General features: G+C 39.6%; 2 protein-coding genes across 7 annotated transcripts in view; one reads left to right on the forward strand and one right to left on the reverse strand.

Moving 5' to 3' along the window:
- si:ch211-127i16.2 (probable flavin-containing monoamine oxidase A) overlaps nt 1–10443 on the forward strand; it is a 48140-nt gene extending 37697 nt beyond the window's left edge. For all 3 annotated transcript variants that reach the window (XM_029276752.2, XM_029276753.2, XM_020630593.3), the window contains one exon: nt 9941–10443. In XM_029276752.2, coding sequence (XP_029132585.2) covers nt 9941–10277 — 337 coding nt within the window. In that variant the 3' untranslated portion in view covers nt 10278–10443. The remainder of the gene's footprint in view (nt 1–9940) is intronic.
- A 30755-nt stretch (nt 10444–41198) lies between these two features.
- Nucleotides 41199–108868, reverse strand: lrrtm4l1 (leucine rich repeat transmembrane neuronal 4 like 1). Of its 4 annotated transcripts, none has more exons than XR_010669025.1 (3): nt 108272–108868; nt 84572–86267; nt 41199–42980 (listed from the first exon to the last, which is right to left on the reverse strand). XR_010669025.1 is itself a non-coding variant. In XM_020630592.2 (3 exons), the coding sequence occupies exons 1-3, from the start codon at nt 108273–108275 to the stop codon at nt 42915–42917; spliced, it is 1701 nt and encodes a 566-aa protein (XP_020486248.1). In that variant the 5' UTR covers nt 108276–108868; the 3' UTR covers nt 41199–42914. The 4 variants fall into 4 exon arrangements, 2 of the variants coding, with proteins under 2 accessions (XP_020486248.1, XP_020486247.1); XR_010669024.1 differs by having other exon boundaries at nt 41199–42983; XM_020630592.2 differs by having other exon boundaries at nt 84637–86267.
- Nucleotides 108869–144179: the final 35311 nt, after the last annotated feature.

The raw sequence follows: 144179 nt of genomic DNA on the forward strand, positions 1-144179 counted from the left end.
AAAAGTGATGTCTGTCAACACAGGCCCTAATGAAATGAGATGTTTGTTTTTATTTATATACTTTAAGATATTAGGGGTTTGAAAATACACTATATATATGTAATACCAAAAAAGTCCCTAGTAGAGGGACCTAGGTCTGTAATTATAAGGCTTAGCATTTCATCACCAACGTGTCTGTACAGTGAAGTGTACAACCTTTCAGCCATCTCAGGATTATCCTACTGGTCTTATTTGCAAGAAGGGGCCACTATAAAAAAAATACTACTTGGTTATTGTGAATGTTATTTTCAGACCTGCAGGTTTTTTTTTTACCCTGGAAGCTGCCTGTTGTGGAAAAAGGCAGGTTTAATGTCAGGTTGACTCCTCGGAGAACCTAGCTTGTAATCAAGGAAGCAAAGTTACAGTGTGCAGACAGGGTTCAAAAACTGGCTCCCTATTTAAACCCCACTTACCAAAAACAAGTAACAACAAATTATTTCAGCAAATAACATACATGCAGACCACTGGCGTTCACAGTTTGCTGAAATGGGCTGGCTTCACTACAAGGGCCCAAGTTGAATGACCACTTGCTGTTGCTGTGCATGCGCTCTGCACCCTGTCCACAGCAACAATGTTTCCAATATAATTGTAAAGCCAATATTTTGATTGTCAGTCCGTCTACCGTTGCTATAGTTACTCTTATTTTGCTCAGCTTGCTCCTTGGCTTGATTACAGAACTGCACAGAAGAATTCTGGGCAAACCCCAAAAGAGTCTGCAATTGTTGGGCGGAAAATTGCAACCTTAAAAAAGTAAATAGAATGTTTAAAGAAGGGTTAGAATGAGGAAAAGTCAAAGATCAGGCATCAATTTGGACACAATAGGACCTCATATAGTCATTGAATAGTGATGACCGAAAAATATTTTGGCCAGTAGACTTTTTCCATTTGATTTAAATTGGACATATATATAAAGGGTTAGGGTTAAATTTCTATTTAGATATTATTCATGTTTCCCACTGGCTTCTGCTCCTCTTAAGGCAATCCCACATGTATACCACTCAATAGCTTGGCTGTAGACAGACATAATAAAAGGTCACTGAACAATACACCTTGACCTAAAACATTCACTGGGCTACAAGACGTGCACATATTTACAGTGCACCGACAGTATAAGTTGCTCTTTCGATTCCCTTAGGATGTCTATATATAGCTGCCCTATGAAGCACTCAGCTATGACCAATGATGACATGTCTTTATCCAACAACTTTTGAAACTTTTGAAAGTATGCATTAAAACAACTGATGAACATTTCTTTGTATTATACTTCTTCAGTTCTATAAATTCAGCTTCAAAAGGTCAATTCATCTTCATCTGATTTAAAGAAAAACTCTACTGGTTAAATTGGATGAACAGGCACTAGCCATAAAAAATGTCCTGCAATCGTCTACAGTCTCCATTGGAAAGTTGTATGTGCAACCAATCTGCTTGTACAATTTTCAAGAAACAGCCTTGGGAGGATCACTTCCTGCCAACAGTAAGAGTGTGATATGCCAACACAAAGGCCACAAGCAAAGCATCTGTTTATACAAGTTTAATCCAAGGGGAAAAAAAGACAAAAACAAATTTGTGATGGAAAAGTAAGCAAATAAGAACATGATTCTGCTGCCAGCAGAAGAGTGTGTAAAAGAACAACTCGTGCTTGTCTTCCAACAGAAGCACGTCCTGCTAAGGCTTCCAGCACAGTGGAGAGTGAAGATCCTGACTCCATTCAGGATGTAGTTATTAAACGATATTGTGCCAGAAAAGACATACGCTGAGGTGTTGATCATGCAGAACAACACTAACTGTAATCCCAAGAGACACAAAAGAAAGGTTGCTGATTTCTGTGAAGTATGAGTAAACAAATTAAATAATGTAGTGCTGTAAAGTATGTACCACCACTAATGCCCAAGGGGATTATTATAATATGAACCTTTATTTATAGGGAACTTTAAAAAAATCAAATTACGAGGACAGCAATAGTAAAACAATAAAAAAGGCAGTTCATAAAATTATAAGCAAAGTCAAAAATAGAGAAATATCAAACATTTTAAGACATAACATTAATTTGAAAGAACTCTAATGGGATTCAAATTATTCTAAAGGAATTTTAAAAAGTAAAAGTCAATTAAAAATACGAAAATCAGGAAAGGATTGACGGTAAAAGTATGTCTCAAGAAGGGACTTAAGAGGTTACTGACTCAGCTGACCTGATGTCCTTGGGGCAGAGTGTTCCACAGTTTAGGAGCCCTCACAGAAAATGCTCTGTCCCTTTCATTTTCAGTCTGGTTTTGGAACAAACAGAAGACCTCTGCCTGAGGATCTCAATGTGTGTCGGCTCATACAGTACTAAAAGGTCAGAGATGTAGCTGCGAGAAAGGCCATGGAAAGCTTAAAAGTAACCAGTAAAATCTTAAAACCAATTCTAAAACATACAGGGAGCTGGTTTAAAGACGCTTTAAACAGGAGTGATGTGGTCATGCTTTCTGGTTTTGGTTTAAAAGCCTGCCAGCTGAGTTGGGTAACGTCTAGAGTCTTATCGGTTTCTGGCTCAGGCAGGTTAAAAAGCTGATACAATTATTATAGAGGCGTGATGAGATAAAAGCAATTAAAATGGTCTCGGTGTCTTTAAAAGATGGAATTGATCGAATTTCAAAATATATTTCTGAGATGATGAAAACAAGACTGAACAAGATTTGTTTTGTGCTGCTTAAGATTCAAGTCACTGTCAAAGCAGACACCCAGGATGATGCAGCATTCCAGAATATACAAAGATTAGGCTGTGCACAGAGAGTCTCCGAATATCTAGCTACGATCCCAGCAGCACATAGAAACCTCAAGGGGCTGTGGCTGTGTTTCCACTGGAAGAACTGTCCCCAAGGACTAAGGACTTTAGAAGTCTGAGCATGGCCAACAAAATTAACAGGGATTAAATAAAGTCCCAGGAATTTACTTTACCCTAAGAAAGGTACCTTATGTAGGGGTCGTAATTTCCAAAAATATAATTAATTATTATATTAATAATAATAATAAATAATTTTGGCGCAGAACATCTCCAATTGGTTGAGTCCTCATAGCATTCAAAGGACTGGCAGAGAAGCAAGTGGTGCATGCAGTGCCAGTGCTGTAGTACGGTTGGCATAACATGGACAAGCTATGTATGAGGAAAATTGAGTAGTAACCAATTTTTTTGCCTACACAAGATGATTTCTGAAAAACATGTAATTTAATGAGAACTTGCAGCCTCATCCAGCCTCCCGCCCCGAGGTCTCTCAAGAGCCAGTAGCAGCCCAGTCATAAGAGTTTGTATGTGTGTGGACAAGAAAGTGTTGTGTGGAAGAGATTAGCTTTGGAATTGTTTTTATTGAGGAGATGAAGTGTGGTTGTTTGGAAACCAGCTGTACGTATTTTCTTAACCCTGCTGTTCAGATGTTTGAACCAGGTTACTGAACCTTTATGCAAACCTGTTTTTGTTATATGCATTATTTGTATATGGAGCTGCAAAATACTCGTATGTTGACCCCTGCATAACATAAAACACACAGACCTTGCACCGCACACAACATTTGCGTGTTATGAGTATGGCTAACGTTGGCAATTCTAGCAGCACCAGCCTTCGGTCCTTCTTGCACTTTAACCCCCACATGGCTATGTTTACTTTGGTTACACATTTCTCAGGTTGATATGCCAGTTTCACCTGACACAGCATACATACATTTTTATCTCAATTCTCAGGATCAAATTACTTCCAAACCGTACTTTTCCTTCGAGATGCTATCCCTCCACTTTGCTTGTTTACATGCAGGTAGTAGAGCAGGATGAGCGGAAAATTAACGGGAGCTACAGCCAGTCTATGGCTACAGCCCCAACAAGTGGCTGCTCTGCAGATTGAGCATATTACCTGACCAGCATCAAGGGCCATCATATAAAGATATAATAATAATAATAATCAAATTGACTCGTTATTGTGGTGCTAATCAGTGAGGGTATCAATTTAACAGTTTAGTCACATCCTACAATTCTATCGGTCAAACAGTTTTAATTTCCGAGCAAAAAGACACAAGTCATTTTATCACATGTTGGTGTATTCCAGAAAATGCTTTCAGTATAATCATATTCTTATGCACAGTCAATGATGAAATTGAGGAAAAGCTTTATTCTTCCTCGAGTCAGTTTAAGCGTTTACAGTCAAAATCTGGAACAGTTTCTTTTTTAAATCCATTGTGTTCATCTGCAGAGTATCTGATTCAGCCCACTGGGAAATGTGATTAAATGGAACACAGCAGATCGGTTAGTATACAGTGGAGGTCAAAATATAATATAATCCCAGTCGCTCAGAGGGATTCTTTTGTCTTTGTTCCCAAATTTAGAGATTGGATTAATCCCATACTTGTGCACTTCTAGCATTACTCGTTTGAGACTGTAAATGGTCGACCTCTTTATTTTCATGCCTTATTCCCTTTTGTAAAAATTAACTAAAAAACAAGTGTAGAACTATAAAATTGTATATCCTTGTTGCAGGCTGGCCCAGGGACGTGCGTTTATCCGCAGGCTCAGAACGTTCAGTGTAGTGGAACAGAATTCACGTTATCATTTTACAATGTTGTGTTTCTGTTAGCAACATTAGATATGGTACAGCATCCTGGTGTGGCATCCTGACAGTCCAGCTAGAATAAGCAATCCACAGCATGCTGAAAACAGCAGTGAAAGTGAGTGAACACTGTTTCCTTCAAGCTTTCTATGAAAGAACTGAGAAATCTCGGAGATCCTTCATGCATTCTGTACTCTAAACTATAATTATACAGAGCATTAACAGAGCCAGCAAATCTAAATACATAATTGAATAAACCCATACTATAAGATCTCCTTTTTCAGACCTCTAACAACATACAATGAGATCACTTCTTACTGATGTAGCTTTATAAAAATGGACAGGGTAGCTAGTAGTTCAGACAAATTGCAAGTTGGATGTTATTTTGTTTTCAAGGTTGATATTACATTTTCTGTATCTCCACCTCAAAATCTGGATTGTTAGTACCCTCATGAGGTCATAAACATGCATTTACAGAAAACGATAGTATATTGTTCTGTAAATAAAGCTTGTGGAGTGCTTTTTTGATTGAAAGAGTCCTATATTAAGGTTAAAGAGTGACCAGCGGAGTCGCGCAGGGCGGGCTGTCGGTACCTCAGAACTTGTACTCCAGGCAGAGGGCAGAGATGCTCCATGTTGCACTTACAATAGAGTTTCAGTAACTTCTTCAGCCCTAACGTGCATTTATGCAACGTTCCTCATTTATAGAATGTTGATATAATTTACTGTTTATCACACAGGAGTCTTGCAATATTTAAAGCACTCTTCATTGTCTTGCCTGTTATTTGTCATTATGTCTTGTTGTACTATCTGACTATGATATTAGTGAACTCAGCTGTAAGCAGCATCATTACCAAACATATATTCACCCCCAGAATCAATTATGACTCGTGTAGTCATATCTAACAGTAACAGTATCTTTATTTTGACATAGAGCTACAATCACAGATGCTGTCAGTGGTTCAGTTTCACTTAAGTCCTATCTTAGCAGCACTTGTTTTTATTTGACAAGCTTTTAATTTCCTCATCTTGATGATGCCACTCATTACAGCATTCACTGCCACCTACCAGCTATTATGCATGACGCTTTAATGGTTGTGTTGATTGATTTCTTCCTACACAGCTTCTGCCTATTTTATTCTTGATTATCCTACTTGAATAAATTGCTTTGCTTTTTTTTGACATCATTTGTACGTACTGTACATTAGTTATAAAGTAATCTTTATTAAGACCGCAACGTTCATTCTCAAAGACAGACGTATCAGGGGCAACAAAACAAAGCCGCAGACAGTAAAGTCGTTCCATGCACTGACAAGGTAGAGCTAAAAGAGATAAAGAGAAGAGGTCCAGAGACAAGAGGTTGTTGGATTTTAAAATACTATATTCAGGAACAAACCTCCACAGATCACCAGAGTACTCTTAAATCCCCTCAGGGAATCAAGCTAGACGGCTTCTGTTCCTGCTGAAGGGTGTTCCAAGTAAAAGGGGGCAGATTAAGAGAGGGACTTTATATAGAATACTCAGAGATCTTTGCGTTTATTGAATTTCTTAGCTGAGTCATTGCTGTATAAACCCATGCCAGAGAACCCTCATACCAGAGTGTATAACGTCTGCTGTGGTATATGGTGCTATATTCGATGTGACGTCAAGCTTCTTGAACAAACATTCTAGGGGAGCAATTTTTAGCACTGTGAAATGCAGTATTCATCAATTCCAGGAGACAAATTAGGCTGCAAGACCTCTTAGTGTATAGGCAGGTGGTGTGCATTAACCAACTCCAAAGTGTTGACATATTGCCAAAAGGCCATTCAGTGTGAGGTCTACAGGTCCAGAGTGTTCTGCTGATGAGGCTCCCAGCAGCATCTTTTAGTGTAGGCTGAACTTGTCAACATTTCTCATTGAAGCTTTGGCACTCACTGCTCGACCCATCTCCTGAATAGAGACATCAGTTTGTAAAAATGTGTTGTCCTTTCCTGCTTTACAACACCAAAGACGTTGTAAAGTATGTGGAGTCCAGAGCAAGTTTGTTTGCTACTGAGGTCTCCAACTGGGCTGCTGAGATAACTTTAATTAATCATCAGGGATACAGGGCGGATTAAAGGTGCTAAGGGGGGACCGAGGGGATGCTTCTCCATTCTTCTGATTGGTTGACAGTGGTGGGGGCAGCTGTTGTAGAGGATAACAGAGAGCCTTGAAGGAAATATGATGTGCTTTTGAGCTCATGTTTTGAATCTTTTATGTGTTCACTATGATTCTAAATGTGGTTCAGACAGTGTTGTGTGTCCTAGATGTACATAGATCTGAAAGCATATAAAACTGGTCGGTATAAACCAGACCCCTAGGCAGTTGAGTCCTATAATCCGTCCTCAGTAAGTCAAGGATTACAGTTATCTGAAGATACATGTAACTCATATCGCTGAGTGACACTCAACATCACTGTTGTGTGTGATTCCATGTGAAAGAACTACAATATGTTTGCAGGCATGCAGAATTCTAAAGATCGGTAGCCTTGCTGTTAGTACACGTGCCCCGTATAAAGAGGCTTTAGTCCTCAAGAGCAGGTGGCCCACGTTTGAATCGGACCTGTGGCTCCTTGCCCGCATGTTGGTCCCCACTCTCTCTGTCTCCCAGGTTTCTGTGTCTATCCACTGTCCTATCTCAAAAGTAAAGGCATAAAAACTCCAAAATAAATAAATACAAAGGGTTAAAAGAGAGCACGTCATTCAGGATGCCAGAAATTAAGTACAGATTTGAAGAAATCACCACCTTCTGTCAAGCCCTCTAGCCACCTGGAAGAATACCTCCGCGGAGGCTGTGACGGAGTCCTTGAACTCACCTCAAAGGGGAACTGAAGAGCATAAGATAACCAATCAAAGTGTCCATCCGTTCCATTAGAACATGCCTTCACATTTGATATCTGTCAATGGCTGCAGAGCAAAGGCTAGGGAGCCCTTAAATGCCACATACTTCTCAGATCTGCTCTCCTGTCACCGAAAGGGGTAGCCCACAGAAGGCTAAAATTTGGCTACCCTAACCCTTAGCAAGACCCTGTATCACATGCTTGCTGTTAATGTAATTTCTCCTTCATTTATAAAAAAAAAACTTCACGTTCAGCCATTTGAATATCCTGAATCTTTCTTATGTGAAGTCAAGTGTACAAATTTCCTCAACACTATGCAAGAGAGTCATACGATTGTATCCATCAAAGATGTGTCTAAAAGATTAGACCATGGATGTTTGAACAATCCTATGATATATCTGTAGTCAGAAAAAATCAAACCCTGAAAAATCACAAATACAGAAACATTCAAGTGGAATACATAACAGCCCTTCATTTTGATCCACTTGAGTTTTTTCTATCTTTTTATATATTTATTTCCTACCTGATGTTCATATATTATTATTCTTGATTCTCAAGTTTATGTATTTAATATCCAAAAGGTACCTATGCCTAACTCGCATGTGCAGTAGGTAGATGGGGCTACAAAGAAATAGTAGATTGTGAGCATCTTTGGTCAGTGTTGCAGGATATGGAAATTATATAATTACTCTGCATCTCTCACTTTTTGCAGCTGTCGGAAATTCCTCAACTCCACTCTTTTCTGCTTCTATGGGCAATGAAATTAGGCATTTTGCAAAGTAGCTAACCTGCACTTTTAAATTGCCTCTATTTAGTGTGAGTTCACACTGATAAAAAGAGATTGGAATTCATCCTCTTCAGCTCTGCAGCCAATTGTCTACAAACTCTTTGGGACTGGCAGTTGGCAGCAGCAGGAGCATGAGCATCCACTACCACATTTCACCTCAAAAGCTTTGACTCCAGTGTGTGGGTCTGTGTGTGTGTGTGTGTGTTGTTGTTTTTTCAGATAATAATTTTTTTTATAGTTTAAAAATTGTCATTTACAATGCAGAAAGACAAAATGTGGTCGTAACAGCAACTACCAACAATTATACAGGAATGAGGGATCATGTACATTCAGAATACATCGAAAACATCAAAAGGCAGATACAAAAAACAGACAGACAAATTCTCAAACAAATATTAAATTGTCTCTCCCCCCTCGATCACCACAGAACAAATATTAAACATGAATAAACAGCAAAGAGAAGTGGCAATGAGGAGGGCAAACAATAACCCCCCCCCCACACACACACACACACATATGAACCCCAGCGCCCTCCCTCTCTCCCCACCCAAAGGACCTCACAGATAGACAAGAACCTGCTCATACTTTAACAAGAACTTGAGAGAATTGATGGTGTCAATCCAACATGTCATATTTTCTGTTTTAGCATCGTGAATTTCTGTCGCCCAGCATTCCAAGCTGGCAACATTGATGAAATCCAACAGCCAATTCTGTTCTGATGAGTGGATGGGGAGTTGTGTTTAAAGAAAAGCTCTGAGTTGGAGCTGTCATTGAACAGGAGAGCATTTGGTTAGAGATGCCTCAACTCCACAGGCAATGAAATTAGGCATTTTGCAAAGTAGCTAACCTGCACTTTTAAATTGCCTCTATTTAGTGTGAGTTCACACTGATAAAAAGATATTGGAATTCATCCTCTTCAGCTCTGCAGCCATTTTCTACAACCTCTTTGGGACTGGCAGTTGGCAGCAGCAGGAGCATGAGCGTCCACTGCCACATTTCACCTCAAAAAGCTCCAGCGTGTGTGTGTGTTTTCCAGTTCTCTTTTTCATTGCACTAGATCTACACATTTTTTGTCTATTCCTTTGAAAATGCCAGTTACACAATCAAACCCACAACTCTACCTTCGTGCGGAAAACAAAGCCCTGCAGTCTGCACGCTCCAGCTGAGGTTGACTCTGTGACAGTTGTGTGTGCAAGTCTTGAAGCATGTGATGTAGACGGATGTTGACAACATACCTGGGTACCACGGCCATATGTTTTATTAGACATTCCCGGACTTTGTTTGCCTTTTCACAGAGCAGACAAAAAAGGGGGGATGATGAGTAGCATCATTATTTGGCTTTTCTACTGAGGAATCCCCTGCAGCTTTGAATATGCTCAGCCTAATTTGCTGAGCATGTACTTGCAAATTTCAGTGCACAGACACAAGAAGCGCCTGAGCCAACAGAGAGTTTTGAAAGGCCAAAGCTTAAACTGCATCAGTTAGTCAAAGTGGAAATCTCATCAGCCAACAGCTTTAACTTTGTAAAACTTTGAATGCAAATGAGTTTGAAGGGTTTTAAACACTGCACAGATGACTAAAAAGAATGCAGTTGCTCCAATAGAGACTAAAGGAAATACTTTTTCAAACACTAATACAAAGCTTAGATTATAAACCATGACTTACTGATTCTCTTGATTCGCAGGATCCATTGGGCAGGCACAGAAACAGCCACCCAGTGGTGTGGGTACATGAGTGGTGCAATACAATCAGGTCAGCGAGCTGCTCTGGAAGTCCTGGCTGAACTCTGCCCAACGGTCCTGACCCAGGAGGAGCAGGAAGCAGTGCGCCGTGGTCAAACTGTCAAGGCTCCTTTCAAGAGAAGACAATCATCCTGGCTCACGTACCTACCTTCAGGCAAGACTTTGGTCATTTCTACAATGACTATAAGCACTGCTGTCTTGCTGGCTCGTTATCCGAATGCATTACTAAAGGTCAAGTCTTACTTTACGAGTGGACTTTTGAACAACCACGCACAGTAAATTCATTTGGTAACAAAAAAACTTTGAAGCAGGTTTGATGACTCAACCTGACAAACTTTTCTGATATTGAATCATATTGTGCCGTAAAATGTGAAATTACTGAATGCATTAACCATGACTTTGTATTCATTTAAACTGTGTCAATTAAATGCAAATAGCTCTTTGAGCAATTGGATGGTGTTCTTCATTTGATTTCCCTCCTAATGACTTCATGATCATGCATCACGTCCATCCAATCGCTTATCCCGTTCCAGATCATGGGGGTCGGGGGTTAAAATGATTTTAGCTGTCACTGGGCGAGACCAGATTAACCCTAATCTGGTTACCTTTATTACATAATGGAATTATAACCCAATTTCAATTTTGATTGAAGGCAGGGTCTGCAATTCTGGAAAGCTAGCCAGATGTGAACAATACAGCTGCTTGGGGCTCCTTCAAACGGCACACCAATCACACATAGCAGAGAGAAGGCCTCAGCATATCACTTTCAAGTTCATTTAACTATGTTACCTGATGTCTCCTTCAGAAATATGAAACATGAACATTATCACAGTGAATGTTGCAGCCAACCGTGGCAGTGGTCATTTTATCTTAGCTGTTTGTGCCATCCTTAGAGGGGGTGACATCTCAGTCGACACTGAAGCACCCTGAGTGTGGGCTGGTGCATGGCAAGCATAGATAATACACAGGGATCCAGGGAGTCATTTGATTGGTACTTTCCATCCCAACCTCAAAGCAGTGATTGGTCATTTATCTTTGTTTATCCTCACAGACATTTGCTTTGCTTTTATGTATTCTACTTTCATCCATTTTTTTCGGATTTCTTGTGGGGTTTTTTTTATTCACAGTTGTCCGTAGAGGTTCCTTGTCTTCAGTGGTCGAACCTTTCTTTCTTTGTTTCGACACCGCAACTGTTCACTTGTAACACTTGCTGAGACTGACAGTACACTTCTCCACACACGAGGGTTGTAAAGTGATGCATTAGCTCTACCCACACTCTCTGGTGGCTTCCTTAATAATAAAGAATGCTGTAAACACAGGAGCGCTCACTCATCATTGTGATACCTCAAAAGACCTTCAGATCACAGTAGACAGCAGAAATCGCTCCTTTTTTTTTCTCCATGAGAATAAAACCTAATTCATGTCTTTAGGATACCCACTGGATTTTTCCATATCAGATTTAATGATTTAATCATCTAGTCATGATAAAGGGTAAAACCATTTTCTGCATCTTATAGAATCAGCTGAGGACATTCAACTTTTTCAACATAAATAAAGGCTGTGTTTTTTTTTTTTTTTAGTGCAGAGCTTCTGACTGATTATGTTGTGTTTAAACCATGTTGCAGTGAGGAAAATGGAGTTTTCCCACTGCATTGCTGTGCTTTGTGTCCCAGAGAGCCGTAAAACCAGCTTGAGAGGCTTGGAGCACAGCCACATGGGTTTGTTCGCTCCCACAAAATCACCAACAAACATTCGAATGAGCCTAAGATGGATGAACCGGTCACATGGCGATAGTGTCCCACAGAGAAAGTGATTTAATCGCTATCACTCGATTGCACTGTTGATTGAAAGGATTTTGGTCAGTCCCCATGACTCTCCTGGAGAGTATCTCCAACACCCACTGGTCATTAGACGCTACTCTGACTCCATTGGCGCTATGGCTTGCTGTTTGTCTTTGTTATCTCCAGCTTGCACTAAATCAACTGCCTGGTCTCACTGGCATCATTTAAGCCAGTCCAGGCTGAATTCAGACCAACAGCCCAATATCCCCTTACAGTACATGTGTGGGTGTTTTCCACCATTTGGTCACTGATAGAAACGTACCCATTCGATGCTTTTCTTCCTGATACTAACTCAGATTTCTGTACTTGTTGTATTCACTAAAACTGAGTACTCTTACTTTTGAACATCTGTTTACTGATGCTATTGGATGTAACATCATTAAAATAACTGTTGTATGGCCAGGATTGGTAAACTAAAGGAATGCTAACCTGAAAACTGCGTGAGGACCCAAAAACATGATCAGGTTATTTTAGAAATAGGGTAGTGACAATTGAAATTAAAAGGTTTCTCGTCGAAGTGAAAACTGTTTTTGAGATATAATTACACAACGCAGCAGCCAGCGTGACTGAGTCTGGTGTTGAATCGGAAATTACCATAGAAGAATCCAACAACACTTTTAAATAATTTGTGTGGCAGCTCGTGATCACAGCTGGTCACAGCGTATCCGTGGTCTGTTCGGATCCCCACTGCCTCCATTCAGGCTACATGTGATCTGGGATAGAAAATGTAGCATCATCTTGAGAAAAAAAATGTACTGCCACTAAACCCCTGTGCAGTCTCAGTGAGAAGAAGACAGCATTTGATTGGTTTTTGTCTGTGACATAGAGATCCGCTGTACAAATAAGAAGACAATTCAGTCTTTTAAAACGTATTCGTATAAGTTTTTGCAGATTTCTACACATAGAGAGGTCATAAAGTTAGTTCATATTCATACTATGCTTCTCAGTTTAATCTCATCATGTCTGTATCATGCAGGAATCATCTAGCGGCTGCCATCAGAAACTTAACATTAGTAAAGTTAAGGCCCGGTGTAATCTGCAGCTGTAAACAAAGGTAAACAAAATCAGTTACAGAGCCCTATGTTCACTTTGAATATAGATAGAGTTCCTAACAAACGCTCACACTTTGTTTTGTCTGACTCACGCCCTGTGTGTTACAAAAAAACTGTCAAAGCTCATATGAAAAAAAAAATGTCTGTTGATTACGGCAAACTTTGGGGGCTAAACAAATTGGCATCTGTCATTGAAATGATGCAGCTTTTTAAATAACTTTTGTCTGTTTTTCAAAAAAAGACAGTGAATGTGTATCTCACTGCTTTATATCATTATTGGAATGGTAGTAATGAGTATATAGTGAATAAATTGAGGATGTGATACACTTTGAAAATGCATTGAGATGCATTTTGATTTGAAGTGCTGTTGCACAGTTTGAGTCATGACTAGCCAAGAGACGTGAACTATATGTAATCAGTGACATTCATTCCAAGATGATTACCAGTTCAAACATTTCACTTTCAGTTGAATAACAGACTGTTTTTCCAGTCAAATATTTTGTCATCCAAGTTTTCTTGGTGTCAAAATCTCTTCTCGCTTTGCTGAATGCACCATCGTGGCACTCTTCCTGTGAGCTGAGTGTACCATAACACCCCTAGTTAAACCTACTCAGCTGGCAGACCCTCCTGACTTCATGTGTTTTCAATTTAAAAGTAATCCTTTGAGTATGAGATGGGAAAACAAAGACTCCTCTGTTAGCTTTGGCTAACAAACGGTCTCTGCTAGCACATTACATGTCATAGTTTGCACTTGTTTAGTTACTTTATTCCTTGTTTTGTTGCTTAGTAGTCATTTTCTGTCCTACAGTATATTTGGTAATTTTCTATCCTAGTGTTGCTTGTTTCCCTAGTGTGTATTTTTATTGTCTCATTTCTTAGTTTCAGTTCAATGTCAGATTTTCCCCATGCCAGACTGCTTCTACCTGGGTTTCCTGTGTTTTCTTCCTGACTCCTTGTTTCCCCTTTTGGATTTGAATATAACAAACAATATAATATAATAAATAATCTTTCAGCAATTGGGTCAACCTCTTTGTTTTTTGAATGTATGTGACCAAACAAAGTGACCCAGAGAGGAAGAAACACTCCCACCAGAGGGGAAGAAAAACTAAATAGACAGGGTAATCAAACACAGGTGAGACCAACAAGACACAGGTGAGGACAATGAGGGCAATCAGGACTGGAGGGGAAACACAATAGACATGATTCACAGAGACAAGAACTTCAACATAAGACCTAAAGAACTAAAATATGAAATGAGACAATAAAACTACACACTAGGGAAACATGCAACACTAGGATGGAAATGACCTAATTAGACAGAAAATGACAACAAAGCAACAAAACAAGGGATAAACTAACTGATCGAGTAAGCCATGGCTATCTTTCCATGGTAACATACCTAAAACATGCCTTGTAAAGTCGATGCAAGTAGAAGCATTATCACCTACCTACTTATCAATACTGCTGTGCTGGCTCCTGTGTTAGAGAAGTCTTTTTTTAGTGGCTAAAAACTTAAGATTTCATATCCCTACACTGGCTGACAAACTGAAATCCAGGATCTACCACTTTTTACTGACAGTATCAGAGAAATGTTCATTGTGGTATCATCGTTGGAACCATTCCAGTTCCTGATATGACCATTTTGTTTCTTCTTCTTTTCTTTTTTTTCCTACTTGACCCCCACGTAAGGTAAAGGGATACAGACTCCAGAGTGTCGCTAAGAGGTTTCTTCATACGCCATATGTCATCTCCAGCTTCAGGCATGAAGTAAAATACCATGTGGGGAGTTGTCACTGTGCCTTGTCAGTTGCTGTTTTGTCATTTTTGAACGCAATCCCATTCTGTGGTTTGATGGTGAATGCATGATAACTGTGAAATGCTGGCTCAGCTTTTAAAAACCCACACTGAGAAAGAGAGAGAGTAAACTTTATGTTCCCAGAGGGGGACGTTTGTCTTTGGCACAGCAGCACTATGGTCTGTTGCTTCACTTAAAAACATCTGGAAAAACATGAGTTGTTTGACTTGATGTGGGACAGTCGCTTCACAAAACAAACTAGAAAAGACGCTTAGCTTATGTGATTTTGACAACGATGTGAGACCGTCAAGGCCAAAGGATGATTTAGAGGCCTTGTGGACATTACCAACCTGTGAGTAGAATCAGGAAGAAAGACAGATTGCTTGACATTTGGTTTTTCCCAAGTGGAGGGGGAGAGGCATTAATTATTTTTTCAGCTCTTGAAAGTTTAAAGGCTGAGAACAAAAGCACATAAATTAAAAACCAGAAAAGGCAGATCAGCATCATCCGGTCACACTCGACTCTGCACAGAGGAATACGTCTTTGTGCAATTTGTGTCATTAATTTCATACACTATGCCATATTTTCAGTAAAGGCTCTCTTAAGTGATGCTGCTGTAACTACTGTTACCTGCTGTATCACTTACTTGATGCTTTGCCTTGGGGCAATCGGACAAACTTTAAAAATGTGCAATCAATAATCACAAAAAACTCTTCCCCAGATATAGAACCAGTCTTTTGAAAGAGATGTTATATATATCATAATACTCTCCATATATAAAAGACTATACAAGGACAGGGGTTGCTAATTAACCACAGCTAGACACCTATGTGTATGTCATCTCCTTTTTATTTTACATATGAAGCAATTTGAATTGCATGTGTCCCTGATAAATAAACACATTTAAAAAAAACTTTTTAAAATTCTAAACTTTGAGGATTCAACTAGTTCATACATCCAGCCCAACACTGTTGTTAAAAAGTGCTGTAGGTAAACTCAACACCTTCGATTTGTGTGTCAAATCAAGGATACTTTGTTGCATTTTAAGTCGCCTGTCCTTTGTTCCTTTATTGCATAAATTCAATGAGGTGAAAATATCTACTTTCCTGCTCTCCACTGTTCTGTATGTGAAGCTAACTGGCAGTTATTATGTATAAAATGTTGTCCAGATAACAATACATAGAGGCAAAGAGGTTTTTTTTCCCCCTGCACACGATTTACAAAGTGTTGTGAAGTTGCCATTTGCCTGAATATGCTTATGCATTGCCTGAATATGCTTATGCATTTGCAAATGGTAACATAGTGTAGAAGTTTAAATGCAAAGTTACATTTCTGTAAAGGATTTCACATAAAGTAGTGACAGCAGCAACAAAAAAATCAAGCCATGTACAACCTATACCCCAAACAAGATTTTTTTTATGCATTTTAATTTGCTTCCTGTTGATTAAGAAAACACGAGTTGCACATTCAGACAGTTAAGATATTATTTCTTGCAGCTTTTTTAGATGATATAAAAGGTGCAGAAACACGCAGACTAAAATGTTTTATAGATTACCTCATCATTCACAAGATTCTTCTGTAGTCACATCTGATAGATTTACTCTAACAATGGCAATTGTTTAACCATTAAGACAAAAACTCCACAAGTAAAATCTTAGAGTGCATTTTACCCAACAACATATGTTCCCAGCTTTCCATCTTTACACTCTCTCTTTTTACAGTCTGTGTCTTAGCTAACCCTTTCCAATGAGAGATCAAGAATGACCAGAATTCATTACTCAAAAAAGGACAGTAAAGGAATATTAAATCGTGACAGCAAGTCAGTTAAACTTCAGGGATATCCATCTGTCCATTAAAGAAGAACAAGCAATTGTGAATCAATTTCATCAATGATTCACGGACCTGCCTGCTCTGGTGTTCTCTGGGGAATGCCAATCGAGCTCAACAATGCTGGGATTTGAGGACAAGTCCAACTAGAGGACATAAGGCACTCATGCCACTCTCATGGAGATTGTTTCTGACAGTTGGGTCAGAAACTTTCACACCAGTAGCTCTGGCAGTGCTTTTCCTGTTCCTCATGGCACAAAAGAGTAAAAACCGATCCTGTTGACGAGGTCATGGCCTTCTACGACCCTGTCCAGCTCTCCTTGTGTAACAGCTGGTCTCCTGGTATCTGATCCTTTCTCTTAAAGACGTCCTTGTGTCGTAGTTTTAAAAAAAGTAATTTTAAATTCATGATGGTACTAACACCACAAACTTCATCGCTTCGTATTGTTCAGCTCACCGTTGTAATGAGTAACAGAGGATTCTCTGACTGTCACCTCGAACACAGCTTGTCTGAGGTGCTGTCTGTGGGTGTTCTTGGAATAGAAAAAAGGGCGTAATGAAACAATGTTTGCCTGCCAAAACCCTTCAGTAATGGATATCCGTCAGCTGCAGCACACTGGCGGTTACTCGCACTCAGGTTAATCTTAAAGATCCGTCTGCCCTCCCCTGTCTTGGGGAGTGATTTCTCATTATCATGATTATTTCCACAACTTATGTTTCTAAAGATTCTTCATGCCATACATTGCTAGAAAGCTATGATTTTGAGTGATTCCAATAGTGCAAACCATTTCAAGCCACGACAGCAGTCACAATCTAAGCATCTGTCAGACCACCGACAAATAAACAACGATTTTTACTTTCTTTTTTTACTCTTAAAATTTGATGATTAGCTGAACTCTCCTGATCATAATATTCTGACAAAAACAGTCCTGCTGCATCATCAAAGATACCCCACGATTTAAATCCAGTACAAGATCAAATCAAAACAATACTTCCCTCACGATCCTTGGGTTGCTTCAAATTTGCCACCACTATCCCGATGTCCCACTTTATTTCCTAAATATGAATGTTCATGAATTTTTGATGAAATTCATGGAATAATGGCCACACCCTGACTTTTAGACTGAAACTTCATTTTGCCAATTAGGGCCTTTCATTTACATGTTCCAATAGCCAATGAGAGGCTGAGTTGAAAGAAGCTGTCTTTCCCTACATCGTGATGTATCTAAACCTAGCCAATTGAATGCAACTGTGACAATGACTGACGCTTTTTGTAGCCAAAGAAATATAACTGTTAGTTACAAGGACACTTAGCAGAATACAAAACTAGAGAAGAATCAGTCAGGAGGGATAAGGAGAGAGAAAATGTATTTGGACACCACCTTTTTGGGGGTCATCTTGCCTTTGCCTCTCCATTGCACCTTCGGTCACTTTCATTTGCACCAAAGCTGGTGAAATTAACTGACAATAACGTGTAATTCCTTCATGAGTGGATTGATAGCCTTGACATTTAACTGACTTGGTGTTATTGTATACTGCGACGATTAAGCCTTGCTTTAATTTTTTATTATTATTTTTTGAGAAGGGTATAAACTTGTCAAATCATCCCAGACTTCTTCACAAAGATCATCACATTAGAAACTGTTTTAATGTTTGACAGCAACTGTGTAGAGTAAGGTATAGGGATGGGTACCAAAAACCAGTATTTATGGTACAGGTACTTGAATATCCAGTACCAAGAGTACCGTTATCTCTCTTATCCATATTTACGTTAGTCCCTCTTCTTTTTTTGTTGTTGAGTCCAATAAAATTCCATCATTAATTTACTGTACAGAGACGCTCATTGTTACGAGCTAACACAACCCCACAGCTAAATGCTATCCTAGCGCCTATGCTAAGGCCAGTGAGCCTGTAACTTAATGCCTCTCCTTACGTGTTGCTTAAACGTGAATGTGTATCCTGCCTTATCTGAATGTGTGTGCAACTGTCCTGTCTGTTTGAGGGGTGCGTGTAGGTCACCCCAAAGATCCTTGTACGTGCCGCGACCAGCTCACTCGAACAGCCCGATCCACGGAGTCACCTGGCTACGATCTCCTCCGCCAGCCCTCTCTTTCATATCAGATTAGTTCATGTGTAAAAAGAGTTCAAGTGTTGAAACAAAAACAAACGTTACTTCAGATTCAGTCTCTCAGGTGTCAGCGTCCTCGCATCTTCCTCAGGGCGTCTCTTCGACTGAAAACCAATTTCCCTCCGGCTCCTTCGCAGGTGCTGCGAATGAAGATTACAGAGACAGAGCCACCACACCCCTCTCAGGTGTGTCATCAGTACTGACCCGGCTTCTCCTCCTACCAACCACGCCTACTGCTAAAGACACAGCTGTGAGACAGGGGGCGTGTGCACAGTAAGCATTAAAAAGTCTTCCTTATACTCTAGACAGGTATGTATGTGCCTTTTGATGAATTATCTTTATGTGAGCATCACATCTGTGCGCGTCAAATGAGGTCATGATTCTCATCAAATCATTATTTTCTGCTCCTAATAATATGAAGGAACAAACGATTCCTCTGCAGCCTAAGGAGGATCGTTCATACAACACAGCTGTCACTGTTTGTCACTGTTAACAGAGAGATGAAGTTAATTAAATTCAGTGATTTACCTGAGGGTTGTTACCTGCAGCTTTACATCAGGCTACAGGATAAATGACATGCATGCTCTCCTCTCTCTCTCGGCCCTGTGGGAGAGCACTGTGTCTTGCTATCCTTTTATTACGTTAATATTCAGCATCCTGATGTGTTTGGTGTCTGTAAAATAATGATCTTATTTCAACATATGAGCATTTTATCGTTTGATAGAAAAGCTCATGTATGTATGGGGAGAAGCATCACAGAGCACAATGTAGACTATTAAACCTTTATGTAAATGTAACATTCATTGGTAAATGTAAAAAACAAAGTACAACCTTAAGAGTTAAAACACTACCATCAGAGTTAATGAGGTTACTTCAACTGTCTTGGGAGTGTATAGAAAATGGCATATACTGCATGTCCAGTGTCGCAACTTAAAAGAGACACTAATCAAAGTACTCAAAATCTAATCTATAGAATTAGATGAGAAGTTACCCAATATCTAATCATTAACTAATGGTTAACTAGTAGTTCCCCATTGACTATGCAACAATTTGTGTTATCCATTAACTCTAGAATATGTGATGAAGAAGTACCCACTATCTACCCATTACTTAGTGGTTACTTAGTGGTTAGTTTCCCACTAACTATGCAACATTTGTGTACCTTATTGTAAAGTGTTACCATTTTATCATTTCAACATCTTTCATGTCATGTGTTGAGTTTTTGTCACAAAATGATTAAGATTAAAATCAATAGGCTTATCGATGAGTATTGGTATCAACAAAGTTGGTTGGTCTTGATATGTATGTCTTTATCTATAAACCTCTTATTGGACGTACACCATTTTATATAACATCTCTGCTGAACTGGTCTATCGGACCCTACCACACTCGCTCTACTGAGAGTCTATTGCTTCAAGTCCCTCCGATTTACTCTGAACTTGGAAAAATCCGCTTTGAGCTTTTTTGATCCAAAAATGTGGAACAATTTACAACACTTTTTGAAGATTGACACTCTTGTTTCTCTTGGACAAATTAAGACAATGATCTCAAACCATTTTACCACAGTGTGCTATTGTTTTTTTTTTTAGAATCATCCTGACCTGTCTCTGTTGTTTTGGATGGATTAAATTCTAACGATGCCCATCCCTAGTAAGGTATGCAATTTACAAACATACACACTTGTTAACTGACTTATATCCAGTCATACAGCCTCTCTACTACCAGAGGATTAGTGTAGTGGAATTCATTAAAGCACAAAGTAATACTTTCTGAAGCTTAAAACATTAATTTATTCAAAATTATGTGATCAAGGGGAAAGATGATTCCTGCAATTATGTTCTGACTGCAATTGGTTGTTTTGTTATGCAAATACACCGATTGCTTCTCAGTTAATGTTGGCAAAAGTTTAACTTATGGCCTCTTCTCTTTGCCAAATCAGCTCTCCTGCTTTGAACATACAGTACATCAGGATTTTAGAAATTTAACAAGTCATTTGTGCAGCTGCACATGCAGCTGTGATTTAGTTACTTTAGGGTTTAAGGCCAACTTTCTTTGGAATAACGTTCATTATTAGTATGCAGGCATCAATTTGCATCCAGTGCAATTCATTTCATTTTGATATAAGTAGATGCAAGCCAATAAACTTGGTGGACTTCCACTTAAATCAGGGATGCATGATCTTGGATTTTTTGCCAATATCAGATATGCCGGTATTTTACCGGTATTTTGGTCGATAACCGATACAGATATACATGTACAACTTTCCCCACACTTAATTGCAGAGATCAGCAAGTCAGTTCTGAGGTGAAATAAACTTACAGGACTCCTATGCATACTCTTATGATGTTAGCCTGTCAGCAAATGTAGACATTAAAACAATGCTCAAAATGTCTGTGATATTCTTTCCTTATGCAAAAGTAGAAAAATACATCAGACAGGTTCTTAAAAGGTGCTACACAAATAAATTGTTCTATTTTTAATTATCATTACTTACCTGTGATGCTGTTTTGTTTGTGGATGTCTGTTCCAAGAAGTCTTTCTCCTCTATGATTTTGTCGTACATGTCCACTAGTGTTCTAGTTTGGGCCTTCTTCTGTGGTGGAGTTCCTCCTTACTAGCATCTTTGCTGCTGCTTGCCATTTCATTCAGCACATTCAGTAGCAGATTGCTTCCTCCCTCCTTCTTTTCCTGTATCGGAATGCCGGTCTTTGTAGGCTGAAACTGAATAAGAGTTTGACTTTGCACATCATAAAAGCGAGAGCAGACAGCTTCTAGTAGTGTACTTTTGGCAGTTTGCACACCGTTGTCTGAGTCACCCCTCCTGCTAAGCAGCCGTGTCAGTGCCACCACAGCTGGGATGACATCTGCAGCAGAGGCCTGTGCAGAACTGATCTCTCTGGTCAGCTGCTCAAGGGAGGGGGCGAGTAGGGTGATCATATTTTCCAGTATTCCCCGTTGATGTGCTGTCAGTGTCACTTGGAGGTCAAAATCAGCAGCATATGCACCCTGGCCAGCAGGCTTAGCATCATTATAAGAAGTTGAATTCCACCTGGGGGAGACATCTTGTTGTAGCTGTTAGATAGGCATCGTCTGCTCATTCTGCAAAGTTCTGAATGCTTGAAGTGCCCAACTATTTTCTTTCCCGCATCTGCGATGCTGCGCTGACACAGCAGACCTTCATTCACAGCGAGCTGCAAAATATGTGTGCCATACACGGCAGACTTGGCACATTTAACTCCAGCACTGTTTTAGCCACGTTGAGTGCGTTGTCTCTCACCATTACAGGCACTTTCTCTTTTGTGTTTTTTTTTTCACATTCCAAACATGCCAGCTAAAGCAGTTGTGATTGCAGCCTCAGTGTGAGATCCTCTGCACTTTAATAAATGAAGGACAGCCTTTTGAAGTTCAAAGTTCCCGTCCATCCATTGTGCCCGTGAGGCTCAGCATGCTCACATGGATAACACTTGACATCCAGATGTCTGTGGTAAAAATAGCGATTAGCTTTCTCAGTGATGTTGTTAAGCACAGCTTGAAGCTCAGGTAAGGCCACATCAGAAAAATAACTCCAACTGGGACCTTGTTGCGAGGCTCAACGTAGTCCAGAAATCTGCAGAATATGACATCTTCAATGAATGAAAACGTCTGATGTCCAGAGCAATACACTTCATCAGTTTCTGAGTGATGAGTTTTGCCCTCAGGTGGTCTGTATTTCCTGGTTTTATCCAAGCACTGGATAAGAAGCTGCTTCTATTTTTTTTCTCCTTCTGCTGGTTATGTGTTGGGATGACAGATCTTGAGGTGTGCAATTAAGTTTGCAGTGTCTCCTCTTCACAACACTGCAAATGGCAACTTTGCTATACGTTTCAGACACTTTAAAACCCTTCAACATCGCGGACATGTTGAGCATCTCCCTCTCTCATGCTGCATAGACATACCTGATGTTATCATGTTGCGCTGCATGCGTGTCATCCTCGCCCAGGGACATGGTGTGGACAGAAGGGACTTATTTACACATTTTATACACACTTCTGAGTGTAACAGATTCATTTATAATACAGATAATTAATCACTGCAGCCCTTAGTTCAAATAAAGGCAGACAAATGGCAACAAAGCACCTGAAGAGTCTTTTTTTCTTCTTTGCAGAAGAAGAGGATTTTATTAAATTGCACACTTTTATTTCAGTCTGAAAAATGACTAAACCCAGATGTGTATTATTTTTTCCATCATTTTTTGACATGGTTGCTTTTAAGGTAATATTAGAACATTCCCAGTGAAACAACAAGGCCAGCTAGTCCTGGTTGTAGACTGTGTTTACTCTTGGAGATAACACTGGATGAACCAATCATGTAATGAAAACTTCCCAGAAAGGGAGATTAAATTGTTATCACTTGATTGCACAGATGATTGAAAGGATTTCTGTTGGTCAAATTTTGCCTCCAGTGAGTATCACCAACACCCACTGATCATTGAACAGTAGTTGGTGCCATGGCTTTCTATTTGTCTTTGTTATCACTGGCATGCACTGGATCAACTGCCTGTCCCTCTGTGTTTTTTATTTTTATTTAAGCCAGTCCAGGCTGAATCAAGGCCAACAACACAAAATCTCTATGTACACTGCAACTCCAGAACTGACAGGCAGATTTCCACTCAGATTTCCACGTGAGGGATATACATAAAAGAACTGCATGGACAACAAGGTTTATAGAGAGTCCTGGAGGTCGCTGAAATAGTAAGTAATGACCAAGCCACCTGACAGCAAAGGAATATAAGCAAACAATGGATAACATTCATGAATACAAAATTAAGTCTAGCAGGGTCAGACTCGAGCAAGAAAAGCACACATTGCCATGTGTACTCCATACAATAATATGTTAAAGCCACGTTTCAGCACCAAGGACAAGGACACTAGACTAAACAAAGGGAAGCAGAAAGATTTGATTTAATGTGAACATTATATTCAGAGCAGAAGCAAAAGCTTGCCAAGAGTGAAAGAATAAGTCTCACTGACGATCAGAATAGCTGAAGGGGACAACTGCTGGAATTGAGCTTTGCAATGGTCTTTCTATTCATTAGTGCACTTCTGTATGTTCCGTCAGATGCACGAACAGGGCCTCTGCAACTTTACCAATTGACCAAGTTGTAAACGTGGGAGACGATGAATAAGAGCATGTTTGAGTCACCTGCCACCGTCAGGGCTTAATAGCTGCTGGGAGATCAAGGTAATACCATCTGTCATGATAGTAAATGCGAAACAGACTCAATCCTTGAAGCATTTATCTAACTAATTAGCTGATTATGTTTGTATTAAAAGGACCTTGTGAAGCTGTCTTAATTTTGTTTGATTTTGCTAATTCCTAAACCATCAATATTAAGAGGGGAGCAGGGCAGCTAACGAGCTTAATGAGACTTAACGAGCTGCACCTGGGAGTTAACGAGCTTCACCTCAGTTGCTGAGAGCGAGCGAGATGTAAGCCTGACTTTATGCTTTTATTGACTTTTAACAATAGCTTTGTTTTTCAGCTCAGGGGCTGTTATGGGGAGGAGGGTATTTGTTCAGTGTTGCCAATGCACTACTGAATACATTCTGATGAATGCTTTTTGTGAAACTAGGAATTAAGTCAAACAAAGTGTAGACAACCCTCTGTTCTGAAGACTTAATTGCTAATCCAAGTCTAATACTGTTGGCAGTATAAAAATCAGGACTGATGAAGGCATCCGTGATCTTCAATTATACTTATCTGAATTGGAATTGGAATTAAACAAGGATAATTTTACATTTCAAAATGTAGGAGAAATAATATAAAACATGCTTTGCAGCAACCGGTTTGGCAAGAAAGCATTGTCGTACAGTATCATAAAAACCTCACAGTGAAAAGTTACAGATCAAATTCATGCAAAATATTCACACTACCTGACAGGATGTTGGAGTGTGAAAAAATCTTGATAAACTAAATCAAGCCTTCTTTAAAGGAGCAATATGTAACTCTGACACCTAGTGTTTAAAATGGGTACTGCAGCCCACATTCAACACATTGAAGAGAGCTGCCCCCGCCCCCTCCTCCCATGAGCCGATGCGGTCACGGGAACCTTGAAACCTTGTTTTCTAAGCTCTCTCCATTTTTCAAAAGCATCTCCAATATTTCTCCTAGTTTTATTACATGTCTGCTCGTGGAGCTTATTAGAAAAATGCTGAAGCTTTTTACTTGGGTAGATTCAGCCTGACAAACCAAGTGGGCATCCAAAATGTCTGTCGGGGGGGGGGGGGGGGTCCCATATTATGCTTTTTCTGGTTTTATATGCTCTTTAGTGTGTTTTCCAAGTGTCCTGTGCATGTTTAGGCATGTTTAAGTCTGCGGAAACGCGGCTTCTCCTATGTCCTCCTGTTAGCTGTAGCATTAGCTGCATGTAACGTTCGGTTCTAGCCCCCCTCGAAAAAAAATTGCCAGTGTGACGTCTTGTCAGTGTGATATCACTGATCTAAGCCCACTGGCTCGTTGGGGCAAGCCCAGCAGCTCATGTTGCACGCCCGTAGCCTGCGGTAGCACAGTAGTGCTAAGGTGCTAATGTTTTTGCTCTGCTCGGAGCCAAAGTGGCTGCATTCCAAATATGGTAAAAGGGGCGGGACATTTCAGAGAACCGGGACTCTGAACGTGGGCACTTCAGAACCTTAGAGAGAGAGTCAGAAGCAAGCCGGTGCATGGAGCGGCAGTACATGAAAACAAGACACTTTTTTAGAACTTTAGCTATTGTGAACGTACTTTAGTAGGTACATAGATTACGAACCCCAAAAAGGGCAGAATATGGGCTCTTTAAAACAGTCTACCTTCTTTGGTCAAAACAAATCTAGAGTATTCAGGACCAGAATCTAAACTCAGAAGGAGGACATACTGGCTGCTGCATTGTTGTCAGAGAAGCCAGCACTTAGACATAACATGTTTCCTTAATGTCTGATCATATAGTAAGCTCGTTTTATGATTTAGTTCAGTAGATATGTCAAATATTGGACCTTAAAATGACATTGCAAAACCACAAGCTAGTGAGTTTACATGTATTTATTTATTATATCTATATATTATTTATGAATTAATGATTGTATTTACTAGCTGTGATAATATTTGTATCCCTCTGCTTAACGCACGATTGTTCTAACATTACTGAGCTTGCTTGACATTTTGTTTCCAAACTCTGCTTGCCACCTATACCTAAATGTTGCAGTAAGCTGTACCTAACATGTAAGCGATATGCAGCTCTTATCCTGCATGTTGGTGTGATTTTGCAAAACAAAAACATCGTTGAAGCAGAAAGAGAGAGACATTTCCATATTGAACCTGCCCTATAATGACCTATTTCTCTCTCTACCTTTCATCCACCCATCACTCTGTTGTTTTGTCGTTCTTGCTGACAGATGAGTGACTGATGTGGCTGATCTGTTCACTAGCTTTAATGGAAACAAACTGACAGTTAAAAGGGACACTCAATGAATGTTCTGATGAGATCCGAGAACCTGTAAGCTCCTTATTTGGGCTGTAGTTCTCCATAGTTTTATAGTACTTGTAAAAATGTGGAAATTAGCATCCCATCCTGACTTTTGAGAGCACAGACTTGTGCAGGCTCTGCAAATAAAACCCTGTTCCAGCAGGCTGACTTAAAACTCCTACTCAATTAAGGCGCTGTACCTTGTACAATTTCAGTCACATAACTTACTACCATTATGTTCTTTAAATTTTACAAATGGATTTTACAATTAAAAGCAATTTAATATTGCTTTTCAATGTAAAGGTAGCCTATATAGTCATTACTGCAGTGATTCACTATGTTCTTTTCATGCATTGGTTCATTGAGATTGAAAATTCATGTTGGCTATGTTTCATAAGACACGTTTCAAACACAATCAAAGTGAGTTGGCACAGAGTAGCAGTAATCACAGGTTGAACCTCATAAACACAGAGGGAAGAACACAAAAATAATCTTCTTCACAAGAGCAAAAAATACTGCTGCCTCAAATATGATCTGGATCTCATTTCCAAACATGTGGCACCATCTTTAAAAGCAGTAAACACTTGCTTATGAAATAAAAAGTTTTTTTTTTTTTTTTTTTTTTTTTTACTTCATTATATTAAAAAGTCTTATCTTGTTCCTCCCAGGAGACATGCCGGAAGGATGTTGATGAGGGGAGATTAAATGACAAAAAATAGGACAAGATTATTGAGGAAGGACAAGAGAAGATTGTGTCATGGTATATTTGATTTGTGATCATCTTTGAGATCATTCGAGGTGTTAACCAAAAGATGACCACAAACATCATTGAGCACAATCACATAATGTTACATTTTTGGAAATGTAAATCATCAGACATTGAGATTAGGCTTCATCCTGCCTTGATTACACCCAGATATAGATGTTTGGTTGGAGTTGCCTGCAGCTCAGTGGGGAGGTGATCTCAAGCTGCTCTGTGAACGTGTGAACAGCATGTGAGGCGAACACGTGCTCATGTCCTCACTCATTTAATTTTGTATTACAGTTATTTCTGGTTTGTGACCAGTGACCCCTGAACTCATTTCTCTGTGTGTGTGTGTGTGTGTGTGTGTGTGTGTGTGTGTGTGTGTGTGTGTGTGTGTGTGTGTGTGTGTGTGTGTGTGTGTGTGTGTGTGTGTGTGTGTGTGTGTGTGTGTGTGTGCTGGGACAGACTCCAGCCTCCCTGTGAACAGATATAAGAGAATGTGTAGACTGAGGGATATTTACTTTTATTCATTAATTAATTCCAATAGAGACTCCTGAAATACTGACGACTAAATACCCTTTTTTTCTCTCGAAAATGTAAAGGTTAATTTGAAACACATCATAATAGATTCAAACAAATGTTGTCCTTGCAAATACCTTACTATTGAATTATTTAGACATTTCATTTAGCCAGCATTTGGAAAGTAACTGCTGGAATTTACAAGTCTAAACTTGTCTACTGAGGTAAGATGTGACTTAAAAAATTATGCTGAAGGAGCGGACGGAGCAACAGAGTCTACTATACGACGCTATAATGAGAATATTTGCCTTTATATCAATGGAATGACAACATCAACAAAAGAGCGGAGAACAGAAAATGCAATGCAGCCGTTTAAGTACGTGCACAGAGACTGTAGTGGTTGTGTGCAGACACTCTTTACACCGTGCAGCAGTAACTGTATAGAAACGTCTTTTCTTCCTATTGGCTCGAGATGAAATCTCCGGAGAATATCCTGCTGCGTTCCCACATCAGCTCACTCGGACTTGCTGTTGAAAAAGTACTAGGGGTCTAGCAGGAGAAACTCCGGGTGAAGTCATTGTAAAAAATGTGGCTGTTTGCGTTCACATATATACAGCTCCTCTGGGAAATATCCTGAGTTTTTCAGGAGATTTCTGCAAGTGTAGATAGATAGATAGATCCTTTAATAATCCTTGACAGGAAATGACAGTGCCACAACAGCTTCAAGTAAGACATAACACCACACATTTAATCAGATAGCTTCCATACTTAATAAGTTAAAATACAATAAAAAATACTAAAAAAAGTGCAAAGTTGTGCATTGTAAAACCTTAAAGCAGCTGGTATACAAGACTTCCTGTATCTCTCAGTTTTGCACATTGGAAAACTGCACACCAAGGTACCTGTGGTTGGCGACCACCTCCACCTCAGTGCCCCTGATGGTGATTGGTGTTGGTTGAGTCCTCCTCCTCCCCCTCCAAGTGTGAAAGCCCTAAAAGATTCCCTTTAGCAATGTTGGATTTTTGAAACCAGTTTTTTAAAGAATACAAGCACAGAAGAGAAAGAGGGCCCAAAATGGACAGTTTTATGCTATAAATAAGAGCAGTAAAAAAATAATTTTACCGATCTTGTTTTTTATTTAAAAATTTGCAAATTGTTATCTTTTGTTTTCTTGGAATAAATGTTAGGATAGCAGCATTTCCCAGACATAAGTTTATTTGGGTTGCTGCCGTCTTTGAATACTGGAAGAGTGTTAGAAAGTTTTCCTCCCACTTAAAATCCATATTGAACCTGAAACTTGCGTTTAAATAAATCTTACTCCTACTTTCAGACACCCCTTGTAGCCTCAAATTATATTCTTACCATCGGGAGCAGTGTGTGTCACAATGTACTGTTAAACTTCAGTCACAAAAAACAATTTGTCATGTGAATAGGAATGAGATGGATACAGTCCTCTGATTCCTCATTGATTACTTAGACTACATCACGTTTCATTCTGTAACCTGTGTTGGTATTGTCTCCCTGCAGCGTTCAATCATGGCTGATATCAGCTCAATTAACTTCATGATTGAGGTCAAGGCAGTTGTGACAAACACAAGTATTGTTAGCGTATACTGAAACTAATCATGGTGTTAGTTTACATCTATTTACATTCATTTTTTACTGAATCAACTCTCTGTTTGTAACCACTTGTGTTTTTTGGAAGCAGACACTGTGATTTATGATCTTGTCAGTGGTGTGACGACACCTCCACCTGACCACCGGGTGTTCCCGTCTGAGTTTCGCTGAGTTGTTTGTATTGCATGGGGTGTGTTTTTCAAGGATCATTAGATTTATGAGCTGCACCTCGGCCTTGTGCACTCCGTACTGGTCCCCATCTCTGAAGGCCGGCATTGTGATGGCTCTTCAGTTCAGCCTTTACACTGACAAGCATCCAAACACACTCTGCACTCCTGGATATCAGCGATCCATTAGGACATTTTTTTGTTGAATAAAATCACTTGTTGCACAATTCTACCTATGTTGTCTCCCTGATTGTCACAGTCTTTGAACCATGCTCTGATATTAAACAAAAAATATCACAGCAGTTCAAGAGGTTTGTTTTAATGGTAATTATGTTGGTAATGCTAATGGGCTAAACATTCTGTTTATAATAGATTTACCAAAGCTTGGACATTCAGTAGATCTAGTTTATCAAAAATGCTAGCAGAGCAGTAGCCTACACTGTAAAAAACACAACAACAAAATCAGATCAGTTTGAGCATAGTCATAACTTCAAATCCTTAAAAGTTACATGTATGGAAACTAACAAAAAAAGATCTTCTCATAGCATTTCACTGGCTATCTTCTCCAACGGTCTACCCAGAAGTCCATGTCTTTGCTAGCAGAACATCATGGTGTCAGTCTATAGGATTTGGAACTCCCTACATTTTAACTAATGGATTAGCCTATTACATTTTTTAAGCCACCCATATTTAATTCAAAAGAATCAATTTTGGGTCTAATTTATACTTAATCGGCTTCCACTCTGAGACACAAATCATTGATTCTAATGTGTTTAGGAATGCTGTTTTTCTCTCCTATCTCCTTCAGCATCTCCAATTCAAGCAGCTAATGAGGTTGATCAAATTCGCTGGTGAAGACAGAACAATGGAAGGCAGGCCCTATGCAGGCAAATCTTGAAACAGTTGGTTTGATCTTTGAAGTGCGATGGGAAAATGAAATACATGGTGATAGACATTATTTTTCCAGTTCTGACAACCTTCAAAGCAGAATTATTTTTGTGAATCATCTGGATTATAACCGCCCACACTCGCATCATTTCCCATCATGAAGGTAAACCCCCCCTAAAACATCTTACTTTCATGTCAGTGTGTCATTTGAAACCTCAGAACACTGCATGTCAGCCCTTGCTGTTCGGAGAGATGACACGACCTCATTCTGGTGCTTCTCTCCTGCTGTGTCTCCCGTTTGACTCTGTTTCTGCTGCTTGTTTTTGAAGGCTTTAAATGGGCCGGATGGCTTGGAGACCTTTTAGGTTAGGCTCATACAAATGCTCTTTGTAATTCCAAAGAGAGCTAAAGGCTTTAAGATTGCAAGCCCTGGCCTGTGGAGAAGCATCCATTGAATCAAAACTACAAGAATCATAATATCCTTTATTCCGCAGATCTGAAAGGCCTTTAAATGTATTCAGCTTTGTGTTGTGTGTATATGATCAGTTCTTTGGCAACTAAGGATTATCATATTTGGTTGAATTTTTTCAACTGTGTTATAATTAAAAATTGTTTGTACATGCACAACACAAACATTGTGATGATCTTTAATTATAATCTACCTGAATAATGAATAGCACACATTGTTATTGCGAAATGTTTCCCTGGGTTATTCATGAATGTTTTAATAATTCTAGTCTCATTTCAAACATCCTAGCCCTCCTAAAGAAATTCAGTCCTGAAGTTAATTGAGTCAACATTTCAATCACTGTCATGGAGAAATGCTTTAGACAGCCATTGCTCTGGAGAGTAGCAAGAATGTCACAGGGCACTACAGCGCTCACATGCACTCACACACACACACACACACACACACACACACACACACACACACACACACACACACACACACACACACACACACACACACACACACACACACACACACACACACACACACACTCAAAACTGCCAAGAGGCACTGCTTCATAATACGTACCTTCAGTGTGCTTGCTTATCTCAACCTCACATGCTAAGATGAAACAGTAACAATCAAAATGATGGGAAACAGAAGGTCGTTGTGGTTAATTGACTCATTACAGCTTCAATACATCTGGTTCAAAAGACGTTAAACCATTGTAAGCATATAAAATGGTAACACTACGAGATGCTGCCTGTTACTCTATGCATTTCCTTTATATTGACATGCACCTTAACTGCCTCTGCTTTATCTGGTCTCATGCACTACATCACTTTATTGTATCCATTTTATATCAGTATTCATACAGTTCTGCTAACTTTATTCCTGTTGTTTCTTATCCATCATTGCACTACGGTCACTTTATTTATCTCATTTTTACCTCACAGTTATATTGTATATATTAGTTCTGTTGTTCCATTATTCACCATGCACCTTAATAACTTATCATTTAGTATTTGCCTACTTGCACATAGTTCTGTATATATATATTTATTTCTCGTTTACTGCACATAGTTCTGTTTACATCTGGTCACTACTGCACATAGTTCTGGTTACATCTGTTTACATCTGTTAGTCCGATCACTGTCCACTTACATCTACTCTTTTATATTTTGTATTTTTAAGTTAAATTTAAGCTTTAAGTTGTATTTAAATTGACACTTTATATTTAGGTTAAAATGTTTTGTTTACTTGCACTGTTGTTAATTTACTGCTCTGTGTGCCTTTGAATTGCCCCCCGGGGACAAATAAAGTTTTTTGAATTGAATTTGAATTGAATTGAATTTGTAACAGGTTTTATGTAAGGGTAAAGGGGCTCAGTTGGTAAAGTCGGTCGTCTCGTCTCTCAACTGGAAGGTCGAGGGTTCGATCCCCAGCTCCTGCAGCAGCATGTCCGATGTGTCCTTGGGCAAGACACTTGACCACCAATTGCTCCCGCTGCTTTGTCTGCAGCATATTAATGTGTATAAATGGAATTAGTTACTTCTGATGGTCACATTACATAGCAACCATCGCCATCAGTGTGTGAATGGATGTGAATGGGTAGGTGTGTCATGCTGTGTAAAAGCACTTTGAGTAGTCAGAAGACTAGAAAAGTGATATCAAGTTCAAGTCCATTTACCATTTACTATAAATCATCAGTATATTTCAACAGTTAATTAGATCATTTTAGTCCAGACAAGTTTCAAATGCTGTTATATCTTTGAACTACGTTGCTCTTGAAAAATGTAAAATGCCTGTAAAAGGCCTTCAGAACATCACTGTATGATACATTTTACTTTAACAGTAATTAATTTCAATGCTGAAAATGCATAACATATTAAACTTTTTAATATGAATATTAGTCTTTAAATATGATGTAAGTTCAATAAGTCCCAATGTGACAAACAAAAATGGAGGTAACACATTTAATTCAGTTCAGGCAGCAAAACCCCCTAGAAGTCCCATAGATCACTTCACTGGCTTCAACATACACCCAGTGGACCCCAAAGTGGGCAGTCCCTTTGGTACCTTAAAGGTGTAGAGTGGATGGCATGGTAGCATGTAACAGTCTGAACATTGTACTTCCGAGCACTTTTGTGGAGTCCAAAAAAAAAGAGGCTTCTGTTTGAGGACTATTCAATTGTCTCAATTGTCACTTAAAGCTAGAAGTTGGGATTTCATGGACCTGTTGTCAACAGAGTTTTCCAAAGAGGCACGTAGCATTAGCAAGGATGCCAGAAACCACTGCTCCACTTCAAAAAGGTAAGTGCTCCTCCTGCTGAAGTGCATTATTATCCTTGGCTGTGTTTGGCTGGTGTGTGTTGTCAGCTTGTGTTGGATGTCATGTGGGTGCTGTTCTACTAAGTTGGGCTCTGATGTGATATCGGTTTCTGCTGAGCTCTGGGGATAAGTCCTTGCTGAGGATGGACTAACATGTATGTTAGTAAATATTTCTCAGCTGCTTGATGATGCTTTTATGTTGTTTATGGAAGCACTTATGTTTGAGTGTGGGTCAAATTGGCTTTCAGTCAACCTAGCAACAGGCAAAGAGGAGGGGCTAAGGTGGGACATAAGCCTCCTAGTAAACAGCCACTATGACTTAAAACAATAAACAATATGAATTATTGACAACATCAACCCTTGTACAGTGTGTATCCAAAAACATGAGCTATTCAGACCAACTTTGCTTTTGAACCAAGATATAATCATGTTTATTTCAGCTGTGGGTGTTAATTGGACTTGCAGTTTTTTTTTGCATCGGTTTTATTGATCAACACTGGGCACTCCCAATATTAGTAGCTTTATTCAAAAACCTACACCTTTGACAGTAACGTCAAAAGTCAGCTAGAGCAGTGTGTCCATGTGTCAGCTCATGTGACTAGCCTTCGTATCACTGTCTGATTTAACTGCTGAGCCTCTGTTCAGTGCGTCTCTTTGCTGCATTCTTCTCTTATCATAGATTCCTACCCATGTACTCAAGGTCATCTGCCACTTTCCCAAGCTGCGTGGTGTTTCATAAAAGAGACTATCTGCTCCAAGGCATGAATTTCAGATTTTAATATCCGTAAATTGATAATCATCTCCTGCTGACAAGTCTTAGCCTGCTGCTGCATATCAGGTGGATTTTTTCAGATTAATCCATCAAGGTTCAGGAGGATATTTAAAGTGTATTGTAGCTTGAGGTGGCAGCTGCTGCTGACCCTTAGAAGTAGACACCATATTATAGATTTATAAAGCTATGGGTATCTTGTGCAGTTTTGTAAATGACTCATTAGTCATATCTGGAAAGATTGCTGAGTTTGGTGATTTTCTGTAGGGAGTTACATGGTCAGTGTCATCAAATAATTTCTTGTTCGATATAATCTCTGTACCTCCATTATGAAATGGCTGATTAATTTACTTCCTGGGGTGCTCATTTGGGGAGAGCTTGTAAAAAATGTGAAAGGAGGGGCGCTGGTGGCGTAATGGTTAGTGCACGCGCCCCATGTATGGAGGCTGTAGTCTTCCAAGCAGGCGGCCCAGCTTCAAATCCCACCTGTGGCTCCTTTCCCGCATGTCTTTCCCCACTCTCTCTTCCCCATTTCTGACTCTATCCACTGTCCTAAAGTGAAGTTGGTCAACATTAAATGTTACTTCACCTTCAATCAACATCATCTGTTTTTAAGGATACCCTCAGTTACCCTGAGACCACACAGCATCCCTGTGCACCGTCATTTAACTTTCTGAAACTGTTTCTGAAGCGTAGCTCAGCGCTGCAAACCAAAGAAGCTGGATTTGTGTAATCACAAGCTCCAAGGAGAACGACAAGATCACAACAGAATAAAGGGAACAATATACAAACAATTGGTTACTTTTGGAGGTTGATTTCTTGTTCATTTGGTGTCTGTTTTAATGTAATGTTGATATAGTGATGAGATATATGATTGGGAGTGGGTACTTTGAGTTCTTTTTTTTTTAAAATTGACCAGATACTCTATGCATTCCCATGTTCCCAATCTGCCTCAGACGAAAAGAGACTCAGAGAGTATTTTCGAGCGGAGCAGAGTGGAATGACGCTTCTGGGTTGCCCCTGAGATGGGTAGCAGCCCATGCAGTGGAAACGCAAACATTGACTACTGAGGGAATAGACGTAGTGCGTTCCTGGCTGGTTTTTTAATTGAATACATTGTAGTTTTGTTTGAAGTTGAAGGCCAGATCTCCCATTGACTACCCACACACTCCCATGGTTGTTGGCCGTTTACAAAGAGGTGAATGTGAACCCAATTTCAACCCATTTTGTGACTTTTCTTTGGAAAAAAAATACCCTTTAATACCCATTCAGTGGTTTTGATTGTGTGATGTGATGTGTGTGATTACTTAGGGGTTACTTAATAGTATTCAAATGTATTTCCCCATTTGCCAACCCCAGTGTTACTAAAAGTGTTAGACATTGGAACTTGGCGCAGGAAGAAGGGTAATGGGCCTTATCAAGCCGGGGCCCTTGGGTGTTTTACAACCAAATGTTGAGTTTTGTTTGCTGTTAGAACTCTGTACTTTTTCTCAGAGCTGGTCTTCACCTTAGTTAGCCTCCTACCAGTAATTCTTTCTTACATGCCCCCCTTCCTCTAGCCTGGACTCTAGCTCATATTCATCCATATAATTTTGTTTTTTAAGGTATATTAGTTCTTTGTTTCTATTAATTTGGCAACCCAACAATGTCTTTTGTTATAACTCTGACCTGCAAACAGTGTTGGTTCAGAAACATTCACTAAACTGATGGATTTTCCCAAAAAAGTAGATTATAGACTCAATTTTTTTAAATAATCTATCTCAATTATCATTCACATTCCAAAATAAATGTGTGGGGATGACTGTATCTGCTGAGACACTGCCCTCCGTCTGTATTTTTGGATTATCATTGTCATTGTTTTGCTGTGTTTAAATCAGTGATGGATCAGTCTTGAACTTTACAGCCAACAGTCGTTACTAAACAAAGATGCGGTGACCAGGCAACCAATCGTCTCTCCTCTGCTCTTCGTCTTTCTGCAGCAGAAGCTAACAGAGCATATGAGACGCCTTAATGACCTGAGAAACATTATTGGTATTTGCAAAAGTGTGAGTGAGGAAGTTCTGCTCAAGAATGAGAGCTGCAGTTCTGTGGAGATATACAGATGTACAATGTAGACACTGCATGCAGATGAAGCACAGCTTCTTTTTATCCAAATCCAGCATCTTCCCCCAGGGCTGTGCAGAGCTGTGGACCAGTTCAGAATATATTTGGCTATAACCACTGTTCCTCAACTTTTTTTACAGTAACTGTGCTCTCTTTTTTCACTTCCTCCCCATGACTTGACGTCCTCTGCTCTCTCTATGATGCTCGCAGCAGCTTTAGCTTGTAAATATGACTTTACATGAGTTTTGTTCTTAACCTTCTGGATTTTTAATAGATATTGTATTTGGTACAATACGATTTTGATAACCTTGGTATGTAGTAGCAGCATCTTCTAAACCCTAACGCTTTGTCACAGCTATCTCCCTTGTGTCTCCCACGGTTCCATCCTCATCCCCAGGTCACAGAGATAAACCGTTTAGTTTGACATGGTTTGAAAGGCCAACAGCTGTTAAGCTTTGGAAGAGTTTGATCATGTGTTCTTAATGAACACTGAGGATCGGGACATGCTTTACAGGCTGTGTTCTCCTAATCAATAGTACATGAGCAAAGCAAACGTTTCCTTAGTTTCCATGGCTCTGATGCATTATTAGTTTAAAATCAAGACGGAAACAGGGGGAAGCATCATATCAGCAGTTGGCAGTGATGGTAGCGGATATGATCTTGATGAGAACCCTGCAGTCCCGAGTCAGGAGCAGATGGCTCAAGCACATGATCTGTTGAATGCAGCTCTGGTGTGGGTTGGGAAAATAGTGATGAGTCTGTTTTGACGTGTGTTTATATAAATGGGTTGCTATTCACTCGATGATGGAGTTTGGTATTTCAGTTTCTGACTATTTTCACTCAAGCAGCTGTCCATTAATTTCTCTCAACGTTATTAAGGGAGCACCACCCAGTGAGTTTCACTCTGAAGCAGTTTTCACATAATGCACTCCTGAAAATGTCTAAAGAATTTTAGGAGAACTGCTTCTGAAATCTTCCTCTTCTGGTCATGAACACTTGCACCTCACAGCGGGAGGCCATCCTGGTGAGACGGGACCTTCTGAGGATAGACTCGACGCCAAAAGAATGACGCAGAAGTGGCATGTGATGCAACAAAGCAGGGTTTTGATTCCTGGCTCAAAATAAGGCAGAGATGGAACAATTCCTATTTGTACATGTGCACCTGTTGGCTCAACACTTTTACAAGCAACATAAGAATTATGATAATTGTATACTTGGAGAAAGTATGACGAATGTCATGTTAACACCTAATTTATTATACTAATTAAAATCAATCAAAAGAGAAGCCTTGGGGTTTTAAAAAGTCCTCCCCCTGGACATTTTGAGCATCAAACACCGTCATTTTTGTATTCTTGTGCACAAATTTGGCAAAAAATGTTTTATTTATTGTTATTTTTATAAAAGGACAATTATTTCATGTGAATGATAAATATTTGGTACTTCTCGCATGGATTTCAAATGTCACATTCCATCAGATTCAAAGTTTCATCGTTCACATGTAGCCTGATGATAACAGACACAGAGAGAAGTGTACCTCTTCATCTTCAAGATGTAGTCTTATTTTACAACATCATGAATTAGCCAGATTTTAAATAATAATTCACTTGTTATGTTTTTTTACTGCAGTTAGAATCTTTTTTCAAGTTTCTCCACTATAGACATCTGCCTTTTTTTAAACCATCCCCAGGACTGAAAACCTATTTTTAAAATGTCAAGCTGATGACTTCCATGACAAAATTGGATGCGTTAGGTGTTTATAAGTTCAGGACAAATTATTGATAAGGACAATTCATTAATAACAATATCTTTAGGGCAGGCCTGCACAGCAGTGTAACAAAAAAACATGCAAATGCTCTCGCTGAAAACTTTCATCATCATCCTCTTCTCTTACTTTTCTTTCTCTTTCGTTGTTTGGCATTGGGTTTCCTGGTTCACTGGATTGACTAAGATACAGCACCACCACCATATCGATGTACAGCTGTAATTGCAGTTAGAAAAGACAAATTCACCAGGTGCTGTACGTGGAAAACAGTGTTCTCCATAAAAACACCCAGTGGTACGAAATTAGGCAGAGTCAGCCGCCTCCACATTTTGAATGCAGTAAAAACCCTGCAGAGTCTGCTATATGATGCTATAATGAGAAGAGTTGCCTTTGTATCAATGCTTTGTGTAGTTCAACAGAATCAAGGAAAAGAGAACATCATACTGATGAACAGAAAACGTAATACAGGGGTTTAATAATGTGTTCAGATATTGGCCATGCAGTCTATGGTTGTGCACATATCGCAGGGAATAAACGTCACCACACCTTCCTATTGGCTCAAGTTCAATTCTTCTGATCATATCCTGCTGTGTTCTCATATCAGCTCACTCTGACTTTCTGCGGAATCAGTGTGAAGAATGTGGCTGTATGCGTTCACACATGCAGCTCCTCCAGAAAAGTTTTTCAGTAATTTAGTGCAACTGTGAATGCACTAAGATACAGATTATATGACGTTCTGAGTTTTTAGAAGTCATTGCTAAAACAGCAATACTCACTTGGCCTGAATTAGACTTCACATTGGAATTGTCAGATCGAATTGACATGCTGAACATGAAAAGAATGTTTCATTGGTTAGTCATTCACAGCCAGGTTAGTCAAAGTTATTTGTGGCTCATTTGTTTGAAGCGAGGACCCAGGGGAGCAGGAGGAGGAGGAACACTTGAGGTAAAGTGGTTGTTTCCTTTTATGCTTTCGCCAACCAGGAAATCTTTAAAGAGAGAAGTGGAAGGCGGACACATAGTGTGCCTTGAAATCATCTCATCAAGTAGTATATTGTTTGATTTTGACCAAGGTTTAAAGATTTCCTCCACTGATTGAAAGTCGTGTGTGTTGTGTGCAGTAAAGTCTGACCACCTTCAACTCATCATAGATTTATGAGATGATCTCATCCTTGTAATCAAAATGTTCCCTTTCTAAATTGAAAGTTTTCTCCAGCCTCCACATTGAGAAATATTTTCTTCTCCAGCCTGTTGTGCAACACTTTTTCGCTTCAAAGGTTTTCACACACTTTAAGCTATCCCTGTCATCTAATCTGTGGTGGCAGATGGAAAAAAAATCTGAAAGTTGTGTTGTCTGCATTGTCATGCGAGGGGGCTTGATAAATCCAACATCAGTGTATTTTGCTTCTAGTTCAGCATCTTCTTCTCGGGGCTCTTCTGTGGAAGTGTTATAGACTGCCAACTGTTTGGACTCGGGTCAACAGGGAGCCCATAGCTGCATGAATTATGCATGGAGTCTGCTCGCAGGCATACAGCCCTGTCTGTGCTGCCACAACACATGCAGCGACGGAGACAGAGACAGAGACAGAGACGGAGTAATGGAGAACAACAGCGGATAAGACAGAAACACAGAAAGGAGAGAGGGGGACACAGAAAAATGTAGAATGTACAACATACATGACATGGAAATAGAGCTGGAGACACACATTTAAAGACCAAGTTCACTCAATTGTTAGTATACATTTCTCTGAGAGCATCTATCTTATCAATTATTTATTGAATGAATGTTTGTGCTTGTTTTTTGTTTTTTTTTAAACTATCAGGAAGCCCCCCAAATATATTGAGTTCTCTATTCTGAAACTCAGATGTTTACGAATGTGATTTTTTTCAGTTAAATAGACGCATCCAGCCTCTCTGACTCAAATCCTGAAGAGAGTAACCTGAAGAGAGTAACCCCACCAGTCTGAGTGAAGTGTAGTGGATTTGAAGACGACTACAGGCTGAAGTTGTTTCGCTTGTATCCAAGAGGTATTTTTTTTTCTGTTTTAGCTCAACCTGCAGATTACAAATTGATGACCATGAGATAATCTTTTTCTGGACTTTATTTATTTATTGAATTTGTTTTAATTCTAGCAGAGCATAGGGACCATTACTGCAAACGAGTGGCTTTTTCTTTCCCGAGTGAATCAGTGAGTTAAGTGGAGAGGATGTGTATCCAGGACAATGTTTGAACTCAACCTTCAGACTTTAAATAGATGGTCGTGACAGAGACAACTTAGCCGTTATCTGTTGCTTCACGTTAACCCATATGTGTGTATTTGTGTGTCAGCTCCGCTCCACTGTGACTCTGTGCTCCCTCAGAATAATCCGACAAAGTGTGTGGTGTCACTACGATGTGTGGTGTCACTACGATTATTTTACTGCTCCCTATAGAGTCGGAGCCTCCCCGATTCCGAATCCTAGTTGGGCTGCTTCAAACGGAAATACCTGAAACAGCCAATGAGCCGACATCTTGTAGGCTATATACTTATAAAGTATGTTTTACAAATTATCACACAGATGATCATTTCAAAGTGTTCATAATTTCACAATGTCTGACTAGATTCTATGTTTGACTTTATTTCTCAATTTTTTTTGGATCAACCAATCACAGCTTCTCAGAAAAAATGTTTCATACCTAGCAACGGGCTCGACCACGCCTCCTCACTAAGATAAAAGTTTCTGTCTCTTCATCGCTTAGAGTTGCTCTTGAGAATGTTCCTAAATCACTCCTAGGCGAAGACTCCTTCCTAGGAATTTTTGAAGCTAAGTTAGGAGCTGTCTGAGAGGATTCTCAGAATGTTTGTGGATACGGGCCCTGATGTTTTAACGTTGTTTAGGTATCTGACTTCCTGTCCTGATTGTTCTGCTCTGTTATAAATTGATGAATTGGCATCCAGCAAAAATATATGCCTAGCATATCTGCTGCTGAAGCTGGGGTGGAGCTGAGACGCATGTCATCTTTGCTAGCATTGAAACTAGCTATGTAGTTTATCTCATTGCTTTGTAACTGAGTGTAAACTATCAGCATGACTGGACAACACAAGGGAAGAGAAGAAAATTCCCTCTCTGTACTCTGGTTGAACTCGGCTTTTAAAAAACAGATGGAGTTGAGTCGGGGAGTAATGTGAGAGACAGATGCAGGAGCCTGACCAAGGAAACCGAAAATGAGTTAGGTGTGGGCGCCCAACAGAGAAGAAGACAGGATTGGGGGAAGAAGCTCGTAGAAGTGGGGGGGGGGAGATAGGTTGGAAGCAGTATGCGAAAAATAACACAGGGAAAGCGAGGCAAGTTAACCATCTGGACCGCTTAGCTGACAGCTTGACATGTTTCGAGCACGACATACACGGAGAAAATTCACCAAGCATGGTCCCCCCCACCCCTTCCCTCCTGAGATATGCGACACATTACACAGGAAGCGTAATTAGAGGTCTAGTGGGGCCCACACTGAGCGCCACGGTGAGTGGAATGGTCGAACAGAGATCAATGTTCTGCTCTCTAAATTAATGAGGCTAATGTTGATGTGTCAGCCTTGTCGCGCGGCTCTGTGGGGAATACCACACACTCCAACAGGCGTGAACGCAGACTTGGGAGCATGGTGGTAGGAGCTTATTAAAAGAAAAAGCACACGTTCACACTGGGAAATGACCCACAGTCGGAAATATCACATTGATCTGGAACACAAAAAAAAGTGATTGATGAATATTTTAATTTGACCAATTCATATTGCTCACCAATAAAGTTATTTTCATTATAAAACATACTGTTGAAAGTGAACAAAGAATACAGCTGCTTACTAAATATCAACAAATTCAAGGGGGGGAGAGCAGAAATGTACAATAGAAAATTACCATTTCCTGTGTAGAAAGAAGGTCGAAACAAACAATGCACAACTCGGATGCATCTGAAATATAAAGAAGAACTCAGAACGGGTGAAACACAAGCACACTTGGGAAACGCGCACAGCAACAACAGCAGTCTCTTCAAGGGGGGAGAGACAGGCGGACTATTTTTAAGGGGAGTGTAGCATGTTTTTCCAACATGAGTCGTTGAATGAAAGCAGTGCTCAAAGTCATCTTACAGACAGGATCTTCCCGACAAAGACTGTCCTTGCATCACTGTTTGTTCACAAAGACGTACACATTACACACATGGAAGAAGAAGAAAAAAGCCAATTCGGTAGGAGAGCACTGCTGGATATGAGGGGAAATTGAGGCTTTGTTATATATTTTTGTGGATTTCCTTTTACTAGAGCAAATCCTGGATCTGTAACAATCCAAGTTTGGGAGAGCCAAAGGCCTGAAAAAGCTCAATTTGGCTCTTTGGTATTTGGTGTTGAAAATGGCAGGAACACATATTAATAAAGTACAACATTAACAACATTATAATCTCAGAAAATTACATTTTAACCCTTTAGAAGGAGCTTTTTCTTTTTTTTCCCTTTTTTGCTTCTGGTTGCGCTCTCAAACTTCAAATTACAAAGTTGACATCCGAGGTTTGGTTGCAACTAGAAGCAACTTAGAGAAAAAGAAGATGATGAAAAAAAAACACAACCAAACAAAAACAAAAAAATCTTCACAAAGAGTCATTGGCTGGGGGGATAGTTTGTTTTCCACTGGCTACTTCTCACAGGCTTCAAACAGTCTTCCAGCTGCTGACTTGATGAAGCAGATTCCTCATTACTGACAGGTGCACAGGATAGCTCAGTGACTCCTTTCATAAATGTTCTGCTCCAGTGAGGCACATTTACACCATCTTACCCCTTTGATTAGTCTTTCTTAAAAAAAAAAAAAAAAAAAGCATTAAAAGATGAGAACATGATGCCTTGTATTAATCAAATGTGGAAACCCACTTTAAATTAAACACAGCTGTGTTAGCAGAGCAGTCAAAAACCCCTACCGTCAGTGCTTTTTCATCAATGATTCATTGCTCAGTTTACACTTTTTTTTAAAGCCTCTTGAATTAGTGTAGTCTTTTCCCTGTGTTCGAAACAATGCCAAGTTGTCCTCATGGAGACAATAAGCAATTACAGTCTATACAATGCGCTTCCATTTTGGTTAAAACCATCCATTAGTGCTCATGAGTCTTCTCCCAAAGCCTCGGCTGTTTACTGCATTTCCACAACCGTGTGTGTCAGAGTCTGTGTGCTGATGAAGCGGGAAGGAACGCAGCAAAGCTGATGACCAAAGACCACAGGCCAAAAACAAGACTTTTATAAAATCTTAAGAAAAATGAAAAGACAGTATTATCTCCTCTTTGTCTCGGCAAGTGGTTCCCCTTGTTAGCAACGTTTGAAATGCATCCTTGAATGTGAATTATGATGGCTGGATCCGTTTTTCTCCTGCGTCTCTGTTTCAGCGTTGGTTTGTTGGACCCCAATCCGAAAGCAGTTCCCTTTTTGGGGGGTTAATGGATGGTAGGCATATCTCCCAGCCAGGCACCAGGTAGGGGGCGTGGACACGTGTACTCATTCTGCTGGAAAGAAGAAGAAAAAAAAGAGAGAGAGAGAGAAAAGACGATAAAGTTAGAAGCATTTAACAGCTGCTGGTCTGTGCCACTTACAGAGGTGGTGGTTACAATGTAAAGTTAATTACAGTGCCCAGTGATTTGATAACGGTACAATGGGGCTGTGACAGTGCCAGCAAAGCAAATTAGGGTAGGCAATTAAGCAGATGATGAAATCCCACGTACTTAGATGGCTTAGGAAGTCGAGGTGGATTGACTTCCCTAATGTCTCACTGAGATTAAACTAAAGCCAAAGACAGAGGGCTCTTACAAGCCTTCATACTGAACATTTCAATTTAAGCTGAATTACTACAAATTATATTCACTAGAACCTTTACATTTTGAGACACTTGGTCCCTTATTATGGCCACATTATTTGTTCAAATAGATATTCCAGTTACTCTTCAGTCGAGTATTGATTGGCGGCTGAACAATGGCTGGAGCACTAACAGCTTTTTCTTTATTTACACAGTAGCCATATTGACACACTGCAGGTTGGATAAGTGGCCAAATTACCTGTCATGTTTTAATTAAGCACTCTGAAAGGTTGCAAAGGGTGTAAACAACAATTTCCATTAGAATACAGTACCTGGTCATCTGCATAAATGTTCACTTCATTCAAATTGTAATGCAGACTTTTACCTGGCTACTAAGTTTAAATACATTTGGTAGAAATAAACAGGCTCAGTTCTTTCACATTGAATTTTTCTTTTCTGTAGAAAGAGGAAATTAGAAATCATGGCGAGTGAATGAAGGACCTTTAAATGTCAGTGTTTTCCCACAGGGTCAACCAGAGCTTGTTGAGATGTTGTTGCAAATTAGTAAGAGATTTTGACATTTTACTCTCATTTAAGAGGCACAAGCTTTGCATTGATCTTCGCTCGAAAAGAGGCCGAGGCACACTCAACCCACATATCCGAGTTCGCCCCTGAGCATTGGCTCTCTGAAATCCTGTGCTTTATGACTTAACCTTTTAGGACAGCTTATTTGCAGCTTGGCTACAGGTAATTCCACATCGCCTTAATAATACAAATGCTGAGAGTTTTGCCAGGCTAAGCAATTTCCTGACGCTTTCAGGATCTGCTCAAATTTATCCCAGCTCAACTTTCTGCTGCTCAAGCTAAGATTGTTGTCAGTGTGAGGAAGATCTCTGTAACACAGGGCTCAGACGCATATGCCCAGAGCGGGAACTTTTATATAAATGTTATCAAACAGGCTGATAAGACTTCACTCAACTCCTTATCTACCTCTCAGGTGGATGTGAGTGAAGTGAAGACAGCTGCACAAATTGTTATGCCTTAGACAATTTCAACAGAGCACAAAAACAGAAACAGCTCACATAAAAAAAAGCTCAGGCTGTGCTGTGCACACATGCACGTCAATGTGAACTCTGACGCAAACACTCAGGCATACAGCGCTCTTAACATGCAGGCACACAATCTAAGACACAAGCACATCATCCTTTGGGAGAGGCGCATAAAGATGGGATGGATTAAACAATTTTATAGATTTACCCACTTGAGTTTTGTCATCACGCGGAATGATCAATGGTATTGACATGTTTTGCCCAACCGGGACTGGTAATGGAGCATGCTTTGTTGAAGTATGGAAAATTGAAGAAGTTAATTACAAATGATGTTGTACATAAGACTGAAACACTGTTTTCGCCCGGTAGAATTTAAGAATGTTACTGCAGAGAAGATTCAGCTAACTGAACATTATTGGACTAAATCCAAAACCAACATCTGTTTCTGCCTGCGTTTTTTAAAATCAAAACTTCATCTTAAATTTGATATTAAATTAGTTAGCATTTGGAGGTTTTCACATGTAGTTTGAGTAAGTGGACTTTTACCATACTTGTTACATTCACAACTTCACTCACAAATTCATACATTGATGGCTGCTATAGCCGTGTGTCATTCCCCACCCTCTCTCTCCCTCATATTTCAGGTTCTATTAACTGTTCTGTCTCAATAGTGCAGGCTAAAGAAGCACAAAATGTATAATTAATTAATACAACTGATTTACACGATAGTTGAGAAGTTTATTTTAGGGGAAATCAGTGGGCCTTTTTTCGTGTACCGGAAGTGGCATCTTAACTTGTTCAGCTTCATACTGTCCGAAACTAATATTGTTATGCAGATCTCACACTTTGTTCCTTCTTCATTTTCTTTAGTTGTACAGTGAAAGCCAAGGGTGCAACATGACTCCTCATATTTTTTTAGAAGCTAGTGATGTTTAGTGAACATTCATCATCAGCCCAACTGGCAAACCTTAAAAAGGATTAAAAAAACTGCAGATATTATTTAGATCTGGTCATAACTCTTGGCTCGACCTAGGGTATGGGCTCCCAAATTTGGGAATCACTACACTAATCGATATGCATATGGTAGCTGGGGTTCAGTGTCTTGTCCATGGACACTTCAACATGTGGACTGCAGGTGCCGGGGATCTAACCGCAAGTTTACCCATTATAAAGAGAACTGCTAAACCTCTGAACCACAGCACCTCTCAGCAAAATACTTATACAAAAAAAACCACAAACAATTGGAAAAATCCACAAACCACTAAAACTGTTGTAAATACCTATTTCATTGGAAGAAAAAAATGTCAGTTGAATAACTGTAATAACTCCACACTATCAAAAATATTTTACAACTATGATTAAACACATCACTCTTTGTTTGCCTTCTGAGTCAACATCCTGAGTCCAACCCACAACAAACACATCCTTCAGTGGATATTGCAAGGCTTTGAATTGAAAAAAATTTCCAAAGCATCTTCTCACACATGTTTTCTTTTTTGAGAGTGTCCTTGCCAACGTGCAAAGTTATTTATTGAAAACTTGCTAAACCCTGTCTGTTCAGTGACTTTCATTGCACTGCTCTTTGAAAACCGTGTCAGTCTGCATGGTCTCGTTCAGCATTTGATCTCTTGCAAGTCATCAGACATTAAGCGTACTACAAATTGTTTTTTTAATCAGCCATTGGCTCAAAATGTTTATTTGTACTTAGTGCTTTGTAGAACTTGATTTGATGCTGTGTGCAGTCAAAGGCATTGACATGTCAGCAATTTGAAATTGCAGTCACACCTCCTACATCTGAATTCAAGTGGTGTTCACACATCTTGTTGTGTGACGGCAGGGGTGCAGTGCTTATAAGATGGGAGTCACTGAGCCAGCTGTTGTAGGGCTCATTATGCTTTATTTGTTTGTAAAAGACCACAATTTTCACGAACAAAACCATCACAAGTCATTTTACCTAATTGTTTTGTTTCTTTTGTTCGCTTTTGTTGCTGTCATAATGATTTGACTGGGTTATTTCTGTATGGCTCAATTGTTTGCTTCATGGAGAAAGACATCTGAGCTGTTATATGCAAAAACTCATAAGGGTCCTTGAGAATCATTTCATTCAAGTTAGGGTCCAATTAGATTTAAATTCTCTCTGCCACTCATACCTCTTTAAGTACTGGCATTGTAAACAGCCATTAGATGTTTGATGGCTTTCAGGCTTAAGTTGAAGACTAGCTTTCCACATCACTTTGAATTAAAGGGCATGATGATCCTAGATTTTACCAATTCTCATCACTTCCGCTGCTGGCAGTCAGCACTTAATTCCTGCTTCATTGACATTGACAAGGAAGATTTGCGGCTGTACTGACATTAGAAGGTTTCGTCATCTGTCGCCAGAGGCATGTGCTCCACTTCTACACCCTCTCAAAAATCTTAATTAATGGGCAGAAACGACTAACAAACTTAGGACTCCTGGATAGGTCTTATAGTCCTCAAGAACAACAGTCTTTATGGACCTGAATAAAGCAGTTGTCCTCCTTCACCTTCTCGTGGCAGAAGTCTGCTACTTCCATGATAATACAATCAAAGTGTGTGGAGATCAACTCTGAGGCTAGGACAAAGATACTTTCTTAGTTTTAGACAAAGTGGGAGTTAGGAGTTACTGGCAAGGGCCCAGGATAAACTTGGCAATTGTTTTGGTCAGGGGTCCTTCCTTCCCACAAATGTAGGATATTAGTGTGTTGAACAAAGGTTGCCCTTGGTTAAAACCATTCAAGATGTCAGAGAACTTCTGTCAGTGGGCCACAAGGAATCTCTTCTAGCTCAGAACCGATATCATTCAGCCCTCACAAACCAAGTTCCCTGTAGACAGGGCTAATGTAATGTTCAGAGACAAGTCAATTGCCAGCCTACAAATAAGAATATGATTTTAATATTTTTGGAAAGATTGAGAGATTTTGTTTGCATCGTGGTCTTTTGTGGATCTCCTTCCATCCTATATCAATCAACACATGAGAACCCCTCAAGGGGTTTCTTCCCCCGGCATGAGCTTCTTGTTTGGAGAAGACGTAAAAGCCGGTGGTGATCCTGGTGGTTTCAGACTTGACATTTTCCTCTTTGATATGCAAAGTTGACTTGGCGTATGTAGCAGTCACTCTATTCATTCCCCTAACATACTGTCATGGGACATGACATAAAATGCTGTTGTTCTACTGTTTGACATACATAGCCTCCAAGTGTGGACATGAACTTCTGGCTTGGGAGGAACTTGCTTGTGTCTGGTGTCTGCCCTTGGAAGTAGAGGACACACTGAAAACTTGAATGATTCAAGATGCTTAATTATTGCTACAGACTCTATAGATTTAAATGGTTGTTTGAATTGATGTCTATGAAATGCTTCTCTTTTGGACTAGTGTTTGCAATGAGACTTCTTGAAATCTGAAAATGTTATATGTGATTCCAACAGTATTTAATTTGGTAAAGTGCTCGAAAGGGAAACCTCTCCTTGGACTACCACAACCTGACCACAAAGGTTCACCAGTCAGTGGCAGCAGAATAACCCATTAGAAAACTTTGTGAAAACACTAATGTAATAAAAACTGAAACAGTTTTTGAAGCCCTACAATGGCTGTCGCCATATTGGGAGTGAAGTGTCAACCTAGAAACCCAAAGCCCTAAACGGGAACAAGGATGGCAAATAAGCCATGGCTAGAAGTCCTTTGCACTTTAATTAGATGGTAACATGTATTGTCCCTGACAAATAAACTGATAAATAAAGTAAATAAACCGGCAAGGAGGTGGAGATGAGGCTGGCCATAGGCCTCCTGGCAAACAGCTACAATGCAACCACATTTTCAGTCAGTTCAGCCACGCCAATAATTATGCATAACTCGTTATCTAATTACCATTAAATGGATGAGTTATAAAAAATCATCTCAGTACAGTGTGTTCCAATAAAGACATGAGCTATTCAGAGCAAAACCATTTTATGAATCAGACAGTAAACATGTTTAGTATTGCTATCGTAATGGGCCTTTTTCACAAGTTGACACCGGAGGGGTTGCAGTTGCACCCCCGCATTGGCTCCATTTTTCAACAGCAGAGGTTGCCACTTGGAAAAACACCCATACAACACTCTAAGCTTTGAACTTCACAAATTCCTTTGATCACTGTCCACTTACTGATGGAAGCCAAGTTTTTGAAGGGTTTGTGTTGAAGTCAAATCGCAGAAAAAAATTATTTAAATCTATTTCCTTTGCAGTCGAGCAAAAGAAAATCCAGCTAATTGTTTAGCATCAATCCAAGCTATAGACAAAGGGCCTAAACATGTGGCTGTATAAGCATGTGTCCTGAATGCTTTGAAATATTTGCATAACAACAAAACAACACCAATAACCTTAATTAAAAGGTCCAGCATTATGCATGTTGTCCCCCTGCTATATACACTTTCCAAATTAAAACCTGACCTCTTCTGAGACTAAGGTCAGGTCTTTTTAAGAACACAGGTTCCATGTCCAGAGCAGTCCCCACTTTCATCTGCCTGCTTTTAACACCTTTCATTGTTTTTAATTAGAAGACTAACTAGCAGGATACAAACATGATGCAATTAGCTTGCTCTCAGAAAAGGACAGCTGGAAGTAACACAGGCATATGCCTGCCATTCTCAGAGGGATCACAAGACTCTTACTCTACTCAAGGCTCCAATTACCCCAGTCTAGCTCCCCACACAGCTGTCTGTACACTCGTGTGAAGTTGCATGTTCCCTTCTCTCCCTTAAGACCGTGAAAACGGAGGCAGACTATATGAACGCCGCTGATTGTTCCAATTCTTTTGTGAATAGTAAAATTAATAATTGGAAAACTCTGTGCAACAACTTGGGGAAAATATAACAAGGTCTTTAGAAGAACCCAGTGTCTTTTTGTGTGTTGATGTATGTGCTTATGTTTAATTATTTGCATTAGATTCACACACTTCATCAAAGGAGATCACAGCAGACGTGGAACAGGTCTAATCCTCATGTATGGTTCAGACAAAGCATGGCAAATTAAAGCAGTAAGTATGTAGCAAGAGAAGTACAAGTACTATACATGGTTACACTTTGCTGGGAGCAATGTGTAAGCCCTTGATCTCCAGAACACAGATTTACTTTGCCTCCTTCTCTCTGAAACACCAACACACACTCAATCCTCTGATTAATCAAAGCTTAATAATAAATATCTCATAATAAACTGCAGTATTGATGTATTTTATGTCTGTTCAAAAGAGCATTACATTTCACAGGGCACTGAGAGCAAGATTATTTAGAAGCATCTGTGGAAGTTAGTTTGGACTAATTGGGATCCTCTCTTTGATAAAGGCAGTGTCTACTGGTAATAAAAGTCAAATTAATGGACTTGTTGGTAATGGTCTGACAGACAGTCATTATTGGCTCCTCGTTGTCTTTTCAGAAAGGTGAAAGCAGTCATGCCTTACTTTAATAAAACAAACACATTAACGTTGCAGTATATTTATCAAGGGTAAAGTCTTTTACTTAATTGTCTTTATTTTAAATCAGAGCTTTGGCTCTTTTCCACCAACATTTGGAAGAATATCTCACCCCCATGATAGTTCAAAAGGTAGAAACCGGCATACATACTAAATACTTTTTCTGCTTGGATGCACCCACATCTGTTTTGAAATATATATAAAAAAATATATGTATCAAGATTAATATTGGTGCTGAGAGCACAAATGTATGAATATATAAATCTTGACACCGCTAGTACAACATTTTGCCCGCAGTCATATTTTATGACTTGGATTGAAAATGAAAACTTTGCAATGACAGCAGCCAGAAACTTAATGTGCTCTAAGAATGTGCCTTATTCTTTGCATCTCAAAATGTGCCTTATTCTTTGCTTCCAGTTTGATTGGCATGTAGCAGTTGAAATTGTGACATTTTTTACTGTGTTGCCAGGCAGATGACGTTGACTGTGAGGTCACCCATTTGTTCATGGACTTCCTTCTTTTCAGTCTTGAGTTATGCGTACTTGCATCGCCTACTTTGGATTTAAGAGCGGAAAGAGACCACCTTTAAAAGAGGGGTTGCATCTACATTGTTATCTCATTGCTGTAGAAGGGACTTGTCACCCACAGGTAGCCCTAAAAAAATACCTGCTTTATTGAAGGCGATTTAATAGAAACTCTGGCTAAAGGGGTTCTACATTTGTACAGGGTATACCTGATCTGAGAGAATCAATGTGACAATTATATTTCCTGAGTTAGTTAGATCAAGGGTTCCCAAACTTTTTGACCCGTGAGTCCCCAAAATAAGTTGCTAGAGACTGGGGACCCAGACTGTCCATGGAGGTCGTTAAAACATTAAACGCTGGCAGACTAATAGGCTAATTTTAGTTAAGTAATTTATTGTAAGAAATGCTAGAAGCAGAACATAATTCATCTCTTGAACTACTTTATTTTGTAGATATTTTCACAATAATCGGTAAAATATTCAATTTTCAGTGATTTTCATTTTTATATGATTTTGAAAGGAATGTCACGGCCCCCTCTCAATGTCTTGCGACCCCCTATGGGGTCCAGACCCCCACTTTGGGAACCACTGAGTTACATGACACACCAGTTTTGTTCATGTATGATGAAATCAAATCTGTACAGACAGGTTTGACAGAAAGAGATACTGCAGAAACTCCTGTGTTTGGTAACATTGTCCAGTGAGTCAAATGTTCCTCTAGCCCATTGTTGCCTTGGTGTCCATTTTAGTCAAAGACACACAAACACTGTGTCTCAATTCAAGGGATGCATCCTTCCAAGGGTGCATATGAAGACTGATTCATCATAGCAGCTTTGAAGGCTGTGCAATTTTAAGGACTCCTTCTAATTGGGCCAACAAATGAGTACTACTGCATTTGATTTTATCTTTCAAGACCCAAGATACATTGAGTGTCCATTCAAATAAGATGGCGTTCAACGTTTACACTTTTGAATACAAATAATTGGTTTAACCCTTTGGAAAATGTAGTGATACAAATGTTGGGGGGAAATGGGGGACTTGAAAATATGAATTATCGTTAAAACAATAGGTTAAATCACTTGACATTGCATATGTTAGGTAGTTCTAGTGCAGCTTTCGAAGTTGCTTGGGGACACAGGCTGTGCTCAGAAATGTAGGGTAAAGAGCGGGAAAAGCTGCTGACACAAACAGGAAATCCTCTATAGACGGTCTCATTTCAGTTTATCCTTAGCGGTCTACGCAGGCTTCAAAGTCGGGTTCCTTCGAAGGTATGTACCTGAAAGGCATACCTCATGACTGGGAAAATGAATCTGCTGATATGTCAAGAAGTCTTCTCAATGCTATGATTACTTGACCAGTCAGAAATGTGTAGTGCTGGGCGCACAGTTGGTGTAGTGGTTAGTGTGCACGCCCCATATACTGTATGGAGGCTATAGTTCTCCAAGTGGGCAGCCAGAGTTTGAATCTGACAGTAGGCTCCTTTCCAGAATGTCTTCTCCCTCTCTCTCTCCCTGATTTCTGACTCTATCCACTGTCCTATCTCTCTAATAAAGGCATAAAAAGCCCAAATTAAAGCTTAAAAAAAAAAAAAGAAATATGTAGTGCTACAAGGCCCACCCCTAAAGTTTACTTTCAGAGCATTACCTCCCTAGAGTGACCTTTTAGGGAGTTGAAAAGGGTCCCCAGAACATAGTTTCTGGTCCTAACAGTGGGATGATAAAGAGAAGTTTATTCCTTGGGGAAATTCCCGGCAGTGGAAATCTAGCTTTTGTGATATTTCTTTTCTTTTACTCCTTCCAAGCATGCTGAACAAAGAAACATAGATCCATACTGTTAAAATGTAATAATGTGTTTATCACCTTATTCAAATTTAACAAAGGTTTTTTTGTTTTTTAAACACCCTGTTTATATATATATATATATATATAGTTGAAAGCCTGACTCAATTAAGAAAAAAATAGAAGTTATCCATCTAAAATGTGAAATGGATGGCAGCTGGTTGGAGGGAGTTCTCCAGGGAGCAGAAGTTTCTGGCAAGAGTGTGTATTCCTTCAGGATGCTTCTTCTTTTTTTTTACAAAATTCTTGCTGTTAACTATATTGCATGTCAACTTTGATAAGATAACATCTAAAAACCATAAAATAAAAAAAATCTGTACAAAGGATGATAGCAAATGTGACCCTCTTTTATTTGAGTTGGGATTGATCTAAAGCGCACAGTAGATAAATATGGTGTGTTTGTTTACTTGTGAATGTTAGTGGTTTCAAATCTTTCAATGTGATGCAATGTCTATTTTCGAATGTTCACTTGTAGGAAAGGAAAGAAAAAAAATGCCAGCCTTTATGTAGTCCAGAAAATGTTGGTTTAATAAAAGAGCATTTTTTTCATATCTCCTTTAAATTCTGTTTTATGGTTGTGAAATAGAGTATGGTAACTACAGCATCTGAGAGAAAGGAAATATGCTTAACTGAGCTCGAGCCTGTTTATTCTCTATGTTAGCCCTGTCCCAAACAACAAGAAGTGTATTTTAATCTAGGCAAGGATGCATTGACCTGCATGTGACTGGGCCACCGGGACTAAGTCTTTCTAGAAGAACATTATTTGAAGTTAAACAGAGGGTGACTTAGTGTGTGTGTATAAAGCAAAATATGCAAACTGTGGTCTAAAGGTAGAGCTGGATGACTTCCTGCAGAAATCTGATCCAGTGAGTTGCAGCTTGGAGCAAACTGAATATTTCCCTGATGAAACCTCTCAGCGTGTGTGCAATATTGATGTAAGTTCATGAGCATGGGTGTTCATCTGTGCTTTAACATTATGATTTATGATGATTGTGATTTATGCAGGTAATGGATGGTCACATTAGGAGCAGCAGAGCGACCCTCCCTCCTAAAGTCTCTCTCCCTGTATGTATCATGTGGTGCACAATAAATTCTCTTCACAAGTCTAGAACCTGGAAAACATAAATCAACACAGCAAAGAACTATTTTTGTTTTTATCCTTCGTAAATTACATGAATGGATTTTACCCAGAAATGTATGTTCTACTAGCACCAATCCCACTATCACTGTCCACACTACTATTTCATGAAATCAAAATTGATTTCATTTTATTTTATTTTTTTATGGTTGTGTAACTTTTCTTTCATCTTGCCTTGCTTTAAAAAATGAATTAGATAAAACTTCTAGATCCCAGGCCTTAGAAGTCCTGATGATTGTGTTTCTTGGCAACATGTAGCCTCACTAAACATGAAAGGGCAGAAATCTCCCTGACAAGTATGGAGGATGAATGAACATTGACCAATTTAGAATAAGGTTTCACCAGGCAAAGCTTTAGCAATAATCACATCTGACATTTCTGAATACACGTAAACTACAAGTATACAAAAGTGTTGTCTCCCACACAACAGGATATTAAAAGATCCTTCTTGACAGGGGTGCATCATCTCACTCCTTTTTTTTTCCACTTCACTCCCTTCTCCACCTTTCTTCCATTATAACACAGAAGAACAAGCCCCTATTCTCTCTCTCTTTCTCTCACTCACTTTCTCTCCACACTCGAACTTCTGAACTCTGCTCATCTCTCAGACATGTTAGCCTCAGCAGATTCAGCCACGTTTTCCTTTGCTTTTCTACCACAGCTGTCCTCCAAGCCTGCAGGACACCTACGCTAATTAACTTTTCTGTTCATTGTTTTTTCAAACATTGATATTAATTAACATCGTTCTCCCTCACCTTGAAAATGGCATATTCAGCTTGAGAATATCTTTAGCAAATGTATTTATAAGTTGTGAAAAAGTCAATAACCTAAACCAATACAAGGTGGTTACTTTTTCTCTGTTCTTGTTTTATCTAGCACTGATCACTTCGCAAGAAGTCCATAACCATGACTTATAACTCACTGTAATTAATTGATTTCCCCTCAGACCACATATGTTCATTCCTCCAGAGCAAAGCCGGACGATTTCCTATAATGAATTTCCGTACATTGCTGGTATAAGTCCGTCCGTCCATACTTTCCCACCTCATTGCAATCACTCAGCCCTAGCCTGGAGCAGGTACATATTAATCAAGGCCAGGGTGCTGCTGTGGTCTGGTGCAAAGTGATCAGGAGAGAAATTGAGTATGCAGAGCTTTGCCTAGAGAGGGATCTCTGTTGCTCTGTGTTTCCAAAACAACTGGCTCTTTTAGAATTCCCTCTTGGAACAATTGTCTTGGAAGTTAGGATCTGAAAATTCTGCAGATTTTCCAGGCTACTCATAAGTTCAAAATAGACATTTATATTGTATGAGTTTCAGAGCTATTTTTTAACAAGTATTTTCCACTCATTCTTGAAATACCATATGTAAGAAGATCTCTCCAAGCATTCAGTGTCCAGTGTCCTTGGATTTGGATCATCTGAAAGCAGACAATTCTGACGGTTGACCTTGATAATCCATACCTCAACTGCTTTGCTCTAAGGCTGACATCAATGGCCCCTTCTGTTGTGTTAATAAGCTCCTCGTCTGCAGTTATTTAAAGCAGCAATGGTTCCAATTGATTGTGTCCCTTTTCTTTGCTCTTACGTCCTGCACATGCATTCTTAGGATTCTCCACAGAGAAGACTCTCCTTTCAACTAGCTAGCCAACAATTTAGTAATCTGACTTCTGTCTGATACCATGTACTATTCAAAGTGATATAAGGACATCCGTTTTCAATTAAGACCATTCTACAACAGGTTGAAAGTCATTTCAGATGTTGGTGTAAACAGTGGTGTAGGGAAAGTTTATTAAACTTAAATGCTAAATTGCCTAACAGACGGGTGCGTAGTAGCTGTTTGCCAGGAGGTTAGAGGCTCGCCTCCACTCCACCTTTTTAGTAACAGAACTCACCGTAAAGGTAATGATGAGGTTTCTTCAGTGGGACTCTAACATGATCAAACCCACACACACTTTGGGGTGAAATGCAAGGCAATGTTTTTGACAGCTAAGACAGTGAGAAATGTGTTTGGCCTTATGAAGACCCTCTTTTCTTGTGCTGTGGAAAGCATTCTAACAGGGGATCACCACTCAGGGTGGTATGCCCTACAGAGAGTGCTGGACCACCTGGTCTACACCCCCCCTACACTACACTATAAGGTGCTGTATCAGCACACCAGGGATCTGGAACAATTCCAACAACCCCAGCAATGATATTCCTTCTTCTTCAAACCTCTGTCTCTACACGTCGGACATAAAGCGGCTCGGGGAAAGCTTCTTTCCTCAGGTCTTCAGGATGATGAACTTTTACCTTTGTTGCCCTTCACAGTGTGAAGCGTGTTTTCCCCTGTGGATGTCACACTTGCATATTTTCACAGCATGATGTTTAAACTTCAAGTATACAGTTTCTCTTAAAATAATGACTTGAATATAAACCTTTAAATATATGCATATTGGATTCAAAGGCTTTATTGGCGGAGATAATCCACAACATCAATTTGGCAAAACTTGAAAAAGCTTTTTATACTTAATTTAAAAACATCCGGTTTTATTTTGCTCATAGTTTTTTCTGCTCAGCCTTAAACGTGCACCATGTAACATTTCTAAATTCAATATAATTTTGAATCCATACATACAGGGGTTGAGTAAGAAACTGGGAATCATTTGACTTTCCCATTGAGAACAAAAATTAGTCCTGACGAAAGCAACAGCGAGAAAACACGATGGGATTAGACAACTAGAAATAACATCAAACAGCCAATAAGCAGTGTTCAAGAACATGTGGTACTGGAGAATACCTCTAGAGGGCACAAGAGAGAGCTCAGTCAGTATGCAACTACATGGACACACTCGAGGAGGTTACTATTTTAAATTAAGAACTAACATAATATTAACACCAATCTTCGATCAGCTCAGTCCGGTGGACAAAACATACCATAGGCAATGTCCCACCTCTGGTTCTTCACCATTTTCCTCTGTGCTTGGATGTAGTGGTCATGGACTTGTTTCAATTTGTTTTTAGAGGTTTTCTTGCCTGCTGGCATGGCAAGTTTCCTGTATAGTGGCATAGATACATTGTACATATGTGGATTATTGCAGACTTCGATCCATCAGCTTGTCTCCAAGATTTTGAGCTATTGTTGTACCTGCTGCTGTGAATACTGTGTCAGGTTATTTTTTGAGGACAGCTGACAAACGGAAGCTAACAATGGTGAGAGAGCAAAAACTACGAAAGTACTTCAGACAGTGCGAGAAGTGCACAAAATACACAGGTCTCCATGACAACAGTTATGGCTTCTGATGGTTTAAGACATCAGAAGAGAACATAAATATAGAGGTAGTTCTTGTAGTGTAGCCATATAGAAATGTTCCGTTCTGTGGTTTCATATTTATATGAAATGTTTAAATTTTACTTTGATTTATTTTAATTAGACCAATTATCTTCTTGGTAAAAAAACAGGTATTTGAGTTCTGATGAACACAATCAACTGCTCTCTTTGACCTGCAGGAATGTTTGCATTTTATCTGCAGTCAGTATGAGTCACTGATTAGGACAAAGCACCCAATGAGTAAAACTCAGACAGACTCCAAGGACAGTTGAGACACCAGACAGGCTTTAGAAAAATCTCTCATTGGTGGTAAATTCCTATAATCTCTTGGCTCATATAATCATATTACTGAGCATCTTTTCCTTTAATGGACCTAGTCTATGTTCAAACCAAAAGCAGAACCCCCCTGTAGTTCAGCTTTTCCTCATTAAACACCTCTTCTCTGCAGCTGACAGTTTACAGCTGGTGTTTTATGCACATTTTTCTTCAAATTTTAGTTATCTATCCTTAAAGCCATTGTGAAAACGGCAGGTCTTGTAAAGGCCATTGACACAGTGATAAATCATAGCTGTCAACATAGTACCATACAATTAAAATGTTTTGTCTCATTTTCTTTGTTCAATTTTATTTTTACATGGAAAATTGAACCGATAGGTCACCGACACACAATAAGGACTTTCTGTTTGATATAACTCAATAATATCTTATTGAGAACAGGAGTTTTTAATGAGAATTCTTGTTCCTGTGGTCAGAGACATTTCAATTAATCATCACTTTATAAGCATGAATAACTCATTACCAAAGAGACTCAAGAGATCCAAGTGTCAGCGTTGTATTTTCATAGAGTGCATAATGTTCAAATTCAAGTCTGCTGCATTTTTGTTCAGTCTTGCAAAAATACTTTTTAATGTGGAGGATGTGAGAAAATGTCTTTTTTTTGTTTGTTCTTTCACGTCTTTCCTTTAGATGCTGAATCAGTAAACATCATTAAATAGAATCAAAATCTTTCGTTGACTTTATGAAATACATCTCTGGATGTACTACAATGCATTTGATAAGATTAACTATGCTAGGATTGTTGTGAACACTTGTTATGTTCCATTATTTGCAATGGACAGTATTTTGGACTCTGGTATATGGGAAGATATGTGATTACCAACAAAATAGAAATCAGTCAGCTTAAATTTAGCCTTTCAAACGAGCCATGGCTAATGCATAATGCATTGCTGTACTATCTGCTATACTGTAAATATGATTGTTGTCAATAACGAATATTGGCCATTCAAAAGTGTAAGTGAGCAGAAAAGTACTTATTGATAGCTTTCTAATGTCCATGTAACAGCCAACTGTACAAATATAAGGTCAGCTGAAAGGTTCTTAATTACAACTGATTATTGTAAATATTCATTTGAACCCTGTCATGCACAGTGAACAGCAATTTTTAAAGCTGTTTTCTCTTTAAATGCATAGGTTTCTATGGACTGGTTGAGCCACTTCACTGAACGTCAGCAAGCCATCCCCATACACTGCCCTCCACTTTCCAGCGGTAGTATGTTTAGCATAAACTTCTTTAAAATCATGGCTGCTGATTGAAGGTCAGAAATGCCATGTAGATATCTTGAAAATCCTGCCATTCTAGAAGTACGATGTACTGTAGGTGATGTTTTAATGCATCATCAAGTAACAATGCATCGGGGTACAAACAACAAGAAAATCCAGCCTGATTTGGGCCTTTTTCCTCCCTTCCGACAATCCTGAACAAAATCCTGATTTTTTTTTTTTAAAGGTTGTAATCTTTCCAAATCTTGCCAAATTTTCCTGTGGGGGGAGGGGGTGGTCCAATCTACATAAATCGCAAATATTTAACATGTTAGTACGTCAGCCTGTTGCATGATTTGTACTCTAGTGGACACTTTTGTAACGTTAGGGCTACACTGCGAGGACACTAGGGGTCGCGCTGGACCACTCAAGTTGGCGCTTTATTGGCGTATACCCACTGCATGGTGGCCTTGTTCAGATTCTCTCCCGGACCTTTCCACCCACTCTTGATAGCCACTCAAGTTTTTCGCTGTAGATTACACAATAGGTGACTTGGCCTCAATGAATGCACCTGATTGGATAAACGTGCGTCCCTGGACTCATTTGCATAGAATAGAGCTCTGGTCTATTCTTGTCCAGCGAGAGTGCCAGAGCCCCTCTTGAAACTTGCTGCAACGATCCCAACGTGCACTATGCGATTGCCTCTCTGGCACTCCATAGAGATTGATAAAAAGAATATAAAGGAATAAATAAAATGTTTTCCTTTGAAGTAAAAAAAACATTTAATAATTCCTGCACGGAACAGTTGATTTGTTGTCCATCATTTGTGTGCTTGGTTAAAAGTCTCCTGCCTGTGAACTGAAAACTTCTCTGATAACAAGTATTATTGTTTGTCTAGTTTGGTTTGCTTAATAAGTATAGTTCATTCAGCCAAAGCTTATTATTTTAAATCTCTGAACTTTCAAATAATATCCAGTGTACATCATACTGAGTAGAGGCACATTCTTTTTTTTTAAGGGTTTCCTTTTCACTTCAGATATGTTCTTGATGAAACGTCTTGTAACCCTTGAAAAATCCCACACTGTGAATTCATAATCCAGCACTGTTAGTAACATCAAAATAGTCAGAAATATTCATACAATGAGGTAAAACATTGGACATTGCCACATTGCTTCTATTAAAAGAGGGAAAAACAATCATTTCTAATGGAAGGATTATTATTATTTATTTTTATTTTAATTTCGCAAATTGTTGCTTGGGTTTGATTTTTTCTTATTTTTTTAAGAACTATATAAGAGGCAATAGTTATGGTTATATTAATGATACCTTAATCCTTAACTTAAAGCTCCTGCCAGCATTTTTTAATTTCTTATGAAACTGATCTGACGTACAAAGACAAACAACACCATACTGACCTTTTCTATTATACTTATTATGCCTATTACTTGAGATTAAATGATCCATTGGGATACCTTTAAAATCAATACCAATATGGACAATTTATATAAAGCAGCTGTTAGCATTATCTGCTTTTGGTTTCTTTTGTTCAACATCAGTATCTGAAAAGGAGAGGTGTACGATTTTGCAGTGGTGTAAGCAGGGGTTTAGACGCTAGATGAGCACATGACAAGACAATTAAAGTATCAAAATAATGCAAGAGACGCAGTAAGCACAACCAACATGATGCAGCACATAAAACAGCTCTACGTTGAGAAGCTTGAGACACCCAAACATAACGATAACATACACCCAGCCACTACCATTGGACTGTGTCATCCCAACGCCCAGCCACCACTACCTGACTGTGTCGTTCCAGAACCACTGCCTGAAGCCCAGCAACCACCATTGGACTGTCATCCCACACCACTGCCTGACGCCCAGCAACCACCATTGGACTGTCATCCAACAACCACTGCCTGACGTCCAACCACTACCATTGGACTGTGTCATCCCACAACCACTGCCTGAAGCCCAGCAACCACCATTGGACTGAGTCGTCCAAACTACTGCCTGACGCCCAGCAACCACCATTGGACTGTGTCGTCCAAACCACTGCCTGACGCCCAGCAACCACCATTGGACTTTGTCGTCCAAACCACCGTCCAACGCCCAGCCACCACTACCTGATTGTGTCGTCCCAGAACCACTGCCTGAAGTCCAGCAACCACCATTGGACTGTCATCCCACACCACTGCCTGATGCCCAGCCACCACCACTGGACTGTGGCATTCCACAACCACTGCCTGATGCCCAGCAACCACCACTGGACTGTGTCATCCCACACCACTGCCTAACACCCAACCACCACCATTGGACTGTGTCATCACTCAACCACCGCCTAAAGCCCAGACACCATTATCGGGCTGTGATGTCCCCACAACCACCGCCATCCTCATTAATGTACGACCTGCTCCGACCTCCACCTCAGCCTCCTTCCTGCATAATACACCATATGCTCTTTTGTAAAGTGTCTCAAGCGTCTTGTTATGAATTGGCGCTATATAAATAATGATTAATTGTTTGGTTGCCCAAACAAGCGCAAGAGCCACAGAGAGTGCACTGATGTCAGTAAAATTCTCGCTGAGGATTTAACACATTAGACTCATTACAGACATTAACACAGTTGTTCGATCCAACTTTTCAAAAACATGAAATAAAACTTGCTAGGGGACGCAAAGTAAGATGTTGAGAAAAGTCAGTGTTCTCTTTTTTTAACAGTATATCAGCAGACAACTAAGGTCAGACATATCAGAAGATACATTGGACAGGGCTCCGAGCCGATTAAATGAAACCTCTTCTAGTGCATGTCTAAATTTGATTCACTTCAAAGATTTCACCGTACTCCCTATAGTAAGGTTAGACTGGCCAAAATATAACCTGACCCAAATGAGATGTTTGACTGTTGTAGAGCCACCAAAGAGGACTTTACTTAAATGTTTTGGTCGTGCTCCAAGTCGAAAGAGTTGGATGTAGTTAAATAAATATTTGGGACTTTTAATGAGGCCTTTGGTCTAAATTTACATCCTAGCCCTACAATGGCCATATTCAGGGAGCAAGGGAATAATATTGTTATACCCAGCAACAAGGAAATGCTTTTGGAACCTCGATAGCTCGAAGGACTAAACTATTAGAATGGAAATCTTTTACCCTCTTTGGTATCGTGTTGCCTCCAGGCAAAATTTTACAATAGCCTATGTTAGCTTTTTTTTAAATGAAATAAGAAACCCAGATAATCACCTTCAACAAATCGAAGTCACCTTCACTGGTTATTGAAGAAGAATTAAAATAAACTTTACATGACACATCATCAAAGGTATCATAGGAAATGACAAGAAACTGCATGTTGCCCTGAGGCAACATTGTACCGTAATGGAATCGCATGAGGCCATGCTTGGCTTACTGTACTAGGTTGGAATACAAGTACATTTTATTTGTAAGGAAAAAAGCGAGAACGATCTAAATGCATTTTCCATTAATACGATTTATATCCACACATATGATTTGATGCAGGAGATAAATCAGCCCCTTTTCTATGGCGCTTGAAAAGCGTATAAAGCCCAAGAGGCCCTGGCAGTTTATGAGAGTGAGCATTAGGTGCCATTTATAGTGATGAGGAAGATGAGGTCATAGTGACAATCCAGCAGGGAGAGAGTAAGAGTGAGGATGGAAATGAGTACGAGGATGAAGACAGAAGTATCACAATGGTTGAAAATCAACAGGAAGAAGTTCAGAGTGAGAATGAGGAACCTGTAGGTTTGATTGGCAGGCTTGATTATAGGTCACTGGTCTGTTTGGGTTGAAAGAAAAGGGCAAATCAAATACCCATGTTGTGTGCAGTGATCAATGTGCTACTCTACCAGTGTTTTTTTTTTTCTGTACAGAGGAATTGCTTCCTCAACTTTAATGAGCAGTGAGGTGCATTGGTGAGGAAAGAGATTTCTTGTGTCTGTGCTTGTGAACAGACAGCTCCTTGTTTGTATGTGCATGCTTGTAAGGAGAAGGTCCATATAAACATAAGCTCATTGTGATTTTAAAGTATTTTACCTTGAAATGACATGCAATCCAATGATTTGATGAGATAATTTGATGATATGATGATTTTGTTTGAATGTGTCCCACAATGGTACAATAAGAGCAACAGCTGGATATGAAATGTTACCTTTTTTAAAATATGAATAGATCATTTGAAAGATTGTTGGGGTCGATAACGATATGAATATTAGGGAAAGAAAAAGTCTGATACCAATATATATATCTATCTACTAAGATCTATCTTCAATCTGTAGAGATACACATCTTTTGTGTTGATCCCTAAAATGCAGTTATGAAACACTTGTGGAAAAGATATATAATGAAGACATGATGGTCACTCAACTGGAATGTAACTGCGCATGTATGTGTATCACCGCTTGAGACTCTGGAGGATGATAATGCACAATCTGCTGTTTGAAAGAGAACTGCTATTTATAGTTTATAGATATGCTAATACGAGTCATTGGTTAATAATATTAATGAACACTTCCTGTCTCTCTTCAGCTGTATAGAAGCAAAAAAGGCCACTATGGATATTTCAGTGAAGAACTGCTGTCTCACTTGTAGTTGGCCAACAAGCTTCATTCATGTGTTTTTGCTGTTTAAGTGCAGATGTTGTTATTTTTATTGTAGTATTGGTGGGAACAAAACAGCTCCGGGTGGATTTCCATCTGGAGTAGAGTCAAGCCTGATTTTTATAAATCCTACGGAAATTTGAATTGATCACATTTATAATCTGGCTGGCAGAGACACATATTTATGTAGCACAGTGTATTAAATCTCATCTGTATTTCATCCTTAATACCAGACACATGAAATGCCTAGTGAAATGGGGCCAAATGACAAATTTGTACCTATTCATAGAACTATTTCATTTCCAAATAACAACCGGTATCCACTCATTCCATTCATGTAATCCTTTCACTGAGGAAAAACAATTTTCTCACATACTGGAAACAAGGCATTTGCATGTGAATATAATAGTGAAAATTATCTGAAATCACAGGATACCAGGCTCAGAGTGAACGCTGTCCCATTCTAATTTGGTTTTGTACTTATTGAAAGGGGCGGTTGGGGGCGGGGAGGGGTGTTATTTATGCGCTTTCCAACTCCCCCAAATTTAAAACAGCTCTGACCTTTTGATGAATAGGCTGCTCATCAAAAGATTTCTATCAGCCTGATAAGAATCAGGGTTGTTTTCTATGGATTGTTTCATGAAACTGCCTCCCTATACGTTTTATCTCAGTGTTCCAAAAATAGATGTGTCACTTGTCATGTTTCCTGGACAACAGGGGCCAAATGTGCATGATCCCGCATTAGCTTCCCGGCTTGGATCAGAGGGGATAAAACATTACATCATAAAAACTCATATTATGCAAAATTGGATGACTCTAAGGGTTTTTTTGGAGACATGGTACGGAAATTAAAATGCATCCAAATACATCAGCGGTCTAGCTGAGCGCTATTAATCCAACAAAAGGAAGACACACTTTTGTATTTGGGCTTCCAGGGTTCCAGGCCTCCAGTTTTCTCGTTCTAAGGCCAAAAACGACAAGCCTGTTAAATAAGTTTAGTGTTGTTCCATAATATTCTGCCAATTGAATGTTTCGTTTTTTTCTTTACTCTGCACGAAACCCTGCCATACTGAGGCAGTGCCAGTAAAACAATGATTCCATGCTGTGTTTAATGTCCTTAAAGACTGTAGGAAACTACGTGACATGTGAATGTTGTCAAATTTTATTTCTATTTTTGATTAAAATAAAATCATGCAGATGCTGTTTATGTGTCCCCAATCAGCTGTGACTTTCTCATGTAACAGAGCCTGCTCCTAAAGAACTGCTTAAGAGCTGCAGGATGAAGCTGTTGACGCTGATGCTGGGTGCAATTGAGTAATTAGCACTTCTACTGAAACTGCTAATGACAGTGTTAGACTCAAGAGGTTACTAAAGAGCAGGTGTAATGTGAAATTTAACTGAAAATAGTAGCACAAACATGAATGTGATACCTTTTAAAAATGCCATGTAAGACACGTTATAAATAAACTAATCCTGGAAACTAGAACAACATGTAAGTAAAGTATACTGGGGAAAAAACAACAACTTTTAAAGCACCAACTCCCTCTTGAAGTGAAACACTTTCAATATAGAAATGGAGAAAACCATTGAGAAATGAAATGCATTACAGAAAGTGCCATTCCGACGTTGTCCTTCTTCTCGCCTCCCTAACCCTAACCCTGTAAAATGATGACCTATATGTTTTGCTTACGCATCATGTGGAAAATAATGTGAAAAGACTGAAAAGACAAGTGTTGTTTGGTAAGCTTGATTCCAAGGATTCCCCGCCACAGAAAAACTGAATAGAGACTCACAACTTGAGAGCACATATAACATTACCATTGCACATTATCTTCTTTTCAAGGCTCTGCTCGTGCTGTTTATCACATACTGACCCATTGTTCAGTTTTGTTTATGCAAAACTGCATTGATTCTTTCTGTAGAATCTGTACTGTCATCTATTCTGTATACGTGTATAAGCTCTTTCATCCAATACAGTGGTATGTGTGTTAGCAGTTACAGAACCTTCTTTAGATATATTCTTTATTAGCCAATGTTGTTCATTGGGGCAACAAAAACAGGTTACATTTTAATTTCTAAAGCATTCGTGCATGTTCTGTTTATTTAACCCTTTAAAATAGAAGTTGGCTATCACTCAGACTTTTAAAGTGACTCAATGTTACCATTGTAGAACTACACGAAGCCAAGGTATAAGAGCTAAGCTAAAGCTAACACCGCACCGTCTCCCATTACCCAGCATTTTCCTCGCTAATGTGCGGTCTTTGGTGAACAAAATGGACGAGTTACGACTTCGCATCATCCACAGCAAGAGAATTATGGACTGTAATGTCATGATCTTCACGGAAACATGGCTAAACAACGGAGTACCGGACGATGCTATCAAGCTAGCCGGTCGCCACACACACCGAGCAGACAGAATAGCAGAGGACTCCGGTAAGACCAGAGGAGGAGGGCTGTGCATTTATATTAACAAAGCTTGGTGTACAGACTCTGTCATTATTGGGAGACACTGCTCAGCTAACATTGAGTTTCTCATGGTTAAATGTCGACCTTTCTATCAGCCAAGGGAGCTCAGCTCCACCATTGTAACTGCAGCCTACATCCCCCCTGATGCCGATGCAAAAGCGGCTATGAAGGAACTTTACACCGCTATCAGTAAACAACAGACTGCTCACCCGGAGGCTGCATTTATAGTTGCAGGTGATTTTAATCACTCAAACTTAAAGACAGTGCTCCCTAAATTTCACCAGCATGTTTCCTGCAATACAAGAGGAAACAAAACTCTGGACCATGTTTACACAAACATCGCAGGAGCCTACACCACGACCCCCCTCCCCCACCTGGGACAGTCAGACCATCTTTCTTTGTTCCTCATCCCCAAGTACTCCCCACTCATCCAACGTGTGAAGCCATCAGTGACAACTATTAAAGTGTGGCCAGCGGGGACAGACTCTGTACTTTAGGACAAGTTCCATCACACAGACTGGAGTATGTTTGCTTCTCAGGCTACCTTGGGCTCTCACACAGACATTGACACCTACACTTCTTCTGTGCTGGATTATATCAACACCACCATCAACAGTGTTACAACATGGAAGCAGATCACCACGTACCCAAATCAGAAGCCATGGATGAACAAGGAGGTGCGTCTCCTGCTGAAGGCCCGCAACACCGCCTTCAGATCAGATGATGCAATGGCCTACAGCGTATCCAGGGCAAACCTGAGGAGGGGCATCATCAAGGCCAAGCACTGCTACAAGCTGAAGGTTGAGGAACACTTCTCCAACTCCGACCCCAGACGCATGTGGCAGGGCATCCAGGCCATCAGTGACTATAAACCCAGAAACTCCACCCCGATAACCACAGATGTCTCCTTCCTGAACGAGCTAAATCACTTTTATGCTCGTTTCGATAGAGACAACAGGGAGTCGCAGACCACGACCAGACCTCCTGCAGACAACCAACCCCTCTCACTCACCTCCACAGACGTCCACGCTGCACTGAGCCGGATCAACGCTCGAAAGGCTGCTGGTCCAGACGGCACCCCCGGGTGCGTGCTTAGGGCATGTGCGGAGCAGCTCACTGGGGTTTTTACGGACATCTTCAACCTGTCCCTCGCCCAAGCAGCTGTGCCAGCATGCTTCAAAGCCACCTCCATTGTCCCAGTGCCGAAACACTCCAGCCCGACAGGCCTGAACGACTACCGCCCTGTGGCACTCACACCCATCATAATGAAGTGCTTTGAGCGACTGGTCCTAGCACACCTGAAAAACTGCCTCCCACCCACACTGGACCCATTCCAGTTTGCCTACCACAGCAATAGGAGTACAGAGGATGCAGTCTCCACTGCGCTGCACTCTGTGCTCACTCATCTGGACAATAACAACACATACGCACGAATGCTGTTTGTTGATTTTAGCTCAGCATTCAACTCTGTCATACCCTCCAAGTTAAACACTAAACTCGGAGACCTGGGCTTCAACACCTCCCTCCGTCACTGGATAATGGACTTTCTGACCAACAGACCCCAGTATGTTAGGTCAGGACACACCTGCTCCACCACCATCACACTCAACACAGGCGTACCACAGGGCTGTGTGCTGAGCCCATTCCTCTACTCCCTCTTCACCCACGACTGCAGACCTGTACATGGATCCAACACCATCATCAAGTTTGCGGACGATACAGCGGTGATTGGCCTCATCAGCAACAACAATGACACGGCCTACAGGGAGGAGGTACAGCATCTGGCCGCCTGGTGTGCTGACAACAACCTGCTCCTCAACACCAGCAAGACGAAGGAGATCATCGTGGACTTCAGGAGAGAAAGAGGAAGCACGCACAACCCCATTCACATCAACGGGATGGCTGTTGAACGTGTCTCCAGCTTCAAGTTCCTGGGGACCCACATCACAGAGGACCTCTTCTGGTCCACTAACACCTCCAGTCTGGTTAAGAAGGCTCATCATCGCCTCTTTTTCCTGAGGACACTGAAGAGACACCACCTGTCTTCAGCTGTACTGATGAACTTCTACCGCTGTGTGATCGAGAGCATCCTGACCAGCAGTGTCTCAGTCTGGTACGGAAACTGCTCTGTCGCAGACCGTAAGGCGCTACAGCGGGTGGTAAAAACCGCCCAGCGCATCACAAGGTGTCCACTTCCTGCCATTGAGGATGTCCAAAGAACACGCTGTCTGCGGCGAGCTCATGGCATCCTTAAAGACTCCTCCCACCCTGCCCACAGACTGTTTACCCTCCTGCCCTCCGGCAGGCGCTTCAGAAGCCTCCGGACCAGAACCAGCAGACTGAGGAACAGCTTTTTCCCCAGAGCTGTTTCTCTACTGAACTCTACCCCCCGAACTCTGAACTCTGTGTCTCTCTCTCTCTCTCTCCCTCTCTCCGCACCCTGCTGACCCCCCTTTCCCCTACATATCACCTCACACCCATCTTCGCCCCACCACTCCTCCTGGTCACACACACACATCTCTCATCCATCTGTATTATTGTATTATAGTATGTTCATATGCTGTAAACTAGTATAGCATGCTCACTGCATCTTAATCTGTATATTATTAGTATAGCATGCTCACTGCACCTTAATCTGTATATTATTAGTATAGCATGCTCACTGCATCTTAATCTGTATATTATTAGTATAGCATGCTCACTGCATCTTAATCTGTATATTATAATCCTAAAAACACACTTATTTTGTAACATTACTTATTTATAGCATTTACTTATATTTATTGCATCCCATTAATCCAGCCATCCAGATATACCTCATAATTCACTTTTTTTGTCTACATCTGTAAATTTTGCAATTACTGTACATAGCACAGAATTACTGTACATAGCACAGACTCTTGCACTCAATTACTGTACATAGCACAGACTTTTGCACTTTCTGCTTATTTGCACTTCTGGTGAGATGCCAAACCTCATTTCGTTACTCTATACTTGTATATGTGTAATGACAATAAAGTTGAATCTCATCTCATCTCATCTCAATGTTAAAAAACCAACCAAATATATAATTATAAATATATATGAAGATGTATATATCATACTTTATATTCCTGAGCACAGCAGTTCCATTTTCCTCCTTGTAAAGAATTGTTTTGGTGGAACCTTGTTTATAACAATGAACTGCTGTGACACAATCCTGCATCTATTCTTTTAATAATGAATTAAGCTATTCACCGTTATTTCCAATCAACAGTTCGCCATCTAGTTTCATAAATGCAGAAGAGAAGAATGTCGTATCAATTATCATGTATGTTTCAAATAAGGAGTCAATCTAGAATACATCATGTTCAGTAGATGCAGAAAAAAAATGGTGGTTGTTGGGAGCAGCTAACTCATCTTTTTTATTTAGTCATTGAATAATACAATTTATGAGCCTCTAAGTCGTTTTAAGACCCAGTATACACCTACACAGGCAGCATGTTATGTGCAGATCTTCATCAGCCTACAGATGTGAGTATGGCTGATTCCATGTAATAATGAATTATTTAATTCAACATGATACTTTCAATGGTCAGAATTTAAGAAGCTTCATTTTTCCTCGGCTTAAAAAGCTAACTTTTCAGACTAACGGTGGTCACTCTAAGCAGAGAAGCAGCATTAAGCAGTATAACATAGCTCTTCAAAAAGGAGTGGACTCTGTGGGTGGCTGTGGCTGCTGCCTGATTCCAGCAAACGAATGATATGCCTATAGGGCAACGTCGCAAAAATATGTTATCTCTACAAACGTCTCCGCTCCCTTCTGAAAACCACACTTTAATAATTCAAACATTTGCAGAAAAAATGTCCGAGCATGGTGAAGTTAAAATTAATGACAAGAGTGGAAGAAAACATACTGCAAAATAAAGTCCGTTTACAGCCAATAGAAGGACACTTAAGAGGAAAACATCAAGGCAAGCCGAGGCTATCAGATAGAGATAATACTGGCAACTCACAATGAATAAAATCAATAATTTGTAACAAAGCAGATACAAGATGAGAAAACACGAGCAAGGATAAAATACGGTTTCCAGCAAATCAGTGCACTGAAAAGATATTCTCAATTGAATTGAGTGAACATCTTTTCACCTAACTGATGTTGGATAATCAATTGTGATGTGCACACATAATGCTATAAACTACTAACAAATGGCTCCTATTGACCAATATGGAAAGGTACAAAGAATCAAATATATAATTGCACTCAGCATTTCAACAGAATTTCAGACTGCTCATGAAATAGAAATCATCACACAGACATCTACAACTCCATCATCATAATAGATATAATTGGTTTACTGGTCATATATTTCAGCTTTCCATTACTGCAGCCCCGCTCTCTTACTCTGCATGGGTGAGATTTCATGTAACATTTCTCCTGATTACACACTATCCACCAACCCCTATTTTAATGATATAATCCTTTCTTTCCTCTTTTGATTCCAGCTGTTTTCCTGCAGGTTTTATTGCCCCTCATTGTCTTAACTCTGTTGGCTCACAGTCGGCTATAAAACTGCAAATGAGGTATCAAAGGTGCTACGAGGCAAGCTTAAATAAAACAGATGGGTTGATGAGTGTGTGTGTGCTCAGTCCCTGTAGGAATAGAACGTTACATAAGGGCTCCTACTATTGATTATTTCTTTATGATTAATTATTTTTCAAGATGAGTCATTCGGTCAAGTGGTTCCCGGACCTCGATGTCAGAGTTCCTCCTGGGTTCAACATGAACTTTCAGGGTTATTAAAAGGGTAATGAAGAAGAAATTACATTCTACCATTTTCAAGCCATGCCAGTATTGAGTCGGTTGATCTGTCATTTGGTCCCATCTGAAATGTCTTTATATTTATTGGATATAACACTTTGAATATTACTACAGATGTTAATTTCTCCCCCTGGACAAACTCTTATTACTTTAGCGACTCCCTACAGCAATCGTCAACTCACATTTTCATTTTGTTAGATACTTTGGTTTATAGACAACATCTAGCAAGACTAATTACAATCCAATCAGCTTTGCAGAGCTGCTTGCGTAGCTTGCAATCTTGTTCTCTTTAGGTGACAATGAGAACAAAAGGTTTCTCGAAAAGAAGACAGCTTAAAGAGATAGCCCTGGATTTTTTGAAACATGTATTCTAATACTTGCTGGATTTACAGTGTGGGAGAGTTTAGGAAGCTGTAATCTGTCCAATCGGTACTCACACAGGCAGTGAAGTTATACCTGGAAGTGGGTAAACATCTGGCTATGGATTAATGACGGAACACTGTCTATAGCAGGGGTCTGCAACTGGTGGCCCGGAGGCCACATGCAGCCCTCGCTTAATGCGGCCGCAAGTCAGTTTTATGTATCAATAACTTCAAACATTAAGAAAACATTCAGATAGAATCTGCCATGAAGGATTTCAACCTGAGACGCCAATACAGCATGCTCAAATAATATATGTTTTAACACATGAAAAAAGGAAATATTATTTGATAATCTGTAAGTATATGTCTGGTTCTTTACAAGATATAAGTAGATACCATTTGCTGTAAAAAGTTCTGTAAATCTGGGGTTGTGTTTCGTGCCGCCTGTTCAGAAGTCCAAGTCCAAGTCGCAGTGAGTTCAAACCCGACCTCGGTCCTTTGCTGCATGTCATCCCCTACTCTCTCCTCCCAACATGTCCTGTCTCTCTTCAGCTGTCCTATCTAATAAAGGCAAAAAATAATAATAGTAATAATTCTGTCAAAACTTTTTATGAAATGTTAGTAAAAAATACTTTAAGACTCTGTTCACTGCAATGACAAAGTGGCTTATATTGGCCTTAATTTTGTCTTTAGCACATTAATTTCTATTTCATATTTAAGTATGAAAATATAAAAGTTTGTTTAATAAATTCTGATGATCTGTATCTAGATTTGTTGCTTTTGTTAAATTATGAGTAATTATAATTCTCTAATTGAGAGTATCCTAGTATTCAGGATTTGGCCCTCCGGCAGTGAGAAAAAAATGTACGAGGCCTTCTCAGCAACCAAAGTTGCCCCCTCATTGGTCTCTAGATTTGTTCTCCAGATTACTGTAAAGGAATGCCTTTAAATATTATTTTTTTTTAAATAGTTTTCTTTCTTGTGACAATATCCTGGTTGAAACTTTGTGATGAACAATGGATTTGATGTTTTGAGGCCAGGATGCTGCACCTTTTCATAGCATGACCAGTGTACACTTTTTATAAAAGAAAACAAATCGTCAACCAAAGCAGATCTGTAATGCAGCATGACGCTGGATGTGTGCAGGGCATTGTGAGGCACATCTGCACTACTACTGTGCAGAATGTTTTGTCATCTATGACTGTCGGTCATCAGCAATGCAGGATGGTATCGTGAGTGGGCCGAACCCTATCCTCTTAACAGTTCTGACCAAACAGAATTTCTTCATGGACAAGAGCACACCTACGATCGATGGAGCGACGCCTGTGAGCTAGTCCATGTAGGCAACTCAAGCTGCACTGTTATCACACCGACATGTGTCATTCACCACAGTCAGCTGACAAATATATCGTCACAAATTGGTGGTCTCTCCCTCTACTCTGTCTTTGCCTGCTCTGCAACAGTCTTGCACTTATGCGTTCAGCGCCTCCACCTTTTGACTTCTCATAGGGGGGTTGAAATGTTACTACGTCACTCCTGAAGTTCCTGCATGTAAAATGAATCTGCCAGGAGTGATTGGGTGGAGATTCTTCCAATCACAGACAATGTTGCTGCCATGAACATTTTCAAACCATTACGAACGGGTGTTGTCTGAATGAAAAGGATATTATTCTAGATTGATCAATAGTCAGAAAATGTCAATCGGAATTCTCAAAAGCCCGAGGTGATGTCTTCAAATTGATTGTTTTGACGAACAGCCAAGCTGATGGAAGTACTATCTGTGTACAGTTCACAACCACACGAGACAAAGGCAGGAGTGATCAAAAAGTAGAGGTTTTAATAGTGAAAAATGTAAAAAAAAAGTGGCTGATTTTGGGGTGCAGATGACCTGGCAGTTTGGTCTCGCCCCGTGTACAGAAGGCTATAATATACCTCCAAGCAGTCGGCGCGGGTTCAAGTTTGATCTGTGGCTCCTTTTCCATATTGTTTTCCTTGCTCTCTGCCGATTTCCACATAGTCCATGCGCACTGCGTTCCATCAGTACAACGGTTTTGCTCCATGGATGGTGTGTACCCTTCTCTTACTGGTCTCTTTCTGGAGGGTGAGCGCAGCCATGAGCAGCTGTACACACATCACATGAGAAGTACAAGATCACAGAATAGTAAAGAGGAAAACGTGCAAACAGCATGTTGCTTAGTCTTTCTGTGGTTGCTTTGTTGTACGTTTGATCCTGTTCTGATGTAATGTTGATAAAGTGATGGAAAATATGATCGGAAGTTTGTATATTGTGTTTTATTTTGAAATTCACCAGAAGCTCTGTGCGTTTCCTTATCAGACTTCCTGTCCCGCTCCATCTATTCTGTCCATCTGTTCTTGACGTGTGCCTGCAGGCTATTCCATCAAAAAAATAAGACTTGCACCGTATTTGAAACCGAGCTGAGCGTAGTGGTGCTGCTGGCACGCTCCAAAGACAGAGCACCGTGCTTGCTGTGGAAACAGGAGCATTGACTAGAGTGTCAGTGAGAAGTGCCATAGTGCTCGGCACTCACAGGTTAGGTGAAAATTGGCAGTCTCTCGACCCACTTTCGAACTCTATCCACTGTGCTATCAAACACAAAATCTGAGAAAAATGCATATTATAAAAGAAAAGAGTTGCTGATTTAATCTCTGTCCATTGATTTGTTCATTAATTCCTCAGACCATTTAGAGCAGAGGATAAAAAGATTACTATTTTACACGGGGAGGAATGGGGAAGAGGGATTTAAAAAATCACAATTTACCATGTAATCCATTTATAAACATTCATCAGCAGGCTATCTTATTCAGATCAAGGAATCTAGTCAAACTTGTTAAAACTGACATATGTGCAACGTGTCACTGGGGGTCAGAAGTACACAGTTTGTCATTGTAAGGGTTCCTAAGACCAAAATATTGGTTTAGTCTGAGCAATATATCCTTCAGTTATATCATGGTTGATCATGTAACAGCAGCGTCCGCCGTACATGTCAGAACAGCAAACCTTTCCAACATGTCATTTCACATCTTCTCTACCTCGGTCATTTCCTTTCAGGGATGCAAGTTTTCTAGCCTGTTTGTTTGCTTGTTAAAGTTCATTCCCTTTCTTTTTTTTCTCCCAGGCTTTTAATGCATACATTTAAAAAAAGGAAGAATCAACATAAGCTAGCCTTTAAATGAAAGAATTCCTTTAAGTAACATAAACATCAGCAACACTGTTCCTATTATTTTCCTGTCCATCATCTCAGCACTATCAATGTAATTGTTTAGTTACTGTATCACACCCTCTATATGCAAAAGTTGCAGGAATGCACTTTCCGACGTGACTCTGTGGGAGGGGTGTGGGCAGGTGTGTTGTTCACTTTGATCGGGGAGGTGTTGTAATGTCATGATACAGATGGTTTCACTTCACTATCTCCACATTTGAAAACATTTGTGCCTTCCTGCCGGCGTTGCAGTTATTAAGACTGTGGCAGAATAAGATGTTTGTGTGTGTTTTTTTGACAGAACAAGTGAAGGTGGGTGGGTTGATGCTACTGTTATCTGCGGATGAAATATACAGAAACTGCCAACGCCTGTGGCAAGAGGAAAAGGAGGGGGGGGCAGATACAAGATTATAAAATTCAATTTAGGGCAATGGAGGGGGTGGATCTTTTATATAAGGTGCTACAGAGCTCCCCCCCCCCCCCTTTTCAGTGGAAGACACAAACACACACTTTCTAAAATATTCTGTAGAATCCCTCCTCTGTGTTTTTGTTGTGAAATCCAGTAAAACAAGAGATCCCTGTTTGTCTTAGCTGCAGGGCCGAGCCGAGCTTCAGATGCCTGCTAATAATACACCGCTCATTGGGGTTTGAGTTGGTGTATGACTGTATCTCTCTGCATGTGCGATAGGGAGAGAAGTGCCTGGGGTGAAGAGCAACGTTTTACACCCATTCTCCGTCTGTGCATCATCATCCGGCTCAGCCTCTGCAGGGACAAGTCATTTTTGAGGATGACCCAGCAATTGAGGGAAGAGGCCATGAAATTGCCCCTCTGAGATAGTTAAGAGGTTGTTGTCCTGGATAAGTGGAAGCATTTCTCACTGAGGTGGTTGGCAGACATTGTCGCCCAGGCAGCTGTTCTCACGTCGGCATTTTTTATTTTATTTTTTGAAAATGATGATAAACTGAGATGTTTTTCCTTGTTTTCTCAGCCAGAAAAGAAACACTTGAGTGAAGCAGAGAGAAACCTTTGTGTTGGCCTCATTAGCCCCCGTGTTGCCATTAATAGCAGTTTATTTATTGGCTGACAGCAGCAGTGTAATGTGTCCCACAGTCTCGAGGTGCAATCTGGGAGTTTAGACACTGCATTGAACAAAAACAGAAAGCTTCCGATAAACTACAAAAGACCTCTTAATAATTAAATCCTTTAAAACTCTATCTTGCTTGATAACTGAAATGATGAATTGAATAATTTAAGGCCAGGGAGGATTCCATGATGCACACATTCAAAGCTGCTGTTTCTGTGCCTGGAAGGGAGAATTTGAAGGGAGGAGAAAAAGTGGGAGAGCAAAGGACTTAACTGGAATATGAGGCCTACTGTATATTCATTGAGATCTCTCTCCGCGTGCCTGCACTTAAACTTTAAACGGTTCTGTAAAACTGATGAGGTGAAGGGGAGAGGGAGCGGAAAATGAATGTGTTCTTCTAAATGTTTTTTGGACCAACGCCTGTCAAGTGGAGCGGAACTGGAGGGAGGAAAATTAGCCAGGGGACATGCAAAGTGAGCGCCGTGGCTGGATGTGTGACATCCCTCTCTCTCCGAAGCCGTATGAGGAGAGGAGGTGTTCAGGCACTGTATCTCTCCAAGAGGGGAATAGAGTGCTTGAAGAAGCACCTGGGAGAGACACGGTGAACTGGCAAATCTGATTTTTCTGCAAAATAAGACAAAGAGAACCTCGGTTAGTCAAGGTTGGTTTCTTTCACTGCCTCTGGGATTTTTTAAAAAGAATTTCAATCCATTTACTCTTTATATGCTTTTATTTCATTTAAACTACCTCCCACACAGATTATCAATCACTACAAATGGATGTATGGATGTTAGGACTTTAACATAGGGCTGTCAAGGTAACCGCCAAAATGAATAACCTTGATATTAACAAGCAAGCATAGAGGCCGCCATGACAACTGCACATGAAGTCACCTCACCCCACCTCATGTTCAGATGGAAACAATGGAAACTGCACTGGTGCCTAAATTGAATGTAACATCTCTCCTTTGGGAACTTTTCAGCTTGCAGCAAAGTGAAAAGGGAGAAACAGCTAATTTAAATGATGCAATTTGTTAAATCTGCACCCTAAAGATCCCTGTGATACGAGGAAACACAGTGAATCTGAGCTCTCCCTTAGCAAATAGTATCTGGCCTGCAAGATTATATAGATTTTCTTAACAACAAGCCGTGACAATAGGTGACAGAAAAAAACCTTCTTGCTACCAGACACCGGAGAGCGCATCACTGCAGCATCAGTTATCCCCACAACCCCCTCCTCTTTAGCCTTTTGCCTCCAAAAAAGCGCACAGTGCATTTTTTTAAAACCCTGTACAGTATGATTTGTGTAGAAGAAGAAGTATATGATTTCAAAAGCAAAGCAATAAAATAATATCCAAATCAATTTTTTTGGTGAAATTATAGATTTTTTGTTTAAGTAAGCAGAATAATGTATAAATAGTGGGTATGTTGTAGTAGAGGAAGCTATTCAGGGTGTGATGACTTCCCTGTTTCAGGTCATAAAAAGAAAGGAAGGAAGGTTCCATGCTGCTTTAACAACCCGCTCACTATACATTATCACTTACTTGATACACTCCTGAAAATCAGACATTACATGCAATCCCTGAAAACTCTCAGTTCCTGTGGAGCACTACTGCCCCATTGCATAGATTCAAGCGGTCAGAAAAGGGGAAGCAATATATCAGTAAGGTCAGACAGGCAGAGAAAGCTGATCAACAAGGCAGGGCAGTTTGACCTACATCAAGTAGACTTATGTTTTACTTTTCATTTGATGCTTTATTACTTTGCTTTCGTCATCAGTTGTGATAACATCACAACATAAAACAGGGACATACACTTTAATTTATTTTCCATCTGAAATCCAAAGACAGATGTTCCTCATTTTCTGTCCCTCACTTCTAGCTACCATTTCACTGTCAGTGTGAAGGATACTGATTGGACGGATGACTGTCCCTTCGCCCACATATGGCATGTGTTAAAAGTTGTATTAAAAAATCCAACTTCATCCTTTAAAGTCTCCTTCCAATCACAAAATTAATTTTGCTTATCGACACTTGACTTTGAAGAAATAAAAAAAACAAGTCTGAGGCTATGTAAGCAGCTCAGTGAGGCTGATTGGATGGTAATTCATTTTGCTGGAATTTGATCATAAACCAAAGAATCTTACAAAAAAAACAGAACATTTGAGCTGATGATTTCACAAGAGGAGATGTTAGGAAACATCAAATTGATTGCCACATATCCTTCTGGATGGTTCTGTCAGAGGACGCTGAGTTCCATTAGACAGCAGCAGATCAGGGTTTTTTTTTTTTTTTTTTAGTTGCCTCCCCGCTGATTGAAAAGTGGTTGAGCAGTCTTCACTCACAAACATTGATGAAGCAGACAGATTTAGCGCAAGAGGGATGGAGTCGCACTGCTTTGCCTCACGCTGGAGTCACTCTGTGCTCTCCTACTTTCACATTTCTGTCCTCCTGTCGCAGTTAGTTTTTATGTTTTATGGTCAGTTTCACACTCAGTTTGTAGAGCTCCTGTTGTGTCTGCATTGCTCTTTGCACAATGGCAGCTGACACACTAATGATGATGGTGATGTTTTGCAAGTCATCTCATAAGCCAACATCCGAACACTTTGTAGCCCAGGGACGATGTGTCACACCCGTAGAATCAGAAACTATGGATAGGCCATTGCATATGAGGTATTAACCTGAGACTGTTATTCCTTGAAAAAGGACAAAAAACGACTCTATGTTCATATTTATGTTACAGGCTTCAAACTTTTGAATTGACAGTGACTTGCATTCATCACTAAGGTTCCTGCTTGATGTTATGACAAAGCCTGATAGTCCCTGTGGGAAGGAGGTCAACCGAATGCGGTCCATGACAAAGTGATATTAGCGATAATGAGGCCCAAACCTAAAATTAGAATTGCAAAATCATGAAACATCATTTTTTGTTTTTATTAGGATTTCATTGTTTTGGAAGATGAAGACAAAAGTTGCCCTCCTCTGCCAAACCTTTTTTTTAGGAGTAGAGTTTCTAGTCCACAAGGTTTTCTTTCACTTTCATATTTCTCTTGGCTGAAAATAAAATCAGCAGAATTTCAGCACAAACCTTACTGGCCAATGTTAACTCAAAGGAACCTGTCATTGTATTCTGAGAATTGTGTTTATTACAATAGGCTATTCAGACGGGTAGGGTTAGGGTTATTGTAGGCAACATATTTAACAGATTTTTATGACCATTTTGATCCAGCACACTAAAGTGGTCATAGAAATTAAAAGAACTCTTTGAAGAAAAGTCTTACTGGTGAGGTGGAAGAGTCCAACACGAGAAACCCAGAAGACTGGCATTGTGTTAGTCTGAATTAGTTTTGTTAATTTTTACTTTTTCTCAGTTTCTATTATTTTTAGTGTAAGTTTGAGTTTATTTGTAATTTTGGTGAGTGTGTGACAAGCCCAAAACTCAGTTTTCCCCGTCTACACATAAACACTACAGAGTTTCTGAGCATCTTCACCCTGGAAGACGTTTTGCAAAAGGTGAGTTTTCAGTGACCTAAAAAGCTGTTTGCATGTGTACAAAAGGCCAAAACATATAGAAAAACTTCTGTTTTCAAAAATGCCTGCCTATGTGGGGACTAGGCCTAAGTGTGCCTGTTGCTGGTACTCTTCAGGGGTGATGCAGGTAGTTTTTAGCACCTACTCTGCAGTTTTGGCTTGAAGACGTGTCAAGCTTATTAGTCATTACAATTTTGATGAGTGAAAGACCTGTGCCAATGTATCCACCGTACCAATTTATTCCATTTGTTGGTTTTTAGTTTTCAACTTTAGAGGCATTCATGTAGGAGCATACATGCAAAGTCAAACACTATAATGAAACATGTATGTATCGAATTGTATTTTTATCATGAAACCAAATTTCAATTATTTTAAACCTGTTTTAAAAGCAAACAAAACCAAAGTCATGATTGTTTGCTAATGCAGAATCTAAACCATCTAACCTGCCTTCTTTCTCCACTTCTCATGGTACACACATTTGGTCTGCTTCAAGCTGCATATATCTTGGTGTTTTAATTGATGAGTCTCTGTATTCTACAACTCGTATTCAGCAGCAGGTAAAGAGGTTAAAGCTGAAACTGGGTTTCTGTTCAAGAATCAAATCTGTTGTTTTTCTGTTGAATGTATAAGAAGAGGCTGCTTTTTGCCACTTTTATGTCTGTGCTGAACTGTGGTGATGTTTTAGACATGCGTGCCTCATCTAAAAGCTTACATTCTCTGGACTCTGTATCATGGAGCTCTGAGGTTCATCACTAATCTTAAATCCCTCATCACTGTTTGTTGTATGCACGTGTCGGTAGGACTTCTTTGACCCTACACTGACTTAAACACTGGCATATTCTTATCTAAAAGTTTATCTTAGGTCTACTTCCTTCATACCGTCTGACCCTCATCAGTCAGAATAGTAGAGGGACTATCCCAGGACCTTTTATTGCTGTCTGTTTCAAACCTCAGAACTAAACTGAAGTGGGGGGAAATGCATTTAATGCAAGTTCGCTGCTCCCTTTACTTGGAACGAATGACATGAAGAGCTGAGATTTAACAAGCTGCTCTCATTGAAGGATTATAAGAGGATGTTCAGTGACTTGGAGGCGGACACATCTGGCTGTACATGTTCTCCCTGATGTGTTTGTGGGCGATCTTGACAAACATTTGCTGTGTAGATGTATTATTTGTGTCTTTTGATGTCTTGTAAAATGTCTTTGTTATATTTGGCTGATTGCTGTTTGTTTGTTTGACACTCTGTAAATTGTGCTGCTGCCTTTTTTGGCCAGGACACTCTCAAAAACAGAGTTTTTAATTTCAACAAGTTTCTTTCCTGGTAAAATAAAGGTGAAAAATAAATAAATAAAGTGCAATATAAATGTTGCATATGGTTTAAAGCAGAACCCAGTTCAGAATAAATGGACTGCACCTTCATGTGCAGGTGACTTCTCTGATCAGGCAACATACGAAGTCATAACACTGTCACTGTGTATTTAATGTAATGCATTTGTGCAGCTGTAAAAGCCGACTGACAGCTCAGCGGTGATCAGCTGATGTCCTCATCACAACCGGACGTCTCCGCATTGTTTCCTCGTGTCTCCCTATGCATATCTGGTGGGAGGGAATATGACACAAGTGGGGGATGCAACTTAAGACACATGGGATGTAGCCTGTGTATCAGTGCAGGAGTTCAGTTATCCACTATATATAGTGTTAGTCTCTGGGTGATGAGGTACTTTCATCTGGGAACGCTTCTTATCAAGTTCTCAAATCCAAAATGTGCACAAACACTGTCCCTCTTTGAAGATTAACTCGGCCTCTTTTAGAATCTTTAAATTGATAAAAAAAATCACAGAGGGCAAAAATCTCAATTCCTTAACATTTTAATTAATTTTCTCACTCCCACATGTTGAGGCCTGTTCAGTATGCAAGTCATACTCTCAGGATTTGAATATAAATTATTTTGAGTCTCAGTTTTTTCTTGTAAAAATAATACTAGTTTAGTCCTACCAGATATATAAACAATTACCAGAAGTAATTAGCTGATTCCGATGCTCTGTATATGCCAGCTCTGATTGCCTTTCAGTCAGATGGGGACTATTTTAGTTCCCACTATTCATATTTTTCTGAAAATAAGAAGCTATCAAACATTCACAACAACTCCACAAAGAAGAGATGAACTGTATTCCCCTTTCATCTCTTCATATTTATATTCATTTCACACATATGAACTCACATTGTCTCTTTCAGGACATTCTGGTATTGCACATGTTCCTCCTCTCACAGTAGGAGATTGTCTGTGTCTGACGCACAAGTTGAACTAATCCAATTAGTACAGGTGAGGGAGTGCAGCTGGGTAGCCCATGCAGGAGTATTACTATGACGTACAGTCAGGTCTTTCATGCTATACCAGCACAATAGTAGAAAACAGTGCAGAGGTACCTGAGGTGAGAGTATTAAAAACCTGCCCATTGGCTCACAGAAAATGTCCCAGACTATGACAGTAACTCTTGCATTCAGGGGCGGGGGTTTAGCTCAGTTAGCGCAGGCACCCCATGGACAGAGGCTACAGTCTTTGTTGCACTCACTGCAGGTTCTATTCCAGATTCTGACACTATTTAGGTGATTTCATAACCTACTTTCTCTAGCCACAATTCCTCTATTTCTATAGCTGTCATATTAAATAAAGGCCTAAAAAGCCTCAAAATGAATAGTTGATTTCACCCACTGGCTCACCCCTGACCCTGCACAGACTTTTTTACTACGGGGGGGCTCACAAAATTGGCTGTTCTTGTTAGAATGGGCACATTTCAAGGACCATCCCGGAAGTTTCACCTATTCTATTTTTCTATTTTTCTTACATGCACAATACTGCTGCTCACCCTGAAAATATCAGGACATTGTCAGGGTGAGCAGCATGTGAGCTCACAAACAGCTACATTGTTCACCCAGACTTTCCCTTGACCTCTTCTTGACACCCTTAGTACGGTTTCTAGCAGGTGGAAATAATGAAAATTTTACAAGGGAACGTGACCAACTCAAATATGATGTACACTGTAAAGGAGCTATACTCTTGCCATGCTGCTGGCCAGTCTTTTCTTTTCAGCTCTTTAGTTGATAATGTAGAAATGTCCCAATAACCTGTAGCATTTAGCATTAACTGTCATTATAGCATTGACAGACTTTGCTACACCCACCATCTTGGAAGTTAATGTGGAAATGATGACCGTGGCGTCCTTTTCACACCATGTCCTGTCTCCCCAACCCCCACCCCCACCCCCAGCCAAGAAGGAAAGCTTTTTGCTGAGAGGGACAGGTGTTACTGAAAACTTTGGAACATTTCAGGGGCAGCTGTTCTTATATTTTATTTAGAAATTTTCAGGAGTGAGGAGGAGGATGTGAATGCAGCTTGTGTAAGAGCTGCCTCCTGCTTTAACCTGAACTAAAGCACTGATAAGACGGAGTAAATGATAACACCTGTCTGGGATTAATGAGGCTTTCATGTTGTAAGCCCCAAAACCTCCAGGAATAAAGGGAGAAGGTAGAGTGAACCCTTTCCTGGTAGGTTGACACCATTCATTAATTTAGCGTCTCCCATGATAATACCTCACTGTTTCTTCACCACAGCAGGGTAACTATGTGTGTTGGCTTGTGTTCTTCAACATTGCCATCCACAGGGACTGCTGGCACTGTACAGAGCCCATAATACAAGGCACAGCCAGCTGTGTTGGCCAGCAAGATTGTCCTTTCATCACGCTAAACAAGCCTACGCCAGCCTCTCAATTATTAAACGGCTGAAATAAGAAACAGCGTAAAAACCACCTCCCTCCCAACAATCAACAGACCGCTGTTGACAACCTCCAATGGTACTGAAAAGGACAGATTGTTTTTTAGATGATGAGATTTGGATTAAGGTTATGTAGAGGGAGAAAAAAAGAATATTGATGCTGATTTGTTAGAGAATTGTTGTCATGTCAGAAGAGATAATCAGAAGATTGCTTGTGTTTTGCAGCAAATTGCAGACAAGCTGTGCTCTGGTGCCAGATGTATGACTAACATGGCAGGCACAGGGCTGCACATAACCCTCGCCTGAGAAGAGGTCTCGGAGAGTTTTCTGTGCTTGTTTTAAAGGTCCTGAAATAAACCAGCGTGTCATAATGTAAATTTGTTGTATTCATCACATTCATTATATGGAACCTACCTAATGTCTTTTTTTTTTATTATTTTATTTTTTAATCTTCTTCAAAGTAGCTAACTTAGATGCCACATACTAAATCCTGTTAAGATTGTGGAGTATAGAACTGGGCAACTGGGCAATCAGATTGATATTGGATACATACTGTACAATGAGAGAAGACCATGCTTGGAGTCTCTAAAACAACAAAGCACAAAAAAAATTGCTTGGTTATTCTATGTTACCTCAGGGTTATCAATCTCTTGCAATACTTTGGTCTTGTTCCACAAACAGAAAAAGCCCTAGATTCGCTGCTCAGGGACCTTGTTTTGTGCTACAAAAACCAAAGGTATTACTCTTTAATGTGTTTTTGCTAGGTTTTCGATGACAATAGATTTCAATGGCGGAAACTAAATGATCTCATCTTGAGAAGTGTAGACTTTTATACCCAGCACAAGGACGTGAGTTCCATGTTTATCTGAAGAACTGTTAAGGGAGTTAAGTTGAAATGGATCCTTATTGGCTTTTGATTTAACATTGTTGTCGCCCTTTCACCCACTGGACCCTAGTGTTTGAACTGCTCCATCTAATCAAAGAGAGCACCCACTCAGTGATTGCTTGATTAGCTGCTGGCTGATAAATAATGTGCATAAAGATTGAAAACACAAATGGCAATTGCATGTATGGAAATCTGCCAGTATGAAAAGAGATTGTCATATATTTATTCAGTATGGTAAACTTCCAGAAATCAATTGAATCTTCATATACTGTTCATTACCAATGCCTTCCAATACTGCTCATTATTTACATGTTATCATAATCCACAACAACCTTGCACAGTTTTAGGACTTGGAGCGGTTACTACCTGTACATTTCCCAGCTCAGGGTATGTAGTGGATCATTACAACTCCTTTATTTTCATGTTAATTATACATATAATTTACTCCCTATTAAACACAATATACATCCTAATTAAGCTAAACAATACATTCAGCATTCAAAGTTTTGCACACTTACTTCCTGTTCTTAAGCCAAGCCTATCCAAACTTTGAGAGGATAAAGGGGGTGTGAGACTGGTAAATTCTTCCTATTTCTTTATAGACAAACTGATTTTTTCATTTTTATTTAACTTTCACCCCTGTTTGACCCATTATTGAGGATAACACAGGTGTACACCCATTGTTCTTTCAAAAGAATGCAACTTGAGATTACACAAAGACTACCTCCATTTTTGAGTTTTCCGGCCGGTGATTGTAATTGCCTGGGTTTATAAATATTCTCCTTATCACAGTGGAGGGATCGACATTTAAACCACATCATAAGCTTTGGGATTACCGTAGTGCCTCTCCTCGGTGCAGATTAACATAAATCTCCCCCACACAACAGGGAGAGAGTGCTCTGTTCCAGAGAAACAGCCCATTGAAGGGCAGTTACAGGGCATGTCCATCCAAACCACAAACAGTTTTTGAGATGTCTTAAAGGCCCCATGAAGCAACTCTGCATACTTTTCCATGTGATACCAAAACTATCATGATCAATACCAATGCACTTGATCCGTCCTTGCAGTAAATTTGCACACATTGATTAATGTTGCAACTCTCAAACTGAATAGAGTTATCAGCAATTGGGAAGTTTACCTTTTCCCACCCTCAACCCTCCCAAACACACACAAGCAGACACACACACAGACAAATCTTGCACACACACGCACACGCACACACACACGTTTAAAACGAACACATGCTTAACAAGTTGCTTAAAACATGCATGAGCCATACCATGCAGGAGGTGAGAGGTGTCTACAAAACAGTTAGATGATGTCCAGTTATTCACCGTCCTTTAGAGTACAATACATTAGATTTTTTTTATTAATTAATTTTGTTAACAAAGTCATAATTTTGATTAAAAGTTAACTGAGATAAATCATGTGTGTCAGAACTGTCATTTCATTAAAACTCAGTAAGAACACACTATTCAGTATTGTGTCATTGTTACAAAATGTTCCTCTGATCTTTAGTGGTGTATTTTTTCCCCTCCATCAGAAAAGCTGTTTTCCATTTTCCACTTCAAGGTTTTTAAAGTAAAACCTGAATAATTGGAGACATCTAACATTTGAAGTCAAGCATGTTATGAACCAAGTGTCAAGGGAGCTTAACTGTGATTTAACAGTAGCTTTTTACAGGGCGTATTTGATAAAAGATTTACCTCTCTGCTGGGTCTTTGTGTTTTGATTTTGAGTTTTTATTTTAGGCTGATGCGATGGATCATACCTCACACTCCCTGGAGCCAGAAATTGTGCAAGTGCAGGAACCTGTGCCATTGCCAAGCACCTCCAATGCCTCTGGTGTGGCAGCAGGGTTGTAGCTCATGTAATACTCTTGGAGCTGGGTGCTCAGGTTCTGCTCTGGCTCTGGACTCTTTCTGCGATGCTTCCGTCCCACCATGGATCGCTGCTGCAGCAACCTTGTTGCACCTGGATAGCGCCGCCACATCACATAGACAATTGTCAAGATAAGGGACATGCTGAAGAAGAGTGCAACGCTGCCCACCACCACTTTGTGCAGAGTCATGTGCTCTATCTCTGGGGGTGGTATGTGAGTGGGTCTAGTGCGAGCAACTGAGTCTCTTGGATCTTTGCTCAAATGACCTGGAAAGGTAGGGTGAGGAATAGGTCGAGGTCTGTATGGAGGGAGAGGACCATAGTTGTGGGTTGGTGGTAGTGGTGGAGAACCGCTAGTAGGGGCAAAGGTTGGTTCACCAGTGGCTTCAGAAATGAGCTCTGACATAGGAGATGGGGTTTCAGTCAGAACATAATCAGTTTCCTCACAAACACCATGGTCCCTTGTGGCGTCCATAATTTTTTCTCCCTGCAGAAACTTTGGGCTGCTGCATATCATGGTGGTGTCTTTAGTACCCCGAAAATGCCTCAACCATGCAACTAGAGGGCATATGCCAGTTCCACAATCCCACATGTTTCCAGCAAGGCTGATGGAGGTCAGTGAGATCCATGCTGACACCGCCTCCTGAGACACATTGGACAATTTGTTGGATTCCAGGTTGAGAACTTGAAGATTAGGCAAGCAGTGAAACACAGCTGGATCCAGGGCCTGGATTTCATTCCCGGACAAGTCGAGTTTTTGAAGTGTATACCACGTCCATGGGAGGCCCTGGTTGACCACCTTAATGCGGTTCCACTGCAGGTAGAGTGATCTCAGATTTGCTAACCGTGGAAACAGAAAAAAGTTGATTCGGGAGAACTGGTTGTGTTCCAGATGCAACTCCATCAGCTTCTGTAGTCCCAAAAAAGTAGTGCGGGTAAGAGCTTTGATCCGATTGTAGCCCAAATCTAAAAACTCCAAGCTTCTGCACTCCAAGAACGCTCGAATAGGGATGTTGGAGAGCCCATTTGAACGAAGATGAAGGTTTTGTAGTTTTCGTAAGCCATGGAATTGACCTGGCTGCAGGTTTTCCAATTTATTGTAGGACAAGTCCAGACTGCGGAGATTGGGGATTCCATGAAATGTTGAATTGTGCAGGGTTTTGATCCTGTTGGAGCTCAATATTAGCTCTTTAAGCCTGCGGACTCCCTGGAACGCCCTGCTGTCAACTGTTGAAATCTGATTGTGGTCCAAGTATATCCAAAGAAGCTGGCCAAGGTGAGCAAACTGGTAGGGTAGCAGGGAGTGAAGTTCATTGTAGCGCAGGGAGAGGCCTTGGCAGCCTATTGTGACATTTTCTGGGACATCTAAGAATCCAGCGGAATCACAATGGACAGTTTTCCCTTCACATCGGCAGCTATTTGGGCACGTGCGCTCAACAAAGCTGAACAATAAGGGAGCCCGCAGGAGGAGGAGGAGAGGAAAGAGGAGGTGTGTCAGTCGTCCATCACACAGCAATGGACCTGCAAGGGAATATAAGATAAAGAGAGACAGAGAGAAAGAAGTAAATAATTGATTTCATTCACCAAAGATCAAGTCACATTATTCAGTATCCTTTTAAGAGAAAAGGGATTCACAACCTTTTAAACACATTAAAAATGTTAAAAGTCATTTGAAGATCTTTGTTACAAGAACAGAAAGAGATGATTCATATGAAGAGACACACTGGACGGAATACTGTAGAAAGATCTTAACCCTTTCACTCATAGTTGTCACTACGGTGGACAGCTATGCAAATGCCATTCTCCAACAAATGCATATGGGTTTTGATGGAATGGTTTCACATAAGCTACTTTAGTGGATGTTAGGAAGTCATCCAATACACTTCCAGCCACTGGACTGCCATTGTAAGTGTACCGTCAATGTCTCCAAACCAAGATTGCCAAGAGGGTCAGAAAATCTGTGCAGCTCAGGAAATATCTTGCAAATCTTGCTATTCTATAAAAGACCCTTGCACGTGATAATTATTTTAACATCTAATATAAACTAAGGAGCATTATTGTTGTTAAATTCCCAAGAATTGATTTCAGTTTTGAAGGAAACTATCATTAAACATCTTTCCACTCAATTGGACATCATGCATTGCAATAATGTTATGATTGAGACTTTGCTGTTCTTGAAGACATTTGATGTGGAGTGAAACTTTCTTTAACGATTCACATTATTAAACTGTATCTTGCAGGGTTCTATCTGTGCAGAGCTCAAGTCTGAATTCAATTTCATGCCTTCCAATAATACTGGTTCTCACATTGAATGTCTGCTTTTCTACTGTTCTGGTAGCCTCCAGGCAAAAGCCACAGAGTTAGTTTGATCTTATCAAGCATATTGTTTTCTGTACAAGACAGGAAAATTTTAAAACTCAAAGACCGAAAACCTTCAAAATTCCAATTCAAGTAATCATATTGATTCTCTCCAACTGAGGGTAACTGAAAATGATTTGTAAAAAAAAAAAACACCAATTAGTAAGTATTCTAGCATGATGCCTTCTCTAGTGGACATTTAGCTATGTATTTTGTTCAAAAGTATGTATTTTAAATTAAGAAACAAAAAAATGACCATGTCTTTAGAAGTAACAAATGACATTTTAAAAATGTCTGACATAGGAGATGGGGTTTCAGTCAGAAACCCCCCCCCCCCCTTCCTTCCACTCTGGTACCAGTACTGGTTATTCTAAAGAAGCTGTAGCAGGAATCACAACACAGACATTGCACACAATTCTTTGAAGCCATCCTTTGATCACTAGTGCTGGTTTCAAATGTTCACCTATTAAAATTCAGAGCTAATTTTGCATTATGTATTTCTTGGAAAACATTAGACAAATCTGCTGAGGTTTCTATACCGAGAGTTACTTCTCCACTGAGAAGAAAAATGATACATCTCCCTTTTCTTAGTAGCAGGACCCAGCCTTGCACTGTTATATAAAGATTTAACAATCCCTCATTTAAACATCTCTGATTATGATAAAAGGAAACGTGGGTTATTGCAGTGTTGAGAAATCCATCAATTGTCCTGCCCCTGGCCTTTGTGCAAGGAAATGTCTTTCCTTCCTCCCCTTAGCGGTTGCTAAATTATATTTAAATACCAGTGAATTAGCATTTTGCTATAAACACTAAGAGCAGTGCATCTGGGACTTGTGCATGGTTAAATGTTACAGCACCAATGTCACTGTATGTCCATGTTAAATAAACAAACAAATAAAATATAAAAATAAATAAACAAATAGGTGCTAATGTCACGCTCTTATATTGTTAAGCCTTGACTATAGGAGAATCCAGGGGAAAACCGGTGGTAGCTTCTCCCTACAACATCTGCTCTTTTGAATGTATTTTTGAAAATTATGTAAAGGACATCAGGGACAATCTGAAGAGTTTTCAGTTGATCTAGCATTATTGACAAACTTTAAATTTGGAAAACAAACACAAGTCCAGTTTTCCCTTTGATCGGACATTTGTGACATGGAGAAAACCAATTTCAAACTAAAACTATAGCTTTATTTCAGGACCAATGTCAGTCCTACTCTCCCCCCGATACTACGCCCATGAGGCTGTTGTTGTAACCGTTGTCTGACATGTAAGATCTAAATAATGTTAAGACAACCTGATTAATGTACCTTCAGAAGCTGTCTAACATTTGAATCCATTTTTGTATGCTGCTGTCACAGTCACTATAGAGGCTTTGGGCTATGGCCCCCAATGCAAGATGGCGGAGCCCAATCAGCTGTCAGATTTGTCTATAATCCTTGTCATTGAACCACTGACGCTGGTTTTTCACAATTTGCAAAAGAATAATATTTAAACCTAATATTGTTTAAAAACAGGAACAACACATGTCAATCCAAATTTTGATCCGTCACATGCAATTGAACCTGTATCGATCAATTCTACGGCTGTAAATAACTTGACATCTGGATTGATAACCTTAACCTTCATAAGTCAACTAAAATCCCCTCTTATGGGGCGCTGGTAGCCTAGTGGTTATGTTGCACGCCCTTTGTACAGAGGCTATAGTCCTCGTTGCAGCCGCCTTGGGCTGGAATCCGACTTCAACCCTTTTATGCATCATGATTTCCCCAACTCTCTCCTCCCGGCATTTCTGGTCTCTCTTCAGCCGTCCTGTCCAAAAAAAAAGCAAAAATAGCCTAAAAAAATAGCTGCTATAAGCTAGGTTGAAGGTGCTCAGATCTACGTCGTTTAAACTGATTTTAAGACTTGTGTCCTCTTGATTGTCCAAGTTAGTCACCCCTTATAAGCACTTTCAAATCAGAGTTTACCTTTGGCCCTTTAAACCTTATTATCTTGTTTGACTTCCAATTTTCCATCCTGCTATACAGAGCCAAGACATTCAAAGATGTGTCACTGTTCTAATACATTCTGACTGCGCTAAATGTCAGGGGACAAATCCTTGACCCAGGGCTCCCATCTGCACTTACTCTGAGTAATGATCAGACTAAGGATGTTCATATCTCAACGCCGCTTTCAAATCTTCTACTACCTCCCTGCAGGCCCCTTTCGCGCTCATGTTCAGTTTTGAGGCAGCTGCTTTTCTGTGAACAGCTACAGATCTGACTTTTGACAATGAGGAGCTGGTCTACAAAGACATAGGGGGAGGGAGGATGTTAATTTTGTTTAGCCAGAGATGAAAGGAAGCATTGTCGAGATGTCTATTGCTGTAGTTGTAGAGAATTTTAAAATGGTTTCTTAAAAGGGGTTTCACATTCTAATGGCCTAATGCTGCCACAGGTACGGCATTTGTAATTTGAGTGGTGGGAGAACCATTATTTGTTAAATTACCAAGGTTGTGAGTGTTTGTGTGTGTGTGACTTTGTGTGTGTGATAGTTCTATACTGTGTAAAAGGGAGATAAATTAATTTGTTAATTCATTTAAGTTGAAAATACAACAAGAACAAAACAAGACTGAGAGAAACTGCCCAACGTTTGCTACTGGCTGTAAAAAAACAAATTTTCTGTATAGTTTAGTATTTATTTGACATTATTGGATGGTGGTTTGCAACCCCATCTCCTAAAACATTGGGACAGGATTGTGTTTACTACTCTGTTGCATCACTTTTTCCTTTTGGAAAGGAGAACACCAATTAATGTAATTCTGAATGTGGAATGTTTTACCATTCTTGCTTTATGTAGGATTTCAACGATTCAACACTTCAGTGTCTCCTTTGGGTAACAACTCAGGACTTCAAGGAAAGCCAGTTTATCTCCTGGACTCCTTTACTACGGAGCCATGCTTTTGTAATACGTCCAGAATGTGGTTTGGAATTCTCAATGTTCAGCATTAATGATGCCTTCAAAAATGTGCAGGTTACCCATGCCATGTTCACTGATGCACCCCCATACTATCAAGGATGCTGCTTTTGAACTGAGCGCTGATAACAAGCCGGAGGGTCCCTCCTCTTTGGCCCAGAGAACAAGGTGCCCAGATTTTCCAAACAGAAAGTTAAATTTTGATTCAGCAGACAACCTCACCCCAGTCCATTTTAATTAATCTGGACCGACTGTTGAGAAGTCGGCTGAGTTCTGGATTGTATTTCTGTACTGTTTCCTCTTTGTATGGTGCAATCATAGCTAGTGTTTGTGAATGTACTGATGAACTGTGTTCAGACAATGGTTTTCAGAAAGGTTACTGAGTCCTTGCAGTGATGTCCACTGTGGCAATGTGTTTGTTTTCAATGCAGGGCCGTCTGAGATCACATGCCACTTGGTATTCTGCCTCGTCCCATGTATAAAGAGATTTCTTACAGTTCTTTGAATCTTTTGAAGTGATAGTATAGATGATATAATCCCCAAATTCTTTGCAACTTTATGTTAACCATTATTCTTCCATTGTTTTACTATTTTCCAGCGTAGTCTTTCATAGAGCAATGAACTCCTCCCTTGCTTTGGTTCAGAAAGACTCAGCCTTTCTGGGATTCTCTTTTTAGGCACCATGTTTTTTCTGACTGGGGTGTCCCAACTGGGGGACTTATTATGCAGTGGTGGCCTTAAGTGTTAGCTCCACACACGCATACACAAGAATCTTATTACCTATAACCTTTCTAATGCCACTAATCTAATCTTCTTTTATGTATCCCAAGAGTGGAAACATATATCTTCTTGGCCTTTAGAACCTTAAAAAATAGCATTTTGTCACAAAAAAGACATCTTTTGTGAACGTCCAGCTTTTGACAAGGCAGATAGCCAATAGTAGTTTAGGATTTTTGAAGTGACACATGGGGTGGCCAATCACATTTCAAGGGTGGCCAGCCTTCTAGACACACCCCTGCATGTTACTAACCTGTTGCAAGTCAAGCATATTAACTGAGATTAATCAGGTGGGTTACTTTTTTTATATAATATTGTCAGCATCAAATTCAAATTGGACATTCTTTTCCAAAACAACAAAGTTTCTCAGCTTCAACATTATATATATATATGATATTATATTTTGTCTTTGTACTATTTTCAAGCAAATATGGGGTTCCAATGATTTGGAAATCATCACATTTCATACAATGTCCCAATTTATTAGAAATAGGATTGTACTTTTCTGTTCTGTTTTTTTTTTTTTTTTTTACATAAATGTGTCTTTTTTAATTTACTCTACATCAACTTTTATTTTGTTATTTACATTATTTCAAAGGTTATTTGTGGGCTTTTGGGGGCTTTATTTGAGAGCTAGGACAGTGGAAAGAGTCAGAAATCAGGGAGAGAGAGAGTGGGGAATGACGTGCAGAAAAGGAGCCTCAGGCCAGATTCGAACCCGGCCACTCACTTGGAGGACTATAGCCTGTGTACAACGGGGCGTGAACACTAACCATCAAATCAAATTTAATGCACTAGTGTGGGTTACAACTCTACATACATATTCATAAAGAAGAACACCTTTACCTATCTTTTTACAGCGTCCTGATAAGAGAAAATATATGGATGGATATAGGAAATCATATTGCTTCTTACTTCAACATTAGTATTCATTTATGCTTGCTTGATATGATGGTATCAAACATTATGAAAATTTGACCTGATTGTGTGTGCAAGGAGTTTTCACATGCATGTCTACTCCTACCCTTGGGGCCTGTAACTGACACCATGAATGTTAAAGCTCTTAACTGAAGACATGATTATCCCATTCTTTACCCAAACATCCTTAACCCAAATTTACTAAAAACAACAGCCGCAAGAGCAAGACTTTATCCACATTCAGTCACTAATAGATTGATAGAAGTAGAGACTTTCATCCTAACTGGTCATTAAATATCCTGAAGGTGAAGTGAAGAACAAGAACATACAGCCTTAACTCAAACTCGCTGAACAAGAAGATACCATTTGACTTTGGACAAGCTTAATAAAATACATTCCTAGCGGGTGAATAGCAAGAATACACAAGCAGACATGCATCATATTGCTGGAAGAGTGTGCAAGTCAGTATACATAAGTTTTGGAAACACAAATTGCTTCCCAGAAGAGTTCGGAGGGACCAACAGACAGACAGAGAGACAGACCAGGGGAGACCATATTAAAGACAGAAGAGAGCATGAATTGATGATGCAAATTTCTACATTTGCACACTGTTTGTATTGCTGTCACGTCCTTACGATGTTGTAAATGAACAGTAAATCAAGTGATGCATGAACCATTCTGTACGTTATCTTTACTGATGTGTATATGTAGCTTTAATACATAGGCACGCTCTGAGACTGATGTATTTTATGTACAGGAAATTGCTTGTCATTTATGTATGCTAACCTGCTGTCCCTGCATAGTCTGGCATGTCGTACACAGAGCACATTATTATGCATCATTATACCACTACTCGCTGAGTTCCAAACAGCACTGTGACAGTTTCATGCTAAAGTGGGTACCAACCATGCACTGTTACTCCACATCAGCTGCCTTAATCACATACCACTGGTTTGTCACTATTCTCTTTCTCCATGGGTGGGCTTATTTTTTATTTTTTTATTTTGCCATCTAATTGTCATTGGGAAAAGAACAAAGCAATATCCTGACAATTATTTTGTAATTTTAAATTAATTTCATGTTTTTTCTTGCGTAGCAGTCTCTCCGTTGAAATGTCTTCAATGCTGCAGTGAGTAGGTGGTGGGAAAACAACAACAAACAGCCAACACTAATGTCAAACTTGGCTTGGTGTTTTCAGCTGTACTGTTTTATATTTTATGCATAGATGAAAAATGTATGCAGTATTCATGTTCTTTGCCATGCAACATGACTTGCATAGCTGCATCCAAATCACAATCTTTATGAATTTGTACTACCCATGGTCCATAAGAACCATTAGGATGGGACTACTTTACAAACATTCAAAGGCCAAATACCTCCACCTCTGCTGTACACAGGAGCGTGTCCAGAGTGCTGGCTAGGGGCAAGCCCCTCCCCCCTTGAAATCATATCGGCCACCCCTGGTGCATGCCACAACATCCTAAGCAATGATTTGCATTATCAAAGACAGAGATACTGTTAAAATCATTTATTAGGGCTGTGTTGCATCAGACTGTAACATATATATTTTTTTTATTTGCACATTAAATTACAGATACATACATTGCTTATCTTTTTCGTAAGAGCGGTGCATATAAGAAAGGAACGAGTCCATGACAATTTACAAGCAAACTCCTGCACATTGTCTAACCTAATTAACTTACTAGTTAATATAAATGTATTTTTTGCAAATAAGAGTGCAGGAGTGTGCATATAACTTTAAACTGTGACATTGCACACACATGTTCCTGTTGAGTCTGTAGAGAATCAAGATAACAAAATCAATCTTTTGCCACTCTCTTCTGTTACTTAAAACTAGGTATGATAAGTGGAGAGAGAAATGGGTTCATAGAATTAATTCTAATCATATAAGCTAATGTATTGTAGCTAATGTATAATCATATAAGGCTAATTCAGTCTATTTGGTTAACAAAGAAATTGTTCTAAATTGTTTTTGTCTTGTTGATAACTACTGCAGGGTACAAATTGCTGATTTGTGATGACATCCCCTGCATCCAGTGTGAAACATGTTGGAATAATTCAGAAAATACTAATTTTCTAATTCATCCATAAATGCATCAATACAGTATGAGACCCATCCAGAAAAATCATAATCTTAACTAAGTTTCCTGTTCCTCTATAACTCTTGTGAAACACTGTCAGTGCACGTCTGTGGTTAACTGCTACCTCTGTTATTGTGCAACATATTCATGTATATGCTGCAAGAAATGGTCTTATGGAGGAAATTGTTTTACGATGGTTTGTTGCAGGTAATTATGCATCTGGATTATCTTGATGACAGCAATGGGATTAATTTCATTTTGTAAATGTTTAAATCAGTGTTGAACTGAAAAGCTTCAGTGCCACAATTTAGTTAATGTTGATGGATCTGATGTTTTTTTTTACTTTGTGTTAACTAACAACCAGAGTGACTGTCAAACTTTGTGTAGCTTTATGTGTGAGGATTTAATTAAAGTCAAATAGAAGTAAAGAGGCCAAATAATGAAATGTATGCCAGACTGCGGGGGGAAGAAGAGCAAAAGAAAAAATCTCTGCTGGAAAAACTGCAGAAAAAGCTCAGAGAAAAAACTTGTTATAACGAGTATCTGAGAATGAGTGGAGACACTGGCTATGTGAAAATATGTGCTATAAATAAATCCCTTGAGTCCTCCAAGCAATAAATGCACCGGCACTTCCATCACTAGGTACTCAGTGAACTGGCCGAGCATCCATGGCTCTGTGCACAGTCATCAGTTCCCTAAATGATAATCCCGCTGGAGCATTTTGAAGCATCTGTTGTGAAACCCCTTAGAGAGATCTCCCTATGTCGTATCGCTAAACCCTAAATTTGGGATCTTGCATGCTTGGAAGCATAAAAATAAAATGAATAAAGGATTTGCATGTATTTTTAAATAGTAGTACACTCCTGTTTTCAATAGCTACTGGCTTAATGACGCCTTAGCATGTCATCATCTTCAATTAGCACACATTGTTTTAGCATACATTTCTGCATTGAAAGTAAAAAGAACCCACTGGTCATTCGGCAGTAAGTACTCATGTGAGGCATTACATAGAATGAAAGTAAGAGTTTATAAGCTCTCATTATAGGGAAAATGATCCCTCAGGCTGGACTCTTTATTCAAGTATCATCTCTATTGGCCACAGGGTTATTGTGGCCCAATGATTGAACTCTTCACCTCTGTTGTAGATAATTCAAGTATAGACACGTGCAAAAGCTATTATTATACGGGGAAAGGCTGGATGAGGCACTTAAAGATTTTCACATGTACATATTTTCTACATAAATCATTTCCAATGCTTGATTCTGAGTCCGACACAGCCTGAAACAGTCATTATCATCTTACCGCCTTACTGCATAGGGATCTACAATAACTGCAGCTCGCAGAACATTTACATTTGAGGCTGTTGACAGATCCACTAAGCGTGCTTTCATGCAATAGATGCAAATGAAGGCCTTCAAGTTGCAAATTGCATGATTAGAATGACAATACCAGTATTTACACTTTGCAGTTTTTATCCCTTAATACTGCTACTCGTGGATGGATTTGGCTAATTTGTCTTCATGTTGACCCAAAATATGTCCCTTTCTTTTATATTTTGTAAACATTTTTATTACTGTATGTAAAGCTGACCTCTTGATTAGCCAGCTTTGGTCTTTGCTTCCGCCTGAGCCCAGGATGACTCAGGTAAAAAAAATAATTTTCAAATTTGTTCCCGCTTATTACAAATCCACAGCTTCCTAATTTGTAAACTGTTCGCACAATTCACAAATCTGTGCGCACAGTTTACAAATCAAAGCACATGGATAATTAACCGTGTGCATGGACTTTTAAACTAGTGATGTGTCGGTCATGAACGATTCATTCAAAACGAACGAATCATCTGGGTGAACAAACTGAACTGAATCACTTCCTGAAAAGAGTCGTTCATTTCTCAACTTCAGTTGCGCTCTCCTCTCTCCCGTCTCATGTCTCTCTCTCTAGACCGTAAGAGTCGCTCAAAGCCCGCCCTCCCTCTCCTTTCATGTCAGTGATACATACTGACTGAACCAACAGGACGGAGTCGGTCGGGAGCTCTGTGTCTCTAAAGCCCGCCCCTACTTCTCCCTCTCATGTCTCCAAAATTGAGGAAGTAGAAAATATATTATTTAACATTTAGGTGTCGCGAAAATGTATGTGCTTTTTATAGCTGCTGTCAGTTTACAAACGGCTTTTATATCCAACTAAATTTCACTCAGCTGACTGTTTTAACATCCACTAACGATCGTGTTTCAGTCAGTACTGTGTGTGTGTGTGACTGAGGCTGGTGACTCGCAGTCTCGCTCGTTCACGTTCAGTCAATGTTTCGTTCACTGAACGAACTGAGAGGAAGAGAGAGACTCAGAGGCGGAGCTCTCGTTCAGTTCGTTCACTGAAGGAACTGAACGAGAGCTCCGACGTGAATCACTGAACGAACTGAGAGGAAGAGAGAGAGGAAGAGCGGAGCTCTCGTTCAGTGAAGGAACTGAACGAGAGCTCCGCCTCCGAGTCACTCTCTTCCTCTCAGTCAGTCAGTCAGTGAGTGATTTGTTCACTGAATGTACTGAACAGAACGGTCGGGGAAAATAAATGTGATTGTTTTAGCAGCTTTCGGTTTGCAAACTGTAGCTTTATCCAACTAAATTCTCAGCTCATTAGTTTATTATTCACCACCGGCTGTTCTCAGTACGATCGCGAGCAGAACTAAACGTTCGGCTGTGTTTCAGCTTATTAAATTCTGATTCACAGACAGAGCTGCAGAGAAGTACTGAACGATTCGGTGAACGAATCTTTTGAACGAATCACTTTACTGAACTGATTCTACTGATTCAGTACACTGAAAAGAACTGCTTTTCACATCACTGTTTTAAACTGTGGGAATGGATTTACAAACAGCCTTTTATTTTTATACTAACCTGAGCCTTGTGGGGTCTCTTAGCCACCCGCATGATTTTTGGGGAGGGAAAATAAAGTCTACAGGACGATAGTGTCATAACGTTCCAGATTCAGTAACCATGACAAAAACAGGGAAACGCATATAGTTGTACTAAAAAGCAAAATAAATCATTTTAATTAACAGGCAGCAGGAGCAGCAGATTACATTTGCTAAATGTAGAAAATAGTCCCCCTGTAGTGGTGCTAGTAAGTGGATGTGTGAAAGTGTAGTGTTTGTATAGTTTAAGATAAAAAGGAGTGCAAAGCCAAAAAAAGAAATGCGTTGAAATGGGAAGAGCCAGTAATGCAGTGAGATTGTGGGAGATTGGTGAAGGCTGATTTTTATATACATTCTGGAGAGACTGGCCAGTTTCACCTGGACGCACTGACACAATCTCTGCCTACAGTATCTGCTGGGAGACACAAAACATTAGAAACAGCCCAGGGCAAAGGCGCAAACCTGCAGGCTGCTGCAAAGCCAGAGGGCCTTCAAATAAGTGCTAATAAAACATTTGTTTGTTCAGCAAAAGTTCAACCCCAACACTGTGGAGAGCTGCACCAGTTTTGCAGAAACATTGTCTTTTGGGATGGAAATTTTTGCTTTCATCCCTCGAGGATCCATTTAGACTTAGCTGGTTGTCCATCATTTTAATAACAGTCCTCTTGATAATCTGCTGCATCTCCACTGCATTTTGCTCTATGATTTTTCTCAGTAAACTATTCAACCACATTGAAAGTAATCCTGACAAGCTGTCCTTAATAAAGTCACCGCTTGATTCCACAGCACACATGTGCACTGGGTGCCGTCCAAGACGCACCCTCGGGAGGTGATTGCGCCCACTCTAGTAAGGGCGTCTTACAAGCTTCCCAGAAGTGTCACTCCACACTGTAAATGTGCACCAAGTTTATTTTACCCCGCCCAAATCCAGCACAGCTCAAGCTGAACAGAGCAGATCGACCCAGACAGGAAGTCAAACATGGGTACGCATAGATCATCTGGTCAATTTCAAAATAAATACCATGAACAGACTCCCTCGACCTAAGAAGGACAAAGTAACCTGATGTTTGTTTGATATCAGCTATTCCCATGATTCCCATATCATTTAGTTGTTCTGCTATGATCCAGCTGCAATACGCTTCAGAGAAAGTTCTCGTGGGTGAGGCTCATGCAGTCGGATAGATCAAAAACCTGGCAACACAGAACCAGAAACTGTATAAAATATGGAAGTAGTATCAGTGATGTCACCCACTGAAGCCAACTTTTAGTGCCGAACGATAAAATATTGAAAATGCTGTCTCAACATCCCTTTAGGTCAACCTAGAAAACCGGAAAAGACAGGGGGCAGAGGCAGATCTTGAACCTCCTGGCATACACCCAGCTGATAAATACATGAACTATTCAGACCAAAATCTTCTTATGAACCAGCCTGTAAACATGTTTATTTCTGTTGTCAAAATGGGGATTTTTTAAAAAGGGGATTGTGTGACATCCGAGGCTTTTGCAGCAATCCTCAAGGACACTCAAGGAATTGCAGCATTGACTTCATTTGTCAACACGAGAGGCTGCCGCTTGCACAGAACCAGGATGAACACAGGTGCAGTGTAAACAAGAGTCAGGGTATGCAGTTCGAGGTTGGTACTTTCTGTGTTGACAATCAGATTGACTTGAGTGCAATTCTCAAATTCATCTGGTTTATTTTGGAAGCTGTCTTCCTATCCTTGACTCTTGCCCCAGTTCTTCTTGTTACGCACAGGTCCTTCCACCATCAAACCCATCTATGGAAAATTAAGTCGAACCCTCCCTTTGTGATTTAATATGTAAGGTTTGCCGTGTTTTGGATTGAAAGAACACCTAATGATAGACCTACTGAGGCCACTCAGCAGTGCAACATGTTCTTTTATATTGAACACAATCATACAAAGATACTGAGCATAAATGGACAACCACTCCAACATCCACTGCTAGCTCTTAACAATGTACATTATTATTAGAGAACTAAAGGGTTACCAGTATACAATAAAGTAAAGAGGCTGTATGTCAACAGTTTGAAAAAGGATAGTCATAAATGAAAGTAAATCACTTTAACATAAACTGAGAGCCTTAATAAAATACAAATCCTGCAGCCACGCTTCAGGCAGCTATTTCTATCCCTCTTGGAAGAGATTTGATCTTGTTGAAAGCAACACACATCTGTTTACCTAGCTCTCGCTTCTTCGTAGAGCATGACCAATCTGAGCCAGAGGCTTTTTAAGATATTATCTCTCTCCCAGAGATGTTACATCTTGGAGATTTGAACATGTTGTACAGCAATAAAGTGCATGCAGTTAGTGGTGTTATTATCACCAAGGTTAATCTTTAACAAACTACTTGCAAGTCCTAAGCCTGTTTTTTCCACTCATTTTTAACAATGCACAGCAGTGGATTATCTGGAAGGCTGATGTATTTTTATACTCATACATAGATTTATTTCCATCATTTGCCTTCTATGGATTGAGCCTGCAGTGTATCTTTTTAATTTTTTTTGTAGAATAACACTTGATGGTTAAAAGTTTTACTGCCAAGTTTGAAGACTATATCCCAGACTACTCCTTGGTTAAGAAGGAGGCAAGATTATTGGTTTCCTAATTTAACATGAACTTTGACCTTTATTTTTTTTTTTTGCAATGATTGAAGTTAAGTTAAATTCTTACTCTTTAAACCTACAGTTTCTGCTTCAGTTAGTTAGCAACGTCTAACAGAAGTACAAGGATGGTTAAATGTGTTTCAATTGCACAAACAAGCTAACAGAAACACCTTTCTCTTCTTTTTATTGTGTGCAACAAATAATGCTTAAACACAATCAACACCAGCTTAAGATGCAACTGCAGCCAGTAAATATGAATTAAATAACAAGATATGTGCTGCAGCGTCCCTCTGGGCTCAACTACTCACAGACTGGGGAGCAGTTTGCTGAAGTTGTCCTCTAATGTTCACACTAAATGTCAAACCAAATGGACTTGCGGATGCACAAACGAGCAAAAGTGAAATGATTACATCATTTCCTAAAATACATCTTTTCCCTCTATTACCTCACCTACAGTCATGTTCCAAAGGCTACCTTCCTGAAATCCCATAAAAATGAGAGTGCCCCCCCCCCCCTCCTTCCTGAAGACAGAGTGGATTCTGGCAGACCCAACAGAGTCGGCTGTCGTCTTCCTTGGCCGTGCGACAAGTTGATATTTCATTTGAATGCACGGTGCTCTGAGCACTGATGCAAAGGCTATTACCCAGAGTGCCCAAGTGGGTTGGCCAACAGTGTTTAAGGCTGAACGCTGGGGCACTTCAAAGAAATGAAAAGTGCGCTCGAAAACAAAATATATCTACTATTTCTTATTAAATGGTCTTCTGTAGCACAGGTGGTGCACATTAAAAAGGAAGGGGGTTCCTTTGCAGAAGCGTTTCAAGGTTACATACTTCATAGGCCCAATGTAAAATCAAATTTGGAGTAAAGATGCTTTCATGTTTTTTAACCCTTAAGAGTCTCTTACTGTACCTTTATCTTTTCCACCTTAACAAATTAAGTGCATGTTGCATTCTCAGGAAAAAAGGAGGTTGTAGTATTTATAGTCTGCTGATGTTTTCTCATTAAGCTTCTGTCAGGAACAATCACCAGTGGAATAGCAGTATGTCCTACAATATGTCACTCATTGACGGCTTTGTCTTGTTTGTGCATTAGATGTGTTTTGTCATGAAAATGTCCCAGTTCTTTATCTTAAACAGTGAAACATATTCACACTCTTTTTCATGGAAATGGTAAAAAAAAAAAAAAAAAAAGCTAATGAATAAGTTCATCACCTCTTCTGACAAAGCCAGGGAAAAAAAACATGAAAAACAACTGCGCTGAAAAGGTCAATGTTGTCGCTCAGGGTCTCATTTGCTTGTGTGAATCATATAAAGGCCTCAGTATTAATTTCACTCTGTTCATCCCGCTAAAAAAAATAATCACATGGGGTTTTGAGGGCCTCAGATACTGACTGAGGCCCCCCCCCCCACCCCCCCCCACTGTCTTCCTCTCTGACAGTGTGAGCCAAAGGGTTTTAAAGTGTGTGATGTGTGATGGAGCTTAGGCAAGCAAAATTCTAGGGCACTACCGCGTGTGTGATATATTACATTATTGAGTGTGTTCGCTCAGATTTAAGGCACATAAAATTAAAAATACTTTCCGGGCACAGAAGTACGTGACACATTTCCAGTCGCGGAGCCCATCATGCGACGGTGATTAATTGAACGCATTGGCGTTACAATATTGAAATGAAGTACCTTTTACACACTTAAAACCCATTATTTTAGGCCCATTAATTTGAAAATGGGAGTCAGCTGTAATTTTGACGCACAGGAAAAGCATGAAGCAGTATAAAAGCAGAGATTTACGATAAAGGCTTATTTTACTACTTCTGGAGCTGCACACACATGCATAGATAGGAGGAGCAGCCAGTCTGAACTACACACTAAAGCAAAACAGGAAAAAAAAGATATATGGAAAATTAGAGCGTGGCGGGTTTATAGGACACCAGTAATGGCAAAATACTGCTTAAATGGGGCGGTAGTAATCCATTCAACGTATAAATGAAACGAACAGTCAGTTTTGTTAGCTCAGTTATTCTGTCTGGATTTGTGAGGGATGTAGTTTCTGGGGTCTAGTGAGTCCATGACCTCCTCAAGCGTAACAGTGAGAAAGGGGAATGACAGACAGATTACTCTGCTTTCCATGCTGGGCCCCTTTCATCGGAAAAAAGAGAATGGCATAAGGTATTACCTCTTAAAGACTCAGCCCATGATTAGTTGTATTGATTCGCTAACTCTAATCATTTACGTTCCAGATCAATGGGATTAGCAACATAGGGTTTATAGAATTCTTATTTATCCTCAAGAGAAACTGCTTGGGACATACATTAGCTTCTCACTGTAAGTGCAGTGCAGCCGTGCTGGACACCATGTCTATTGATTGACGTGTTGATCATTCACTGTTTGCCATGTCAAAGGTGAATTCTCACTGCTGATTGGCTGTAAGGTGTGGGTAAACCTTCGATAATCAAACGCCATTTTTGTAGTCTGTAGTTCTTTATAAATATGCAAATATAAAGTATACTTAAAGCGAGATACCGTTTGATTTAGCTAAGTGCTTAAAGCAAGCCCAGTTTGAATAAGAGTAAAACAAAAAGAGAAATGTCTCTGTAGTGATTAAAGTGCTAATTTGATTGTAATTTCTTGTTAATAGTGCTCCTTAACTAAATAAACGTTAAGAGGAAAGACAGAGTTATTTTCATTAGATATAATTGCCACAGTAAAGCTAGCAGCATGCAGGTTGAAGACAGCTGCAGTGAACCAGTAATCAAACATTTTAAAATACCATTTAAAATGTTTTGGGCCAATTTGCAAGTTTTTTGTGTGAAAGCGCAAGATCTTAAAAAAGCAAGTGTGTGACAGAGAGCACGAGCGTTATCAAGGAGTTGTTTATCACAAACATGTATTATTTTTATAGTTGATTGAATGTGAAACAAATTGTTTTGACATTACAAATGGAAACAAAAACAGGTGGAAACGCAATCACAATCACTTGTTTCACAGCAATCAGTACCTGTTACAGCCTTTTTTGGTCGAGACCACTTAGTTGAAATGTCAAGGGTGTTAAATATAATTTGCAAGGATGGAGACCTTTCATAAAAGGCTAATTGGTTATTGTGCATGTCACCTTTTTCACAGTATTAGGGTTTGATGTTTCCTCTGTAGCCGCTTGCTGTGAAGAAAAAAAAAAAAAAGGCGCCATAATGAGAAGTGTTGGATGGAAGGTCAGATGGAAAAATGACTTTTTAGAGGAGCCTGAGCCAAACCTTTCCGGTCTGGTGCTTCCAGCTTGCTCTCAGCTGTAGTGCTGTCTGATAATTCAGTCACTTTGAGTTTTATGAGTATGCTGTTTGTGAAGCTTGCCTTTTTTTAATTCAGTGAAAGGTAGAAATACGGCAGTGGTGGGAAATAAAAAAAAACCAATGGACCTAATAAGCATGTCTTTGGACTGTGGGAGGAAGCCGGAGTACCCGGTGAGAACCCACACATGCAAACTCCACACAGAGAGGCTCCTGTTCGACAGGGATTTGAACCAGAAACCTCCTCGCTGTGAGGCAACACCACCGTGCAGCCCAGAACTGTTTCAGTTTCACTTTAAAATGACTCCGGCTCCAGTTTGAGCTCTGCAGGAAAAGCATTCCACATGTTGATCCCCTGAACAGAAAAGGCTGTTTTTGTCCAAGCGATGATTTACAAAATGTCACCTTGCAGTCTCCATTAGATGCTCCACGGGTTACAGAGCCTATTAATAATAATAATAATAATAATAAGTGGAATCACAAGGTCACGAGAACCTGAGGAGCCTCACTTGTCTACATTTGTTAAATAACTTACTTACAACAGCATGACATTAAGTTTGATATTGCTTTTGTGCAAAAATATTAAAATTACATTTGCTACTTCTTATCAAGCCTAAGAATAAAATGATTAATTCAAATGCTTTTTTAAGAAAACACTTTAATATTGGTGCATTACTTAAAAGTAATTAACTAAGCACCTGAAGAGAAGTGATACAAGTAGTTATAAAGAAGCAGTACTGTTGCACTCTTTAACAGCACCAATGGAATACCTCTTGTCCAATCAAATCACTCATTATGAAATAACTGTTGTATAATGTATCGTACAATCTGCCACATTCCAGCTGTGAATAGTAGCACCCAAACATTCTGGCACATCACTGAAAGTCTTCAATGTTGATCGTCACAGTGCTTAACATCCAGACCCAGCATGTCAAAAAGTGACAGCTGAAACTCTTTACAGACCAAATGTATCTCACTTATACTGAACTCCACTGATGCTGGCCTTCCTGTGGACCCTGACGCACTTCACACAAACACACACACACACACACACACACACACACACACACACACACACACACACACACACACACACACACACACACACACACACACACACACACACACACACACACACACACACACACACACACACACAATTTGTTCGTTTAGAAATCTGTGCAGGGGAGGCAGAGAGCTGCATTGATCGATATGAGTGTCGATGTCAAAAGATCAGCACAAACTGAGAGGTTAGGGCCGGCCACCGTGAGACAAGCCTGATGTAAAGGCTGAGAAGCAGACATCATGGATTATGAGCGTGAGTGCGTGAGTGCGTGCGTGCGTGCGTGCTGTTGTGTTGGTATGTGTTGCATGCTGGTAGTCATTGAAGGACTTCTAGCAAATCCATTCACAAGTGTGAAAAGCAACATTTTTAATTCAGCCCTTTATGCTAGTAATTAGTCGACCCCATTGTGCTTCAATGTCATTTTTTTTAAATCAACTCTATTTGATCAGACTATTTATTATACCCGGAAAAACATTTCCAAAGAATGTTTATCAAAAAATGTCTTTAACATCAAATTGGCCTTTGCATTGCTGCTTAGTGAGAAGCTAATTGAATTGGCATGAGGGAAAACATTCAGTCAAAAAATTGTTACCAAAAGTGTTACTGAAAATGTATCCTATTGCATAAAAACATGTTACATATCTATAGATTAATTCTTAACCAAAATCTATCCACATTAAGGGGCGCAGATGGCCTGACGGTTAAGTTGCCTCCCATTAAAGAGGCTATAGTCCTCCAAGCTTGGCGGCCCAGGTTCAAGTCCTGCCTGTCTCTCCTTTCCCGCATGACATTCCCCACTCTCTCTCTCTCTCTCCTGTTTGCTACTCTATCCACTGTCCTATCCAAAAAACAGTCCAAAAATCTATCTACATTATAATAGTTGCATACCATGTTCTAGCCCGTTTTAGTACTTATTGGTCTCTGTTTCAGATTTAAGTGTACCTTGTATAGAACTTCACCTTCATGTATTTAAGTGTTGAGCGAAAAGGATATTTATATTCATGTCCCTTCAAGGCCTCCTTACTTCACTCAAAAGGCTCATAAAAAAAAGCAAACTATGGCTGTTCGTATAAAAAGGGTTGGAAGATCTTGTTTCATTGTGTTATTATGAGCAATAGGCTGCTAAACTAGTTAAGGATATAAACCACAAAACATTTGGGCTTTGTATTTTATATCCAAGCTCTGTCTTTGGTTAGAAGTGAGTATGTGAGTGAGTGTGCTGGATGTGATGCCAGTTTGTGGGGTTTGCTTTCAGCCATTGTCAACCCACTGTGCAGCTTCTAAGTGTCAAAGTGAATCAATAAGGAAAGATCTGAACTTTAACTGTGACTGCTTATCATTTAGTCATGACAATGTTCAAACAAATGAGACCTGACTCAAAGTCTCACACATGTAGATGGCAGATCACATTTTTGTCATTTAGATTAGAGAAAATGTTAATATTCAGAAATATACAAATCGTCAACATAATCAGTTGTGTCAGCCAAACGTAGGCTGCAGTGTGCTTCATTGCCATAAAAAGTAGATAATACAATATCATGTCCTTCCTGTTGCAGTTTTTTTTTTAGTGTGCAAGCTCAGCTCCCAGTGTTTACTGCCAGACTTTGTTCTCAGTTTTGTGTCTCTGCCCATATTTCACTGCACGACGAGTTCAGTGTGCAGAACTCATTGTTTGAGCCTTTCAGAATTTCAAGGAAGAAAAAAAAAAAAACGTGAAACAGAAGGAAAGGACAAACTTGGAAGAAGTGTCACTATAGAAGATAACCCAGAACTCTGCACACCCCCCCCCCCAAAAAAATGTGACAAATGAAATGAAGGACTGCAAGGTATAGAGTGAGGGAGTGCGATGTGATGTTCTGTGTTGTGACGGTTTGGTGGCGTGTGTGTGGGTAGTGGTGAAATGAATATGTTAAAACTGTTGAAAAAAAGTGCCTGATGGGGACTTTCAGTCAGGCTCAGAATCAGGAAACATGCCTCAACCTGACAGCAAATCTAATTGATTGTATCAGCGTTTAAAGGGAAGCTATACAGCTGCAGCCATTGAGAATGTTCAAGGTCTTTTGCTTTTCTTTTGTTTCAGTACCTGACAACATTTTTCATTATCATACACACTGCAGCATGGTTCTGGAAGAGAGTCAGTTTAAAAACCATCCAGTGTTCAACCAAATCTTATGTGCCTTAAATATGCAGGAGAGAGGAACCCATCTTTTAGTTGAATGTACTTTTTAAATCTAATTAAAACTTGGCAGTTTGACTACGGTAATTAATTTAAAAAGTTGAGAGATTTTCTCCAAATCCATTGTCTTAGACTGCATAATGGTCTCACAGCTGTAAGGAAAAGTTGGAGCTTTTTCTGCCAGTGGTGAGTATCATTGGATCCTCTAATTATCAGCACAGTTATAAGCTTTAAGAAGTGGAATGGAAAGTGTGTCCACAGGTTACTCTTTGGAAAAAGAACATATTCAGCTTGGGTTTTTGCAGGAACGAGCTCCATGGACCAATTACTGTCTGTGGCTGTTCTGAGAAACTGATGGATTATTGAATAAATTGAAGGTTATTTGAGCGTAATTGTCCTGTTGCTCTTGCCTAAGCAGTTCTACTACAGCAGATGAGCGAGCTCAGTCAGAGACCATGGGGCTTGTGTAATGTTCACAAGGACTCCTGCATTACATTCCCCGGCTTGTTTTGTCAGCTCATTATTTGGCAGAGCTTCTTTTTTTTGAACAGTTTTGTTGTTGGTGAAAGACGGGCTTTTCAGAAGTTCTGCAGCTTCAAACACTGATTAAAGTTGTTGTTGACCACAAAAGGAAAAAAAAAAAAAAATTTCCTCCTTCCTGTAAGGCATTCAAAATGATCATTGGGAATAACTTGAAACCACTTTTTTAAGTTGTTGTTGTTGGCCTCAAGTCAATTTTGAGATACAAAAGCAGCTTACGTTTTTTGTTCTTTCATAGACAAAAAAAGCAAATAGTTTAAAAATGGGAAAGGGATTTTTGACTGTTCTATACATTTTTGAGTAGAATAATTATTTGTCGATCATGCTGCAACTCCTCACAGCCCTCAAGCATGACAAAAACGGATTCAGCCCTTCTGTGAAGATGTTTGCACACCAACATAATTTTGATGTTTAGCCTTGTTGTAATTTTCAAGTATAAAACTTCAGCCTCGAAGGGATTATCATTTTATTCGCATTTCATCTGAACATGTGTCAGCATGACGAAGACAAGGCATTGTAGGAATGCATATGCTGAGAGTGCTGAAGTAGAAAAAGACGATAAACAAACAAATGCAAGCACTTATGTATGCCCATAATTGTGATGACACAATTAAAACTGTAGCAGTATGTGCTCATTAGTTACACTAAGCTGCTCATTATTTGGGAAATGCCTCATTTTTTGCACAGATGTGAGCCACATGCATCCCTGCAGCCTGACAGCTTTTCAGAATATTAAGGAATAAACAAATGTTACAAAACGGTCTAACTACGACCTAATTGCCTCCCTCTGCACCTAATATCAAACATGCCCTGCTTCTGTGTGAGCACGCCTGCATGGCTGCAACCTGCCTGCATATGAATAATGATCCTTCAGTGAGATAATTCAACAGCAAAAGTTGCACTCAAGGAAGGGCTTGAAACGTCGTGAGACTGCTTGAAAGTCCACATCGTTTCATCGCAAATTCCGTGACAATCCTGAACAACCCCCCCCCCAAACAACACGAGGAAGAAAAAAAAATGAACGCAAAGCCCCTTGCTGGAACATTGGAGAGAGAAGTGTGGGTTTGTGAGGTTTTGGAGCACCCACAGTCAGTAAAATGGAGGAGGTGATAGGCAGTGTGGGATGAGATTGTAGGTGCCCAGAGCTGTCAGGAGAAGAGAGGAGGTAGAAGAAATAGGACGGAGTCAAAACATGTCAGAGCTGTGATTTGGAGTACCGGAGGAATCTGAGTCGGGTGGTGGTGGTGGTGGTGGTGGTGGTGGGGGGGGGACACATCTCAGATATAATTCACCAGATTTTGTCAACGTAAAAGTCAGAGCTGTGATATTTTAAAACAACTTGTCGTTTCAGCTTCAGTATCAAGAACATCACGTTGGCTTTTTTTAAGCTTAAACTCATTGTGCTCAGAATCACACGTCGACTGATGCAGATTTGGGGATTTTACATTTTCACATATCTGAGAGTATTTTTGCCCCCCCTTCATATTCAGAAGCACGCACACTCCCGCCTGCAGTTGTTTTTTTTATTATTCATGCCGAGAGAAGAATCCCCTTTTAGTGATGAGGTCAGTCTTTAATTCAGAAAGCTGCAGAGAATATGTGCAGAAAATACACAAAAGGCACAGCTCTCACACAGTGGAGGTTTGGAGAAATGTTCTTATTATCCACAAACTCACAGATGCGCCAAGGAGGACAAACACAACCCATGCTGTCTTTCTAAGGAGCACAAGTGCGCTCAACTAATAATAGTGCAGACTCCGGGGCTCTTACTCTGGCGGTAATGGTTTCAGTAAGTGACAGTCCTCTGATTACTTACCCATGATGTCTCATCGGAGCGTTTCCTCCGTCCTCCGTGGCGCAATCCGCCGCACAGATCACGACTTCCTTCGTGCTTTTTTCCTTGACAATACCTAGGGCGCCCCCGGAGCTCTGTGCGCCTCTCACGCTGGGGTTGACTCACCTGCCTTCATTCTAAAAAAAACTGTCTCTTTATTATAAAAAGCTTTCAAAGTTTGCGCCCATGCTCCGTTGCGCAGCGCAACTTTCCCGATCTGTCACAAATAAACGTTCCATCAAGCCCGGAATTGGAAGTCAAACGCCTGGATTTACAGGGTCTTCCTATCCGACAGGACCATGGTCTTGGAATAGGTTCACGAAACAATAGAAGAAAGATCGACACGTCACACGTTGCGAAAGTTAGAAAGGTGGAAAGGCGCTGGATTGTGCCGCGAGGGGGGGCGGTGGAGAGATCGGTTCAGTGACCGGAGGCGGCAGGTGTCCTCTGCGCAAACATCCAGCGGAGCAGAGGAGACGCCAGGCAGCGATCACAGGCAGAGAGAGGCTCGGGCACTGTCAGGGTCTCTCCTGTGCAGTGCATCGGCGAGTAGGTCCGCGAGTGCGCGCTCGGCTGTGTGGGGGACGCGTGCGCTCGTGTGCAGACGCGCGCGTGTGGGAGCAAAAAAAAAATAAAGAGAGAGAGAGAGAGAGAGAGAGAGAGGGGGACAGAGTCAGAGAGAAGGCATTCAATGCAGTGTTTAACAGCTGCAGGCTGATTTGGTCAAATGTGATTGTGCTTTTGTTTTCTTATTGTTCTGCGTGATCCATCTTCATCATCAACAACCCAAACAGACACACGCGGGAGCTGTCCTCTCCTTCTCCATGCTCCCTCTTCTTTAAGTCCATTATGCAGGTGTTGTGGAGGATATGCTGACGGCTATATGTGGTCATCGTTATAGCATGAGTGGGAAGCCTGCTTTATCCCACCTCCTGTTGCATAATTATTGCGGCTGTGCTAAATGCAGTTTATTCTGTTAGAGGCGGGATAAGGATGGAGAGGCTTTCTAAGAAATGTTTAGAACTGGTCCTGTAGTATTTTAATCTCTTTCTCTCATAAGGGAACATGTCATTGTTCAAACCAGAGGGGGATAAGTTGAATGAGGCCTGGGTATCTATTTTTAATGTTTTCATTTAACCTGTTCTTGAGCTTTTCCTTATTCAAAAGAATCTTCATGCAATTCATTTTCTTTCTCATTTTGACCTCAGTTAAATCCACAGTCCAACACTTCAGATTATTTCCTAACAGGGGTGTTTCCAGGAGTTGAACATTTTGGGGCTGACCCCCAACCACTTCTGTTACAAATGTGGTGGTAATATGTATTGTTTTTTTTTTCTTGGGTGTGTTGGTTGTGTATGTGCTGTCTGCTTGTAAAGTAAATAGGTGTGCCGTCCACACGAGCCGATGATATGCTGCAGAAAGGTTTTTCCCACTAATACAAGCAGGACGATGATGACCCCATCTTCCTCATTTTCCCATCGGCCTCGCCATGTGTCCTTTTTGATCTTAGTTAGTGTTGTGTTAGATGTGTGAGGAGTGAATCACCACCAGGTTACTTTCACCTCGTTTTCTTGTGCTTTTGGTTAGTTAGGGAGGTAAGTTGGTTGTTTTTTGTTTTCCTTGATTTATCAGGTTAGTTTGGTTCAACAGTTAGACTCCTTTTTGTTTGTTAAGTTCAGGCAAAGATTCTCCCTGAAGCGTATTCTTAGTTATCCCTGTACATTCAATCTGTATCTACAAATAAATAACGTTCTGGTTGAAACGTCTCTCTTGGGAAGTTAGGGTTAAAATTGTTTTCCCAGCATCATGGTGTGAATCTACCTTTACAAGACCGTGCAATTCAAATCTTAAGTTAAAGGTTTACATGTAATCATGATGAGTTCAAATAAAGAACCATTCCGTTCACTTCACTTCGATTTTATTTGTTTTGATTCAAACCGATTTGATTTGGCATCGCCAGATTTGATGGGAAAAATAGTAGTTTTTTTAATTTATGGAACTGGCTAAAAAGGGATAAACAAATAATTTCGATATAACAGTCATTGTGTCTCATAATCTGAAATGAATTTAAAACTTCTTATTTGTTTCCTGTCTAGGCCTCCCCTAGACGGGGCATAACAACCACATTTTCGAGGAATGGTCTCCACTGTTAATCTTTGATTTATTCAGCCAATTTGACTGGATTGTAATACTTTTGCAAATATCATTTTGTACAACCCAATTTAATTTACAATGAAATATTTTAGGATGAGTGGTCTGGACATCTGCAGGGGCCGCTGAGAATACTCAAACCTCTGGAATCATATAATTTCTTCTTTGAGAGATGTAGTGCAGTCCAGCAACCGGACAACAGTAAAATGAATTTGAAAAACTTTGTACTTTGTGAGTTTCAGGTGCTCGGACTGTTTTTTTTCTCTGCATGTACCCCATAGTTCTGTCCCGAGAAGGACTTTAATTCTGCATCATGTCAGTGCACAGTTGAGGGTATACTATGATTTAATGAAAGCCTAAAAGACTTTCAGTGCAATGCCACATGACTTGTTAGTGTTTATACATGATTGCTGTGACAGTAATTGCACTCCCTGTGAGACTGTGAAACTGAGCAGCCGATTAAGTTTATCTGCAGGTCAGCTGCTGAAGACCCAAATTAGCTTTTTGAAGGCTGAAAATGCAGCATACTAATGTTGATTGTTTATAATGATTAATTCAGCATTCATATATGAGTTTTATGTCCACGTATTTGCATTTTCTCCCACTTGTTGTGGTGGAATGCATCTTTTCTTAATTGTCATTCGTGTTTGTTTTTATAATCTTCTTTCACACGTCAGACAACTGAGCCATCTTGCCAGAGGACAGACAATTTAAACCATCTCTCTGAGAGTCTCGTATAAACTCTCTCCAGGAGAGTAATTTCTTTAATATGGTGATTATTAGACCTCACTCTCTTCAGTTAATTTTCAGGAGCTGCAGTGAGTGTGTCAGAAAGCCATTCGACAAGAATGACTCAAAGCTTTCAACAATCTGAGCATTACTCTTAGAAAACATCATGTGCAGAGCAGCTACAGAATCCAGCATTGTGTGGTCATACTGACAGGATCACAGTCATGTTTTATGGGTCAGAGCTCCTTTAATGTCAGACCTGTTCTGATCCTTTGAGCCAGTCACACACAAACAACGCTACTACTTTTATTTTAAAAGATTTTGCCTAACAACTCAACCATTTCCTCTCATTCAGCTGTGCGCAGGGTTCAGTCCCTCAGCTCTTTGCCTTCCTAACAGCGCTATTGAAAAAGCAATCACACAGTGCTGCATTTTTAGAACTGGAAAATAGAATGTGGTGATGACATTTAGTGAAGTGTAGCTCGGTCATGAAAGGCACTTAGGGCATGGAGTGACAAGGGCCATAAAACTAATCTAACAAGCACAAGGTGCTGCCCATTGGAGCTTTGGCATTGGCCCTGTCACTTGGAGCCACAGTCAAGGAAGCAGGGTTGTAAATCAGTGGAGCTGCGGAGATCCCTTAGCCTCCCATCCCCGTCCCCCTCCTCCTTCTTCATCTCCTCCTCCTTGACCACAGACAGGGCCTTGAAGCTGTTGGTGAGTAGGAGAGTCAGACTGCCAGTGTCAGGGAAGAAATGTCAGGTAAATACTAGAGGAAGAGGAGGAAGGCCACCATGAAGAAGTGGAGCACTGATAACACAGGGGGGAAGGACAGGTGATACCACTCAGCCAGCAGGCAGAGGCTGCTGGAAGGAGAGTGTTTGCTTTTGAACATTTACAAAGAGCTTGTTTAATGCTAAAAACAGGGTCTGTGGGAAAGGAAAAAAAATATATATATATTTCTCACATTATAGCTATGTGAGTCTGTCCTCCAAAAACAAACATCTGTCATATCACCGAATGCTCAGAAACAACATGTTCAAATGAAAAGGCATTGTCCCAGTCCTCCTCTCTCCACATTCACATGTCCTCTTCATATTGCCAGTTCAAGGTGAGGTATTCACATCCCTGTATCATCTCGCCTTCAATATGAATGTCACACATGCAGGGAAATTGGTGAGACCAGGTCATCCCAACCATCGTGCTGGCAGAGGCGTTACAGGGGCAAGACGGGAACACTGTAAGCCAGCGGGGGGAGAACAGCTCTCAGTGTGTGTGTGTGTGTGATGTCTGAGTGTGCGTGTAAGTGGAGCCCCCTGTTGTGTATTCAGCAGTCAGATTTCTGCTACGTCACAGACTGGGACATCAATATTACCCTGCTGGGTAATTAAGTACAAAAGTGTAATGGCGGCTGAGCTTCATTATGCCCCATGTTGCGGGATTGGCTAGAGATTCAAAAGGCCACATAATGCCCTTGTGACATGCGCATTGGACCAGGTTCTTTAAAAAGCCTATAGCCTAAAAGGGCCCCCAAACTATGAGGCTTCCTCTGGCCCAGTGTTGTGGCTTCCATGCTTTCCCTTTTCAGTTTGTCCCTTTGTTCTTCCATCTCCCTTTGTCTTGCTCTGCAGGTGAGTTTGATTAACAACAGGGTGCACCTTGTCTTGCATGCTGGAACACCATGGAGCTGACTCCACAAAGCAGATGCATTTGGAGTAGGGAACGTTGCCTTGCTGCTTTTTCAACAGGGATTTTGTATTTTGTTTAGCTCTTATTTGATCCTTGTTTAATAATTTACTGGGTCAATTTGTGGGAAGTTGTTTGCCCCATAGGGCCGCTTTAAGGTGTAGTGTAACACATAAAACAAAAGTGTTTACCTTTTTGCGTCTGTATGTCTGCAGAGTTTCCTGAAGGACTTGCAAATAGTTCATAGCTAAATTGCTGTCATGTAAACCTTAGGGACTACTAAGCAGGATTTTCAGATATCAAGGTAACTTCAGGGAAGGCAATTATAGTTAATGAAAACTAAGGAAATAAGGAAAGCTGAAGTGTAAAAAAAGAATGGAGGGCTTAACAAAATTACCTGAAACTAAATTGTGTTTACATAACAGACTAAAATACAAATGAAATTATGGAGAAAATGTTTGTTGGTTTTCGTCTTTGACACAAACATACTGACTGACATGTGCTTTATGGTTTGTCTCAGGGATGAGATTTCAGTGTTATATGATCTCATGCAAAGGTTTGCATCAGCAAGTTTGTGCGCACAAAAATGGTTTGATGTTTTTTTTTTCTTTTTCTGGCCCTCTCAGGTCTTGAACCTTACAAGAAGAAGAGACCGGTTGCTACCACTTTTATGTCTGTGCTGGACTATACACTGATGTTTTATTCTACATGCCTCGTTGCAAAGCTTACATTCTCTGGACTCTGTGTCATGGAGCTCTGAGGTTCATCACTAATCTTAAATCCCTCACTCATCACTGTTTGTTGTATGCACATGCTGGGTGGACTTCTTTGACCCTACACAGACTTAAACACTGTCATTTACTTATCTAAAAGTTTATCTTAGGTCTACTTCCTTCATAGTTTCTGACCCTCATCAGTCAGAACAGTAGAGGGACAATCCCAGGACCTTTTCTTGCTGTCTGTTTCAAACGTCAGAACTGAACTGGGGGAAAAGGTGTTTAAGTTCGCTGCTCCCTTTGCTTGGAACGGATTACAAAAAAAGAGCTGAGACTCAAACAGCTGCTTTTAAGAGGATGTTCAATGACTTAGAGGCAGACACATCTGGCTGTGCATGTTCTCCCTGATGTGTTTGTGGGCGATCTAGACATTTGCTGTTTAAATGTACAGTATGGCTTTAATAGCTCATAATGTATTTTTTTTGTATTTGTATGTTCTCTGTAAATTGTGCTGCAGCCTGTCTTGGCCAGGACACTCTTAAAAAATTGATTTTTTTTATTTCAACAACTTTATTCCATGGTAAAATAAATGTTAAATTACAAAAAAATGAAAGTATCATATAGGCCTTAATTATAAAATACCCTAACTATGTTTTCAATACCAAGCTGACACTGCCTCTTTTCTTTGACTGCACTCACAGAAACCATGGGTTAACTTCTCAGGTTGATAAACCTGCCTTGGGTGCCATTTAGGGTGTTTTCCTGTCAGGGTAAGTGAAGCCAGATATCCAAAAGATACCCTGGGTATGTTTAACTTGATTTATAGTATAGACCTCTGAAAGAAAATAAATATTTTCAGAAGTTAGGCTACTTGCCTTTCTTTAGATTTTCGACATACATACTCATACATAGGATTTACATTGTTCATGGTTTATCATCTATTTTCTTAAGTTGCTTAGTTTCCCTAGATGTATGCAGTACGTCCAAACTAAAATGTCACAACCCAAAATTCATGCTGGAGAAGGACATGGCGTTCTTTTGATTCACTGGCGATGTATAGTTTCCAGGCAATGTGTGTCACTGCAGTGTGTCTCTTTTCTTCTTCTCATACCATTTCAAGTCATGAAATCAACGCTCGGCCTGGGGCAACCCGAGGAAAATACTTTAAGAGTTCTACTTTCATCATTTTGCACAGGCTGGTCTCAAACTCATACATTTTCAAGATTATTATTCTCGTTAATTTATGACTTTAATCTCAAAATATATATATATTTTTTTTAAATTAACATGGCCCTAATCCTCCGTCGTAGTGGATACCAGGGGAGGGGAGGGGATTTTTTTCCCAGAATCCCACTGTGACGTCACAAAGAGAGCAAATTAGAGACAGAGCACTTTTCTCTGTGTTGTAAGACTTATTTTTTTATAATATTGTATGTCCCCTTTAAATCCTGAGGTTTGGTGCTTATGGTGGAGATTTGGAGTGGGCCATTGAGCGGTCTATAAAATTATGACCTTTGTCCATTAATGAAAAGGTTTGGTTAGAGTGAGGGTAAAGTCATTGTCATGTTTTGGGTTAAATTGTCGTTGTTCATGAATAAACATGTTCAGAGCATGGCTCACCCAATTGGAGGGCTGAATGTGGATTTCCTCCCTAAACCCCTGAGCCCTTAAGGACTTCATCACCCGGAAAGTCATTGAATGCACGAGATGTGCTCAAAAGGGTATTAGTAGGAATGGGACAGCACTTTGCAAGTTCTTCTGAGTCTGCAGATATGCCAAGTTAGAAAGGCAGCATAAAAGGTTCAAAAAGTCTGCAGGAGAATGACAGCCCTCAGCCCACACAGACTTAGCGGGAATGAGCCTCAAAGTCAGTGAGAGTGTGAGGGCAGACGTCGAGACTGGGTCCATCTGTCTGCAGACATTACAAGTTCTGCCTACCCAGATATTATTGTTACAAGTTACACCCAAACACACGTCATTGTTACAAGTTCCACCCACAGATTTAATTAAAACCAGGTATATGCTGTTTGGGGGCCAAGAACGCGGTATATAAGTGGTGAAATGCCCCCAATCCTTGAGGACACATTCTTCACATTCCCTTTATATCCCAATTCTTCATAAGGTGTTTCTCTTATCCATAACACCAGCAGGTCTCGTCAAAAGAAGGGACATTATTTTTATAGTTGTACTTTAATTAGTTTAAATAGCTATTAATAGTTTAAATGATGTTAAAAAATCAACAAAACAAATTTCATTACCTTTCTTCTAAAAAAAAATATGTTTACACCTTAAATAATTTAATAGAGTTAAGTAATATTTCATTGACATTACCAACAATGTCTACATTTATTCTGTGTTTATTTTGTCAATAATAAAGGCCTTATGCCTTAGCTATTTTTAAAGTAAAATCATTCAGTTTATTATATAATAATAACTAATTTATGTGTAAAAAGTTATATACTGTATATGTTTCATTGTGAGATAGACTCAAATGAAAAAAAAAAAAAACCTTCAAAAGTAAACTTAGGGCTGAATATGGTTCTTTTCAAATTAATTGGATAATTAATTGCATTAGATAATTAAACATTATCATAAGTAGACCTCATATAGTCTATTCAGGTATTTCAAATACTTGTCCATGACTTTACTAAATCTTTCTGGCCTGAATCCTTTTTCATAGCCCATAACCAAGACACTTTTTTGGTGTGAATTATGGCAAGAACATGGACTGTCATTGTATCTTTGTCAACAGGTTCCTTTGAAGGTATAAAGTGCTACATTTAACACAGAAATGGAGCAGAAGTCAAGTATATCCTCTGTAAATGTCTCTCTGAGTCATGGCTGTCTACAATGAGTGAGAAGTGTGAGTCCCTCCAGCTGAACTGTTAAAGCTGTTTTAGTCAAGGACTAGATAAATAAAGAATACCACAGCCTACTCTCTGCTTATTTGGATGTCACATAGCTGTCTTTAGATCACAATCATTACGTGTTAATTAATGTGCAATATGACGCTATGAGTTGACTAAAGAGCGCTAACAATAGCCCGCTAACACAACAATGCAGGCCACAGGTAATTACAGCTCGAGCAAAAGAACAATTTTGTCCACCGCTTGCGCTTAATGGTGCTTAATTATGGTGCAGTCTAATGAATTACTCCTGAGTGTAAACGCGAGTAGAGAGGGGTTGGTAGTGTGTCGCTGGAGGAGAGCAGAGGCTTCAGAATAGGTCAGGTGACGCTAAAGAGAAGTTTTGATTTGGAGCGGGCAGGTGTCAAGAGCGACACCTACTGGATCACAAAGTCACACATTCTTCCTTTATAAACCTCAGTTTCTTTAAATAACTGTGCAGTTCATATTTGTATCTTCAGTTATCCACACAAAATAATAAACTAAGAACATTTGTATTTATGAAACACATAAATTCAGAACGTGCCTCCAGCCATATAAAAGCTGTAGTATCCTCCAAGGCTATATTGGGAGAAGAAACCATGCGGCTCTCCCCTGTAAGCCCGTCCATGCAGACAGATGGAGCTGAGAGCAGATAAAAAATCAATATTTTCATTTTTAAACTCAAAATGTATCAATAATTTAAGAGTCACGTAACCTAAGGGTGTAATCCACACAACTAATTTTCTTTAAGTTGAATTAATTCTCTATACATATATAACCCTACTATGAATAATAGTTGATGAATAAGATAACAAATGTAAAAGAAATACAACCATGTGTTCCAACTATTGTATAAGTGACATATTCTTAGATTTCCTAAATATAATATTATAAACATATTGATCAAAACATAGTCGTGATCCCGAAATAATATATATCGATATATATCTATGTCGTTAATTCAGAAAAACAGGGCAAATGCAATGTTTTTCTTTCTTATCTTACTTACTTTGTCTATTTAAGTTTTATATTTACTTTTTATTTATATTAATATTATATATTTTTTTTTTATCCTTTAACCACTTGTTTCTATTTCTTTTACTGCTCTTACCTTCTTATTGCTGTTCTCTTTTTATTTGCTTTTATCTCTTTTAGTTTCTTACATCTTTTTAAATCTTTGGTCCTCTTGGTCTCAGCTCGTGTTGTTGGGTTCTTGTGTTGCCTGGGTTCTTATAATAGTTCTTATGATGATTCTTGTGTTACCTGGGTTCTTATGATGGTTCTTATGATGGTTCTTATGATGGTTCTTATAACGGTTCTTATGATGGTTCTTATGATGGTTGGGTTATATATGTCTGTTGGGTATCGTGCACTTTGGGTTCTTTTCTGTTGAATTGTATTGAATAATTTTTAGTATTTTGCATTTGTTATGTTCTTACTGTTGTTAATGTTCTTCTGTGTTTGCTTTAGTTTGTTCTTGTTTTTGCTGTTTGTCAAAGCACTTTGTAAACCTGTGTTTTTAAAAGGTGTTACATAAATAAAGTTAATATTATTATTATTATTATATTATTATAGTAATTCCAAGTGTGTTGTGAAGCAGTAGGCTACTGGTACGATAACAATGGGATTTCCTGCGGACTCAAACGCACCATCAGTACGGAACAGGCGCTTCATTTCTGACACTAATTAATGACTTAATGAGGTGCAGGTGTGTGAGTGGGCTACTTGCTGAGCAGCACGGGAGATTTTAATTTTTTATTTTAAGTTGGATGTGTTACTGGACAGTAGCCTACTGCAGCTGTTTGAGACCCTTTCTCTAGAAATGTTATCGTATATCAGAATTTCATGAATTTTTGGGGAACTTAGCACCAACAAATTGGAGACAACGATGTGCCATGCTATTCTCCGGACTGAAAACATTCTTCTAACAGCTGACGAGCCAGCGGCTTGACTTGCAGGTCAGCTACTTTTTCTTTTTTTAAGCTTTAGAAACAACTCTAGCTACTTCTTTTGTTTTTTTTTTCAGTTCCCTACAGACTTCACATTTTAGCTGTAGACTTCTTGAACCCTGCACTAGCTAATATATAACCCTAACCCTGTCTGACGGGACAGTAAGACATCTGTATTTGTTTTGGTTAGCCAAAACCTCAAACGCTTTAAAGTGTGCACAGTGATGGATGAAAGTCCAACCTGCTGCGAGTTTCACTGTGCAGGATGTTTATGAACATTTATGAACAACCGCAAGACCCTGCAGCGCACAGTGAAGGCTGCTGAACGGATTATCGGTGTCCCACTCCCCTCTCTTCTGGACCTCTACGGTACCCGCCTCACCGGCAAAGCAACCAGCATTGTGCGTGACCCCACCCACCTCTCACACAGCCTCTTCAGCCTCCTGCCATCGGGGAGACGGTACCGCAGCCTGCGGGCCGGCTCCACCAGACTGGGAAACAGCTTCTTCCACCAAGCTGTCAGGAAGCTTAACTCTCTCCCCTCTCTTCCTTCCCTCCCCTCTGCCCCCACGAACACTGGACGTTGAAACCCCCTCCCGTTTGCCACCAAGAACTCTGGACTAATAACTCTGAAGCTAACTATTCAAAAGTACACTCAGTTTACTGCACATTGCACATATTGCACAAGATTACTTTTTCTTTAAATTTTATTTTATTTTATTTATTTTATTTACCATTTTGTACCTTTTGCACAATTTAGAAATTATTACTGTAAATATTATTTATCTTATTTTTACCTCATTTTATTTTATCTATTTTACCTTATCTTATTTTACCTTATTTTGGTTGTATTGCACCGCGGGACGGAGACAAACACAATTTCGATTCCACTGTATGTCTGGCATATTTTGAAATTGACAATAAAGTTGACTTTGACTAAAAATGTTTGTAGCCACGATTGAAAAGATGTTCAAAAGTCAGTTTTCTCACCAACTATGTGAATATGTGCTTAATGATCCATGTTTACACCTGATTGAACTGGGAAATCTGCTTGTGTTGCAAATATTGTCACATATTCACACAAATGATGGCTTTTTTATTTTTTTATGTACAGTATATCCTCCGACAGTTATCAGTCAATGATGTTGGCAGACTTGGTACCCAACGGTCTTTCTGCCTTATCGTGAAAGTATGGGCACATGCAGTTTTATTCTATCTTCTGTGTGGTTACATTTCAAATGTATCTCTTCACAATGAACCACTTAGACCTTTTTGTAAACCTCATACAGTCAGTAAAGTGCATCTAGGATTTTTTATTTTTTTTAATAAAAGATTAAATGTATTGCAATTATGTCTTTACAAAGGTGGTTTTTCACCAACAACACTGAGGAATGATTTTGGAGAAATGCCACTACATTCGTAATTTCTTTCCTCCTTGAAACCAGGGAGATCCAAGTTATCAAAATTATAGAAGAAAATTTGTAAACGTATTTAAGCCTGTTCAAAAATAGTCCAAAAGAGGCCTTGGATGGACTGATCTGATTTCATATTTTCAAACGCTGAAATAACACTTAGTGCTCAAAGGAGATTGTGAGAAGAAGGGCGTCCTCTCCTGATTTTTCTGCTTTCATCACTCTGACAGTTAAAGTTGGGATGAAATGTCTCTAATAGTTGAAGTGTTCTGTAGTGGTGGTGTGATCAGAGTAGAGATCTGTGCATGATTCTGTTGTTGAATCTGTTACAAGGTTTAGTCGGTGGTAAAAGCCTAACGTTTGTCATATCTAGGACAACAAAATCTTGTACTGTGAATAAGTAAGACAACCCTACTGATGTAAGCCATGACTGTCTGCAGTGATCAGGGGTGAGTCAGCACTCAAGAGGACAACGAGACATGTTTGATTATGGATGCAGAACGAATACGAACTGCTGTATCCGAACTTGTGTTTAAAGTCATTGCAAAAAAGGAAAGTGCATATCTAGGGCACGGTAGTGTTTTTTGTTTTTTTTTCCCCAAGGGTGAGCAGATGAGATGAGAGAACATGATTACAGCTTTAGCCCAGCTACCACAGAGTTTGATAGAAAAACAATATTCAGCTCTCTGAAACATCAAACAGCTTTCTTGTGTCAGCCTCAACCAATCAAAGAGCAGAGACTTGTTGATAGACTCGCCATTTACTGCCAACATTCAACAGGGAGAGGCTCTCTGTTCAATAGGCATGAGATGAGAGCATCTCTGCAGGAGCTCACAAAGCTGTGCAGCCACTAGACATCACTGACAGGCCCCAGAGTTTATCTGCCAGCTGACTTACCTCATGTATTTTTATTCCCACTTTCTCATCTCTCCATTGAACATGGCTAGTTCCCTTCAGTTTCCTGTCGAAAAACATAGGAAATCAATAACTGAAGTAGAAGTGAAAAGATGGGGCGATGGAGAATGGCACACAGCGTTCCCACCATAGGCCCACCCAGGTGCATGCTGGTCCTCTACCTGCTTCTTACTTAAATACCTAACAAAAATACTAATGCAAAACTAAATTTACTAAACAAATAACTAGCAAAAAGAAAATATTACCCAAAATCTATTCTAAATAAAGAAAATGTGTAGAATAATTTAAAAAAACAACACCACCCAAATATTAGTAAACTAAATACGAAAACTAATTCTAACAATAATTAAATAGCTCCAACAATTGTCTTCAAATGGAGAACAACAACTTCAGTGTGTGGTAACAAAGTGAAAAACTAAGAAGTGGCTTTAACAGAGGAAGCCATTAAAAGTTAAAGTGCAATGTGAAACTTAGTCATTATTAAGATGCAACAACACTCTTTGGTCTAACCCTGACTCTCTGAAGAACAACTCCTGAATAAACACTGATTTAAATCAATATTTTATATACAGTCTATGCTCTTAACATACACACACACACACACTAGTGGTGTGTAGTAAACCAGTATCAAGTCCTGCGACACGACATGGATTTTTGCCATACTGTCATCACTGGCTTAAATACATGTGTGGTTGTAGTGCACACACAAGGCAGCACTGATTACTTAACCCACAAGCCACAGTGGTGTGTACATTAGAAAGTAGTGTAACATTGATTTGTGACAACAGCTCAGATCGAGTCCCCTGGTCTTATGCATGTTTCTCTCTGACACTCAGAGATCAAAAATGCATTATTTGACATGGGCTATGTGCTGGAACAGATTTGCATCTCCATAGAGAAGTAATGCTGCCAAAGTTGGCCAAATGTGTTTCAAATATTCCCTCTAAAAATAAGCAGGAGTTCAAACCATTCAAGTTTCTACTTTTACCCGTTATGTTGACAAGACGGCAAAGCAACACAATCACACAAAATACTATCATGGGTATTCTTATTTCAACATAAACATGTCTATTAAAATGTTTTTTTTCACTTACAAATGACAGAATAAACTAAAATACTGTCTCAAAGCATAAAAACTTAATTATAAACCACCGCCCTCTCTCTCCCTGCTCCGTGCTTCGTGTTCATAAACAAATAAAATCAACTGAACTGGTTCTGCATATTATTCTCTCATATAGCTTTGCATATAATATTCTGTCCCCCATAGCCGTTAGCATTTCCCAGCAGTTTGCTGGTCTTGTTCAGCACTGGGCCGGGTGTCACTGCTATTGCGTCCTGCCACACTCACTTGTGTCATCTCCTCCAGTACAGCGCCCTACACCTCCGGTCTTTGTCCCTCCTTTTAAATGGAAAAAGGTGATGGGAGCGCGGCTCTAGATAACTTGCTTTGTTTAGCACCAATGCACCCTTTTCCTCACACCGTTGCTCCATCTCTGTCACTGCAGGTGGCTTGTTTTTTAAAGGCAGTACAACGCTTCTGTGGTCACTTTCGGACTTTAGGGTTTAGGAATCTTCTGTACCTGTAGTGCTTAATTACGAGGATAGGATTGCATTTGTCCAAGTGTTGTATTTTCACCCAAATATTAATTTCCACATCCGAATGTTTTCTTATTTTTTAAATTTGAATACACAATTTCAAATATTCTTTGACAGCTCTATAGACAGTGTTGTTGAAAATCTATGCCAGGGGGCTTTTGATCAAAACCATGAAGGATGATGTCGACCGTAGTCAAGAAGCGGGCAAAACAGACCTGAGGAAGAGATGTGACGTGCTAATGTTTCCAAGTATAATTTTCATTATGTTTTAATCACAGCAGCACATGCAACAGTACAGCAGCTTTCAGTTCTCGTTTCTTTATGTAGCAGTGTTTGACATAACATTGTGTGTTTCCACAGCAACGATAATGCGTGTCATGTCAGCTCTGTAACAAGACATGCCCCGTTACAACTAGAAAATTATAGATTTGTCTTTGCTTTGATAACTGTTGACAATTTAACTAATGTACTCAGCAAAATAAAATATGTTTTAAACTGAAAACCTGAAAAAGATTCAGTAAGAAGCTCCTGAGATCTAAATGCACAGTGACTTAAAAAAAAAGATACTCTGGTCTCCTGAACAGACACAAGTTAGATATCCCATTAAACAGGCTTCTTTGAGGGGGAGAAGGGGGTTCTTAGTGTGTGAACATGTGTTTATATGCTCAATCCCTTTTAATACTGTTACAACGTTACTGGAATAAGCAAAACAAAATACAGTGAATCTGAGACACACACAGTATTGCTCCTCCTGCTCTCTGCCTGCAGTGCACACACATCTCTCCTCTCTCAGCCTGTATTTTGACAGCACACAGTGAGGGAATTATCATGGATTTTAAATGTTGGAGCACTTCTGTTTTAATCCCGTCTACTAACCAAAAACTAAACTTAATGTTTTGTCTGGATTTTTATTATCAAGATCTATTTTCAGCTTGCCAAAGTTTCCTCTTTGTCATGGAAAAACAGTCGTTGATGAACAATTCTCTTCAGATTTTCCATTCATCATTACATTGCTACCATCATTATAATAAAAGAAAGTAAAGTTTATTTACACAGCACATTGAAACAGTTTAAATTGACCAGGTGCTTTACAACACTCTGATCAACTGTCAATGTAAACAGTGACATCATATTTACATGATATAATGTATCTTTGTGCTTGCTTCACTTACAAACAGGGCACTTGGGCACTTGCAGTTTAGTCTGAATATCTTTAAACATTCTCAACTTGCACAGTCTCACTTTAAAGTGCCCAAGGATCTTTTTTGATCGGTGACGTGGATCAGCGCCGTCTGCCAGATATGTTATGTAAATTATGTCTATCAGACCCGATACTGATATAAGCTCAGAGCCCATCTCTTAAGCTGATCATGTATACATTTCCTGACTTCCAAGGGTGCATCAGCAATGAGCAATCCAACCTCTATTAAAGGGTCTGCCTGTTTTTTTCGGGTTCATACCCTTGTGCTAAACCGGAGTGAAGCATCTGTGCAATTTACAGTTAAAATGTCAGACCTGCCAGATAAACAGTGCTCCTCTAGAGGATGTAATGAACCAAAATATGCCGGCATTAATTTTGCATATATTGCAAACATAGGGGCAAATTTCACCCATCAGCGAGTCAGTGCCACGAATTGCTGATGGGTGTGTTTCAGCACACAATTCACAGTGAAACCATAACTGGTCAATGTGACTTTAAATGTTCTCACGATAAAAAATGTAATATCAGTCGATATTGATGATATCGCGATAAATGTTAAATTATTATTTCTTTAAAATTATTTCAAAGGATGATTTTTGCTCCTGAGTGAAAGTTGAAGAAACCAGATGGTTAATTGTAGTTTAATTATTATTTATTGACAGAACAGTGCACTCACAAACAGTTAATTTACTCACAAACCCTCAGCTTTGGTCAAGAGCTTTGTTTACATAGTGGGGATAAAATCACTTGAAATGACTGGACTAGACGGGGACCAGAGGTAAATCTGCTTCTCCTTATTATCAATAGCAGCCTTTCGATGTGGTACGGGGTCTGATTAGGATTCCTCCTGAATGTCTCCCTTCAGACTGATTTCTCTAACCAAATGGTAGACCCAGAGGGGAGGTTGTGGTTGGATGTCTATACTAACTTGCTTAGAATGCTGCCGCTGCCACTTGGCCAAAGATAAGCGGAAGAAAACGGTTGGATGGTAACCTAATGGTTATTCTTTAGGGAGCAACAATAACTAAATGATCAAGGATTATAAAACACTTTAAAAGATGAATAACTTAAAATGTATTTTACAATAATTATAATACAGCCTTTTATATCAAGTTTAAAAGGACAGGGGATTGCATTATCATGGAGACATGAAATGTCTAAACTGTGACATACCTAAGAACCTGTGTTGTCATTATTTATATCTCTGATACACAACCTGAGGCTTTGGGCCTTATATTTTTTAAACTTGAGTAAATGATGCATGTAAAATGTGACATTAATTTTGAACGTGCATTTCAATTATTCAGTAATTCTTAGAGGTCAGCCATGCAGAAAAGGTCACATTATCATAATCAGCAACCACTCATCCTGCCCAGTGAAGTTTCATCAATACAGAAGATCGACAGCAAAACAATTTTTTGAGCATGATCTAAAATTAGTATGCAGCTTTGAAGCAAACGCATATGAAAATGTTACTGGGATCCTGTAATTTCTTGTAAATTGCAAATAGCAATCCAGTTGGAAATTCAGTATATGATCACATTCACTTTTAAGTTAAATGTCTAAATCCTTATTCACCATTAAATCTCAGTGAATCTCGGGATTTATTCTTTTCAAGTAATAGTTTGTCACCTTTTGATGCACATACCTTATGAGATAGTTGGATGTGTGAACACCTCCTTAAAAAACCTGGAAAAATGTGGAAGACTTAACATTCCTATTTGTTTTTAGCAGCAGGGCTGGTTCATTTATCGTGACGGGGGCTAACAAAGGCCGAGGTGGTACATCTTGAGCTGATATGCCCTTAACGAATAGTCAAACAGAACGGTCTTGGCTGAGTGAATTTGTAACATATATAATTTAGCTCAGTGAACTGAAATGGGAACTACAGAGACCAGCATAAATTGTGCCTTGCTTTGCTGCCCTAATTCAGGGAAAATGGTGGACACTGGAGATAGTAGGGAGGAGAACATGGATAACTAGATGGCCACTGCCATCTTGTTTTGATCTTTTGGCCAATCAGAGGCTGTATCTGCGATCAGCTGATATGTAAGGGCCATTGAGACACGAACACAGCACAAGCTGACCAAATAGCACTCTGCTCAACTGTCAGAGTTTGATATAAAAAGCACTGCGCCATGGCTGTGACTTAATAATCGTGTGACAATTTATTTTACCAATTTTTATTGATTCATTGTTGAAACCCTACAGGATTATATTTACTTTGAGCCCTGCATAAGCAAAGGGCCTACTATATGGGCTCTTGAAGGGTGTTCAGTTGATTGTGGATACTGTCTTAACTGGTGCAAAATATGTAGTTTTCCTGGCTAAGAAAACAAACTGTTCACTCAGCTGAGATAACTGGACTCTGCTCTCCCAGACTTGCTTGACAAAGAATTTGACTTGAAACCATTCTAAACCCTGCTAGCCATATGTGTCAAAGTCACTGCTGACATTTTCCTCCCAGGCCCTTGGTTATTAAAGCAAATGTGTGCAATGAGGCATTTCTAAGGCTCTTTAATGCTGGTGGCTGTACAGACTTGGGCAGGTCTTAAATCAAGTCATGAAGAAGAGCTTCTAGTGGCTTCTGTTATGACAGTCACTAATACCCTCATGTGGCCCTATGCTAATTAGATAGTTTGGGGACACTATGGCAGCAGACACGTTTGTATTTACTGCCCTTTCAGGTGCCAAGTCCAGGTCCAAACATGCCGGGGCTATTTGCATAGCAGTTATACTGACAATAATACTGGTCTGCAATTCATTTTATGTATTCAAACTGTTTTGCTGAGGGTTAGCAGTGGCTAATGTTAAATCTGCCAAACACTTCAGAATGCCATTGCAATTTTTTATGCATTTTCAGTCCTGTCTGAGAAGATCAATACGAAGACAAGAGCCACACTGTCTGTGGCCATCTTGAAAGCACATCATAAGCTCACCACCATGCTCTGAAAAAATAAATAAAAGTAAATGAGTCATAATTATTTAAGACCACTCTCAAATACTTCAGGTTGGATAGCAACAGCTGCTCTATTATTTGTCCCAAGGTAATCATTTATTTAAACTTCAAAATATCCTGCAATGAAATGGTAGAATCTCTAAAATTAGTTTAGCAGTGATACTGTCATGATTTGGTATTATTTAGTTTAGTGTTTCTCTATGTTCTAGTGGGTTTTGTTCATTCTTGAGTTCTGTGTGTCTTCAGTGTTTCATGTATTTTGTTTTGTAGTTGTCCTCAGTGTTTCTTGTGTCCATTCCTTCCTCTGTGTGTTTCCCTCCATTGTGATTGCCCTCATTGTCTTCACCTGTGTTATTAGTCTTACCTGTGTTTGATTACCCCTTGTCTATTTAGTCTCTGTGTTTCTTCCCTTCTGTGTCAGTTCATTGTATGTTGTATGTTGTTATAATGTCAGTTTTGCTCGTGCTGCTGTGTATTTTGTTGAACTTTTTCAATTAAGTTTTGTTGCCTTTGGCCTTTTTGTTTAGTTAAATATTTTTGGTTTCTGCACTTAGGTCCACCTCCCTTGTTTTCCAACCGTTTGTAACAGATACAAAATCAAACTTTATCCCCCCTAAATGCTTCATCTTTTCAGAATGAAAATTTGAATTAACACATGGTGTGGTAGGGGTTAAGGGCAATTAGAACATGTCGCTACCAATGTACAGCTACCAATACATTTGTCCTTGAAAGTGATTTTTGTCCCAAAAATGAGAAATCAACTTTAAACTTCTAAGTAGACCAAGTCTTTTGCCTCCAGTGGTTTCGGTGCACTGGTGAACAGGTCCTCGAAGATCAGAAAAGTGAGTGTGCAATAATCACCTTTAATAACTCTCTGAAGAGGTGGTCTCCCACTTCATCCAATGAAGCCGGAGGTTGAGATTTACCACAAAACTGGAGAAAAAGACGCTTAGATAAGAAGCATGGGTCACCTCCACCATGGATTATGCACACCGTCACCATCTTTCCAAACAGGGTGTACAGTCCAGTCTCAAGATCTGAAAAACAAACATTTAAATATTCAAATAATTTGTTTTATACAGCTTTCTTTTTTTTTCTTATTTAAAAAAAATATATATGCATAAAACACAATAATTACTAACAATGAGTATCAGGAGCCAACAGCCTATCATTCTCAGGCCCATCAAATATCTGAGTGCTGTATAGCCCTCGTTAGCAACTGCAGGTATTCCCTTGTTGGCTCACTATCATCCACAGGCCCTTCTCCTTCCCCGTCTCTGTCAACAAATATCACATCCAGCTTTGATCCTAGGTCAAAGCGGCATCATTTAAACACTTGAAGACTACCCTGCAAGATGTTGTCAATTCTTAATATAAGCTGATTTTCAGATCAATACCAATATTGGATCAGATCTGTCCCATCTCTTGATAGCTTCAGTTTCACTTGAGGATATTAGAGAACCATGCCCAATGTTTGTAAGGTAATGCCAGTACTTGAGTATTTAGATGACTTTAAATGTCCATACCTTCTCAGAAGTTAGTAAATACTACTATGAATAGCAATCCCTCACCAATGACCCGGTTAAGAATCGATGGCAAAACATATTTTCAACGTAGCTTGCGGTCTTTGATATTTGAACTTTGGCCTATACAACCCTTGAAAGAACCTAATTTGGCAGAGAGACTGTATGGGTATAACATTTGAGAGCTGAGAGTGGAAAGTACATATTAAAGACAAAGAGGAAGTAAAACAAAAATATAAGAGCCACCAAAATGCCATAAGGCACTTAACAAAATGAATAGGTCTGAAATAAGACTACTCAGTGTTTAATATGACTTTTCTGCCCTTTTGAGTTTCAGAGAAGGCACAATTGTTTTAAGCACAAGTTTCATGGAAGCTCGCATTCCACTACAACACTGCTACACCCGAGTTCTGTTGACATAATCAAGCGAGACATTGTTGTGAGGATGATGTTGCAACCCAAAAGTGCACTGTTGTACAACCCTCTCCTGCCCCGCCATAGACATAAATTACTCTTCAGAGAGGAGCCTGCAATTTTTTTGTGTGTGGCTATACTCCAAACAATTAAAATATATTAATGTTTATTGTAATATCTGAATTACTGATATAAGGTTTTAAGTAAAAACTTATTTTCAGGAGCAATCATCTCTGTTAGGAATACTTTGAATTCCTGGCAAACTAGAAAAAGAGTCAAGTTACTTCCTGGTATATTTTAAACTGAAGTATTAACCTGCCTCTTGGTCAAGTGTAACATTTTTTTTTTTACCTTAAATGTTTAGTTTATGCATCATACGTATACATGTTTGGTCGAAGAGTTATAGAATACCTTTTCACTTGGTAAGAATCCATTCACCAAGACAAATCATTCATCGATGGTTGGAAAGTAGATTGCTGAGTGGTCCTTGGTTTTTTGCTGTGAATCAGTTAAGGAAAAAGAATAAAGGACTTTCTTTTCAGCACACTGATAAAAGAATAACCTCTTGCTTAGTGTACTTTATTTAGAGCTGAAGATGACGTTTCAGGTTTTCAATTTGTACTTTTTCATACAGGTTAATCTTAATAGGATCTCGTGTGTGTGCTTGTGTGTGGAGAGAGATGGGGGAAAGGAAAAGAGCTACTTCTCATCAATTTAGCTGAGAGTCATCAATGTTCATTTGTTTGGCTTCCCTGAGGAAAATGGTCGAATTGTATTCAGCTACTGTATAAAGCAAACATACTGTTATTTAGCCTACCTTTACAGAAACAAAATACAATAAATTTCTTATTAATACTTAGAGGAAAGAAGACACTGACTACTCCACATCATGCATGTATTGAAACATTAAATAAAAGCCATTTCCCATTTTGTTTGTTTACGTCAAGGGAGCATGCAGCTCGTATTTACAGGAAGGAACTGCAGAATTGGTTGCTAGGTTGCAGATTTTATTATTTTGTTCAGGATTACACATTGCAGAGAAACAACAAGGGAGAAACGGCTGCAGCAGGAAAAGGCATTTATAAATGGATTGAGTCCATTTGTCTGCAATGTGCTTTTACAGTCTCTTGCGTCTTTACCTTGGATGTTATTTATTTCTAAAGGTATGTTGGGTTTTCCAGATAAATTAGTGGAAGAAGTATGCCTTTATTTTTTTAAGGACTGTTCAGTATTCCAAACACAATCAACATGTACTCTACCACTGCACTGGATTTATAAGTAAGGGTGTAATGGTATGTGTAATTGTCCCAAACTGTGGCTGTCACAGTTCAGTGCATGCAGTCATGTTATTACAATCATGGTAGTAACTCTACTCGAGTCCAGGTGCCGATATTGCTCCTAACTGTTTGCCAGCTACTATAAAAAACATATGCAGAAGAAGTTGACTCAAACAAACATAAGATGGGTACTATACAGCAACACGACATGGCAGAGCTAGGAGACCAGTCTTTATAAATCCGTTGTGATGAGAAACTTGGGGTTCCCAGTGCGGTTTCCAGTGGGTAAGTCGTTGGAAATGCATAATAATGATAATAAATATTAAACGGCATTGCCAAGAGAGGCCTATCACTGAATCTAGGCAAAAGAAAACAGACATCAACAACTGATCTTAGCTGTTTTTTAAAGCTTATGCATACATACATTACATTACATTACAAGCTGTACCAACTAACACAAATACTTCAGAAAAATTAAATAAACTGTAACTTGCACAACTGTCCGGTTAAATTGGAAAAATGTAGAATTTGCATTGCAAGTTGCATTTTTCCAGTTGTACCAAAGTCTTACTGAACCATGACCTAAGAACCAGGGTATGAACCAAACTGTGGCCTCTTAGTATGGTTACACACCTCTTTGTCTCAAATTGGCAAATTTGTAAATGCTTATAGACTTATTAATGGTTTGTAGATCTCCTCTGTCTGTGATCAACAATCAGGTTCAAGCTGTCTGCATGTAAGAAGCACAATGTTCCCCCATACCAGCAGCGGGACTCTGCATCCTGCTGCTTGACAGCACCATATCTCTGTCAGAGCTGAGCAGAACTCCATGAGCTAATAGCCTTAGATAGTTCAAAGTGAGGGTACAATCCCAACCCACTTGATCTGCACCCTCTTTTCATCATAGGGACCATTATTTAGCAATTGTTGTCTTTTATTCGGCTTCAGCTTCTTACTATGGAACAAACAGCATTTTGCTTTGGGGTGTATTTAGTTTTATTGAATCAGAATAAGGGGATGTAAATGATGCCGTTTTGTGTAGCCAACCATTTGTGATAAAACACATTTTTTGTTTGTGAGCAACCAGTTGGCAACTGCTCTGTCTCACATGAATTAGTGGTACCTTGTCTTTTGAAGTATTTTTTATGCATATTATCTCTCATAATTAGAAAGTAACAATGCCAATATCCAATGCCACCAGAGCAATCCATTCATATGTGAACAATCTAGTGCAAAAGAAACCCAAAGTAAAAAAAAATAGTTTAGACTTTTTGTCAAAGGTCTAAGGTGAATAAAGTTATTAAGACTCTTACACTGTTCTGCATGTAATCTATAATCTGATTGACTGCAGGGTGTCAAGGTTACCTACAAGGTACAACTTTGAAGTTGTTACAGTCAAACTGTCAGTTCCCCATTCCAAATGTATTTGCTGGCTATGTATAAGCCTGTGTCTCAAATAAGTAACCATAGCAACAGGAAGGCAGTCAAGCCTCCATTTACAATTGATGCAACTTAATAAACTCATATATTACACCATTGAATGACCTTGCTATTTCTTTACACAGCTACAGCAGCTAAAGAGAAACTTTATATACAACCCTGAGTGTGTGGTCCTATCTTTACTTCACAGAATGGCACCTCTAAAGCCGTTTTCACATACACGCTCCTGAAAATAGAGAATTAGAGAATTTCAGGACATTTCTAATAATATTGAATGACATGCAGGAAAGGAGCCACAGGTCGGTTTGAACCCGGGCCGCCGGTTTGGAGGTCTATAGCCTCTGTACATGGGGCACGCGCACTAACCACTAGGCCACCGGTGCCCCCATGGGGGGGGGGGGGGGGTGATGATTTTTAACCATCATAGGGCACATCCCTATTTTAAACCCTCATACTACATTTTTCTGGCCGTTTTTTTGTAACATCAAAGTCATTGTTTTTGTGTCTATTGTGATTTTTTTAGTGATTCTTTACTGTACCATGTATTTCCAGCTTCCCTTGGTTACAGTTAGTCTTTAATCTGCATGTGCTTCACCGGCATGCAGTATTAATAAGCCAAACAGAAACATAAAGCTGCTCTGAGAATAAACACATTTGTATGCTGTGCTGTTTCTTGCTGTGTTTCTATTACAGGCAACTTTGACTTTGTTGTTTTCGGTGTTGTTGCAAGAGGAGATAGTGTGGAGACCCCCAAAGGATGTTAGTTACACCTGAGCATAGCAGTCCTAGCATATCAAGTAGAAGTGGAGTGGCATACATATAGAATAATATAATTTATAGGTAGAATAGAATATTTGGAGATTTTTGTCTTAAATATGTAGCTACACCTCATCGCTTGTTGCTCCGATTTCTTAGTACTTTGCAAGCTGTATTGAAAATTATTTATATTAGTGATGTTTGCTGAGAGGTATTCTGGGGGACATGTTGTCTTGGCCAACTTGCCACCCTAATCCTTTGCCAGAATGATTCTCAATACTCATACCAGTCATACCAGTATTGTGTCTTTCAAACACAATGTAGTCCCATGTTGGTGTCCATGAAAATGTTTTATTACTGTGCTGAGAAGTGACCTTTGAAGAGGCACTCTAGAAGGAGCAATAGTTTTTATTTTTTCCTTTACAGTCGGCTTTCCAAACAAACATGAAAATCCACTTTAGAGGTGCAAAAATGTGACCTCCCCTCTCTGTAAAATCCAAATATGTCCCTTCCTTCTCTCCTGACCATCTCCTCTGGAATTAATGTGAAAAATATCTGATTTGTGCTCACATTTTGCCCATGTTAATTATACTTTCTGAGTGAGGAAAATAAGTACATTAGAAGCTCAAGGAGTAAGACACTTGATCATTGCTAGTTTAAGTACTAATTTCGTACCTAGAAAAATGCTAAACATTTACATTTGTATTAATGTTTTAATTTTATTTAACCAGGAAATCTCATTGAGATTAAAAATTGTTTTTGAGTGTCCTGGCTCTAAGAAATGGTTTCTCCCTGAGTGTATTTACATGGATTTGAGTATCCTGGTTTTGTGTTGTCAGTATCCTTTTTTTGTTAGTGATTGTAAACATTATATCTCGATTTTATTTTTAGAAACTGGGATAAGCCCCTTATCCTGATCTTGAGAACAGATGGGTGATGTCACTCGGGCATTGTCCATTAAAATTAACAGTCTATGGAACACACGTGTATTTGCTGTAAAATATATTGTGCATATGTTTGTCATTTCTTTAAAAAACAAGCTTAAATTTAGATCTTGTGTAGTTATGAAAACATTTATTGATTAAAGAATATCATCCAGTACTTCATCAGACTTTTAAACTCAACTGATTGATGTTGGTAGTCTCAAAATGCAATATGATCAGGCTTTAACACAAGAATGACTTGACATTGTAGATTTGATATGATGGTATAAACTGTGAGCTCATGGATTTGTAATGACATTCTTAAAGGAATGGCCTGTGCCAAACATATGGACTGAGACGTAGCCTCAGTGACTTCACCCATTGGTTTCAGAAGGGGAATGGAAAAGCTCAACATTAGCTGTCTCCATTTTGAAAATGCTATCTCAACCTTAACATTTGGTCAACCCAGTAATAGGCAAAGAGGCGGAGAAGACAAGAAAGATTCAGACCAAAACTTATGTTTTTGTTTTACCAGGCTTTAAAACTGTTTAGTTCTGCTCTCAAAGTGGCAATTTTAGAATGTGTGTGTATTTAACTTCTGGGGCTCTTGGAACCAGCCAAAAGTGGACACTCAAGGAACTGCCTTTACCCTTAAGTGCCCTTCTGTACTGGCTTAATTTTTTAACAACAAAGGTTTTTGCTTGTCTTAAGATAATGAACAATGACAAACGGACCTCTGAAACTATAGAATAAAATACAGCCCGACTGATATGCAGCTGATATCCATGTGAATATGAATATTTATATTCCCTTGGCAAAACAAACATTGTTTCCCACAGAATGAAGCTGTACCTGCATAGTGGTGAGGGCGAGGTGTGTTTAAAGAAACAGTTTTACATTCAACTAGTCAGATTAGGTTTGCGTATACATGCAGTTGGTTAGTTTATATATCAAATGTGATGGTTCTCCAAATTATTTTAGTGTTTGCTTGTTTGAGACACCCTGTTCCAATTAGCCCAGTTTATATATAATTCATGCCAAGACAATTCTTAGTGTTCCAGTTTCATGGTATATGAACACATGGCCACAGAGGAGTGCAGCCAATAAGAGAAGTTTACCTTGTCTTGACAATCCCAACAACTCTTACAGTACTGACCCAGGTTTTTTTTTTTAACTGGAGCTGCCAGTGTTTTGACTGACACAATTATTGGCTTGGTTTGCCCAGACAGCGGCACAATTCCTATTCAGCTGGCTCCCTGCTGATGTCAGGCAATATTATGTCGTTGTGGCAGTTCAACAGCGGGCAGAGTGGTGAGCTCACCTGTAAAAGAGATTTGGGCTTTCTGATGGAGAAAATCATCCAACACCTCTCTCTGAAGGTTGAAGCAACTATCATGGGGAGCTAACGGAACAGATTTTAGCCCTCTGGTGAAGTCTGCTCACTGAACTGTTTTCTAAAATGCATTATCAGTTAAGGAATGCTTTGGCCAATAACGCCATCACTTGGTGTCAGGCTCGAGCTGAGAACACTAGTAAGGTTTTTTCTGTGCCCGACAGCAATTCTGTGTAGATGCTAGACACCAGATCCAGACCATTTCACTCTTTGCATATGTCCTCTACCCTTTTTAGGTGGACATTGAGGACTGTTGTCTGATTGAGACTTTTTTTTCTATTCATTTTCATTTTTAATCCATTTTGATTTTTTTTAGCCAACAGCTGGTTACTAATGGGTCAAAGTTGAATCATCAAACTGGGCAGTTACTTTGCCATCCACTTGGGGATGGATTAGGACTACATGGTGATGGTGATCTAGTTTCAGACCTGGATATTCAGCTTTTAAGGGCAACAAGACTGCAGATTGGCCACAGCCCGTCTTTTCTGCCTGTCAGTGTCGTAGTAGATACAACATGGAAACGGGGGCATAATTTATAGAAACTAAAATGACAGGTTAGGTCCACCTGGTTATGTTAAAAACACATTTTAGGCTAGGTATAAAAGCAGATGTTATGAGGGTGCCAGCTGTGCGTCGGTTTTGGAGTGTGTGAATAATTGGCCACAAACAGGTTAAGTTTATTATTCTTGTTTCATATCTAGTCTGATAACTGGGAGATTTTTAGCTCCGTCACTTTAACTGAAATTATTCTAAGTACAGTTTATTGTGAGGCACTTTGTGACATCTTTTTGAAAAGTGCTAATATAAATGAAGAGTTGAACAGAGATATTACAAACAGTCACATAAAATCAAATGCAGATGAATCAAACAAAGGCAGTTCTGAACAGTTGAGTCTAGCTGCTTTTTAAAAGTGTCCACAGAGGTCAAGGCTCTCAGCTCCGGGGGAAGATAGTTCCAAAATGTAGGTGCCACAACCTCAAAAGCAAAGTGTCTTTTTGTTTTCAGCCTTGTGCAAGGAACAGCCAGCAGACCCTGGTCAGATGACCTCATGGACCTGCTGGTGTTATATGGCCTCAGCAGCTCAGTGATGGCTCTAAACACATTAACAAGAACTTTAAACTGGATTCTGAAACTGATGGGGAACCAGTGTACAGACAGGAGGACAGGTGTGACATGAGACCGTCTGGATGATTTAGTAAACCAACTGGTAAGCAGTTTACAGAAGTGACAAAAGCATGTACAATCATCTCTAGCTCAGCTCTGGACACAACAGGTCTGAGTTTAACTATATTTCTTAGATGATTAAAGGAGGAGTGGACCAAACTGTTCAGACAGTCCAGACTCAGAGCCTGACCCATTTGGACCCCTAAATTACAAAGGGCAGGTTTAACAGTAGAGGATAGGAAACCAAGACATTCAAAGAAGTAAACTGTTTTGAACACATTTTAAGTACTGGTTAATATTTGAGGATTCTTTACATTTAAAAATGTTCCTGTATCCTTTCCACTGTTGCTTTAGAGTGGTGACATTGAAAATGAGCCTTTGTTTTGTACAGGCATCCATTATATATCCTCTTGTCTGACATTGTGTGTCCAGTGAAGTGGTCATTATGGGAAATGTTGCAAACCAGTGAACTGGACAACTGTATTATTGTATTTGATTTAGCTTGGATTTGTAGACCTCGTGGGAATCTTCCTCTGTCATGGTCGGTTCATTTCAGTTCAGTCATATTATAGTCATGTAGCAGCCATGCCACCTGCTTGATCCCATCAATGCAGTTTGACATCCACATTGCACTTAAGCCAGAATTGATTACCTGAATCATAGTGGAGCTGTACTTCAAGGGCTAGTTGGATTCATGCTGGCTCTGTGTGATTGGCGCTCCATGGAGTCTGTTTGTGGTGGTGCTGAGCAGGACCCCTGCAGATCCTTTCAAACACTCTTCAGTCAGCACAAGAAACCCTCTGAACAGGTTCTCAGCATTTGTGTTAAACCTGTTACTGCTAGAAATAAGTTTGTAAGCCAATACAAGTATTTCTTTGATAAAGGCTGCTTGTCTCACATAGATGATGTTGAAAAGAAAAATTAACTTTGATTACATCTCAAATAGGAAAAATACTTTTACTAGTAAAAAGTAAAATAGTAAAAGAGATCACCTAGAGGAAGGAACATATAAAGTAGTTGCATAAATATAAATTCTGCTGCACAAAGATTGGACTGGTGTTTTCCAGATGCCATTGATAGTAACTGTTTGCTGGGACTGAGACAGTGTGTGATATGATAGGGTGCCAAGATCACAGTCAGTGTGGAAGGAAACATGAGTTAGTCCTGTTTATAACCGGAGGAAAGACAGCTTGCATAGATGATATTCATTATCCTAAATATCCCCGTTTTTGTGTGAGCGGCTGGTGGATGGCATGCCAGCGAAATGGCAGTTAATTATGAAGTTGTGAACCCCCTCAAGGCCTTTTTACAGTCAACACTGTGCCCACAACATTTCAACTGTCACCCAAACCTGGATTGTCTCGTCTTGTTAGGCTCAGTGTGATTCATTCACGTTTGCCCAACAGCAAATGCCTCTTCTTTTTCTGACTGACAGAGAGGAGGAATGACAGCGTCGCCTCTGTCTTGGGAGTTTTAACCATTAATGATCTCACGTGCAGCATGGTGAGCGAATCTGTTGACCAGACACCCTGCAGCATTAAATACTCAGCCTGTCTGGCATTGGTGACCATAAAGGGAAGCACACTCCTGACTGCTGTCCCACTCATGTGACAGAATACAAGATAAGCAGGCATTGATTTTTTACTCCTTGACATTGGCTGAAAGGAGACCCATGCCCTGATATAAATGTTGTTTCTTGCTTTTCAGCTGCTGAATAGGGTATGAGCCAGCAGATGGATAAAAGCAGGGAATGACTCATATGACATACACTGAACAGACTGAACTGACTCTTTAAACGGTCTTCCTGCTTGTTCACTAGCGCTTTAAGGGAAACATATCCACCACACTGTAATCCCAATCAGAGAGGTGAGTTTTCATTCCAAGCAGTCACCTCCCGTGTTGAAAAGTGAAGCCAATGCAGAAGTACAAAATCCTGCAGTTCGTCAAGTGTTTGCTTAAGGCTGGCTGCAGAAGCACCCGAAGTCACATACACCCATTTAAAAAGCCTGTCTTTACAGCAGAGATTAACATGTTTACAGCTTGGTACAAAAACTGAAATTGTTCTGATTGACAGCCAGGTGTGGTGTAACAGTTTGTCAAGAGTCTTAAAATCTGCTTCAGCGCCAGCTCTTACACTCTAAAAACAAATACTGCATATTACTTAATTTAAATGATGAAACATTTTTACACACAAAAATATTGAGTAAATTTCAAAGCTTTGAAATCAAGTAAAACAAACCATGAATAATGAGTAGATGTACTTAATATTTTCAATCGTGTACGCATGAATTGATTTAGTAAAATTACAAAAACATTTTTTTGTAAATTTAATTGAAATACTCGTAAAACGTATAGAAAATATGAGCAGAAAGCACTGAAGAAAATGAGTAGCTGAGTGAAGCCATTAGGAGGATATAACTAAATACTTTCCTGTTATTTACTTGAAAAAATAAATTGTATTCATTTAAAAAATGTCTTGTGCATACTTGTTTTTTTAAAACTTAAAATACTACATTCTATAAGAGCATAGTACTTAAAGATGTCAAACTTAAACCTAAAAAATAATAAGCATGACCAAGATCTCAATAAACATGAATGTTTTATTTTAATACATTTTCCCCAACAGTAAGTCATTTTTTCCACATAAAATACTTTCCTGCATCAGATTTGAGGTATTCAAATGAAAACTGCTTATTTCAGACCTGCATGCACGTGTGAAAACACAGCAGAAACATGACTGACACAGTATAGTGCAAGTAACAACCAAAACAGTGCATTTAAACAAGAACATTTTGCAAGTATATCAGAATTTGGCCACGTTTCTAAAAGAACTGGAGCAAACTCCACCACTCACTACGGCCAATGGGAGTTCAATTGTGCTTTTTATCTTTAACCATCACCAACTGTCATTTAATATTGACAATTATTTCTAACTGTCTTGCGACTTATGTTGGGTGAAACACACAATACAGTAGTCAGCCAAGTGGTATGTATCACCAAGAAATTTTAACAGTTCACTTTTCAACAAAATATATATCTCTATATATAATGTTGTGCTATCCACAATGTTGTCAGACTTAAAACCATCTGAACTTTTAAGTGGCAAAAACAAAAACTTTGTCCTTATTGATCATTTATACTCAAGAACACCTCAGTTAGCATTCTACATTTACACACAAGGACACCGTCTGCAGGCAGTGTGAATACATAGATTTTTTTTTACACAACTACTTTGAATTACATGTACTATTTAAGTAATGGGCTACAGATAAGGAACTTGTCCGTTATGTGTTGTAAATATGTGTTTAAACCAAAAGACATTGAAAAATAAAGCCTGGTTTCAAAAATACAACACTGGTAGAAATAGGAAGTTTTACAATAACATCAGCTTTTAAGTCATTACATGAGTAGGATTGGTGCTTTCGGCTTTTGTGTGTAGCATAAGTCCCATATATGTTAGTTTTGAAATCACAACCATCAAATACACACTCTATTGTTTCTAAACTTTTCAGGTGAGAGTTAATAATTAATAATTTAATTTTACATTTGAAAGCTTTCACATCTTTCTGATTTTCAGTTTCCTCTGATTTGTGAGCTCTATACAAGTGTGTACGTAAACCACCCCAAGTTTTAAAAGAACATGGACAGTCCAAATGAATGCAGGGCAGAAAATGTCCACGACCTAAAAGTCTGTGTTTCAGTTGATAGTCTTTGAGAAGTTCCCCCTGTTGATGATGCCACAGATGTACAAAGTTTACACTGCCATCCCATGAGCAGTTACCTTACAGAAGGATAAAAACCGAGGAGCCCCAGTGGCTAGTGTCCTGTAAAGCTCAGTCCTTCCAACGCCGACCTGGGTTCGAGTATGGCCTGCTGTCTTTTGCTGTCTGCCCTCTCTCTTTCTCACATGCCTTCCTGTCTCATCTCTCACCGTCTCTGTGTCACATTGAGCATAAAATGTAAAAAAATAATAAGATTAAAACCTCTGTTGTCATACTAGAAAGTTGATAGACTATAGTCAATATCCCTACAACACATTTGGAAAATAATGTCCTACTGATAGCTTTTAACATCCCTTATGTCTTATTATTATTTACAAAGAGCAACTTACCTCCTGTGTTTTCTTGATCAGATGTTTTCATATCTGAAATGCAAATTTTAAAAATATTTAGCATGCATGACATAACTCTTGAATTTAGGATATGAACATTTTATAACAACATAAAACACAAGTCATGAATTGCATGCTTTTATATTCTAATTAATGAATACTGTTCCTGGAGGCCCATTTGCCCTCCCTTCTGCCTGAGCAATTCATGCTTTACCTACTAGGAGTGAGATTATAGATCAGCATGACCAGGAATTCAAGACAGAGCCTGACCTGACGTTCAGGACAAAGAGGGAGAGACAAACACACAGACAATATGTTGACTGTTCTCAGCCATTTTCTAGACGTTTTTAATAATATTGTTTTACTTAATGAATCGATTTTATTGTCTTCTGGACGATTTAGAGAAGTTTTTCACCTCACATTCATGTCATTAAAGCATATTTAATAAAAAAAAATAGAAAAAGAGACAGAGTAAAATATAGATAGCCTGGAAAGCTCCCAAGAGGCTTAGATATTAGCGTAAACACTTTTTTTTTTGTCAACTTAAGAAGGTACAAACACGTATTGTAATTAGGCTTGTGCACATCTACACGTGGAACCGTTCAGTAAACTTTAAATGGTTATGAAAAATTGAGAAAAAAAATGTAATATGATTTCAATTTGGAGACATGCGTTTATTCAGTCATCATAAAAATTACAAAATATTTGGAGATGTTAAAAAATATAGTCTGCTGTGTTTGTCAGCCCTGCAGAGACACATGGGAGGTCACGGTGGTGCAGTGAAATAACCAGAGTTGATGTGAACTAGTTCGTAGTTACTGTAAGTGCAATACACTGTCGCAAGTAAAACGCCAAACTTTATCAATACACCCGTTCAACCTACATTTAGGTGAACATATTTTAATCCTCTCTTAGAGCAGAAATGAATGAATACGTGTGTGACTCAAGCTAAGCATACTTGCTCAACAACTAACAAAGAGCTAAAATAAGCTAAACAGAAAGCTGTGTGTATGTGTTTGTATGTGCTATGTGCGCGTATATTGAACTAGCTGAAGTTTGAAGTCAAATTAGGTGTAATGAATATCGTCGACATGATAGTAATGCTGGTCGGTTGATATTTCATGCTCAGGTGTTGCTTCTGTAACTGAGGTGTATGTGAAACTATTATTGTGTTGAAAGTTACTCAGAAGTTTTGTCCAGGTCCTGTCGGTAGACAGTAACATGTATGTTGTTGCTTTTTTAAATCTACAGCTTTTACTATTTTCCACATCCTTTTGTAAACTATGAAAAAAAACGTATGCAAAGTTTTTGCAAACAAGTGGACTGTTGTTTAACCATTTAATGACCTGAGCTAAATGCAGAAAACTTTTCCAAAAAAATGAACCACGTTACAGACTTGATTCTGAGAAAAAAACAAATAAAGTAGAACTTAGAAATCAAAATATTTGATTTCCTTTTATTAAAGGATTTATTTAGCAAGCCTTTTGATTCTGATCTACAAAGCCTTACTATTTTTTCAACTATATTCTAAAAAACAAAACCTGTGGCCCACAAGCGATTCTAACACGCAAGAAAAAAAGTTTGGACACCACTGTCCTACATGCTCACGCTACACCAGAGACAATAACCATGTAATCTGTGTTGTTAATCTGGATAAAAATATTTCTATAAAAGCTTTTGAGAGATACTGCACATTGAATCCATCTATTTCTGTCTCTAAGAGGATGAAATCCAAGCAGCGAGGCTGAACAGACACATGGCAATTTCGTTGAATACATTAATTTATTCCTAGAGCTGCTATAGTGGTCTGTTGTCTTTTTAGGCTTACAAGCAAATAGATGCATACACACACGCACACCATACTCAGTGATTTGTCTCCAAGAGACTAACAAAGAGACTAACATTTGCATCACGGCTTCATAGCGGAGCTGATGAACCATAATGTTTCCCTTAAGGATTTTTCTGAGGTTTTCTTCAGCAGTTTATGGTGGAAAAAGGAAAAGCAGTTGTTGAGTTTAGACATTTAATTGTTCTTTTCCTTTTTTTCTCCTTGTTTGTGATAAGAATAGCACTGTATTCATATTTGAAATATCAGCAGTCATTGTATATGATAAAATCTTTAAACCACATTTGCAGGTTTGATTACCAGTGTTGGAGCTGTTTGGTGCATGTCATTCCCACTCTTTCTCCCCATATTTCCTGCTGTCAAATAAAGAGGAGAGCCCAAAAAATAATCTTTATTAAAGAAGAAAGAAAGAACAGCTTTGGACTAAAGAGGAGAATCGTACACAGTGGTTCTGGATTGATGGTTGCAGTTGAGTGGTCTATACTTGATTATGGGGGATGGATGGTTGTCCTGGTGGTCATGGGGATGAGAGGTTGACATCTGTGCCTGGGGCTTGCGGCATTGAACAAAAGGAGCAGATGATAAGGTTAATCAAGGGCATGCTGATTAGTGATGGTCTCATGTATTTTTTATGCTTAATTGGAAAATGAACAAAATGTAGATGGCTCCTTAAAATATGGTAATTTGAACAACCTTAACCCAGAAAATAGGATTCCTGCTTTCTAGTGGTGTAAAGATCCATCAATCTGGATCGTTCCATCGACTGGTTAAACAATGAGCCTATCAAATCAATGGAAACTCACAACTTTGATCTACATTGCTATATGGGGGGCTCCCAGGGAAAAAGGTTGGGAATCACTGCATTAAAATATCATGACCTATTGACTCATTTCTGTATGAAAGGATGGTCAAAGCTCATATGAAATAATTTCAAGAGTTCACTGTATTTATATTTGTAGAGCTGATCTCTGTGGCACATATGCACACGACTTTACTGCTGATTTCACTCTGAGTTTAGTATTGTGTTTGTGGAGGGATTTTTGTTTCCACAGTATTACAGAAAATAAAGAATCCAAACTAAAATCAAAATCTGCAATGGTCTCGCGGGTCTTAATTTCATGAATCAATTGTCTTTAAAGAACAGAATACTGGCGTTAATAGCTGCACACGCACTTGTAGTGGAAAAATTACAGTTTGTTGGGACTGGGTGGTGACTGTGCCACAGTATTTATGAGAGGCCGAGTGCATAGTTTTTTTAGTCTGCCTCTCAAAGTTGAAGAAGTTTCCCTTGGCCTCCTAGCTCATCCTCACGTTGACATCATTGTCCTCTGTAACAAGGTGCAGATTGATTCTTTCCAAATTCAGAAGCAAAATAAGAGCAAACTGCACGTAACAAAAACATGTTTAAGATGTGTTTATGCATGGATATCATTAACATTATGCTTTGTGAAATAGACCTTGAGATGCAGCACATGGCTGGAGCGAATGATGCACAATTCAGCAGCAGCAATCCCTTCTTAGTGAATCAGGCTCTCTATCTCTTTTCTCTAGAACTCTTTGTAGGGAGTTAATGGTTGTCAATTTATGAAATGTCCTGTTTTTTAAATTTGCATCAATCCACTGATTAGATTGTGTGGCCAAGCTCTGGGGGGTGATTAGGGATCACAGGTCCCGCTGGGGACCTGCTGTGTGTCAGTTGAATTATCAGTTGAAGTCCCATTGGAAGTCTATCTTGGCTGATTCTGTCGCCCAAATTGATGAAAGATGACTCCTTCTTCAGTTCCATGCCCCATGTTGGCACCTTCAGTTTGAAGTGAGCACATTAGTTCATGTCCTTATGTGCACCTAGAAATATCTAGCTTCGTTAAATTACACCTCAGGAAACATTTTTAAAAACCCTATTTGATGCTAATTCCGTCTAGAATAGTCGACTGACTGACTAATGGAAGAGTTTTCTTTGTGGAACTGTCATAATTGAACATGATGATCCTCTGAATACAATTATGAAGAGTTAACACTGACATTTCTGATCTTTGTTGCTCTGAACGTGTTACGATGGAGACATAAATGCTGATGGTACAGTCAACTTAAGATGGAATCACATCAGAAAATGAGTGGCCAGCCTTTTAATTTAATTTTTTAGTCAAATGTTTATCTACTGCTGCATCTCGTGGCTGATGTTTTTGCCATGCCACTTAAGAATATGTATACCCCCGACAGCTTGGCTTTTCAGCAGTGATGCTGTTTAGACTCCAGCAGCTAGCTGAGCGTGCTACCCATTGGCATTGTTCTGGCAGGCTGTCAACCAACGATCTTGAGGAGCCTAAGAGAGCTCAAGAGCTCTCAGGAAAGTAGGTGGCTAGTGACTGAGATTTACAGATAGATACATGCAGTAATATGATGTACTGTATATGCACAGAGAGAGAGAGAGAGAGAGAGGGAGGAGCTCAAGGTGCCAGTTACTCCGGTAGTCTAAGCCTATAGCAGCATAACTAAGAGCTGGTCTACACCAGCACTAACTATAAGATTTATCAAAAAGGAAAGTTTTAAGTCTATTCTTAAAAATACAGACTGTGTCTGCCTCCCGGACCCCGGCTGGAAGGCGGTTCCAGAGGAGAGGAGCCTGATAACTGAAGGCTTTACCCCCCATAGTACACTTAGAGAATGTAGGTACCACCAGCGGGCCTGCACTCCGGGACCGCAACGCTCTCGAGGGACAGTACGGCACTAGTAGCTCCTTAAGATAAGATGGTGCCTGTCCATTTAGAGCTTTGTAGGTGAGAAGAAGGATCTTGAATTCTATTCTAGACTGTATGGGGAGCCAGTGCAGAGAAGCCAAGA

The sequence above is a fragment of the Labrus bergylta genome, chromosome 17 (assembly GCF_963930695.1).
Source record: "Labrus bergylta chromosome 17, fLabBer1.1, whole genome shotgun sequence".
NCBI lineage: Eukaryota > Metazoa > Chordata > Actinopteri > Labriformes > Labridae > Labrus > Labrus bergylta.

Excerpts from the sequence above, each read along its gene's own strand:
- lrrtm4l1 (XM_020630591.2), bottom strand. Across the intron at positions 42,984-84,636 it reads CTGGCTCCAGGGAGTGTGAG|CAGAATGAGTACACGTGTCC; the intron begins GTATGATCCATC and ends TCTTCTTTCCAG.